The 141,437-nt window shown below is 39.0% G+C and overlaps 3 protein-coding genes across 7 annotated transcripts; 2 read left to right on the forward strand and 1 right to left on the reverse strand.

The window, feature by feature from the left end:
* The first annotated feature begins 22,237 nt into the window (after positions 1-22,237).
* On the forward strand, positions 22,238-72,212 carry MARCHF6 (membrane associated ring-CH-type finger 6). 2 transcript variants are annotated; one of them, XM_062569797.1, is made up of 26 exons: positions 22,238-22,300; positions 25,326-25,422; positions 26,244-26,317; positions 32,614-32,757; positions 38,338-38,410; positions 40,742-40,910; positions 42,478-42,670; positions 42,979-43,040; positions 45,028-45,060; positions 46,375-46,426; positions 49,426-49,484; positions 50,074-50,154; positions 50,848-50,916; positions 51,041-51,115; positions 51,958-52,092; positions 52,579-52,698; positions 53,568-53,668; positions 54,388-54,525; positions 56,240-56,441; positions 61,838-61,907; positions 63,162-63,358; positions 64,463-64,597; positions 66,660-66,749; positions 67,562-67,694; positions 68,101-68,236; positions 70,749-72,212. In XM_062569797.1, the coding sequence occupies exons 1-26, from the start codon at positions 22,282-22,284 to the stop codon at positions 70,837-70,839; spliced, it is 2,748 nt and encodes a 915-aa protein (XP_062425781.1). In that variant the 5' UTR covers positions 22,238-22,281; the 3' UTR covers positions 70,840-72,212. The 2 variants fall into 2 exon arrangements, with proteins under 2 accessions (XP_062425781.1, XP_062425782.1); XM_062569798.1 differs by having other exon boundaries at positions 63,177-63,358.
* Positions 72,213-80,064: 7,852 nt separating this feature from the next.
* Positions 80,065-92,039, forward strand: ROPN1L (rhophilin associated tail protein 1 like). Its single transcript, XM_062569803.1, has 5 exons — positions 80,065-80,198; positions 82,153-82,276; positions 82,460-82,621; positions 86,303-86,478; positions 91,737-92,039. The coding sequence occupies exons 1-5, from the start codon at positions 80,068-80,070 to the stop codon at positions 91,825-91,827; spliced, it is 684 nt and encodes a 227-aa protein (XP_062425787.1). The 5' UTR covers positions 80,065-80,067; the 3' UTR covers positions 91,828-92,039.
* SNRNP48 (small nuclear ribonucleoprotein U11/U12 subunit 48) lies at positions 91,089-101,263 on the reverse strand. 4 transcript variants are annotated; one of them, XR_009957632.1, is made up of 10 exons: positions 101,125-101,260; positions 100,834-101,022; positions 100,483-100,543; positions 99,649-99,723; positions 96,817-97,005; positions 95,927-96,048; positions 95,358-95,473; positions 94,204-94,368; positions 91,887-93,281; positions 91,089-91,363 (listed from the first exon to the last, which is right to left on the reverse strand). XR_009957632.1 is itself a non-coding variant. In XM_062569800.1 (9 exons), the coding sequence occupies exons 1-9, from the start codon at positions 101,158-101,160 to the stop codon at positions 93,242-93,244; spliced, it is 990 nt and encodes a 329-aa protein (XP_062425784.1). In that variant the 5' UTR covers positions 101,161-101,263; the 3' UTR covers positions 91,843-93,241. The 4 variants fall into 4 exon arrangements, 3 of the variants coding, with proteins under 3 accessions (XP_062425784.1, XP_062425785.1, XP_062425783.1); XM_062569800.1 differs by lacking the exon at positions 91,089-91,363 and having other exon boundaries at positions 91,843-93,281; positions 94,204-94,365; positions 101,125-101,263; XM_062569801.1 differs by lacking the exon at positions 91,089-91,363 and having other exon boundaries at positions 91,843-93,281; positions 94,204-94,365; positions 100,909-101,022.
* Positions 101,264-141,437: the final 40,174 nt, after the last annotated feature.

Genomic DNA, 141,437 nt, shown 5'->3' on the forward strand with positions numbered 1-141,437 from the left:
GGGTTTACATGCTTCAATGGACCAAACAAGAAAAGGAATGGGAATTCATTACTGTAAGGGCAAAAAAGAATGATTATAGTCTTCTAATCTAATCTCGCTACTGCTAGACATAAATTGCTTTCCAGTAATTCAGATAGAAAGTGTCCAAACTGTGAATGAAGTAGGATGTCTCTCCCAAAGTCAGATAGTCTTAAAAGCTTCAGGTGAACATACTACCTCCCTTGCTTATTTGTGCCAAGGTATGAGCATATTTAGAATGAAAAATATGCTTTTAAATATAGGAGCTACTGTCAGAAAGAAATAAAGTAGAATAAAATCAGTGACAAAGAGGATCAGAGAAGGGAAGAAGAGAGAAACAACAGGCAGAAATAGTTGTGTTCCCAAGGCTGAGCATCATTTCTTTCAGATGATGCTGGATAAGACAACAGATGCCATCATTAAGGCACCTATTAAGAAAAGGATAATACCTAGGATAAAAAACAATTATTTCAGTATTAAACAAAGCCATGGACCTGTGTGCACATCATGGGAGATATGCTGGGAATCATGAGGTGTCCTCAGAACTGCTACTGTGCCACAGCTCACAGCAGACATTCAGAATGGAATTCGTCTTTCCCAAAGTTGACAACCTTATCCACTCCTTAGTACTTCTTTGTGCAGCTTTTTACTGAATCCAAAATGAAGGTCTTTCTTTAACAGTGATTTTTTCCTGCAATATTTTGTGCATTTTCAAAGAGATATTTCTAATTGCTTAGCAATTTCAGATTTCTCCCATTCAATGCAGTTGAAAGTCTTTCTCTGCTGCTAACTCCACCTTTGTGGATCAGTTTGCCATCACATACCTGCAGTACTGGATTCTGTTTTAGCCCAGCTCGCTGCTTCTGTTCAGTGAGATACCAGCTAGATTTCTCTAAACACAAAAAGAAGAAAACCAGCTCCGCTGACAGTGTTGCTCCTCCTGCTGCTGCTGCCTATCCAGTTCCCAGATGCTGTTAAACTCTTCTGTGAATTTTGGAATTGGGAGCTGAGGAGGAGTACTCCAGCCAACCAGACAGGAAGGGGTGGAGACAGACCATGCAGAGAGGCAGGGTTCAGTAAGCTCCACTTGCCTTTTACTTCACCTTTTGTTATTTGTTATTTCAAGAGTTTAGAAAGCAAGATGCACACTGATATTTGCTAAACAGCACTTACATTTTCATGCCTTTAAAGTGTAATTCCTAACAAAACAGTGTGGAGAAATTGAAAGGAAGACTGATGAGTCTTCTTAGCAACGTGCCTCAGTTTTCTGTTAAAATTTCCCTTCCAGACCTGTGCAATACAAAGTTAATGATATGTGTGATGTAGCTATTTAAGATACTGGAGAACCTCTGGACCTCAGCATTTATAGCTGAGACATTTATCATCAGTCATGTATTTCCTGGTGCATTGTTAAGTTCAGAGATGCATTTTCTTACAGTATGTTCATGCACTTTTATTGCCAAAATAATTGTCTTTAATGGAATTTGTGCTGAATTAGGATGAATCTTTCCTGGCAAACTTAATAGCCTAAAAGATTTACAGAAATCTCCCCAGCACATAGATTAAATCTATTTCAACCACACCCACAAGTATTCCCAACAAGTCTAAAAGTGTTCCAGGTAACTTTTGATTAGACTTGCTTTCAACAAGTTAGAAACATCTGACTCTGAACTGCTTATTGCTGATGGTGACTTGTTGAAATTTTCCATTCTCACTTTTGTAATGGCCATGTATGCAAGGACTATTAGCTTTGCCTTTGGATTGATACCTTTTATGTGTTTAATTTTCTTCTCGTGTGTGTGTGTATGTGTGTGTATGTGCTTGTGAGTGTGCATATGTGTGCAGAGATGTTGGGGAGGAGAAAAGAAAGAGACAAAAGAGCTGAAAGAAAATGACAATGTTATTTCAAAAAATGATCAATAAATAATTTTTTTTCCTAACTGTATACAACAAGCCCCAGAATGGCTCTGTAGATCTTGAGCAGTACTTTTTGTAGTAGTGACTTTTTTGCAATTGAGAACCATGTAATACGGGTTAGATAGTTGGATATATTAGATTCAGTTCACCCAAACTTTAGACATGCACAACATGGATGTCTATATGTCAGCTACATGTCTACACTCCTACAGTTGTCATTGGGATTTAGAGTGTGATTCACACTCCATAGGCATCTTCTGTAGGATGAAATGAACAGTCCCCTACATGCCACCAACTGTACTGATCAAATCATCACTGATTTTAATGGCAGCCTACCCACCTACCCACCTAGTAGATTACTGAACTGCACATCATAGACCAGGCAAGATGAGTCCCACCTCTATGCTGCTGTGCGAGCTACATGCTGCTGAGAATTAAGGCTTGTCACAACTAGACACAGAAGGTGGGTTTTTTATGTCCTGTCATACCCGTGAATAGCTTTGTGTATAGGAGTTTAAGAAACCTTTAAAAATACTGCTTGTGTTTCAAGGGAGGGTAAGGAGAGACATCACTGAGAACAACCATTTTATACTTTGATCTTAACAGAATCTGTCTTGAGTTCAGTCTAATCCCATCTGAGTGTGCATCTTGCAGTCAAATTCACAAGACTGAAGTACTGTTTTCCTACCATGACCTGCAGGGTTAGGGTCCATGCAAGCTGCAGTGCACTGTTGGAATGGAATGGGGCAGCACAGCCAGGTATCTGATGTGACATGTAATTGTGAATGTAAACTTGTTTTCATGCCTCACATCTCTTTGGAGGTGGTTAGGGTGAGAGCAAAGGACTAGCTCTGATATAATGCATGCCTTTACCTGCACACCGATTATGTTTGACGTGCAAACTCCAAATCACTTAGGTCTCATACGTGAGAGTTTATCACCTTCCCCATAAGACAGAATCATCCCTATAATGGACTCCAGGGGATGGAGTTCATTGCACACATATACTTCCTACAGTCTCAGGCAAGTTATAAATTTAATTTCTATGCCTGTGGTGAACTTCTCTATTTTTAGAGTTTCAAAAAAAAAAAAAAAAAAAAGCCAAGGTTTGGAATGAGCACAACAGGCTCACTTGTTCAAACAGACCTTGCTCCGTTACCTGGAAAACAGCTGCTTCTCTGTTTTTTTTTTTTGTTTGTTTGTTTGTTTGTTTTGTTTTGTTTTGTTTTTTCTTGTTTTTCCTTGAAGGTTAGCACCAATGTAATTGCTTCTCTTGTTTTTACAAAAGTGGTTGTGGTACAGTGAGTTCTCCTGGGTGTTTACTGCATTTTTAGCTGTGTGTTAACATAAGAAACAAGACCATAGGACGTGCAAGCCTGCTGGCCTGGGGCAAAATAGAAGGGTATTTTCTCCCAGATAGCTGCAGTAGACAGAGACCCAGAAAGACAGGAGTGCAATTCTGGCCTCTAGTGCAAAAGGGAAAGAATCTAATGGTAGAGACCAAGCGACAAGCTTAAACATGTCTCATTTACCTTCACCTAGGTATTTCGAGTGCTGCTGGTAGCAACAGACTGGTCAGAAAGTTGAAACCATAACAAATGCTATATTTATGTTGTGAAAAAACTGTTCAAAGCAACCTGATGAGTGATGCTGTGCTTGCAGCCTCAGCCTACAGACACTACAGACAAGGGAACAGGGATAGCGAGGTACCCCCTCACCTGTAGAAAGAGTTCACTGTGGTTTTGTGGGCAATAGTAGCCCTGTAAAAAGGTTACTACTGTTGAGGATATCTCGTAGTGGCAGCCAGTAAGAAGCTAGTGGAGAGGCTAGTAGGAAATCTTAGGGGAGAGGCATGGTTGGATAGAGGACAGAACACATCTGCTCTGCAGGATGCACTCTATGCCCAGTATAGGCTCTGTGCCTGGGACCTCAGCTGAGTAAAAGGTGTCCTGTGGGACTTGATATTTGGCTAGCAAACATGAAAGGAATGTGGCTACAGGAGGGGAGCATAGCTAGTCCCTCTCAGGCAACTTCACGAGGAAGAGAAGGCCTAATTAGTACTCTTGTAATTTGGAGATGTGTTTGTGTTTCTTGTTTCTATGTTATTCTTTTCCCTCTATCCAGTAAAATGCTGTGTAACTAAACTCATCTATTGAGTCATCACTTGTGAGTGAAGAAATATAGTTTAACAATCTGGTTTCATTTTCCAGGCTTCTTCTGGCTTGAGGATCTACTCAGTGTTTAAATAAAGACCTTTGGAAATTGAATCAACTCTTGTCACTGCAGTTCCTGGTAGGAGGGTTGAACGTACAGATAATTTCACTGTTATCAGTGGAAAATTAGTCTCACACTTACAATTTTGTTCTTTACCATTTACCTAGCGTGGTACTCTGGAGTTCATGGCTGCCCTTGCCTGCAGCGTTATAAAAATCTCCAGGAATTCTCTGATTTTGTTAGTAGTGAAACATATCTCCACTCCTTCCCATGCTTTTCCTGTGTCCAAGAATAAAGTTTCAGAAATCTCTCATCTGTGAAAGTGATCTTATTTGCTTTGTCTAGTGGGGAACTTATGGGCACTGCTCTATATAAAGCAAAAAGACAAGTCAGCCCTTATATCATAATCCTTTTCTCCCTAAAATCAAAAGTGTGGCTCTGACCACAGGGACATAAGGATGATGTGCAAAGAATGCTTTAAATATGTATTTTCCTGATTTGCTTGTTGGTATGTAAAGTAAGGTGACCCAACAGCCTTTGGATTTCTCATACTGGTTTGGATTAATTTTTATATAAAATAAATGATGAATGTTTAGTTTCAAATTTCCTATTTTTGCTGAAAGAGCTTGTGGGGAATCTAAGAGGGTGTGTTTTGTTAACTTAATAGAAAAAGGGTGGAGTGTAACTTTAATTACACTAAAGCAGTAAAAGGAAAACTTTTTAAATTGTGTGGGTGACGTGCAAAGAGGCGTATTAAAATTACCTACACTGTCCAGATGTTTTTCTAAGTTGTTCAGTAGCTCATCACTTTATTTAAAAAGGCTTCTACTGGAATTTCAGTACAAGGCACATGGTTCCAAATATTAATGAACATTAAAATCTGGGGAAAATGGTATAGTTTTGGAGAACTAGCTGTATGATATTAATAGGCAGTCAAGATCAGAGGCAGCATCATTGTTGCACTGAACACAAATAGAGTCAGAAGCAAGTCAGTAGAAATGAGATTACATAGATATGGATAATCACATAGATTAAGGGCTTAGTTCCTTATCTATAAACCTATCTATTTTTTGCATAAGAAACACTGAATTTATTTCTTAACAAAAATTTTGTATTTTTCTCTAAAACAATATGAAATTAGAAAAAATGTTCCTTTCAGTTATCCAGCTTTCAAACTATTACCTTCAAGGATGAATTTATTCCACATATTTAGTCATTGAAAGAATCTCTGCCCCATAAAACTTTGATTTAAAAGTACATATACTTGGTCTGTTTTGTTCCAGCGCACAAGGCCTCTTTTTTTTTCTTTTTTTTTTTTCTTTTTTCTTTTTTTTTTTTTTGTATGTGTTGTCTCCTTAAACAATATGCATCTAATGATCTAATGCCCTTTTTATATTTCAGGAACCTCCTGGGATTAATCAGCTAGATGGGAATCTCTCTGTTTGCTTGTAATTGAGGGCCTGTTTACTCTGAGATATAAACATGATTTTAGTCTTCAGTATAAATAAATTGTCTTAGACAAAAAACTGCCAGCAGATTTTACTCTACTTTTCAGAAGAGGCAACAATCATGAGTATAAATCTGGCTTCTCCTCTCTAAACACCAGGTATGTATTTGAACAGTTGGATTTGACTGAGATAGATTTTCCAAGAGATCCTTCTTAAAGCCAAGAGGTTCCCAAAATTTTTACTTATATATGATCCCCCATAGGCTACACATCTTCTTGATGAACATTCAGGCTTTTTCTTCACAAGTGGAAAAAGTGGAACTTCTGGTACTGTCATTAACTATTAAACAATTCTGATAAAGATGCCTATATTAAATCAGAGTTTCAAAGTCCAACATTTTAAAAAAGATTTGCAAGAAAAAATCCCTTCTTCCTATGTTTGCTCATCTTGAAGAGTCCTGTTTTGCAAACATGTCTACACATTAGTAATCTTGGACTGAATCCAGGCAGCTTTGGACTGTAACCCACACAGCAATACAGATGCCCAAGTCCAACATCAAAGCAGCAAGTTTAAAGAAAGTGGATATGAGAGTTTCTAATTACATTATGATACATAAAATCAATTCAGGCAATCAAGATATTTTATCAAATGCACTTGCAGAGAGCACATGTTCTTATCCTTTCTCTAAAGTGACATTAAGAACTTTGACCTAGCCCAAAAAATTACATCTCAGTGTATTCCTACAAATTGTTGAGCCTATGGTCAAAGTGAGGGTACTTATACACAGTCTGTACTAGTTTAACAAAACCAGTTTCTCAGAGCCCCTTAGTATAAGCTAAAGTAAACATGTAACAGAAGATCTCCGGAGAAAGGACCCAGGCCGTGCAGGGGCTTGTCCACTGTGTTTTTCCCGCTCCCCCGTTTCCTCCTCCCTCTCCACCCCACACATATAGGCAACGTATATCACATATGGAAGGGAATACTTGAACCACAGAGTCCAGGGAGACTGCAGTCACTACAGTCTGGACAGATGGACTGCCGTCCATACCGTCTAGTTCACAGAGTATAACTACTGCATATGCCATCAAACATGACTATGTAGAAGAAGTTATTCCTACTGCCTACCTAGCAGTTAAACCTTCTCTACAGTTTATTTGTATTGGAAAGCAGCTCTGCCAAAGACGACTAAACTCCCAAGCTCCCTGCTCCACAGCCTATTTGTGAACTAACAAGTTTCAATCTGGAGGGTTTGGCATGAAGAAAAGCATGAGTTTAACCAAGAAACATCAAGGCTTTATCAGATTTGATCTTAGAAGGCTGATATTATAACCTCCAATCTTCAGAATTTCCTGCACGCTGCTTCTTTCTACTGTGAAACAAATGGACCTTAGATGCCTGATAGACCCATGGAGAGGCCTCAGAAAACTAACAAGTTTTCTTGGTCTGTGAGGCAAAAAACTTAGGGCCTTATTGAATCATTTGCAAGATTCCTCTCTCCGGTCTTTTGATTTTCTGTTTTTCTCACAGGAAAGTATACAGAGAGTGGCTTGTCTGTGCTTAGCTCAGTCCTCAAGCCAAGCTTGTTTGTTCATCATAGCCTGTTCTCCTGGTTCAGAAGGAAAACTAAAACAAAACCTGAAACCCATCACCACCAAGCTGGAATTAAATCCTCAGTCACCTGCCTTTCTTCAAAGAGATTAACAATACGCAACACAACATGCTAGTTTCCCCAGAGTGTTCTCTGTTTGTTTGGGGAGCTGAGATCCATTTTTTTAAAATGAAATTACTGCTTAATTCTTCCAAGCCAGCCCTCAGCAGGTTTTCTTTCCTGCTTCTGCAAACATTCCCATAAGCCTGGGCACAAGCAGTGAGCAAGTTCTCCAGGGTGTGGATGATCTTCAACCTAGTTAACTGGATAAAAAAAGAGGGGAGGGGGGAAGGGAAATTAGCCATCTTCTTCCCCAAAGGAATCACAATTTGTCTCTAACATCATGAACTCTCATGAGAGCATATAGACTGACATTCATGGCATACAATTTTCCTGAATGTCCACACTAAAATTTTCCTGTGTCCACACATCTTGGATATGATGGAGACGGGAATAACCATGTGGGAGGAAGTCTTAGGTAGGCTAATCCTGACAACAGAACCCAAGTCTTTCTACCCAAAACACATGCCCCAGCCTTGCAGATAAACATGCCAGGTCAAAGACTCACATTTAAGCTCCTGTTCCATTTCTCACATTCATGAAGAGACTGCCCCATCCGGGACCAAGGGGAGGTCTTACTCTCTTGGTTACTTGTTTCTTTCACTGCTCTAGGAGACCTTGTATCTGTACAGTCACTTCCATTTTTGTTCAAAGGGAATATGAATTCTAGCTCCTCTCATTCCAGTCAGATACCAGTATACTATCAGCAACACTCCCTCTCTAGTTTTAAGCAGAAATAAGTGCCTGCTACTGATCTCTTCTCCTGAAATTTCTTCAAAGTGCCGTCAAAATTGAATTTTCATTAGACTGATTTTTCCAGTGATACATATTTATTATTAAAAAAATCCTAGTTGGCTTATTTGTGTTCCTCAAAATTAAAACCTATGGTTTAGCCAAGCACAGTCATTTCTCCATATCATACAACAGTAATGGTAAGTTCTATCCTCTAAGAAAAGACATAAATGCCAATATTTTCAAACTTAAAACTGAGGGCTAAATTAATTCCTCGGGACAACTACATATTCATGTGAGCTGAGAGCAAACAGTAAGCATGATATGAGTCAGAAAAACAGCAATGAGACTGCACATTTCTCAGTCAACTGGTGAATGATGCAAATGTAAAGTTAGAAATTAAACAACTTTCTGCCTTTGCATTTGCAATTAAGGCTATTCATTACCACAAATTATACTTTTGTAACAAGGCCTGTTGTAACTTTTTTTACTTTGATGGAATAAAAAGGTTTTGTGAAGGCTGGAAAACAACTATTTTCCCTAAATGCAAACTAGATTCTGCACATTTCACCTGGGTATAGTTCACAATGATATTTATAGTATGTTATGTTCATCTTTTAGGCAGTCAAAGTACTGGCATGTTGCTTACTCCTAGACACCTCCCAGAGCATCTGCCGACTTAAAAAAATATTAGGAATTCTTTATATTCTTTAGATAAGATATCTTTGAAGAACACTTCTTTCTGCATATCTCCCAACAACAGCTGAAAACAACAATTATAATCTTACTGTCACAATCATAACCTTCCTATCTCTTGTACTAAATGCCTCTCCATTCCTCTTTTACAAAGGGGATTTTTTTTTCTTAATAAGAAAAAAAATCTCCAGATTTAAAAAAGGACATAACTGAGTTGCTGAAGAAGCCAAGCTCAAGCCAAGCTCCAAAGAGCCAAGCCAATACATGTCCCAGTCTACAGTGCACTCCACTTTAATCAAGACTCAACTCATTTTACTCCCTGAGCTCCATGAGGGATTTTGATTTTTCCATGACAACACTAATTACAACATGAAAATTGCGTCTATACATTGGGTTTAGGACAGACATAGAGTTGGGTGAAGATTTGCATCTTTCAACATCCAACTTTGATTAAAATATAATCATACTAAATTAGCAGAAAAGAATAGGCAAAGAATCTTACATAGTATCTTTAATTATACGTGACACTAAAGTGCAGAACATTAGTATATACCTTTGAGGAGTAGGCAGATTAATATAGCATCTAGAATATGGTAGCTGAAGAAAGTGTGAGTGATGCAAATATAGATTTAAAAACTTGCTAAAGTGTAATTATGTTTTAATAAATTATTTGTTGCTCTGCAATTTATAAATAGGAGTTTTCCAAAGGAACAAACTAGATAGCTCTGGATCCCTTCTCTCTTGACTTACTTGTATTTCCTCTTGTAATTGCAAGACAAATGCTGTTAGTGAGAACACATCAATTCACACATGCATGCTGCTAAGTAGGACTGTGCTGATGGGCTGCCAGATTAGATCGGATCCTTTAGGGCTAAATTCACAACAGACTCATTGAATGAAAACATTTAGTGTGTCAGTGTTGGAGCCCTAACATACCCCTGTGTGGAGTGCTTCCTGCCTAGATCTCCATAGGGAACTAAAGTCTTCCTCCTTCTTGACTTTGGAGTGCTTGATGCAGCCATGAGGATATTTTACCAGGCTGTATTTTGCATTTCCTACATTTCGGTCTGTGCCCATTGGCACTTGTCCTGTCACTAGGCACCTCTGAAAAGAGTCTAGGTCCATCTTCTTTACAGCATCCCTTCAGATATTTATGCATATTGGTAAGATTCCCCACACACAGACACCAGCCTCCTCTTCTCCAGGCTAAACAGATTTAGCTTTCTCAGCCTTTCCTCATATAAGAGATGCTCCTGTCCCTTAGTCATCTTAGTGGCCATTCGCTGGACTTTCTCCAGTAGCTCCATATCTCTCTTGCACTGGGGAGCCCAGAAATGGACTCAGCCCTGCAGGTGTGGCCTCACAAGGGCTGAGTAGATGGAAGGGAACATCATGCTGCCTGCCTGGTCCCAGAAATGCTCCTTTTCATCCTCAGTCACTCTCTCCAAAGTCTCTAACTACCTCCCGGGGCTGGAACAGAAGTGCCCTCTTGTGGCACATGTGAAGCACCTTCACCTTCCTTGATCTGCCCGGGCCCGGCTCTCCGAGTTTCAGTTGTCATGAAGCATTTTAACTGCACACAGTCTAGGCCAACAAGAAGAGAAACATTGCCCAAAACGTCCTCTGGCTTCAGAGTCAGTTTTGTTGCACTGACTTTGCACTGGGCTGCAGCCATTCAGAGGCTGGCTCAGGCTATGGCAGGAGGGACAGTGCTACTACAATAAAAGGGTGTAAGGAAATAGAGCAGAGAGTGCTAAGCCCATGGGTAGCTCCTCGGTCAGCACATGTGAAATGATGTACACTAGTCCATCCCAGATGCAGGCCTTTGCATTTACCTTTGTTGAACTTCATGAGATTCCTGCCAGCCCACTTCTCCAGAACGTCTTCATTCCTCTGAGTAGCAGTCAAACTCTCCAGAATATCACCTTTCCATCAAATTCTATATTACTCACAAATTTTCTGAGGGTGTATGCCCTTTTATTGTCAAAGTTATTAATTAAGACATTGAACAGTATTGGCTTCTGAATCAGTCTCTGCAGGATACCACTAGTAACTGGCTGCCAGATGAACTTTGTACCACTACCACAACTACAGCTCAGCAGTCCAGCCTTTTTTCCAACCACCCTGCAGTCCACCCTTTTGGTGCATCTGTCCTACACAGATGGCTACACAGATATGGGAGACCATGTTGAAGCCCTTCCTAATGTCAAGGTAAACACATCCACTGCTCTCTTCTCATCCTTGAATCCAATTATCCAGCTATCTTATCATAGAAGGCAATGAGGTTGGTTAAACTTCATGTATTCTTAGTAAATCCATGGTGGTCCAAATACCTTTCTGTCTTTCATGTACTTGGAATTGGTTTCCAGGCAAATTTATTGCATAATCTTCCTGAGGACTAAGATTAGATTGATTGGCCTGTAGTTCCCTGGACTCTCCTTCTTGATAGTGAAGATGGGTGTGACATTTGCCTTTTTCCAGCCATCAAGGATGTCCCCCCTGTTACCAGTTCTCGACTTGTTCCAGTCTCTCTCCCAGGCACCTATACACACACCTCCCCACTCTCCACATTTTTCTTGGCCATGCTGTTCACCATAATCCTTTCTTCTTGCTTTGAATCTGTATAGCTCCTAGCTGTCCTTTCCATGTTCCTGCACAGTAGGACTCTGATACAGAAGGAGAAATTCTATCTGCCCAGCTTCAGCTTACTCCCAGCAGGAGTAAGTTTGAGGGAGGAGGAGGCAGCTGCTCATAAGCCTCCATTTTCCCTGAAGTGACTATGCGGTTCAGGCCACCCACAGAACTCCCTGCCCCTAGTCGTATAAATTCTCCCCTATTCTGCCATACAAGCAGAGTCAGAAAGTGAGCTGGGAAACCAGAATTTTGTAAAACAAACACAGAGACAGTGCATTCTCTGAAGAGATTATGGATCATGTGGAGATCCCCACTTTTCTTTCTGGAAGATGATTAGTGAGAGATGAGGTGAAAGGAGGAAGGGAACCAAATTTGAGGATTTAGGGAAAAATGGAAGAGAAGAAAAACTCCACTTGCCACCATGAATCTAAGAGCCCTGACTTTAAAGCTTGTTACAAGTTTCAGACACCAATTTGTGTGCTTAGAGCTCAGCTGATGATAAATCAGAAAATATAGGCTCTGAGAAGACTCTTACTTCTAAACTAGAGACTCTTCTAAATGAGGGACGTTTCCAGATGCTTTCCTTTGAAAAGGATATATTCCAAATAGGTTTGTTTTCAGGAGCTAAATAGGGACATCAAGCTGGACTGTTCAGATCCTCTGAGCACAAGTCCATGAGAAAGAGATACCATGCATTGTGATTTATCTGTGCATCAGGGTCTTAGTGAAATGACTCCTTCTTTAGCATCTTGATCAGTAGGCTGAGGTCCTGGCAGAGGCCCAACTGACATCATCACAACATTCAAAAATATGTAGAACAAAATGTTTAATTGATCCACAAAGAAATGTGGATTCAGAAGAGCCAGGAAAATGTGGGTTTGGGGAAGTAAACATACTTGATTTTCCATCAGCCAGTCACCCTGTTGAAAATCCATTCACCTAGACCAGCATTTTGTTCTCTTCTTTAGAAGTCCAAAACATTAAGTAACTTCTTCACTGTTGTGCAAACCTACAGTAAAGGCAACACTTCACAGTAAACAAGACTTGGGATGGAAACTGAAAGAAGAGGGCTACAGAGAACAGCAAAGAGTTTGTAAGTTTGTAAGTTTGGAAAATCACATTGGCTCAAGAACAGATTTCATGTTATAGACAGGTAGTGAAAAATAGACTGAAAAGATACAGAAACTTTCCAGTAGAACTCTATCCCTTTGCCATTTCCATCCAGAAGCTTTGTTTGAGAAGGGACAGTGTTTCTCTATGAAAACAGAGAGACAATCTCTTTACTCTCCTTTTGGATGTCTGGACTTTGCATCGCCCACAATAGCTAATGCCTCTGTGCCTCCAGAAAATGAAGATGTTTTATTCATGTTTTTCTCTCAAATTAAAAACTTCTGTTACCTGCAGCTGCAATGAGGAATGGAGTCCTAGGCTGGGGTCCTAGGCTTGAAGCATGCCAGGACGCAACAGGATACTGCTGTTCTAGCATGCTGATGCCAACTGCTGTTTTACAAAAATGCCCAATGTGACCAATTCTTTTCCCATGCTTCGTTTCCCATGGCTGGTCAAAGCCTTGTGAAGAGGCACAAACACTTTCTCTCTGCCCACTGCAAGTCCCAGTGCAAGGCTTGGGAGCAAAAAGCATTCCACAGAAAAAAAGGCAGAGTTATTTTACAAAAGCAAAATATCTTTTTTCCTCAGTCTCATTTTCAAAAACAGTTTAAACATTTAGCAATTACTATCCAAGGATTTTCAGTCTGAGTCAGGTATTCACTAAGGAATATTTCAAGCTAGGTGGTGACAATTTGATAAAGGTATCAGAGGTGAAAAGAGAATCTTATCATGGCCCTAAGTCTTCCCAATAACAAAAGAGAGTAAAATTCTCAGCTGACACTGCTGGGATGAGCTGTGCTTAAGAGTGGATGAGAAAAGTTTAAGGTATCTGTACATAACATATGGAAAGTGGTTACTAAATGGAGAAAAGAGGAGGAGCCCATTGATATTACTGCCTTTGTAGATACATTTGACTTGAGCTGGATGAAGGTTTATCAAAGCTTTCCTTTGACTGGTTGGATATGTATAATTAATCTATTTGGTACTGAAGACACCTTAAATCAAAACTGAACAAGCACATACCTACTGGTATACAGACCACTGATTATCATGCCAGGAATGCAACAATATAACAGTGAGCAGAATAAATTTTCTACTTGCAAGTTGCTAGCCGAAATTCTTTCTACTCACCTTCATACCCTCTATCTCCTTCTCTGCAGAACCATTAAACAAATTAAGAAAAGGAAACCACTATATTCACTCACCTCTTAAAGCACATTTCAGTTGCACAATGCATTGTGCCTCCTCTGAATTTCTCATCTTTCTCAGGTCCCAGATAGCAAATCACTAGCAGCCTCCAGAACACAAAGAAGCTTCATTCTCTCATCTCTGTACCAATCCAAAATTAACAAACCATATTTTCTGGAGCTCTCATGAAGGTGGTTACTAACATTATTGCAGCTGTCAGTTTTCAAAAGAGGAAAGATATTCTGCTCTCAATAAGTAAGATTTTAAAAATTGTTTTACATTACACCAGGAAACATCACCACAAATATTTAGACTCAGATTTCAGTGTGATTCTCTTGCCATGTGGAAGCAAACAAAAGCTAGGATTTATGACTACATTCTCAGTGTGCAAGCTACAGTGGAGTGAAAGTTACTACAGAAACCAGACAAGCTCATAAAACAGAGGTCATTGACATTGACCAACCTGTAATAACTGATCTTTAGACTCTTGTTAGCTTTTCCCTGGCCAAGACAACTCTAATCCTGTTTCCTTTGCTGTAAATATTTGAGAAAAAGTAATGACAAGTTATTAAAAATCTAAGTCCTTCCATATTTCCCTCTGAGCCGGTGCAGGAGGAGCAGGGTAGCATTATAGGTGCCTTCAAAAAAAGGTGACTACAGTGACTCTGTGAGTAAAATGAACATCATTCTCCATAATGGACTAATAGACGTATATTTTTTTTGGAAACACAGTTTAAAATGAGGTAGAACTGAACTCTGCCCTGAGAAGCTCAATTTAATTTGGTTGATAGGTATAACCTCCAACAAAACCTGCTCAAGAATCACAGAATCACAGAATGGTTGAGGTTGGAAGGGACCTCTGGGGATCATCTAGTCCAACCCCCTTATTCAAGCAGGGTCACCTAGAGCATGTTAGACAGGGTTGCATCCAGGCAGGCCTTGAATATCTCCAGAGAAGGAGACTCCACAACCTCTCTGGGCAACTTGTTCCAGTGCTCTGTCACTATCACAGTGAAGAAATTCTTCCTCATATTCAAGCAGAACTTCCTGTGTTTCAGTCTGTGCCCATTGCCTCTTGTCCTGTTGCACGGCACCACTGAAACGTTTGTCCCCGTCCCCTTGACACCCTCCCTTCAGGTACTTACACACGTTGATAAGATCCCCCCTCACTCTTCTCTTCCCCAGGATAAACAGGCCCAGGCTCTCGCAGCCTTTCTTCACGGGGCAGATGCTCCAGCCCTCTGATCATCTTCGTAGCCCTACGCTGGACTCTCTCCAGTAGCTCCATGTCCCTCTTGTACTGGGGAGCCCAGAACTGCACGCAGTAGTCCAGATGAGAAGGGCTGAGTAGAGGGGCAGGATCACCTCCCTCCACCTGCTGGCAACACTCTTCCTAATGCACCCAGGAGACTATTGGTCTTTTTGGCCATAAGGGCACATTGCTGGCTCAGTCAGCTTGTTGTCCACCAAAACGCAGGTGGACAAAGGACCCAGGTCCTTCTCTGCAGCACTGCTTTCCAGTAGGTCAGTCCCCAGCCTGTGCTGGTGCATGGGGTTATTCCTCCCTAGGGACCCTGCACTTGCCCTTGTTGAACCTCAGGAGGTTCCTCTCTGTGCATCTTTCCAGCCTGTCCAGGTCTCTCTGAATGGCAAGACAGCCCTTAGGTGTTTCAGCCACTCCTCCCAGCTTGGTCTCATCAGCAAACTTGCTGAGGAGGCACTCTGTCCTTTCATCCAGGTCATAGATGAAGAAGCTGAACAAAATTGACCTCAGTACTGAGCCCTGGGGGACTCCACTAGCTACAGGCCTCCAACTAGACTCTGTGCCACTGATGACAACCCTCTGAGCTCTGCCTTTCAGCCAGTTTGCAATCTACTTCACTGTCCACTCGTCTAACCCACACTTCCTGAGCTTGCCTAGGAGGATGTTATGGGAGACAGTGTCAAAAGCCTTGCTGAAGTCAAGGTACTTGACTGCTCTCCCCTCATCTACCCAGCCAGTCATTCCATCATAGACAGCTATCAGATTGGTTAAGCAGGATTTCCTCTTGGTGAATCCATGTTAACTACTCCAGACCACCTTCCTTTCCTCCATATGCCTGGAGATAACATCCAGGATGCGCTGTTCCATCATCTTTCCAGGGATGGAGGGGAGGCTGACTGGCCTGTAGTTGCCTGGGTCCTCCTCCTTGTGCTTTCTGAAGACTGGAGTGACACTGGCTTTCTTCCAGTCCTCAAGCACCTCTCCAGTTCTCCACAACTTTTCAAAGATGATGGAGGGCAGCCTAGCAACATCTGCCAGATCCCTCAGTACCCATGGGTGCATCCCATCAGGGATCATGGATTTGTGGACATCAAGTTTGCCTAGAAGATTTCTAATCCGATCCTGCTCAACCAAAGGAAAGTCTTCCTTTCTCCAGGCTTTCTCCCTTGTCTCCAGGCTCTGGGATTCTCGAGGACTGCCCTTAGCAGTGAAGACTGAAGCAAAGAAGGCATTCAGTAATTCTGCCTTCTCTATATCCTTCATCATCAGGGCCCCTACCCCATTCAGCAGCGGGCCCACATTTTCCCCAGTCTTCCTTTCACTACTGATGTATTTGAAGAAGCCCTTCTTGTTGTTCTTGATATCCCTTGCCACATATAATTCCAAATGGTCCTTAGCCTTCCTCACATCTCTGCATACTCCTACAACATTCTTATGATCCTCCCAAGTGACCAGTCCCCTCTTCCACATTCTGTGGACATTCTTCTTCTGTCCGAGTTTTGCCAGGAGCTCCTTGTTCATCTGTGCAGGTCTCCTGCCCCCTTCGCTGGACTTCTTTCTCCTTGGGATGCACCACTCTCGAGCTTGGAGGAAGTGATGCTTGAAAGAAACTCAATAAAAAGAAAGAAGATCAATAAAAAGCTTTGTAGCCAAGTAAGATTGGTCCTGCTAAATACTGATGATAATTCCTAACTGCTCCCATCTGTAAAGATATCATGGCATATTTTTAAAGAAACTACAACCAGTATGTCCTCAGAACAACTTATCAGCAGTCACTTAACTCTTGTAACTCTCATTTCACCCCATGCTCCCTGTTACCAAAGAAAACATTGATAAATATTCAAAACAAAACAAAACAAAACAAGTGACACAAATATCTAAGAATGTAAGATGATCACCTGATGTTGATGGAAGTGTTTTAGGCATAGAACCAGTTGCCTTAAATGATAGTACAGTTATTAGGAATGGGTTTTTCCTGAAGACAAATACAGTTCTTTTTTGGGGGAAATACAGGATTCTTTCCCAGTACCATAACAGAGCCACAGAATTCTGAATGCCAGATAGATGAGTCATAGGCTCTGTTCTAAGCATGACAAAGAGATCCCAGTCAAGTTGACAAGGCATTTGCCTTACATGGAAAACCCACTGTGACTAATACATGCTTAAAATCTCTGCTGCACTTAAGCAGTGTAACTTGGTGATGTGCATTCTGCAGATCTTGAGAAGATCATGAAGTTCCGCAAATACTTCTTCAATACATGAAAATGGATATCTGTCAATCATCCTAGTATTAGCTGGCTCCTTGAAATCTACACGCAAATGAATGGCCTGTATTTTCTTCTCAGGCACACCTATTCAAAAAATCTTATTTCTTCTGTAATAGCATTTTAGGCTAGGTTTTTTACACTCTTTCAAACCTCCTCTAAAATTGTAGGAGGCAGAGTTTCTTCTGAGCCATATTGATTGCAATTTGAATGCACTGAACCTACCCCATACATTGCCAAGTATCTCCTCAGAAATATTTTCCGTAAGTAGATCCAGAACCTCCATTGTAGCTGTGCCTGATGATGCTGAGTCAATAGGTCCATCCCTATATCTCAGTGCAGTATTGCTATGCATTTTATAGAATTCAGCAGGTATGCAACATGAACAAAAGACACATCTTTTAAACTTTCAGGAAGTTTAATTCCTTACATAGCTAATAATCATAGCCTAGGTTCAGTAAGAAGTAAACACCAGCTGAAAGGAAATATATCAGTCAATTTAGAGGCTTCAGAGCTAGTACCTAGCATTACTTCAACAGTGTGGGTCATCCACCTGACACAGAATAGTTGAAGTTGGAAGCGACATTGGTGATCCCTTCATTCAAACCACGACTCAACCTGGGTCAGCTAAAGCTGGTTGCCCAGTGCCCTGTACAGTCGGGTTCTGAATATCTCCAAGGATGGAGACTCCAAAATTTCTCTGCACAACCTGTTCCAGTGCCCTACTGTTCTCAGAGTGAAGAAGTGCTTTCTTATCATCAGATGGAATTTTCTTTAATTCATTTTGTGCCCATTGCCTCTTGTCCTGTCACTAGGTACCACTAAGAACAGTCTGGCTCCATCTTCTTTACACCCTCCCATCAGATATTTATAACTATTGATAAGATTCTCCCTCAGCCTTCTCTAGGCTGAATAGTCTCAGCTCTCTCAGCCTCTTTTCATCTGAGAGATGCTCTAGTCCCTTAATCATCTTTGTGGCTCTTCACTAGACTCACTCCAGTAGCTCCGTATCTCTCCTGCACTGCAGAGTGCAGAACTGGACACAGCACTCCAGGTGTGGCCTCACCAGGGCTGAGTAAAGTGGGAGAATCACCGACCTCAACTTGCTGGTAACGCTCTTCCTAATGCAGCCAGGATATTGTTGGCCTTTTTTGCCATGAGGACACATTGCTGGCTCATGGTCAACTTGTTATCTACCAGAACCCCAGGTCCTTCTCTGCAAAGCTGCTTTCCAGCTGGTCTGTCCCACCAGCCTCTCAGGTCCCATGGACTTGTGTTTCTCCATTTTGTTTAAATGTTCCTTAACCTGATCCTCCTCCATTAAGGATAAGTTTTCATTGCTCCAGGCTTCCCTGCTGGTCCCAGGGGCTTGAGATTTATGAAACCAGAAAACCTTATTCTGAAACCTTTTCTTTACCAGTAAAGACTGAGGTGAAAAAGGCATTCAGTACCTCTGTCTTTTCTGTGTCCTTTGTCTCCAGCGCCACTGTCCTATTTAGCAGCAGGTTTATATTTTCCCTAGCCTTCCTTTCTTCTGCTGCTTATATGCTTAAAGAAGCCTTTCTTGCTGTCCTTCACATCCCTTGCCAGTTCCAGCTGGCCTTTAGCTCTCCTAACTTCACCCCTACATGCTTGGACAATGTCTCTGTATTCCTCCTAGGTCACCTGTCTCTGCTTCCACCTCTTATAGAATTCCTTTTTTATATCTGATTTTAACCAGAAGCTCCTTGTTCATCCATGCAGGCTTCCTGCTGCCTTTGCAGGTTTTCCTGCTAGTGGAGATGGACTGTTCTTGATCTTGAAGGAGGTGATCCTTGAATATCAGCCAGCTGTCTTGGATGCCTCTTCCATCCAGAGCCATAGCCCAAGGGATTCTTACAAGCAGGTCCCTGAACAGGCCAAAATCTGCTCTCCTGAAGTTCAGGGTTACGATTCTGCTTTTTGTCCTGCTGCCTCCTGGCAGGATCCTGAACTCCAACATCTCATGGTTGCTAGCCGTAAAAATAATTGCATATATAGTGTATTTGAGAGCTACTTCTCTCTGTATCCATGTCAAGAATCCTCTGGCACAATGCCTACTGTTGGTTAGATGGATCTTTATGATATAATGTAGAAAAACACCCAGTCATCAGAAACTGCCTCATTTAAAAGACTGTGTGGAGTCTGGAAGATCCAGGGTAGCAATGGCATTCACCATGTGTTTTAGTGTAGTTCACAGAACTTATTTTCTGATTGTCGCATGCTGATTTTTTGTATGCTTACATAGTATTACATAGTATTATACTTACTTAGTATTATACACCAAAATACTTGCTTTACTTTGACTTAACAATTCCTCTCCTGCAATGGACAATCCTTCTAAATTTCTCTAGTAGTGGTGAATCAGTTGCTTAGGAATTAGATACACATTCACCCCAAATGCTGCCTGATTTATTAAGATAAACTGGTGTTCATTTTGATTTTCCTTAATATAATCCATTATGTTTCTGATATTGCTGTAACTTGCTATTCATAACCAACTGAGCCATTTTTGTGATGAAAGTTAGGTGAACAGCTGAGGAAAAGAAATAGGACAATATTGCAAAGCAAGATGTCACCAACTCCAATTGAGAGCCTTCCATAAGTGCAGCTGTGATTTAAAACAGAATTGGTGGAGGTGGTTTCAAAATTTTTAAAAAATTTGTTACGAGAATAAACAAAAACATTCAGCTAAAGAACAATTAAAAATAATTCTGCTGTATGACTTTTTAAATGTCAAATTTTAAAATTCTGTTTATATATCCAGATTTTTAAAATAAAAAATGGAAGAAAGGAAATTATGGCTATGTCATTTTAAAACTAAAAAAAATGAGATGGCATATTAAAAATTCTGGATGGTTTCAATTTTTGAATATTTATTTTGTATTTTCTTAAGAAAATACTTGCAAAAATATATTTTCTAAGCATTTAAATATTACATAGCCTTAATGTGTTACCAAAATAGAACCATGTTCACAAGAACCCTATCTTTTTCCCAGTCCTCCCACTAATTTGTCTCTGACTTTGCCATAACCTTGTATGATCTCAGATATATGGTTGTTCTTCATCTGTCATTGTCTCAGGTTTTCACCTGTAAAATCTCCCCGTTTCCTCTGTTATTCAGATTATAACTTATTTGGAATGGAAGTATTTTTCAGTATGTTTGTTCAGTGCCTGTTGTCACTAATTCTTGGCCTTGACTGACAGCCAGAAGCAAACAACATTCTCCTAACATTCTCTTCTGTAACATAAATGAAAATGTATTCAGTCCATGGCTATTTTTCAGATGAAGAACACCTAACATATTACCATATAAACAAGGATATGCTTTTATCAGAAATACAAAGAAGACTGAAATGGAGAGATATACTCACAAGTAAATACTCATCTTTTTTCTCTTCTGTTTAAATGATAAGTGCCTGTTCAAAGCATGTTTACCAGTAAATCATTGTGTGGCTCATACTGAAATTATGTTTAAGAACAAAATTTTGGGATTAATTCTCTCTAAATGCCGAGTAGATGATACAAATGCCACACTTTTTAGGTAATTTAGCTAGGTCAATAGATAGATTTAGGAACGAAATTATTCACTGGCAGTAAAAGGCTATTCATTTCAAAAGTTTTAATCTGATTTAAAAATGCCTACAATGAAAGATTGAAATTGGAAAATTATATGCATTAATAGTGCCCTGGTCTTTTGAATTTCAATGATAATTTAGAGACTTTTTAATAGACATTTAATTTCTATTAATTGCAACACAATTACTGCAATGGTTACATGTTTGGGAGACAGAGAGTGGAAATTACAAGTGTACTTAGAAATTGAACTGCTCCATTTCTTCCTTTTTCATCTGTTGTTTTCATTGACTGTTCCCTGTTCAGATAAATTTAGTATACTGACATTGCTCAGATCTGCAGTACCACAGTAGCACTTCCTCTTTTAACATGCCAGCATAATTTGTCAAGATGAAAATGAGCTTACTTTTAAAATAACCTCTGATTTTTTAAAGGTATAAGTAGGAATTTTTTACACCTTGCCTTTTTGTGAGGGATGACACAGAAGAGCTGAATATGATAATGTAGCCCACATGATTTTTACTGCAGCACTTGACTTTACTGTAATTATACAGCTACTGGAGAGCCACGCCAAGCCTACTTGTTTTCCTTAAAATTTTTGGCTTAAACAGGTCAGTATCTTATATCCCATCAGAAGCTCTGGTGATGGAAAAGTGAATTCCTGAAGGCAGTAAAGAGGTTAAAGTTGAGAAAAAGATTTATAAAAAGTATTTTGGGGAGATAATATATATGTACTTGAGATCAGTCTTGAACTACTATCCACTTTACTGCTGACATTAGGGTTGGACAACAACATCAGGTTTAATGGAAAGGATTTAATGATTGGTTGGATACAAAGGATGATAAAGTAAAGGGAGCTTAAAGTTGGTAATACTCACTGATCAACTACAGGGGTTAAAATAGCTGCCACAGTAGAAAACTGTAAAACAACACACACATGCATTTCATCAATATAAAACTTCAATTTGCTCTTAGTACAATGAATTATTTATTTGTTAATGAGATTCTTATCAATACATCAAAGAATATCTGGTAACTTTCTGTGCACCTAGCAGTGTACAAAGTGTTAACTTACGCTGTTTCAGCTATTTATACCAGGCAGAACTGAAAACATAAATGATTAAGTTAAACAGATTCCTGTATTTGATTACAGAGCTTATTCGTTCCAACAGAAATTCTGGGTCAGGAAGAAGAAGTAGGGCTACCTGCCGGGGGAGGAGCGAGGGAACCACACACCGTCCCGCCGCACCACCCGCGGCCTGTGACGCCGCCATGACACCGCGGCCTCCAGCCGCGCCCGCCGCTCGCCCCCCTGCAGGACCGGCCGCGGCTCCGCCACGCCGCCAGGGGGCGCCGGAAGCGGGAGCGACGCTCTCGGCCGCCCGGCTCAGTGCGGGGCAGTGGTCTCTATGGCGCTCGCGCCGCCGGCCGCCGCGGCCCCGCCCCCGCGCGGTCACACCACCCGCTCGCCCGGCGCTGCGTCAGCCACACAAGATGGAGACGGCCGAGGAAGGTATGGTGCTCGCTCCCTGCCCTCCGCTTCACGCGACTGCCCCCCCCCCCTGCGGTGGGAGGAGGGGGGGCTCAGCGCCTGCTGGCGGGCGGGGGTTTCTCGCAGCCTGCGGCTGCAGGTGCCCAGCCCTCTCCCGCGCCTGGCTATGCGTGCGTGTCTGCGGGGGAGGCCCGGCGCGTGCGCGGCCGCGGGGAGCGGGGCGGGTGCGCGGGGTGCTGCGCGCGCGGCTTACGTAACCGCGGCCGTTGGGCGCTGAGGGAGGTGGGGGTGGGGGGAGAGCCGAGCCGGACTGTGCTGTGGGAACACCCCGGCGAGGAATCGCTGTGGCGGGCCGTTAGCAGTGCTCTTCCTCTGCCCCTTACTGCTCTTGTTCCTACTGGAGCCCCGCAGGGTGGTGGGGACCCGCCGGGGGCTGGACGGCGAGAGCCGGGGTGCTTCTAGCAAGCCTGCCAGGGGAGCCTAAGAGGCCATGAGGAAAGGGCTCCCTTGAGCCGTACGCAGTTCTTGCCTAGTTTGCTCCTCTCTTAGTCGACGAATGCTGTCATGCTCTCTCCTGTAACTTAGGGAGTTCTCAAATTTATGCTTTGCTTAGTAATAGTAGTATCTCTAGCCTCTGCTGCTTTTTTGCGAGGTTAGCTGTGTTGCATATACTGGAAAACCTGTTTGAAAAGTTTATAAAATGAAGTGATGCGGTAGTTAACTGACTTTCCAGGCTCTTTCTCCTGCAACTGACTAACGTGTAATAATTTACCTCATATTAAAAAGAACCTGTGTCAAGGAGATCATAGTAATGTATTTCTAATGTGTAGTTTCAACTCAAGAAGTACTCTTAAATAGAAGTCAAATGCGAATGTGTTTCTTCAGCATTTACTTCTATCCAGTTCATTTTAGATAATGTTGAGCTCTGTAGTGCAAGCTGGTAATGCAGAGCTTTCATAATTGTGGATTAATATTATAGCACGAAAGTAAATAAAAGTGTTTACTGTTTCAATATTTCTTGCAGTATTTCAGTGTTATCTTAAGCAATAAGTACAAATGTGTATGACAATAGCAGGAATGTTAGAAGGAAAATTTTTAGTGTTTTGGCTTTTGTTAATCATGCATCATTGAAAATGTAACTTTTTGTCTAGTGGCACTTGATTCTTTTTTTTTCCCAACTTTAGAAGATTAAATAGAAAAAGCAGGACAAATACAAAGCAATAGATGAAATAACTCATCTTTGTAGAAATTTCTATTGGATTGTAGTGTAGAAAGCTTAGTGCTCATGGAAACATGGTTTAGCAAAACATAAGTGGTTTTAAAATCTAGTAAGTTCTAGAACTGCCTGCTGCAACAGTCATGCTTCTGTAGACCAACAGTTACACATACTGATCACTTCAGGAAAGTGACTGTTGAGACTTGGATTTGACATCTAGTCACCCAGAAAAGTTGGATTATAGCAGACTGAAGTGAATTCTTAGAAATCACGAGTTGAGATCTCACCAGTCCAGTAGACAGCAACTCCATCTCAGTGGATTTGATATGAAAAGCAAAATTGGGTATTTGTTGCAGAATGTTAAAAGTGGTGATTCTGTACTGTTGATTATATATGCTTTTATAGGACTTAGTCTCCTGAAGAGAGACCATGGAGTGAAAGGAGAGGTTGTTAATGACATCTCAGAGCATTGTCTCCCATAATTAAACTTTAGTATCATACTCTATTCTTGGAATTTAGACTTTCCTATGTATTTATGTATATATATAGTCTCATATATTATACAATAGCCTTATTAGTGTTACCATCAAAAGCTTTGAGTATTGCTATGAAGTCACCTTCTGTAAATAGCACTAAAGCATTATTACTTTTCCTACAGTCTCAAAATTTCATCACAATATTAGGATATTGAATTATTACGGAAATGTAGAATGTCAAATGGACTTTTTGTAACTACTGATCACCTGTTAATGACATTATGTTCGTTGTGTTTCTGATGGGATTGACAATTGTCTGAGTGGTATTGTGGAGTCAGTTTGCTAACTGGATGGTGAGAGTTCAAATAAAAGATGCAGGTTAGGATAGTAACAGGCAGAAGTAAGTAAGGCCAATAAATGGCCTTAGACCATGCTTCTCTGTAGCACCTGAGGAAGTAGTTTGTTTCTACAAAAGGTAGAGACGAAGCTTATCAGAACCTTTCAGACATTGCCTGTCTGTGTAGTACAGTACATACTCTAATGTCTTACAGGTGTGAATGGAGTGTGTTCTTAGGATGTATCTATGGACTTGGGTGTGGGTTTTTTGTTTTTTTTTTTTTTCCTGCTCCTAAGATAGAATGGGTAACTGTTCAAGAAGTACTACTTGAGATAAATTTTCAGAGTATTTCGGCCCTGCTGTAGTCAAGGTACACAACGTCCACTGCTCTTCCCTCATGTACCCAGCCAGTCATTCAATCAGAAAAAGCTATCAGATTGGTTAAGCAGGATTTCCCCTTGATGATTAGGGTTCCTCCCCTCCTCGTCCCTTTTCTTAGGAGCACCAAGGAGAATGCTTGTGAGGTCCAAGAGCAGCAAATGGGATGTTTAAGTAACTGTTAGCCGTTGTTAAATCTCTTCTGCTAAGCTTCTATTTACCTTGTGCAACACTTGGATGGAATGCGATCATTCTGTTTGAAAGTTTACAGCCACATTCAGGGAGATTATCCTTAAAAATCTAGATGAGTTTTTTGGGAAAACTTTCTCTTTTTTTAATTCAAAGAGTACTTCTGTGTGTAGTTTTCATGTGTATATATCCTAAACATCTTAAAACACAAAGCATCATTTTAACATTTATTACAACATGAGCAGAAAGATAACATTTGTATTGCTTTTTCTGGTGGTCTCGTGGTCATGTCTTCTATCAGGCAGAATTGATCTCTCAGCGTCTTTTCAGTTTAAATTATTGAGTTCCATTTTGCTGTATGGCAGTTTCTAGAACATTACTGTCTAATTTGTCTTGTAAATGTAAGTTCTTTAAGCAAAAGTGTAATAAGCTTTATGGTCTGCTCACTAGATATATGCAGAGTCTGTCGGTCTGAAGGAACTCCTGAGAAACCCCTCTATCATCCATGCGTGTGTACTGGCAGTATTAAATTTATTCATCAGGAATGGTAAGTTCTAAGTCTAATAAAAGACATTAACTTGTTTATAACAATGATATTTCCGAAGTATTCAGATAAAGTAATAGGTAAAGCCAGTTTTCAGAAGCAGCATATTAAGTGTTTTGGTGTTTCTTGCATGACAGGGTCATTATATTTCACAAAGAATTTAGTAATTGTGTATGAAGAGCAAAGAATTAATAATTGTATGTACTTAAGACTACAGTTCTGCTCGTATGTCAATTTTGTGGAAACAGTAAGCAGAAAGAAATCTGTTTAGGTTGTGACTTTTTTTTTCCGCTGCCCTCTGACAGATGTAAATGACAGTGAATATCTAACCTCATATTAAAAAAATCAGGATATTCTTGAGGTGTACACTTGATGAAGGAAACATTGTAGTGAAAACAGTAGTTCTGGTCAAAAAAATACCTTTTTTTTTTTTTTTAATCATTATTTCACAAATGCAAAAGCTATTGTATCTTAGGGGTGTTTGTGTATGTATCACAACTTAAAATATTTTTAAGGATTGATTTTGCAAGTCAGTGTTCATACAAGGATATGTGCTTTGAGGGATTAGCCTTCTCAATAACGTACACAAAGAATGTACTTTATCAGTTATGTCAGTGATGTATTTGAAGAGTCAGATTACCTTTTTTACTTTCTAAAACTTATGGACTAAATGAGTTTAATAAACATACTAATTTAGGTCTTGCTTATTACTACCAATATACTGCTTTATGCTGGAAAGCAGTGAGAGGATATATTTTCCTTAATGCAGGGAGATAAGGGAGAGATGTAATAACATGTATTAATATGACTGCTTTTTATTGCAGCTTAGTTCAGTGGCTTAAACATAGCAGAAAAGAATACTGTGAATTATGTAAGCACAGATTTGCTTTCACACCAAGTAAGTATGTTTTACTATCTATTTTTTTCAGCATTTCTTTTCTTTCATTTTCTTAGTATTTGTGATTACTTTTTCATTCAGCATGCTAAATTCAAGCAAAAATGCAGAAATTAAACCACACTGAATCATAACTGTTATGCATGTTATTGCAGACTGTGTGAAGTGAGTAATAGATAATACTGTACTTTCATAATTTTATGCAAGCCATAAAAGAAATATTATTTTATACATATTCTCATTGGCTCAGCCTCATTCCTTTCTTGTCAGCATTACAGCATATGTTGTATTTTCAGCTTCAGTGATAAACTTGAGTATTGAGAATTTTGAATGTTAAGGTGAATCACAGTGAAATTTACATTTGAAATTCAGTTTTCAATTCCCTTTGAACCATCTGCATCAACACCAGATGACTTCTGTCAGTTTCTAGTCAAACAATTTTGACAAATAATGCAAACAATAATAGCTGATAGTTCCAATTACATTTCAGTCAAGATATAGTAACTACCCAATATTCCGTTACCTTGGACCGAACTAATTAAGTCAGACAATTTATGATCGAGAATGACTGTATCTTTATATAGTTCCCAACAGGTTTGTTAATGATGCTTTCACCAGTCTTTGTAGAAATAAGTGAGGTCCTTTGACCAGGTAAAAGAATAAGCTAATTGTTTACCACTGTATTGACCATTGAACAGGTAAAGTGGTTCTTGTGCTACATATTGCATTAAACTTTAATATCAATTTATTCTTTAAAACTGCTGATCTTTTTATTATTGTTAACTGTAAAAGCTGTCCTGAGTTGAAAAAGATGATTGAGTATTCTAGGAGTTCAATACAATAAAAATCAAAGCTCCCCTTTAGAGTATCTGATCCCAGTTAAAAGAGTAGATCTCCCACCTTATTTCCCTCCTGCACACACCCTTTTTTTATTTTCCTAGATATGTATTGGTAGAGGCAGCTGAGCCTGAAGAGCCAGATGCTTTTGTTCATACATTCTTCATCCCAGAATTCCCACAAGATACCTTCCTTGTCCTGAACTCTAGAGTTGTTCATTTCTGCACAACAATTAAGCACATTAGACCATTGTTAAATTAATCAGCAGTGAAATGTGCAGTATTCATAGAATCATAGAATGGTAAGGTTGGAAGGGACCTCTGGAGGTCATCTAGTCCAACCCTCAGCATAGTCCCATACAGGGACGCAACCCATGACCTTGGCATTAGCATCACCACACTCTAACCAACTGAGCTAAACCTTATTAATTGTCTTAGCACTGTAAAAAGAATAGTGCATTTAATGTTGCTTCCAACAATGCTTTCAAGTTTTTATTTTAATACTACGGACACCTATATAGGAAATACAGCTGAGAGGTATACTCAGCTTGCAGGTTTTATTTGTTAAACTTTTTCAAAAAGGCATTACGTTATTGATTTAGAAGCTTTGCAAACTAAGAGTGGTCCTGGTTCTACTGCTCTCTAAAATGTAATTACATTCAAAATCATATTCTGCTGCTAGGTCCCCTGCAAAATTTAGTGTACAAGACAAGAAAAATACAGTCACTCAATTATAACAAGTAAGCCAGATTTACTGGTTGCTAAAAGTTTACATAGTCCAACCCCCTCTATTCAAGCAGGGTCACCTAGAGCATGTTAGACAGGGTTGCATCCAGGCAGGCCTTGAATATCTCCAGAGAAGGAGACTCCACAACCTCTCTGGGCAACCGGGTCCAGTGCTCTGTGACTATCACAGGGAAAAATTCCCCCACACGTTCAGGCGGAACTTCCTGTGGTTCAGTTTCTGCCCATTGCCTCCTGTCCTGTCACATGGGACAAATGACAAAAGTTTGTCCCCATCCCCTTGACACCCTCCCTTCAGGTTTCTTATACACATTGATGAGACCCCCCCTCAGTCTTCTCTTCTCCAGGATAAACAGGCCCAGCTCTCACAGCCGTTCCTCACAGGGCAGGTGCTCCAGCCCTCTGATCATCTTCGTAGCCCTACGCTGGACTCTCTCGAGTGGTTCCACGTCTCTCTTGTACTGGGGAGCCCAGAACTGGACGCAGTAGTCCAGATGAGGCCTCCCCAGGGCTGAGTAGAGGGGGAGGATCACCTCCCTCCACCTGCTGGCAACACTCTTCCTAATGCCCCCCGGGAGACCATTGGCCTTCCTGGCTACAAGGGCACATTGCTGGCTCATGGTCAACCTGTCATCCACCATCATTCCCAGGTCCTTCTCTGCAGAGCTGCTCTCCACAAGGTCAGCCCCCAGCTTGTACTGGTGCATGGGGTTATTTCTCCCTAGGTGCAGGACCGTGCACTTGCCCTTGTTGAACCTCAGGAGGTTCCTCTCTGTGCATCTCTCCAGCCTGTCCAGGTCTCTCTGAATGGCACCACAGCCCTCAGGTGTATCAGCCACTCCTCCTAGCTTGGCATCATCAGCAAACTTGCTGAGGAGGCACTCTTCCCTCTTCTGGGTCATAGATGAAGAAGTTGAACAGGGTGGGACCCAGTACTGAGACCTGGGGGACTCCACTAGCTACAAGCCTCCAGCTAGACTCTGTGCCACTGATGACAACCCTCTGAGCTCTGCCTTTCAGCCAGTTCTCAATCCACCTCACTGTCCCCTCCTGTAACCCACACTTGCTGAGCTTATGTAGGAGGATGTTATGGGAGACAGTGTCAGAAGCCTTGCAGAAGTCAAGCAGTGAAGACTGAAGCAAAGAAGGCATTCAGTAATTCTGCCTTCTCTGTAGCCTTCATCATCAGGGCTCCCGCCACATCAGATAGTGGGTCCACATTTTCCCCAGTCTTCCTTTCACTACGGATGTATTTGAAGAAGCCCTTTCTATTGTCCTTGACATCCCTTGCCAGACTCAATTCTAGCTGACCTTAGCCTTCCTCACTGCATCTCTGCATACTCTGACTGCATTCCTATAATTCTCCCAAGTAGCCTGTCTGCTCTTCCACATTCTGTGTATTTTCTTCTTCTGTCTGAATTTGGCCAAGAGCTCCTTGCTCACCCATGCAGGTCTCCTGCCCCTTTTGCTGCACTTCTTACTCATAGGGATGCACCGCACTTGAGCTTGGAGGAAGTGATGTTTGAATGAATTGATGTTTGAATGAACTTGGATGAAGAAGGAATGAGAACAGAAATAGGATAGTTGTGTCATGACAGCTTTGGGGAAAAATAAAAACACTTACAGATTTAAGCCATCATAGTGCATAGAATTTGATACAGCATAGATCAAAAGAGTGTTGCTTTTCTAGTATCTGTTTCTCTCAGTGAAAAGTAAGGTGATGATGCATTATAGGTAGGGACCTGTGGGAGACCTCAAATTTGTAGTTACAGTATTAACTAGTAAAAAAAAAATGTACAACTGTTGCTCTACTTCCTTCTAGGGGGAAGATAAGCCATTCAAAAATGCTACTGGCCAGCAATATGAAAACAATCTATTTTGTTTATATATGTTTATATCTACATATTTATATATGTAGTTATATTTATAAATATTTGTTTTCTTTGTTTTTTATATTGATTCATAATGATCATATATCTAACTTTTCTGCAAATATTTGCATACTTCAGAAGTCATCCACTTATTACCTTGTGGCAGAACTGGTCTTAAACAGGAGAGATGACAAAATCTGTAACATACTTGATCCTGCAGGATCTGTTCTCATTTGGTGGGAGTAAGCCCTTAGGAGACAAGCAGTTCCTTAAACAGTTGCTTTGAGACCAGTTAAAAATTGTTGATGATTCTGTGTGAAGGTGGATTTGTACAGCTGTTGTACTGCAGATGTAGGACAGGAAACACTAGCAAGAGAACTTCATAATTAAGAAGCCTAGTTTTGCCTCTATGATTTTTTTTTCTATTGTGCAGCTAGCATTTACAACTAGAGGGGCTGTAACTGCTTCTGTTGGTGGTTCACTTTTTTTTCATTCAAAATAAAGCTTCTTTTAGTAAGCACAGCTCATATTTCCTTACAAGGGAAATTTGTGTGTGCCTAGTTTTGGATTAAATTTTAGTATTTGTAAAATATTATGAAGGAGAGGCTAAAATGAAAGTATGTGTTTGTTTTATTTCTTGTTAAGTTTTGTTTCTTGTTGAGTTTTGCAGAAATTACTATATTCAAGTTCAGCTGATTGTTTCTGTTTGTCAAAATATGACTGTGTCATGTTTGCATTAAAAAGCCTCTGAAGAGGTAGTGGGAATGATGAATACTTCCTGAAATAAACTGGAAGATATGACTGTGATGAGCTAGAGCATTGAGAACTTTTCTTTTCTCTCTCTCTCTCTCTCTCTCTTTTTTTTTTTTTTTTTGTTGTTTTTTTTTTTTGTTAACATGCTTTCCTGTTTTGGTACAGAGGAGTTCTCTGTCAGTTGAAATTTATTGGCAAACTCTTTCCCTAGTAGAGAGATTACTTATTCAGTGGAAATGTATTGAATAATACAGGAAATAGACATCTCAGATTTTTAGGAAAGATTATTGGGATGGAAATTAAGTGATGAGAAGTACAAGAAAGGGAGTAAGCAGAATATGTACTGGGGAAGGGTCAAAATCTCAAGGCCCCATACTGGTAGTGGGAAAGGAGATAAAAAGGAGTGTGGATAGACAGAACAGTGGTAGCTGGCAGACAGAACTGGGAGGATTAGTTACGGAAACCACTGTATTTGGTACTCCAGTGTATTTGCAGATCAGAGGTTCTTGTCATGCTAGGAATTTTGGCATTTTTATCCAGTCTCATGCTGTAGGACACAGAAGAACTTATTGTCATGGTTCTTTATTCCTTTTGAGTTATTGGGCTATGGTACAGTATCCTTCTGCTTAAGACTGCTGTGTTTTATTTTGTTTCTCCTGCATGCTCTATGAATTAGGATATAGAATAGACCTCAAATCCAACTAAAATGTAACTGCCCTAACCATGATTTACAAAACTGATACAAATTCGAATGTGATGGAGGAGCTGGTAGTAGAAGGATGTAAATAAAAGGAGGCCTCTTCTCTGGGTTCATTAGATGGGCGTGATTGGGAGAGATCAAATGGTATACAATGCTGGGCTGTTCATTGCAGCCCTTTGTCTGTATGTCTCAAGGGGCAGGGAAGTGAGAATGAGGTAGAAACAGTGGTAGAAGCTTTATATGTTCTGAGGTGTGTCAAAGTAGAGAAATGCAGCAGTTTATCATCACCACCACCACACATGTATTGAAAGCTCCTGGAATCATGAAGAATCGCAAAACAGTTAAGATTTAGGGGATGTAGCTTAACTTCTTTGAGTAGTAGCTACATCGTGCATCCATATTAATGTGTAGTAACTAATTAAATATAATGCAATCGTTAGAAATAGATATCTTCTAATTGTTCAGTGAAAACATTTTGTAATCAATGTCTATTATCAGAGTAATATGGTTCCATATTTTAGTAGCATTTGGGAAGGACAGGTTGCATGTAGAGGTTTCAGTGGAATAATATGGAAAAAAGGGAAACCAAACTCAAAGCTTAATCAGCTATCATGTAGCTTTTTTCCCTCGTCTGATAATAGCAGTGAATGCATAAGAAGGAACTTTGTCACTGGCTTTCAAGTAGGGAGGGTTTTCTGTAAAATGTGTGGTGTGAAAAAATTAAGAGAATCTATTCTGAATATGTATGTATGCATTGAGAGATTTGCTTTATGTTCTGTAATAGGCATGAACTTAGAAATCTTGTGTGATATGAAATAGAAATGTCATTTTGAAGAAAAAGTATTTCTGTGTAAATTTTAACCTCTGTAGATACTTAATTCATACCTTTCAGTCCTCCTATCTGTTTGATGATTTCAATTTGCTGAATTATGTGCTTCTGGATAGCAAGTGACATCTTATGTTGCTTAGCACAAACACATCGATGGTATGCAAAGTCGAACTCTTATTGCTTGTGCTCTTTCCTCAAACTAGGTTTATATAGCAAGGCTACCTTTTAGGTAGTTCTGAATAACAGTGTTCCTGGATTTAGGATCTGCATTCTCTTGCAGACTTCAGCTTATTTTGAGATAACCAGACTTTACTATTGGTATAATAAAGCTACTAAAAAACTCCTTAAATCAATGTGAAGTTATTTTTCATGTAACACTCAGTATGCAATATAAGAAATGTGTAATGGTTTTACTATTTGGAGTGATCTGCTGGGAAGCTATAGAACATGTTCTTATAGGAAGCTTTTGTCAAATATAAATATTTTGCAGTTGGCAGGACTTCTACATAAATGTTCTTTGAAAGGGCATGCATAAGAATTGTTTCATAAATGTCTTTTCTACACAGTTTATTCTCCAGATATGCCTTCACGGCTTCCAATCCAAGACATCTTTGCTGGACTGGTTACGAGTATTGGCACAGCAATACGATACTGGTTTCACTATACACTTGTGGCCTTTGCATGGTTGGGAGTCGTACCTCTTACAGCATGTAAGTATTAATTTTCTGTGTTGTAATGCTCTTATACACAGGAAAATGTTTTGCGTAATATGGCAATATTTCATACAAGCATTGTTGGTTTGTTTAAGAAAAATCACATATTTCACTTTTTAATGTTTTTCAGACATTTCTAGCTATTGTTACTTTCTTACATAACCAGTTTGAATTGTAAGCCAGTACTACAATGGAGGAAGAGGTTAAGAGAGCACAAAGTGCATAAAAGGGCTTTCAAACTTCTTGTTATAAAATTACTACTTTCAACTATGTTCTTCAAAGTCTTTATGAATTTTTTTATTTGATATTACTTATTTATTTTAGCTAGAAGAATTGCAGTCCTGTTTTTCTTAACTATGTAGGAAGTGAAAGTACTAAAACTAAAATCTCTTATAGTCATCCAGTCATGCAGTAAAACTTAAAGCCAAACAAAGGCCTGTAAGTAGTGAAGGAAATTAAGTTTCTGTGACATTTTGGGTTTAACTGCAATAATATTTAGAAAACCAAAGCTTTAGCATATCATTTGACAATCTTTCCATGTATAAGAATCACAGCTTGACAATATTCTATATCAGTTATAGTATACCTCAGACAATATTTAAAAAGATGCAAAGGAATGTTGTTGTAGCAGGGGTTGTTTCAGGAATCACCAATGTTCTTACAGAGTGAAAACTTGTACTTTTGCAGCTATCTTACAGTTGTTCAACAGTTTAATAAAGTGCTACTTTTATTTGAGTGTTGGCTGTTTAAAATTATTCAGTGGGACTTACAATAGGGAAGATCTTTATGTAATGAAGTTATGACGCTTTAACTCAAACGTTCCACTTTTTCTTAGCTGATCGGGGGAAAATGTTAAAAAGTATCTTTGGAGCTTTATGTGACCTAGAAGGAGCGTTGTAAATCTCTTAGTTAATCAGCTTTTTTTGTGTGTTAGGGGGGAATGATAATTTCAGTCTGCTTTTCAGGAATAACTGTCATGTCTACACACTTTAAAGGACAGTAACATTTGCTTTTGAAGGAAGTATACTGAAGTATTTTGCTTCATGTTAAGCTATCTAAGATTTAGTATAAATTGTGTTCTTAAAGAAAATGAAAAAAAAAGCTTTGCTTCTGCTATGTTGAAAATTCAAGTACAAATTTGGGGCTAGTGAAAAAGCTTGAAAATGAAACCAACTACAACAAAATAAGGGTCTCTGTATAATCTTGTGGTCTAATATTACGCACTTATGCCATAGTTTCACAGTATATTTAGGTTAAATTAGCTCTGCACCTGAAATAAGCAGAAAGGAAATGAACTGGTGAGAAAGGAATAAAGATCATAAAGGCATAAGCCTCCTTTAACTGTTTGACCTGGAGTTTTTGTTCATTCTGTAAGCAGAGTATAGGAAAAGAGCATGCATATAAACTGCTGTAGTATCCAGACTGAAATTCACTTTTGAAATACAAAAGGAAAGAACTATTGATTCCATAAGCTAAAAATACAGAGAAGATGAGAAGCAAAAACAGATACAGTGCTCAATCAAGAAAATGACTGGAAGTGCATCTTTAAACATAGAAAAACACCCCTTGAACAAAAGAGCAGGAAACCAGTAAATGCATCTCCCTACACAGTTTCTCAATATGTTCAGTGCTTTCAGTTGTAGCTGGTGCTGTGTTAGTTTGAGTCTAGCCCAGTACTGACACCAGCTATAAAGAAGTGATCCCATTTCTGCAGCCTGTCCTTCCTATAGGACATGTTCCAGAAAAAAAGAACTTTTCTGGACTTGGAGTAAACAGGATTTATAGACTGTCCTGGATTAAAACTAACCATTATTTAAAAATTTTTAATTGACTAATTTTAACCTGGTTGTTACTCCTGTCTTTGTTTTATCTGTGTTACAAATGTCAGTCATTTTGAATGTTACAGCAGTGTAAAAAAAAAAAAGTTTTTATCTAAATGTTATTTAATGAAATGAATTACAGCAAGCCAAAAGTTTTCAGGAGACTGTGTCATTTTTTGATTCTTATAATCTGACCTGTTGTTCTCCCATTGCCTCTTGACCTTTTTTCCCCCCATTTTCTCTTGCATATTTTTCTTCCTCCTGCTATCCTATCCTGCTCATCTCTTCCCTCTTACAGATTTTTACTTTAGAGAGTTTTATTTCTGAGAATGGAGTTCTCTTCCTTGGGTTTTTCGATGAGTCTTGATCTTTTATCTTTGTCTTTCAAACTGTGAATATTGTGAACTTTCTTAAAAGACCAGCTCTCCAAAAATGCTGAAATGTTGCTAAAAGTCACTGAATACAACTTATCTACATAAGACTTCTGAAAATGTCGTTTTTAGTTTTAATACTCCTTTATTAAGCAGACATAGCTGAATTATGACTGATTTTTATGAGTGACTAGGATTTTTTACTTAATTTCTATTCATGTTACATTGTACATGTAGCCCTCTTTATGATTACTTTAAGAATTAAAGGGTATAGTGGAAGGAATCATTTTATTTGTGTGTTATGTTATCCAGCATGACAGAACTATTCAATCCAACAAACCCTGAAATATCCCTTAATTTCTTTTTAAAATCGTTTATCCGTCATCAGGATCTGTTTCAAGAATGTAGATTGATATAAATCTGTTGTCTTACCTTAAATACTATAATCTTTTTCTACCTTCATGTATTTCTGTCATCTGGTTCATACTTTTTTGTGAAGCTACTCACACACAATTAATATCTTTCTTGTTATTTTCTATCTTGAAAAAAGAGATGCATAATAAATAACTTGGCTAGCATCCCAAAGGAGGTGCATAGTAGAGCAAAGAATCAGGTGCTCCAGATTAACATGCTAGTCACGCAGTTATCCTGTTCTTGGGCAAATATATGATGATAAATAAACTCTGCATTCTTTTTGGTAACTACACTTTATTGCATACCCATCTTAAATGATAGAATAAAAGGAATTTCTGTCTGTGCGTGTTTTCAGCGTAATCCTAGCAGACTCTGATGTGCTGTTACTATTCTGTTAGCACAAAGAATATTTAGATTGATGGATGAAAAAAGTTAGTCAAATGATATTCTATGATCTGTTAATCCAAAATACTTACATTCTGTGTGGTGAATGTATTTAGTTGCCTGGTTCCCAGAATGAAATGCCCAAGGTACCTGAACAGTACTTGAGGTACAAATGAGGTATGTGCGCCCAGAAAAGTGAATGCTTCCACTAAGGCAATAGGAAATGCTGAGGTAGGTTGTCTGAAGAACCTCCCTTGTCAAATCTAAGAAGTTATGATTAATGTGAGACCAGTAGTCACATAACATTCATAAATACAGTATGGTATATGAATGTTTTTTCTAGAGTTGCCAGTCTTCTAAAAATACTGCATCTAAAGGAGGTGGTTGTATACATGTTTCATAGTTTTGTAGTGATCAGAATTGTGGAGATTTATAATAGAAATACTAAAATTGGTATGAGTGCAGTAGGAGTGGAAATGTGTGTGTGAGCCCCAGAAGAAACGGCAGAAAAAGGATTAAATGTATGTGCTAATAGGACATACTTCTATAGCATATATGCTTTTATAGATGCTATAGAAGAGCATCTGTATGTAGTTTCATTCAGATGAAGAGGGGAAACAAACTGACTTAAAGATAAGGTGTCATAAGATGAAGAACAGAATTGGAGACGTAAAGTATGCAGATATGGAAGACAAAAACTGGAATTTACAGATTTTATTTAAGAGGAGTGAAATAAAATAAGGCAAAAGATCCCAAACACCATCTACTCATGAAGGTTAAATAAGAAAGTTTAAAATCAGCAGCAGCAGTCACAAGAACCCAAGAGACATGATGAGGATATGATAGTTGATGTCCTTTGCCCTAAGTGTTGCACACAAGTGACCCTTTCCAGACCACTTGGGTACACCTGTCTTGGTGCATGTAAGTATGTGAATGAGTGAAATCTGTGAGAATTTTAGCTTATTTACAGATTAGTTTGTTTAAAGGTGGTGTATAATAAGATCTTCCTTTTCCATAAAATCTCAAAGTGAGTTTTGTTACTCTGGTTTCCTACAGCATAGTGTAATCAGGAATTTTTCAGACTTACGTTCTTTGATGTCTTCAGGCTAACAGAGTTCACAGCTACGTCTTGCACTTTTGAAGTTCTCCCACCGTGTAGCTGGACAGTAGACAGAGGCAAGCTATTGAAACTCACTTTGCAGCAGAAGATCAGTATCATCTTGCTGAATTTTATTTAGTGGCTGTTAAATACAAAATGTATAAACAGTACTGACTACAATGAAGCTGTCCATTCTTATTTGTTTGGCTACAGTGATTTTTTTTTTTTTTTCCTTAAGCTCTAACTTGCTTTGGACTTTTGAATTGTGTGTTGTCACCTGTTTTGAATTATTCTGGGGAGGTGAGTGTTGCCTTCCTCAATGCTCTGTTACCTTTTGTATAAAGGTGAGCATAAACGCTAGCTAGGTTGTGGTGGTGTTTTTTTATAAAAGGGGCAATTGTCAGGAGATAAATTGTATAGAAAATACACTTCTGTGATTGAACTTTTTTAGTGGATTGATGTAGAAACAAACTGTCTGTGAGGTCTAAACAAATTTAACTGAACTATTTAATCTTGGTTGCACAAATGATAGTATGCAGGTTTATACTTGTGTGCCTGTGCATGCCTAAAGGATGAGATGAGAATCTTAAAGAATTGCATTTCTGGTTTTAGGTGCCTTAATTCTTCTTACATCCTGTTTGGAGAATCTGCGTCATTGTCCTGTGGCTCTGACTGTAATTTTCTAAAGTAGGCTGTATGGTCTGGTAGCCTACTTTTTTAAAAGATCATGACTGAAGAATGATAGTAAAACTAGCATTAATAAACATCAGATATTAATCTATAAAATGATAGTGCACAACACAAAATGGTTATGCCCTTGCTATAGGATATTATGATACCAGAAGTTTATACATGTTGAAAATACGATTGAACAAATCAATGGGAGAAAAATCCGTGAAGGAGTCAGTATCGCAAAGATACTGTGGCACAGGAACTGTGAGCTGTTCTTGCTGGAGCACATGAATCTACTGCAGATGTATTGCTACAAGTATTTTTAACCTGTTCCTGTATCTTCCCTTAGGCATCCATTGCTGGCTGGTGCTGGAGATAGGATACTGGGCTAAATGAATCTTGAGTCTGATCTAATATGGCAGTTCTTATACTTTCAATGTATACTTTATCAAGTACACTCAGCTAAAATAGTTTTGTTCAACGTGCTGTTTGTGTTCTAAGTTCTGGTGCAGTAGAAGTAGTTAAAGGTTTAATGTAGACTCATACTTTGTTTGGATTAAAGTATTGGCCTTTCACAGCAAATACAATATTGAGGTGTCTTTATGAGTAACTTAAAATTGCAATGCCTTTAGTTGCCTGTTTCCATGATACAGGATTTTGTGAACGTTTCCTCTTGGCTCACTTGAAGTTAAGACTTTTTTTTTCCCCTTGTGATAATTATTTAAGAAACAAGGCAAAAAGAGAGTACCTATGACCCTTTCCAAATGAAGCTTTTGTCAAAAAAGGATTTTTACCACGTTTCTGTTTCTTTATGCAGGCCGTATCTACAAGTGCTTGTTTACTGGCTCTGTGAGCTCACTACTGACACTGCCGTTAGATATGCTGTCAACGTAAGTACCTGACTAGCTTGATACAAATTACTTCTGTAGTCAGATAACTATGAAAACAATAGCTTTGGAAGTTAGCATCTCCTTCTTCTGATTACGCTTTTTGTTTTCCACGATCTTACTACTGCTGCCCATTTTTCTCTGCATGGCAGGAAGCATGACAATCTGTTTTACAGTACAAGTCATTTCACTTTGAAGTTCTGTTACTGAGGATCCTTGGAGATAACTGAATTTATAAAGTGGGCCATGTTTAATAGTTTCTTATGAAAGATTTGTATTTGATGTCAAGAAATTTTATGTGGTAAAATTTCCATTATTCATTTTAAAATCCTTTAAACTGGTCTAAAGTCTTGTCAAACTTTCTGTACCTGATGTCTCATAGTAGAATATTAATATATATTAGTATGTTAATGTGACACTTTGTTACTTTTTTTATTTTTAATTTGATTTTATCCATGCTGAGCCTCTTTAGTGATGAGGGGTTTTTATTTGATTGCCTTCTGTTTCATATTTGTATTTTAATGCTACGGCTGCCGTATGCAGTTGGATATTGTCCATCTTAGTCTTTTAATCGGTATCTTTTATAGAATTAGTAAATACTAACACAATAGTGTTTCAGGCTGGTTTTTATTTTTTCTTCCTTGGGCCTGAGGGATTGAGATTAAATTTGATTAGAATAAGTCATGCATTTTTAACGAATGTCCTATACTTTCTTTGAGGTACCCTGTTTGGGGCTTTTTTTTTTTTTTTTTTAAGACAGGTTATGTTACATTTCCTTAATTTTTATTAATAGAGAGAGATACTCACTGGAAGGTATTAACTGTATTTTTCCTGTGATCTCACGGTAAACATATATTGGAATTCTTGAGTTTTCTGAGAAAAATCCAAAATTTTACAACTGAATTTAAAGCACCTCATCACATGTCTTCTGCTAACTACTAAATTACAATCTGTACTTGGAAAGTAAATAAAGGACTTCAATATGTGTATAATTTGAATGGCACAGGAAGCTTTGCTTTGACATACCTTTCTTTGACAGTCTGTTTCAACAGCCCCTGTGTCAGTCTTTCCCTTGGGCTTTGTTCTTGTCCTTGTAGTATTCACTGTGCTGTGCAAGCACAAGAGTATATATGGCTGCATGGGGAGCTGGACAGAAAGTACTTGGGGTAGCAGGATAGTTCTTATTTTAAAAGCTTATTCTAGCTAGTTCTCTGAACAAATTCACTGTGCAGTCATGCAGCACAGGTCATGGCTTAGTACAATGAGTGGGAACAAGTGGGAAGGGGAGCTGGAATAAGGACAGGGGTTACTGAACTTTTTTGCTACTGCTTTAAAATTACTTATGACTTGTTAGATTAGGGGTTTTTAAAGTATAGAGTGGAATAGGTAATATCTGAGTTAAAAGGCCAGAAGGTAGAGCAATCAGAGTCAAACCTTGCAGTTTCATTTGCTTAGGGTAGCTGAGCAGATAAAATAGTGAGGTACGTATTATTGCTGTTTTCTGACTGGTACCTTTCTCAGATGCCATAAAATAAATAAATAAAAAATCTATCAGCTTGTCACCGTTTCAGTTTTCATCATTTGGTATGTTTTACATTTTCCTCTTTGCTTTGTAGGTTATTTCCCAAAAGCCTCTTCATTAAATCTTGGAAGAGTTTGTTTTTTACACTGTCACTTTGTGTGTCACATATTTTAATGTTTTGCCTTCATCTTTAATTTTTCAAAGTAATGTCAATTTGTGTGACAAAAGATGGTTGAGTCATTGTAAGTGGATGGTACTTGAAAGAGAAGTTAATGCTTTAAAATAGATCTTATACTGAAGCAAATCTGAATTAGATTCCCAGAAGAACCAAATTTGTTCAGCCAGTTTCATTTACTTTAGTGGTTATCATGTTACTTTTCCTATTCTTGAAGTTTGTTTTTCCTGAACTAATCTTGAAGCTTTTCTTAGTGAGTCAGATCCTGTTTTTGCAGAAATATTTCTGTTTTAATAGTGATGATTTCACAAATCATACCAGAAGGGAATAATAAAGCCTTTTTCAAACGAGTGTTTATCTTGGCACTTAGCTCTATTAATTAACATTAACATCGTATGCTTGCATTTACAGCTTTTCTGCAAGAAATCTACTTTGAAGAGATTTTTAAAAACTAAATAAAAATTACATACAAATACTTCATTTATGCAGCTAGATAAACTTAGCATTTCACACAAATGCCATTTTACTTGTTGATTATGGACAAGGAAGGGCCGTTCATTGTAATTAACTGACTGAGTTTAGTTTGAATAAGCAAAAGATACTTGTCACTGATGGTTTTTTTTCTCCTTTTTAACAGGGAGAACTTACTGGCTGACTGTTTGCAGGGTTGTTTTGTTGTGACATGCACTCTGTGTGCTTTTATCAGCCTTGTTTGGTTACGTGAGCAGATTGTCCATGGTGGAGCACCACAGTGGTTAGAACAAAATCAGCAACAGCCACTAAATGGAGTTGGTCAACAAAATGAGGTAAAACTTAACTGCTCAGTCATTGAAAATAAATTTAAAAGCTGTGCGTGTGAACAAATACATTACCAGACTCAATATCATTTATTTCAGAGTATCTTTATTTGTGTGTTAACATTTGTTGAATGTAATTTCTATAGTACTAAACAGTGATGTTACTGTTTTTATAAAATATTATTGAAGTTCTGTAAAAAGAAATGTTAATGGATTTGTTTAGAATAATTTATTTCAAATAACTTAATTTGTATAGATTCTTATGACTGTTACAGACTTGTTTCTCTGTGCTTTTTGAGGAGAACTTTTATGTATAAACAATTGTCAACTGTGGTAAATGAAGATACACGGCAGTTATTTTGCCATTTTCATAAATATTTCAGTAGTTTGTGAAGTAACATTTCAGTGCTCTATAAGCAGTTGGAGGTTCTGTGGAACATCTGAAAATGGAATAGTGCTCATTGGCTATGTTACAGTACAAAATCATAAAAAATACACACCATTCTGAGTAATAGTCTACATCAATGTTTGTAATAGCTGCAAAAGTTCTAGTACATTCCATTTATGATTTAAGACAGAGTTTGAATCATCTCTGTTACAGTATATTTTGAAATATTGTAAATTTTAAATGCTGTAAGCTTTCTCCCTCACCACCCTTTCCCACACTGTTAGTGCTTACAAGAGGCACTCAGGCAGGAGAAGAGATGATAAAAGCAATGTATCCATAGAGGTAAAATTTTATTTTCCTTTGTGATAAATGTCAACTTTTTAAAGACAGAAATACAAATTCTCAGCTTGAGGAGTTACTTGGGTTGTCTGTGTGTTGTTATCTTTCTAATACAGTACCAGTTTTCATCAGGATTGAGAGTACTCCCCTCTATTGAGCACTGGTGAGACAGCATCTGGAGTGCGGTTTCCCTTTTTGACTCCCCTTTATAAGAGAGATACAGACATACTGGAGCAAGTCCTGCAAAGGGCCACAGAAATGATTAAGGGATTGTAACTTCTGATATGTTAGGAGAGACTGAGAGAGCTGGGATTGTTTAGCCTGGAGAAGAGGAGGCTCAAGGGGGTTCTTATTAGTGTGCATAACTACTTGAAGGGAGAGTGTAAAGAAGATGGAGCCAGACTCTTCTCAGTGGTAGTGAGCGACAGAACAAGAGACAGTGGACATAAATTAATGTATAGAAGTTTCACTTAAACATAACAAAAGGTTTTTTACTGTAAGGCTGATTGAACACTAGAACAGGTTGCCCAGAGAGGTTTTGGAGTCTTCATCATTGGATATATTCAAAACTTGACAGAACATGGCCCTGAACAAGCTGCTCCAGTTGACCGTGCTGGGGGAGGTGTTTGTTCAGTTTTAGACTACACAATCGCTAGAGGTCATTTCCAACCACAACTGTTCTATGAAGAAGTCTGGCTGTTTCTGCAGCTCTTTAAAGAGCTAGGTTTATTCTTGCCAAATTTAATGCTTATCTAAAAAAAACTACTAGTATGTGTTCTTTCTGGACACAGGTCAAACTACAGCAAGAATATAATCAATTTAACTGAATACTAAATACTGTTTCTGCAGGCTCAGGCTGTTGCAAATGGAGGTGTTGAAAATGCTGTGCTTGATCAACCAGCTAACCCAGCTGCTGAGAATGTAGTTGTAGGTGAGAACCCTGACATTCAAGAAGAACAGGTAGATGAAGAGGAAGAAGATAACGAAGATGAAGAAGATGCTGTAGTAGAAGATGCAGCAGATGCAAACAATGGAGCACAAGGTAACAGGTGACTCAAAACAGTAATGTTCTTCTAATTTTTTTTTTGAATATACATGAAACCATTGTTCAAAATAGTTGTCATAATTCAAGGAAAGTGTTTGAGTAGGCTTCTACCACAGCTTACTTACCAGCTTTGATTTTGCAAAGCTTAAATATTTGTTTCAAGTTCGGAAGCATTTACTTGCTGAAAATTATCAGCAGTCACGAGTTGAATGTTATGCACTTAGTCTTTTTACTTAAAACATGGTATGGAGAGTTTACATCTTGGGTGAGTCTGACAGCTGTAAACATGGTCATTGTCTCTTCAGATGACATGAATTGGAACGCTTTGGAATGGGATCGTGCAGCAGAAGAGCTTACTTGGGAGCGAGTAAGAAAATCATTTTCTTGAATTATTTGAGTTTTTTCTGAGGCTTGTACTTGATTTCTAGTATTAATTTATTGAAATCCATGTGGGATAGATTCTGATACTGTTGTATAGTATGAAAACTGGAAGTGAGAGTCTTCACTTGACTTAAAGTAATTAAAATATTACTGTGTTACTTGTGGACTATAAAAAAGGCATTTCTTACTAGAAATGCAGTAACAGCTTAAGCATCTTTTAGTAGAGATCTTTCTGATGACTTCAACTTGACCAAGTTAAGAAGTGAATTGCAACTTGCACTGAGGATGCAAGGCCAGATCAGGAGCATATAGGTGTTGAGTGATATATAGAAAAAGTAAGTATTAAACTATCTGTGGAAGCATTCATCAAGCTAAACAAAAGAGAACCAGAAATTCTTGCTGAGTATTTTATTTACATATTTACAAAAGACAGGGCAAGTGTACTTTTTTTAAAAAGGATGGAAGATTGCAGTGTAACATTTCTTCTATTTTTGGATATTCTATTAATGGATTAGAAATTCCATGATTATAACTTGAGACGTGTGTCCGCTGTAGTCATAGCAGATTGTATAGAGACTAGAGAGCTACTTTTTAACCTGTGAAGTGGAATACAGGAAGCAGTGAATATATGATTAGTTCAAAACTCAGTGCATGCTGCAAAATCTACCTGGAAGTAGATGCAGCAGCTTCATATGATTTATCATTACCACTAGTGCCCAAGCTGGATAGTTACAAATCTAGTTTTCTATTCCTAGGCTATGATGCAGTCATAGCCTTGACTGTAATGTGGAGATACGGTTTTCATGAGGACACAGTCGTGATCTTTCTTTCATATCTGATACTGTGTATTTAGTTTGTTTGGAAGGTTTGTTTGGTAGTGAAAAAGGACACACACAATTTCAAGTTTCTGTACCCAAATTGTTTATCTCAAGAGAAAAGTATTACATTTCTGGAACAATTTAAGTGCTGCAAAATGTTGAAGTATTCTTAATTTAAAATGTTCTGATGCCTATCCATGAATATAGAAGTCAACTCCAGTAGACTTGCATAACCATTTCTGATCCTATGCTGGCATAGACAACAGACATATAATTGGCATTTAGTATTGAAAGTGGCTCTTCAGTTATGCCATCTTGTGAAAATAACATGCAAACTTTCTAAATTTTCAGATACACTTGCTTCTTATTTTAATTGGTGAAATATGTTCAGTTTTAATATCTTGGAACTTCAGCACAAAACTCTAGTGAAAAATAGCCTTGAATCTGGTATTTTATAGCATTAATCATGGATTATAAGTAACTGGATTATCATAATGGAAAATCCTTGAAGTGAGCAGGAGTTTTTGGACTAGATACTCTGGTTTTGATTGTTTGGTGTACACTTTCCATAACAGCTGTTAGTGGTGAAGGATTTGTTTCCTGTCTTCCCCAGCTGTAAATCAATTTCTGTTCTAAACTTAAAACTATACAGTATAGCAAATTTAGAAAGTTTTCAGTTGCCTTTATTCATTGAAGTTAAAATTTTTAACCTTCCGTTTTTCTCAGCAAAACATAAAGTGATATTTTGCAATTAGCAAAATACAGAATTGTTTTATTAGTGTTTGAAAATAGCAGTTTAGTCAGTAAAAACTCCAGAGAACATAAAGATCTGTTGATTGGATTCTTCAAGTCCTTGAGAGAAATAGCTTATAAATTAATTGCTTACACATTCGGTTTGCTGCATTTGAATACATGTGTATTAAGATATTCTATATGTATACCATTGCCTTTGATTAACTGAGTTGGTTGTGTTTGAGTACTTAGTTCCTACCTTTATCTTTTAAAAATTATGTCGGAAGTCTGTTGGTCAATTAATAGAAAAGTACATGACTCTATTAGACATTAAAAATCTGGAGTAGAAAAACTGTGAGGTTTACTTTATATATGTTACTTTTTTCTGATGAATGAATAAACTTAAATTTCTTTTCCCCCTAGATGCTTGGACTCGATGGCTCTCTGGTTTTTTTAGTAAGTGAAATTCTGCTTTTTAAGAATTTCTATAGCAGACTTATTTTTAAGAAATTTTTAATTTAAATTTTTCTATTTGAAGTTCTGATTTTAATATGATATATATTATTTAAAGAGATTTTCATTGTCAAATGCAGTGTCACATTCAAGTAAGTTTCCTTAATTTTAGGAGTTTCAAGTAGTACAGTATAGTACTTCCTAGAATTTTTTCCCCTCTTGCATATTCTTTCAATTAGTACAAGTATTAATCTTTTTGAAAGTCTACACAGTAGTGGGTCTGTGTAGTAGAGCACATATCTCTTAAACTGATTTCAGAATCTTTTTGATTAAGATATTTTAGCAAAGCTCTTCTAAAAAGTCCACTGACTTTAACTCTTGCCCATGACTGAATCCATGTTGATTATCTCCCTGACAAACTCCTGTATACCATGCATATCATACAGTGGGCCTTAGGTGCAGGCAGGTATTTGAAAGATTCTGTCTGCTGCCAATTGTACCTGGTTGTTGGAGATCTCTAGCCCTGACTTCAGGGGAAGGGTAGAACAAGCATAAAAAGCTGACGACAGTGAAACTTTAACCCATCACAGCTACGTTTGTCAGGTATCATCTGTCAGGTCTCTTACTTTAAAAATAGAAGTGTGCTCTCTTGCAGCTATAAAATTTTGACTTTATTTTGTTTGTGAAAGAGCTGGTCTATTAAATATTAATGTGTTTATTAGCTGCCAGAGTGGTTAAATGTCTCATGTTTGAAATAATGTTTCATATTTTCCTTAACATCTCATATTTAAATTAAAATAGCATAGTCTGTCATTAGTAGCTGACATTGCTATTCGTCTGAAAGAAATTAAAATTCCAGTGTATTTGTGGATGGGTTCGTCAGCTTAGCTAAAAGAAATATAAAATGTCAGTTTTAACAGATTTCTTGTTATGAAGTCTAATTTTTAAAAGTTCAGAAAAATATTTCTCATTTATAGAACAAGTATCCACAAACATTTAAAATAATTACATGAAATGTAGAACTGTGTTTTCTTAAAAATAGAAATTTGTTTTTACGAAATAAAAATAATAAAGCAAATTTACATGCTCTTACCCAGTGGAATAGCCATGAATGCAAACAGATGCTCTTATAATATCTCCTGCATGTTTTGGTTTGAAATATGCAAGTTTTATAGCTCTGATATTAGATATGCAAGTTCTGGGAATAATGTGCAATTGAAATTAGATACTGAAGTAAAGTCATTTTACTTAAGTGATTGATATTTATGTACTGCTTCCTTGTCTTCTTCCTCTCTCCCTCCCCCATACCCCTTGCAGGAACATGTCTTTTGGGTGGTATCTTTAAATACATTATTCATACTTGTGTTTGGTAAGTATGATTTGCTTTTAGTTATAAAAATGCATTTCTCTGAGAAGGGAAAATACAGGTTAATGTTAAGTCTCTTCTTTTTTTCTCTCAGGATAAATGAAATTCTGACTTTTAAAAATAGAACCACAAACAAACTGTGACTATGAATTATTACTTCTGACTTCATCATTTTAATTCCTTTAAGTGACTGATACTGCATCCAAAATACATAATTTAAGGAAAAATACTCATGATAATGGTGATCATAGTGTAAAAAAAGGAAGTATAGTAATATGATATCAGCCAGATCACAGGAAATATCCTTTAACATTTTTCTAAAAGTATTAAAACTTCTGGAATTTATGAACAATTGTAGTACTTTTAGATGTGATTGGGCTAGTTTCTGTCCTTACAGTTTTATCTAAAAATAGTTAAATCGCTTCTGCCATCAAAAATCCACTTTGGGAACTACTGATTTTTTTTTCTACTTGCAGTATGTTAGATAAACTTGCGTTTCCACTCTGACTCCAGAAATGGGGGTAACAGATTATATATGTGTTTTTGTTGTTGTTGTTTTGGATTTTTTTCCAAGATTCTCTTGAGAGGCAGTAGTTAGAGCATTAGACTGTGGTTCAGCTTCAATTCTGTTTTTACCACAGACCTGTTAAGTGACACTGTCCAAAAACATTTATTCCCTATGCCTTTGATTTTATTGGTTTCATTACTGATGGAAGCTTTTGGACTGCAGTGCTCAAGCTTGTTATTGCTGCTTATTTGACACAAATATGGGCAGAAGTAGTATTGCAAGATGCTTCAGAGAAGATGAACCTCTCTTGAAGAGATACTGGAGACAAAATTTCATTAGTTTTAGAACATTAAAAACTGAAACCATACTTTAGATAGGGACCTTTGCCTGGCAAAATAATACTCACAGTACCAAGCCAGTGATGTGAGTGTTTAGTTGCTGAAACAAATCAGTAGGTTAAAAGAAAATAAGAAGAGTGATAATGGATATTTAATCCAATAAAAATACATTTTTTTCTAACACAAGAGGTGGAAAATACTTCATAATTTCCTTCTGATAGTTTTCTTCTGGTTTACAATTAATTATCAGAACATAAATTAAAAGTTTTTGGCTGCTATAAAGGTTAGGCTTTTTTTGATAAATGGATAATTTATCCATTCTTGATTTGAATTCAGGTTGAACAGTGGAATTGTTCAGAACAGTAATCTTAAGTGAAACATAAACTGTTCAGTGATTATAACATAAGTCTGACTCTATGACAAGCCAGAATAGTTCATAAAGTTGTCATGTAGATGTTTTTCCAATAGCTCTAAGTGCATTTTGCAGATGGGAAATCAGGATATATATATATATATATATATATATATATATATATATAAGAAAGAGTGAGTGTCTTTCCCAAGCAAGCAAGCAGAATATTTGGGAATTTAATTCATATCTCCGAAGCATATTTCTGGTATCTTTTCCGTTAAGTAATGCTGCCTAAATTCTAATTGCCAAACCTCTAATTAGTTATTGGTAATTACAATCCAAGTGAGTTCAAATTGTAGTATAGAAACATCACAGAAAGTACTGCTCTTGCTAAAATGTTCCTATGGTGTTTTCTGGAACAGGTTTGTTACGTTCTGATTAATTAAATTCTGATTAAATCACATTTTTCTGGCTTACTGTAGTACTGTGAGGAGTGTGTATTCCTTTGTGCTTTTGCTTAAAAGGAATCTATTAGATTCTTCTTTGGAGAGATTTATTTTAAAAAGATCTTCACTTTAATCTCATAAAACAGTCAAAATGCAAGATGCAACTTTTCAGATGAGTTTGCTGTCTGTAGGAGTTGTGCATGCGTGGTTTTCTCTGTTCTTAAGAATGAAGATTGTGTCTTCCTTTGTTTTCCCCATTCCCCAGAGTTATTCTTGAAAGAGAACTCTTTTCCTCCCAAACTTTCTCTTCTCACTGGGCATGAAGACCTCCAGATCTCCCCTTATCTTTAAGGTTTTTTGCCCTCCTCAGTAAGTGCTGATTCCTTGAAAGGGGCTTAGATTAAGCCTTTCTTTGCCATTGATTAGTGGTACAAGGTACAGTTTTTATATGCTAGTCATGTGGATGTGAGGAGGTGATGGAAAATCATCAGGCTTTTCATTTGAGGTATGATTAGTCTGCAGTAGCCTCCAAAGTAGCTAATCATGACAGTGAAAAGAGTGGAGGTGAAAACAAGTTTGCGGTTACTGCTGCTCCTTTAGTTGCCTTTGACTTCCTCTACTGTAGGAAGGTGAGGTTGAGCTCTCTAATGCTTTGCAGCTCTATTAGGAATATTGCCCTATAGTTTTCTGCTAGAGTGGAGAAAGTGCTGTGCTTTTGACTTCATTCCTCCTGAAACCTCAGAATTGGGGAGAGTTAGTTCTCAGGAATGGTGACGCTTGCTGACACCAGTTCAGGTAACTGGGACTTCCCAATTGCTCCTCATCCTGATCCCTCCGTAGCAGCATTGTCTTTCTCCCCCTCATCTTCTCTTCGCTTTGTAGACTTCTTCAGGGCTTTCCAGTTTCTGGCTTTTGTAGTCTTCAGTAATGCATCAGCTTTAGTATTTTTTGAGTGATTCCTATCCAGTCAAGATAGAAAATGGCTACTTCTTTCACTGCATGGGAAGGAAAGAGTACACGGACAGGTTCCTACAGCACTGTGTGACTGAAACCAATCTTACATGTAAGATGGGGAAGTGGAATTGATTTACACGCAGCAAGATGAGCTAAGAAGAAAAAGACTGTCGTCTTACTATGGGTAGTTTTAATTTGTAATGGTTCAGTGTGAGCTCTGGTTTGACTTTCAATGTCTATAAGATAATAGAAATGTAATTCTTGCAACTATTTGCATAGAAATTGCTGAGGAATAAAATAATTACTGTGTTATAATAAACATCCTGCAAATAAGAATCCAATGAGCAGTTTTCATGGTGCTTTTTTTTTCCCCCTCTCACCTTCTTTCCACTTATATTATGCAGCATTCTGTCCTTACCACATTGGTCACTTCTCCATTGTTGGCCTGGGTTTTGAGGAATATGTAAGTACTGTTTTACAATTTCAAAATATAAAAATTGCTATTGCTTGTGTAATCAAAAATATTTTTGCAAGATCCTTTCACATTTATTCTTGATCACAGAAGTAACCTAGAAAGTTTTTCATTTTTTTCTTAAACTCCTTTTTTTAATCTGTTTATTTTTTTCTCTCTTCTTCACATCCTCCATTATTTAAATTTCCAGTGACCTCTCTGTTTATCCTCCCCCCCGCCCCCCAAAAAAAATGCATGTATGGTTTTAACAGCTTCTTGTTCCTCATGCATTTTTAATTTGCACAGTGGGTAATTATTGTAGTTGATGATAGTAGGTAATGAAGACTAGGAGGTAGTGTAAGAGGATACCTTTTGTTTCATATACAGAGTTCATTTTGTGTTTAAAGAATGACATTATTTGTTATCTTCCATAAATGTAAGTTTTCTGCTCTTACTGGAGACACCAAAGAACTAATTTGTTAAAATATGTAAAAACTAAAGAAATCTGTTATTCTTTTTGAAGAGTTGGAACTTGGACTCTGTCCAAATGAAAAGGAACTGCTGTCTCTTAGACTGATGTATTTTTTTTTCTTTCTTCCAGGTTCAAGCATCTCACTTTGAAGGTCTGATTACAACTATAGTTGGATATGTGCTGCTAGCAGTGACTCTAATTGTTTGTCATGTATCCTTTTGTCAGTAGTTACCTGGTTCAGATTTTGCATGAAAGTCCTGAAAACTGAAAGGATTTGGTCACAAGCAAGATTTCTGTGTTCTAGCTGCATGTTTTTAACACTGCCTTCAATTTGAAAGAATAAACATTTATTAGCAGTTTCTGTTCAGCAGTACACAAAGCTAGCATCAACTTTAGACTACACTATGTGAGATGCAGTACACTTGTGGTAAAATAGTTGATGGCATGTGTCTGTCTCCTAAAACACATTCAGCTTTTCTTGGAAAAGGTATTTGTTCAAGTGCTTGAAAAAGAAAGCTGCCATTTAAGGTAGACCTTCAGTTTTAAAATTTAATTTAGCAATGATATTCCTGTCTAACATTTTCAAAGGTAACTACTTATTTCTTGAGAGATTTTTTGGATGCTTAATTCAATAAGATTTTGTTAGATGTGTGTTTAGCAAAAATGCTAAGTACTTATTTTTAGAAATAAATTTCCCCTTTTAGTGGGTTAATCTAGCACATCAGCTTTTGAGACAGAATTGGAGTCAATTTTGAAAATACAGAGCCTTCTTTCACTTCTGCCGTTTATAAAATTTGCTGTTGCTAAAAGCCAAATAACATAGTGTTTCATTATAATAATAACTGTGATCTGCTGAGCTTGTTACAACATATTTTTCAGTATTATTTCCTTAAAGCTATCTAGGGTTTGGCAGCCCTTGTTAAGTTCCAGCGATCACGTCGTTTATTAGGCGTTTGCTATATTGTTGTCAAGGTAATCCTAATTTTTGTGTGTGTTTTTTTTTGTGTGATATTTTTTTTAAGAAAAAAAAATTGAATTACAATTTTGTTAGTGATTTCTGAATTATTTGTTATTTTCTTCTTTTTTTCCCAAAAAGGTTTCCTTGTTAGTGGTGGTAGAAATTGGTGTGTTTCCTCTTATCTGTGGCTGGTGGTTGGATATATGCTCTTTGGTAAGAAGAGACATAAAAATCTTTTTAATAATGCTTATATTTGAAGAAAAAATGTTCTGATGAAAACAAAATTGTTGATATGAGTTGAACAGCATGCTGCTTGTTTTTACCATCATAGTGCTTCCAAAGGGAAAAAGTGTTTTGTTTGTTTAGGTACAGCTCAATGCTAATTTTGTCTTCCTTTAGACAACCTAATACAAATAAACATGATATTTTTAAAATAAGGTCGTAATCATTTTTACTGCAATTACAAGACCACTATGAGAATTAAGTTATTTATGGGGGAACTGATGTACTGAATAACTTTGTGTGTGGCTATTTTATGGAAAATGGTAAATATGATGGTTGTATGATCTCTTATTTTGAAAAAGATTCATGTTGTGCTTTCTTGTAATTCAGGAAGACAGTTTTGTATGCTTTTAAAAAATTCTTGAAAAAAATTTAAGTGATTAATTTTAAATGGAGAACTTTGATTTCTTCTAGCCTTGGTAGAAATATCATTTTACTTACGGGAATAGGCATTTGTGTGCACAATAGAACCACTTAGTTTGAACTGACTTGTAACTTGCATGGTGTATGTTAATGTTTGAGTTGATTTTGGTTTTCATGCTATAAGTTATCTGGATCAAAAATTGATCTTTATTTGCTGTTCTTAGTGTAAATATTAATAAATATTCTTTTTTTTTCCATAATTAAATGCTATCCTTAAATATTTATGGGTTAGCATGAGGCAGACATTTAATTTAAATGCCAAGTAGCATATGTGAACTAAAGTAAATAAAATGAGTAACTGTGGAGGTTTGCCAAAATCTATTCATATTTGTTTATGACTTACATTCTAGGAAATGTTTGATGCCACTTTGAAAGATAGAGAATTGAGCTTTCAGTCTGCGCCAGGTACCACAATGTTTCTGCACTGGTTAGTTGGAATGGTTTACGTCTTCTATTTTGCGTCCTTCATTCTCTTACTGAGAGAGGTAAGTCTATAAGAACATGATTGTTTTGTAGCGTAGAGAAGCTTGCCTGTTGAAGTGATCTTTCACGTCTGGGTATTGCTGCTACTGTGTTTTGTATGCTTGTTAGATTTCAGTGTTATGTATAAATGGCCGTACTGGTATTTACTGCAATTGAAAATGATGATTTAGAGTAATGTTTTACTTGAATGTCCTTAGTTTACCAAGAGTCTTTTAACAAGAGTGCTGCCTTCCAGTGGATCTAAATACATTTCAGATATTGAACACTCATTAATATTTGAAAGCTAAGCTTTTAATTGGTTATTGCTTCTCTAGTCCTCTTTGGTAATTCTTTCCTTATTCTGTTTCTGTACCCTTTTGTTGCACCTTATGGTATTTTATACCCTTGTTATGTTTAAAACATGTTTAGCTGCAGCAGTGTCCTGCAAAATGCAAAACAAGGAATGCAAAAATTTATCTTCATAAACTGTTTTCTACTTTCCACTTCAGGTGTTGAGACCTGGTGTCCTATGGTTTCTCAGGAATTTGAATGATCCAGACTTTAATCCAGTGCAGGAAATGATACATCTTCCCATTTATAGACATCTCAGGAGATTTATATTATCAGTGGTAAGGACTTCTCATCCTATTTCTTTATGTGAGCAACAACAACAAAATCTCACTATGTTAGCTCCTATATACATTACTGTATATTTAAGGGGGGGGGGAATCACCATGAAGATGACTGGATGCTGGAACAGACTGTCAAGAGAAGGTGTAGACTCGCTATCCTTTCAAAACTTGATCAGCTCTGAACAACCTGCTGTAGCTGGACCTGCTCTGAGCAAGAGATTATTGGACTAGATAACCTCTAGAGTTCCTTTCCAACCTTAATTATTCCCTGATATCCACTCCTTATGCAAAATGACATTAACATTTTGTGTAGTCAGGCAAAAAGTGTTCATTATTATGGATGTTGTAAATCACTTAGTTTTGTCATGATACTCATTGCAGTAAACATTCTGGGTCCAATTCAGCTAGAGTGGTGCAGAAGGGGTAGAATAGTTTTCTAGTATGTTTTGGGTTGGATTATGCTGATTTTGCTAGTGGCATCTGCTTCCAAATGTTGTTGTAGAACATTGGAATCTGTGATTTCAGATAAACAAGCTGAAGGAAGTTTGCCTAACAGGCACTAAGGGCAGGGTCTCAAATGAGCTTCTTCTGGCATAAGTGTCATGTGAACTGTCGAACTGATTATACAAGAAGCACTGTTGTTTGATACACTTATTAATATTTCTTAAGTATTTTAAGCAATGAAAGCTCATCAGAAGGAAAGTAAAGCTGTTTGACATGATTGCAGCTGTCAGCTACCCAGTCAGTATTTATCCAGCCACAATCCTGTCTGTGGAGGGTGTTATGGAAACATGTCAGAGCCGTATGGGAAAACTAGGTTTCGCTGGTTCTGGTACTCACAGACTAATTAATCTTCCTTGTTGCAGATTGTCTTTGGATCAATCGTATTGCTCATGCTTTGGCTTCCTATACGCATTATTAAGTATCTCCTGCCTAGCTTTCTTCCATATAATGTTATGCTCTACAGGTAGGCACTTTTTCTACAAGATGCTTTTTCAGTCCTGCTGTAAATAAAGACCTTTTATTTTATTCTTCTTGCATTAATTTGACATTATATTTGGTGTATTATTTAATTCCTTCTCAATCCAAACTTCAGTGTCAATTTTAGAAAGTGAAGTAACTGAGCATGTGGATACATAGTACAACTCATCAAATAAAAAGTTGCTAAGAAAAATAAGTCATTTCTGTACTATTGCCATGGTGATAACTTGTTTTTCTATATGCCTTCAAAACAGCTTTCCCTTCAAATTTTTGTGAAGGAAGTCATTCTAGTGTTTGTTTTACATACTGTTCCCTGGTGATCACTGTTTCAAGAATGAAATAGTCTGTAATTATATTCTTTTTTAATGGCAATACTATTTTCCTAATTCGAAATAACAACTGAAGCAACAACAATAACAGCAAAAGGAAGATCAAGTCATATTCTCTCATAGTGGGATATAATATTTCTCAGCATTTTCTTCTTAAATTTCACGTGCTCCTGAATAGTGAAATGCTTATGAGCACTTAACTAGTGCTTAGAAAGCACATGACGAAAAATGTCTGCAAAAAGCTAAAGATTGTTTCTATATACAATTCTACATTCAATATAGCTTTTGTTGTGTTGCTGTTAATACAATTCAGTGTAGCAGATTACTATCAGAATGTTCCTGGTGTTTGACTTCCTGCTCATCCCATTGTTTCTAGTGATGCTCCAGTAAGTGAACTTTCCCTAGAGCTCCTTTTACTTCAGGTCGTGCTTCCAGCTTTGCTAGAACAAGGACATACAAGACAGTGGCTGAAGGGTCTTGTACGAGCATGGACTGTTACAGCTGGATACTTACTGTAAGTACAGAAAGCCAAAATCAGCTGCAAGCCTTACGTTCGACTTAGCCTTTTGACAAGAAAGCAGCATGTTTTCAAGAGATTTAGTTGAGTGGCTTTCACAGCTACTTTATAGATAGATGTGTGATTAAAAAAACTTCTATAGTGATTTCCTATGGAAGAACCTTCTCTAACTAATCATTGTAGCTCTGGACTAGTCTTTGACAAAAAATCCTTTTGCTATACTATTCTAGCATTTACCTGGTAAAAAATCCTGTAAAAGGCTGACAGTTTAATTTCCTATTATAGATGGAAATGAAAGAATAAGTGTAAAGAGAGTATTTGTGTGTGTCACTTAAGTAAAACTCACATGCTTGTTACATTTCTTGCTTATAACGCAAAAAGAATGAATTACTGGAAAAATGAGTTAGAACATTAAGCTGAAAAATTATAACGTACAATGGGGAATTTAAAATTCAGTCTTTAAAGAAGAATGAAACAGTGTATTTGTACCCTAAAGTAAACAAGGATATAAGCTGAGGTTCTTAATTTTGATTGCAAGGCAGTGTTGTTGCACTTGAAATTATTTTTCATTTTTCAGTTCATATGTTGTTTCCAAATTAGTCAAGAATAATTTTTTTTCTGTAAATTTTTTTTAACTTAAATTTGAAGTACATTGGCATTCTCACACCTTGTCCTGCTTATTGTGGATCAGTCAGATATAATTTTATAAGGATAAATATTTTTTTTTCTTGGCTAAGTTACTGTCCTAAGATTCCAAGAAAATAGGCTTTTTCTTCCATTGCACCCCCCCCTTTTTTTAAGCTTACCCTTACTTACCAGTAAAACGTAACATTTCTGTTCTAAGAAGTTATCTTTGTAATCAGCTTGTCCCTGTTTTGATAGTGTTTAAACATGAGAGAAGAAGAGTAGTTCCAGAGATGATGTTAAAAATGACTTTGCTTAGCACTGTTGCAGTTGCTAAGATCAGTTATAAAACATTTCTGCACCACTTTTAGTTAAGCAAAGTTGAAAATCTCTTCTACTTTTCTGAAGCAAGCAGTGCTGTGAAAAAGCTTTCCTTGTCTGGAGGTTTGAATTTTTGTATCTGTCTTACTGCTAAGAAGAATTCTGCTAAACCTGAGAAAAATTAACACATTCATATTGAACTACTTTTTCTTTTATCAGGTTCAAATAAGGATCTATTTGCTAGTGACATATGCAGGGCATGGGAATAGAATGCTGCTTATGTAAATTGACTGGTCATGGTACTCATGTTCGGAGAAAGTTTATAGCAATACAGTACTGTCCTTGTACAGTCCAAGTTTCAATTCAGTTATCTCCCGTAGAATTTAATATCAGTAAAATAAAAGCTGTCAGTGAAGCTGCCTGCTTACACAAGCTTAAAATATTGATGCAATTTTCCTTTTATATGCACAACAACATTAATATTAGGCATTGCTGTAAAGCAGTTAAACAGATCAGTGATCTTTATTTGTGACTACATTTTCACTGTTCTAATCTGCATCCACGCTAGTATTTTTCTTCTGAGTTCTATACTTAAAAAGCCACTGACTATCAGAAAATGGTTTATTTTACTACTTCAAGATTCTGAAAGTTATCCTATATTCATTTTGTACAACTTATATTCATTCTGAATACATTTTTAATGCATCTCTATTACTGTAAAGTTCTCATTTGTATGAGACAACGGAACTGCGTTACGTTGTTACAGGGATCTCCATTCTTACCTACTTGGTGACCAGGAAGAGAATGAAAACAATGCAAATCAGCAGCCTAACAACCAACATGCTCGCAATAACAATGCCATTCCAGTTGTGGGAGAAGGTCTTCATGCAGCCCATCAAGCCATACTTCAACAAGGAGGACCTGTGGGTTTCCAGCCTTATCGTAGACCTTTAAAATTCCCACTCCGGGTTGGTATATTCAATGTATTAAGAAAAAAGTGAAAGACCTACAGTTTTTAATGTAAGAAATACTTGATGACCTCCATGAGAAGTCAAGTGGTATTTCCTGTTGTTTTGTGTTGTACAATTTACATGTTGTTAGGAAGTGTATTTCTAATTTGTTCTCATATATAGTTTTTCTTCAGCCAGTAACTTTTAGACCCTCAGTTTCTTTTTTCTTTTCTAAATAGATCTCATACATGTTATAAGAAGCTCATGTCCTCTTTTTTTAACAACTAATAATGGAAAGAAGTATAATAACCTCTTAGGAAACACGTAATTCAGGAGGATCTCTAACAAGGCATATCTTTCTATTAGGTATACTTTGATCATGTAGCTGGAATCTATCCTAAGCTTTTTTCACTTATTATAAGATTAGATGGGGAACTTGTGTCTATATTAAACATAGAAAGGTGCAGATGTTTTAATACTTCAAAGATCTAAACCCCTACAATAAGAAAGGAAATGCTAGTTGACAAATATTTAAGTTTCTACAATAATATGAGTCAACCTAGATAAAATATTTTGTTGTTACCAGAGCTCTGAGTTAATCAAATGTAAACTTTGGCAGAACTCACTCACACTATTTCAGGTATAACAAAAAACTAAAGTAGTGGCCACTGCCATTTTAGCTCCGTAAAACGGCTCACTGCAGGAGTGTATGAACACAATGTTGCCACATAGGAAACAGTGGGAGAAAGTAGCTCAGGAATGAATAGACAAGGGAAATAAAATGAATTTTCCCTTCTCATAGGAGTTATGTCAGCTTAGTCATAATATATCAAAGCATGGTATGGCTCTGTGGCTTCACATAAATATGCAGGCCTGTTGAAAGGTGTGGTCACATTCATCCTTCTACAGTAGCTGTTCCTTTCTCCCCCTTTTCACGTGAATACCAGTGCTGGAACATTCATGTGATGAACTGGGTCAGGAAACTGATCCAACTGAAAACTGACCTAATATACACAAGGGTTTGGGTAGAGATACTTTAAAGTCTGGATAAGACTTGACTTTAAAGAATATATTTGTGATACTTTCAACTAGACTGAGTCATGTTCGTATGAAGCTCCTGGGATGACACACAGGTTAATTGAAGTTAATTCCCTGTTTGGCTGCTAAGGAGGTAATTACAAAGCAGTATGGTTTACTATAAGTTGGCAATATATAACAATTGTAATGTGGAGATGCTGCTTTCAAGGAAGAGATGTGTTAACCTAGAGATTCATTAAATCCTTTTTTCTAGACTGCTGTTATGTAGGCTGTATTATTTTGGTGGATGACTCAATAAGGACATGGACTGAAATCATCTCCCCTTCTCAATTAAGCTATTGCATAATAAAAGCTTTCTGTAGTTTTGGAGCTGGCCTTGAACTACTGATGAGACCTAAGCAATTTCATATTCAGCTATCAAAGACTTTGTTTTTCTGGTCTACTCTCCTTTGCCTAGACATTTTAAGTTATTCTTTGGAGACTTCTACAAAAAGCCGAAATAAGAGAAGAATCAGATGTAACTGAATTTCCTTGCATTGTTGTCATCAAGAGATATGATGACCTTTTCACCACCTCAAAAATGCAGTGGCTCATTGATGTGATACTGTGTCCCTAGTTCCACCTGTTTCAAATATTAAATAAGGAATCATTTATCATGGTATATTGATCTTGGTTCTCCTTGGATAGGTTTACTTCATGAAAAATGTGTTTCCAGCCCTGATTTCCAGCAAGAAATAATATATTTAAAGGAATTAAATGTAATGGAAAACAACAGAGACTGAGCAACTTCCCTATATTTTAATTATTTTCTTACTTGGGATTTTAAGCATTTGGTGAGGGGGAAGAAGAAGACATAGTGAAGATCTGGGACTTTTTCTCTGCTTTCTTTAATATTTCTGTATCTAACCAAGTTGAAACAACCTATACAAAGGGATTTTACATTCAATCTTTTATCATGTACAATTTTGTACAAAAATATTTACCAGTAGAACTCACTATGTCCATATGAGCTGAGCAAGGAATAATAACTGCTTTTTCATGTTATTTCAGAGTTACAAAATAAGCATTTGGAACTGATTTTTTTTTTAATTGAATTAAGTGTACGTTATTGATCTTGGAGCAAATTAAAAAAATGTTTTTTTTTTTTTATTTCCCATAAAAGCCTCTGCCAATTATGGTTCTCCCTCAGTTGCTCTATGTTTAATAGTACTTGATGGATTTTTCTTTCCTTTATTTTTCTATTTGCTTTTTGAATGCATGTAATCTGGTATGCTCAACATCCAATGTCAAGAGATTCTTCTGTTTAATTAACTGTTTTGTGTGAAAAGTACAACCTTTTGTTGCCTGCTACTTAATTATTTCAGTTTTTCTGTTGCTTTTATATTATGATACAGAATGAGCAGTTGTTTCATATTTCTTTTCAATGTACCCTGCATGATTTTTGTTTTTCAGTTTTGCATCACATACTTTCTGTCATTCTTTTCCAAGCTGGAAAAACTTGCCTGCTTAAGTGAAATACACTATGGATTTTGTCATGCTTATTTTCATAATCGTCAGCCTTTTTACAGAATCTGAGCAGCTTTCTGCAGCATGATTTCTCTCTTCTCTGTTACATCATGGCTGTCTATAAGTTGTATTCTATATTAGTTTTGAAATAATTGCCAGATAGGATCTGTGGACCTCTGTGGAATCTATTTAAACCAGCTGAATTTGTTTTGTTTTGTTCTGTTCTGCTTTTTTCCAACCTCCATTCCTCTGGTGGCAAGGCAGTTTCATTCTCAAAACTTTTATAATCTTTAATTTTCAGCAAAGCCTGCAAACTCTCTGGCAAGCTTTTTTCTGGGGATTTTTAATATTTACTGAAAACTTTAGAAAAATACTTCTTTATAAAAATAAATTATTTTTTCATAGCCTTTAAGTTATTTCTAAAGATTTTGTGGGGAGGCTTGTCTTACAGTTCTGGATTTCGCTTCCCAGAGTTTATCCATTTTCTGTTTCTTCTTTTGTGCATTTATTCTTAGCTTTTCCAAAATATCATCTTCTGATAGCCATTTTTATTCTGTTTTTTGTACAGATTTTGTGGGACCTTTTTTTCAATCTTACGAAGATTTGGCAAAAACACACAATACCTATCACTTTGGTATATTTACATATATGGCATGTGAGCATTTTTTTCTGACAACTTCTTTCCTTTTTTAATACATTTTTTTCATTTTCAGGTAGCTCTAACTTTTGAAATAATATTACTGTGATGGATTTTGGAAGATGAGGGCTGTCTTTGCAAGAGCTTTGAGTTCACTCATCATAAGAGTTATGATAGCGATGATAGTTATTGGCAGCTTGTGCATTGTTTAGGACAAAGTCAAGACTTGTTCTTCCTCTTGTACATTCTCCAATTCGTTGGTCCAACAAGCAGCAGGAGTGTTTAAAAACTTTATATCAGCTTTAGTTCCTGGCATGATACTTAACTGTATTATGGCGACTTGAATTCTACAGTTAGTGTCAGTTTTCTGCCCTCGCTAGCTTTCCTATATCCTTCAGCGTGTTAGAATCATAGAATCAGTAAGGTTGGAAGGGTCCTCTGGAGATCATCTAGTCCAACCTCCCTGCTCAGCAGGGTCACCTATAGCACTGTCGTCCTAAATCAGTACACAGTAATTAGCCCTACTACTGCTACTGTTCCTAATTAGTATGGAATTGCAATCCTTAGAGTGGAGTGCCTAATCACTTTATTTGACTCTAAGCTTTTCCTAATGTATAGCATGTCTTTCCACTAGTGCAGCTGGCTCCATCACTCCTAAAAATTTTATTCTCTGTTATTAGTGCTCCTCTGGTCATCTTCATTCCATCAGGTTTCTCACATGCCTACTGTGTCAGCGCTTTTTCACCCTTGTATTTCCTTCGTGTATCTTAAGAAGGCGGCTTTTAGTACTTAGAAATGTGTGATATAGATTCAGTTGCTTATTTTTGTATATTCTGTTCAAATAGCCTTTAATTATTCAGACTACTCTTTGCCACTTCCTTCTTGAATGTTGTCAATCTTTGCTCCATCTTCTAAAGATGCAGGCCTTTAATGACATCCTTCTGTCCGCCTGCCTGAAAATACAGCATTATCTTTAAGCTGTATCCACCTAATTTGATTTTTTTTGGCTTCTGTGGCGCCTGTGTTTCTTATACAGGCTTCATATACTCCATTTTTTTTTCTCAGTTTCTAAATCCTTCCCTACACCTTTTTAACAACTGCAGGTTGCAACCTGTTTTTCTAATCCCACATTTGTCACTGGGAATATTTCAAAGTTAGTATTTATTCATCTTTAATTTTATTTCCTCCTCCTTCTTTTGTTGATTGTTCTCATAGGGAATGATGGAAAGTAGTCAGTGATGATGATCCATAAGTGACTATTTATAGACAATTTTGGCCTCAAGCAATGTCACACCATGTGTTTCTCACAATTGATAAAAATTTCTGCCTGCAGTCTTGTCTGTCTGCTACTCTAGCTTTTCTATCAGTTTGGGATCTTTTTCCCTAAAATAGGTATTGTAGGTGCAAAAGAGTATGTGGCCATCACCTGGTAAACACCTGGCAATTGGGAAAGCATCCATCTTCACCCAGGTTGATGTCTAACCAACCACAAAATTTTCCTTCTTTTAGGCAGTGCTGGAGATCTTAGCTTGGAGGTGAGACTGGTTTACCTTGTCCCAAGAAATCTCATCAAGGAAACTGTTATAGATTTAGGTTTCTCTCAGGAGTCTGTTATGATACAGTGTTAGTTTTCCCCTAGTAAGCATTTTTGTCACACAGTTTAGGTAAATAGTGAAGCTAAACTTCGTATCATGTGGTGCTTGGGATACTTCAAGCTGTCAGGTATATGAGAGTACTGTAAACAGCTGGAAACCTGACCAACAAACCATCAAGTTTAGACTCAGCTGCTGGTCACATAGACTTGAGGGCATATGTAAGAACTTTCTCAGCAAGGTTTTCCTGATTATAAAATCATTATCTGACTTACCTGCCTTACAGAATTAGAAAGAGGATTAATTGAAAGAGATTGTGTTGGTCAGTGCTGCAATCAAGAGATTATTTTTTAATGAAGAATTTTGTTTTTTCTGCATTCAAATGTTTAGTTTTTATTATGACAAATGAGGAAGACTCAAAAGAAATAAGATATCCACAGTCTAAAAAGTGTTGTTTATGTGGTGTTTTATTTATATAATGAAATACCAATTGGTATTTGAACAGGAAACCATAGGAATGTTCTATTTCTAGCTGCCTTGTATTCTCCTTTCTAGGCTAATAATCTTTTTACGTGTTTTTGGCTTTAGTTAAGTAACTTTTTCCTATAAACTGTTTCTCTTTCCCCTCACCCTTCTTTCAGATATTTCTTCTGATTGTTTTCATGTGCATAACGTTACTGATTGCCAGTCTTATCTGCCTTACATTACCAGGTAAGTCTGTTACCATAAAACTATATATTTTAAATTACCATTACCATAAAACTATATATATTAAAAAACAACAACAAAAAAAACTAGACATTCTCTACAATAATAGATGTTTTGAAATCTTATCTTAAAGTTTAAAGAACAACATACGGAAAAGGAGTGTTTCATGTTTAATGAAACATCTTCATAATGTAGTAGCCTAAACCTCAAATGATAACCTTTATTGAAGCTGGAAATAATACCTGTACCTAAATTACAGCTCAGTAGAGAAGGGACTGGCATTTCCTTTGCTCTGTTGTAGATACTTTTTTTTCTTGAGGGGAGGGACCCAGGCTTTGAGGCAATCTCTGTAGTAGCAATAAGAGAATTAGTATTCTTGCACGTTTTACTGTTTAGAGAATGAAAATACATAGATAGCTAACAGTCTTCTATATTATATCTTTAAGTGAATACTTCTGAAATTGTATCATGACACCTCACTAGAGCCTTTCTAGCATAGCCTTTAGATGTGATACAGTATTGATACACATGCCAATGTCCAAATATGCATGAACAACTACTTTAGCCAAATCAAAAGCACTTTGTAATGGTTTTTCAATTAATTGAAAAAAATTAATGCATATAAATTTGCTTGAACGCTGTTGGCTAGGGAATTCTAAAATTTGACAACTCTAGCACCAGGTCATCTTTGCCTCCTTGTTTTTAATGCTCCTAAAATCAATAATGTATTGAGGTCTGAGTTCTGAATCTTGTGATAGCTTTAATTTAGTACATACAAATAATTGTACTATAATTTCATTGAATAGAAACACTGTATTAAAAAATTAAATGTAGCAAATGAATGGGAGAGCTTCAGAAACCCCATCGGTGAGTCTTAAAGCATTATGTGAGACAGTGAAATTACTCAAACATAACACTTAAGATTTAAGTTCAAACTTATGCACTAATCTGTGATTGCCTTTGAGGTTCTGAAGATTAATATTTAGGCTCTAAATAGTGTATCATTCAGTGTTTTGCTTTGTTGTAGTTTAGATGACATCATTGTAATGTAATGAAATTTTAGAATAAATACTCTACATGCATATTGGCATTGTCTGCATAACTGTTTAGAGCCTCACACATTCATGCCTTATGAACACAGTACCAGGATGTTTTATGTTGAGTACTATTTGTGCATTAATAACTAACAGCAAATTTATAAATGTTTTCATGAGCATCTTTCCTTAATACATCAAAAACCATTACTCTATTTAACAGTGTTTGTGTTTTCAGTATTTGCTGGTCGATGGTTAATGTCATTTTGGACTGGGACCGCCAAAATCCATGAACTGTACACAGCCGCTTGTGGTCTTTACGTCTGTTGGCTAACTATTCGAGCAGTAACAGTGCTGGTTGCCTGGATGCCACAGGGTCGTAGAGTGATTTTTCAGAAGGTCAAAGAATGGTCCCTCATGGTGAGTGGGATTTTTGGGTTTTTTTTTTGTTTGTTTGTTTTGTTTTTTTACTTTCAGATTACTCTGTAAATTTTATTGCATTTTCCTTTAAGCCCATCCTGAAGTTTATATAGCATATGTTCTTATTTCATAGACCTTTGGAGACCAGTTAGCAGAATATTAAGCAATCAGTGTAAACAAGCTTGTGTGTATATGTTTAAATACACATGGATGTTTTTCTCTGTTCCTTTAAAAGTGAAAATGTTGCATTATATTTTCTCATACATTATGTGATCTCAATAAATATATTTACATTTTCCATATATATCTGGAAACTAAACTATTACTCGGTTAGTAAGTTGACATTATCAAATAAACTAATAAAACTGGTAGATGATGACAGATGTAATGTGTCTAAAAAAAGGTTTGTGTATTTTCAAAAAGATCTGTGATTTGTCAGGTCTGTGTTGTTTAAATGAAATGTTTTTAAAGAAAAAAATCCTGTTATCATAAATTTGCTGTCATGGTGAAAATTTGAACTTACCTCACCCTTTTGTCTAGGTTTGGGTTGTGAGGATTTCTATAGTGTTTTTTTGTTTGTTTGTTTGTTTGTTTTTTGTTTTGTTTTTTTTTTTTTTTTGCCTAAATAGAGTAATTTTAAACATCCATAGCATAAATAGCATCTTGTGAAACACCTGCTTACAATAGCTTTTTGTGAGACTAACACAGACAGAAGAGCAGTGTGTGTGTGTGTGTGTGTGTGTGTGTTATATTTTATCCTTCTTTGAATATCTCATTCTCCATTTTCACTTAGGAAGTCTTAAACTTGCCTAGAGGAAATTAAGAGAGAAACTGTAATACTTGTCCTTTGTCCCTGTCATGTTGTTAGATTATACTACTTTTGTATATGGTTTTTGGTTAATGAATTAAAAGTAAAAGAATTCTAGAACAAAGAATGAAATTATTTTTGGGGCAGATATATAAATCGAAAATCTAGGTTTTTTTTTTCCAGCTTTATCTATTTGAGTGCTTTAATTAAACAAAGATCATCTGACAATATGTTTAAACTTTAAAATGTAGTTGCATTTCTTGGCTTTTATTTATTTATTTGTTTATTTATTTTAGATAATGAAGACACTGATAGTGGCTGTGCTCCTAGCTGGTGTGGTTCCACTTTTGCTTGGTCTTCTGTTTGAACTGGTAATCGTTGCACCTTTGAGAGTTCCTCTGGATCAGACACCTCTCTTCTATCCTTGGCAGGTCAGTTGCTTGGTGATTGGTATGTCAGGCTTTTCAGTGTTCTTGTTCTTCTGCTGTTGATGCACTCCTTTATGTAGGAGTAAGAGGATTCCAGGAATTCTGGTTTCTCATTGATTCAAGGCTTCAGAACATTTCATACAGATAAGTTTCCATGTAGTAAAGAAAAGACAGTCTGGATGTGAGTATTATTAGACCCAAAAGGTATGTTTGTTAATCTATGTGTGAAGAGCTGAGCTCTCTATGATAACCTTAGAGGATCTTTGAATTTCACTAATCGGATACACAGGGATTTTCAGTAGCTTAATATTCAAATTATGTACAGAAGTTAGTGTAGCTATATATATGCGTGTATGCACATGTGTAACTCTTCAGACAGCTTTCTACCAACAGCTGGGCAGCAGGGAGTTTGGTTGCTTTTTTTTTTCCCATACAAAGTTGTAATTCCCTGATGATACACACTATGAATGAAGTTTGATATGCTTTAAGATCATTCTAATTTAAACTGAAATGTCAAATCATTAATACAAGATTTTGAGATAGTAATATTTTGCTTTACTTCTTAAAAAAAGTCTCATAGGCAGAGATATAAGGGAGTGCAAATGTCTTCCTGCTAATTTCAGTGGAGGAAATGGAAATACTATATATTGAGTGATAGATGCTTGTATCATTTTATACTTAAACTTGAAAGCTTTTAACTCAAGGAAACTTAATTGAGGGAACTCAGAAGATCTAGGAAGTATATTACTAAATAACAAGAAAGTGTTCAAAGACACTCAATTTCTAAGCTGTATACAAACAAGCTTTTATTAGCTTTAAGTATTCACGTGTCTTATATAGAGAAGAATTTGTCTACCAATTGAAATCTTCCCTTATTTCTTAACGCGTGCATTCTTTAGTGGTGTCAGTTCCTAAGTAAGTTACTAGTAATCAGGACATCGTATCACTGCAGCACTAGAAGATTGTAATTTTCAAACCTTTTTGGAAAAAATGTGTAATGCTAGAGATTACCTACAAAATCTTAATTTGTCCATGTTAGTTCTGTAGAAGTTTGGAATTGAGTACAATGGAGGGGTTTATTTTCATGTGGTAGAGCTTCCTCAAAATATCAGATTAGAGAGAATTCAGGCTTGTTCTAAAATAACAAGAGTTACTGAATGGGGAACTTGAGTTTAGAAGGTTTATGTGCTTTAGCAAACATAAAATGTACTTTAAAACAATGTTAACATCTTTTTTGTAACGAGTTTTTAAAATTTTGAACACAGATTATCAACAAACTGTCTTTAAAATAACTGAATTAAAAGAAAATATGCTTTCCCAGCAGTTTAATGATTTATACTGTGTGGGTTTTGTTCGTTTGTTTTAAATCAAGAGTCTGCTGTAAATGTATGCAACTAATCTGGAAAGAATTGAATCATTTTGTGAGGTCTTTACTAAAGACTCGTAGTTGTTCTTCTGTCTTTTTTTTTTTCCTCCAAAGTTCCATGCTGTAATGGTTGCACTGTACCTTAGAGTAAACTTTTCACTAGATTGTATGACATCCTCCTGTAAATAGCACTGCCATGCTTTGTTTAGCAGTGCTCACATCAGGTAAGTTTTTGTGAACAATTAAAATTTAAAAGGAAAAAAAAAGGCAAGAAAAAAACTTGTTTCCTGGCTTGTGAGAGGATCTTTATATCTTGTAATTTTTTTTTTAAGGAATTAAAATAACTTGTTTCTGCTTACATGTTAATTAACCATTGTTAATTAGTTTGTACCAGAGTACTGGTCAGTTTCTGTAAGTAAGTGTAATGCTTTTATTTTGTTTTTGCCTTTGGTTGAATACTATTAGCTGATGTTCATGGTTCCAGGCACATCAGTATTTTACAAATAGCAGTTAAACATGAGAGCATCCTCTCTCTTTAAGAATTTGCTTAATTTGCTGTCTCCTTTGGAACAGTTTCCCTTGGGAGAAAAAAAGAGTTTTCTAAATTATACATTTCTAAGTAATATTAACAAATTGCTCTAAAAGGTTTTGCTATAAAAGTATTTTGTAAAGTTGATACGTCTGTTTTTACAAAATCAGGACTGGGCTCTTGGAGTTCTGCATGCCAAAATAATTGCTGCCATAACTCTGATGGGTCCCCAGTGGTGGTTGAAAACTGTTATTGAACAGGTAAGAAAGAATTGTCCATGTGAATTACCTGTATAATGCTTTTACATGCATTTTTTTAACACGTTAGAAAATGGACTCCCTGTTGTAATATCAGCACAGCTAGTTTTATAGAATCCTTTTAAATTATGTAATCTAATCCATTAATCTACATTTAACAGTAAAACAAAAATAAACCCCATTCTGAGCCATCCTTACAACTGTTTGCAGCCAAGCTGTGGGTCAGAGATCATTCTCCAGCTGTATGTGCCAGCCATTAGAAATCAGTCTTTTCCATGATTAGTCTAGCTGTGTTGCTACCTCTCAGCTCCTGGTAGTAATTACAGATACTCAAGAATTGTAGAGTCCCAGTCTTCAGCCACAGACCCACAAAGAGGGGCTCTCGTCTGCCCAGCCAAGGCAGATTGTTCTGTTTTCTGCAAGTGTTATTTTAAATGCTAGCATCCACAGGATCCTCTTTCAGCTAGTCTTCAGCAAGTTAACAGAACAAAACAATTCCATGTTACCAACAAAACTCCCTTCTACAGCTTTAATGATCTTTCAGCTACCCTCTTGTATTCCTGCTGCCAAATCCCAACACTATTCCATATTAAGTTTTTCTCCTGAGCACTACTTGCATGATTTTCTGGAACCATCATGACACAGAACATTGCAGAAAGATTTCCCTTCTCAGACTGTGGTCATTGTATTTTTCATCAAGTTAGGAATTCCCTTTGCCTCTGAGGAGAGATGTGTAAAACCTTGTAATGATTCCTGTAAGCATAGAGCATGCCTTTCTTGATTGATCTTTTCTACTTCTAACTTGTTCTTCTTAGGTATATGCAAATGGGATTCGTAACATTGATTTACACTTCATAATTCGTAAACTGGCGGCACCCGTAATCTCTGTTCTGTTACTTTCCCTGTGTGTACCTTACATCCTAGCTTCTGGTGTTGTACCTTTGTTAGGTATGTAAACATTTGGAATATTTGTTTATCATCTGATGGTTGTATTTGTGTAAATAAAACTTGAAGTTCTAGGTTATTAGAAAAAGAAACACTATTCTGCCAGTAAATTTAAAAGCTTAGTTATTGCTGGTTTTTTCTTAAACTTTAGGGGTGAGAAATAGAATAGGTTATTCTGAGTGGATGTCTAATAAATTAAAGTGCAGAATAAAAATATGAGACAGAATAATATCTAACAGCAGAAATGTAGGTATCTAATGAGCCTGGGAAATATATGTCTGGTTAGTTATCCTGACAGTCAATTTTTAACTTTATTCTTTTTTTTTTTTTTAGAGGTATATTAAGCTGAGGATTTCTTTTTTTGACTTCAGCATTTTAGCTTATATTACGGTCCTGCTCTGTTTTGCAGGAGTTACTGCTGAGATGCAAAACCTAGTTCAGCGTCGAATTTATCCTTTTCTGCTCATGGTTGTGGTTTTGATGGGAATCCTTTCCTTCCAAGTCCGCCAGTTCAAGCGCCTTTATGAACATATTAAAAATGACAAGTGAGTATATATTAGGGTTTTAAATTATTTTTCTATTGTAAATTGTGGTAACAGCCTCAGGTTGAGTGAATTCAGATGTTATAGAAACTTAGCACTAAAAGGAAGTGCACTAATAAACACTAGTAAGAAGCTTACTAGACAAACGACTGTCAGAGGCAGTTCTAAGGTGTTTTTGGCAAATGTTTGTTTTGCCTGTTCAGATAAACAAGCATAGGGACAGGCTGTCTTTATAAATGGAAGACTTTTCATTATGTCTCACTTAAATCTTCTCTGCCATAAAAGAAGCTAGTTACACCTTTGTCTCCCTATCTGTAGTCTTGAAGGACAAGTTAATATATTTGAAGGTTAAATCTCATGCTGATCTGCTGCTTATAAAAACATATCTTCAGTGTTTTCTGTACTTTTTTAGACCTCTTAAAAAAAAATCAGAAAAGCATTATGTAAAGGTCAGTTGAATGGATGCTCATTGTTCTTACCAAATTTTTGGTCATTTTTGTTTTTCAAAATTATTAGTATTTTTTTTTCAGATCAACTGTCTGATGAAAGCACTAATTTTCCCATTGTTTTTCTGGTTATGGTGATTAATTTCAAAGTGTGTATGTATGGTGTTCTTACTGCTTATGTTCGGAATGCTTGCCATTCCCAAATCCTGTAAAACAAAGTCTTTTCTTGAAGTTGATCTTGCTTCAGATATTAGTAAGGAACTGTCCCAATGCATGCTGGAGTACATGTGATTTAGTCTTTTAGATTTGAATGCGGCTAACTGATTAAAATACTCAATATGCTTTTTCCCTCCCCTTTATTTTGGGGAAATCCCCTTTTCAGATTTTTAATCTACTCCCTTCTGTTCATAATATTTATTCTTCATTTTTTAAAAATGCATCTGATTATCTGAATTTTCTTAATGTTTTTCTGAAGTTGAAAACACCAAGACATCAGATGTTTCAGAATTTTCAGCAAACATGTCTGCTCAGTTAATCTGTTAAGTACAGAAACTATCATTTGTCATGTTTCTCACACTTCAATATATTTATAGGGCCTTTTTATTACTGCCTTTTATGTCTCTTCCTATGTAGTGTGGGGTACAGGTCCACTACTGTGGGGGTTATTTGGAAAAGTTAATTTTAGACCCTAGCTGCTAGTATTCCTAAGTTTTTCTGTATTGGAAAGAAACAAGTTATTCTGTGTTATATTCATACCCTGAATTACCCTAGAACAGTTTTTCTTTCCACTACTTAAAAGGAGTCTAACCTCAAGCCTAAAATAGACTTTTCTGAATCTTCTCTGTGCCTTCCTTCAATATTAGAAAGGTATTGATAAATTAAAAGTGTGCTTGGGACAAATGTGGAAACTTACAGAATCTAGAAATTAAATTAAAATTATAACCTAAGAAACCCCATTTGATACTTTAGCTCCTTTTACTCTATCGGTTGATTTAAATGCTGTTCCCCCCACCTTTATAATATGCTGTCGTAATTGTAGCTGGTATTTATCTTGGCAGGTGGATTCTGAGGTAAATGTTAGTATCTTTCAGGCAGAATGTAGCTTGAATTGCAACTTGGATTAAGATTTTGAATTGTTTTCTTTTGTAAAATATGTCATGTAAACTGTAAACACAAAGGTATAAAAATATTTGTAAGTGGAAATTACTTTGATATTAAATTATTATTAAAGAAAGTATTGTAACTCTACAAGGATGGTTATCCTTATAGAAAAGAAACTTGTACGTTACAACTTAAGTTAATGGTCAAATTGCAATGAGCAAGTAAACATAGTTATGCTACCCAGTGGAAATTTGTAGTCTAAAATTAGTATGCTTAATTAAGTCTTTCATGTAACAGATCTCAAAAGTTTGAGTGAGTTTTGTGACAGTCAAAATTTGCCAAAATATGTAATAGTTGTTTTGGTCACAGTAAAGAAAGAAAAGGAGTGGCAATGAAGAAATACCTAAAGGAAATAGTAGGTTTCAGATGAGGAATTCATAGCAGTATATGGCTGTTCTGCATAAGTTATTTGGTTTACTTAGAAAATCAGTTAAATGGGTCTTTTGTTGTTTTAGTCTGTATGCATACGTATGCTGTCATCATCATTAAAAATCAGCTTAGCTTAAGGTGGTGCTTTTGTATGCGTACATATATTGTCATTGCTAATGTTATAGTCTTAAAACATGGTAAGACATTTCCCTGCTAAGGGGCTGGAAATACAAATATTCAAGCAAACAAAATATGCAAGCATTTCATTTTTAAAAAATTCAGATTACACATATCTGAATTGCATGACCCTGGAGTTAAGGCTGTAGACACAAACTTGTAATGCCTGTATTTCATTCTCAGCTCCCTGAAAGTTGGGGGTGGGGGGGAATATAAGGGTTGAAGACAGCCATTTTAAGTGTTTCATATGTAGATTAACAAGTTTTATTGAAATAAAGAAGCTACTCCTGCAATAAAGGCAATACAGTGAATTTATGTTACATTATTGTAGTAACTTTGTTAATTGCTTGCTGTTTTCATAGGTATCTTGTTGGGCAACGACTTGTGAATTATGAACGAAAGTCTGGTAAACAAGGCACATCAACAGCTCCACCTCAGTCTTCGCAAGAATAGAATGGTCATGTTAAGCATCCTGACCTTCCCTTTGCCTTTACGTGTCCTTTTTCATAGACATGTCTTCAATCTTTGGATATCTTTCCCAATAATAATCTCAGCAGTGTTTTTGGCTTCTGTTTGTAGCATCCAGATAGCAGTTAAGGCTCTGTTCCTTTATCTGCATTTTCTGATGTTATCAATGCTGTCTGAGGTCTGTATATGTGTAAATAGAAGTATCCTGACACCCTAAAACCTTGGATTAAAAAGAATGTGCATTGTACATCTTTAAAAAAAAGTATATTAATTTATTAAATCTAGCTGTCACTTTATTTTGGACTGCTGTTCTGTTGACAATGTGCCACAAAGCAATAGCGCGAAGAGGCAAGATGTTTTTATAAAATTTGGAGATTACTTTATGGTGTTCATAACAGTTCTTATTACAGTAATATAGTATGATTTTTCTTGAGTAGAAAGGCCACATAAAGAATATAAGAAATAACTGTCTTACAGTAAGCGGTGAAGTGGCTGTGATGAGAATATAATGAACTATGTATCTTGCTGTCAAGTCTTTTTTATTATTTTGTATAACACCAAAGCTGTTGTACATTTTCTATTGCCTGATTGTTTTTCATGTGTCTCAGTTTGTAATATTGTACAGTATCAAGAAATATTTCCTCTTCTGCGAATTCAGACTGTACTTGTTGAGGCTCAGTTGGGTTTTTCTGGTTGTTTTGGGGGTTTTGTGGCTCTGGGAATCGGAAGTTCCTGCACTAAAACAGTAAGTTAAAAACAGACTAAAGCTAGGTATAGAAGTGTTTAAAGATACTGAGGAAAGTTGGACAGATTCACAAATTTTAGCCCATTTCCTATCAAAGGTAGAATTTTTTAGGACCTCAAGGGACAGGATGAAGCTTGTCTGATGTGTCTGCACTGGAACAAAGAGAGCAGATTGTACGTAATAATTGTGTGACCTGGTCCTTAACTAAAGAGCTAAAAGACTTTTCTTCTGTAAGCTACCAAAGCTGCAAATTATAGTGAGAATTTTATATTACACAATTATGTTAAACAACAACAACAAAATCTAATTACTTTCAGACTGAGTCACTGAAATTTTTTTACGGAAGTAATCCTGAAAAAGTTATTGACCACACACCATGTATTACCTACGGGGAGGGGAAAGGAAATCTATGTATGCTATTAAACAGGAAAGGAAAAGTTAGCTGATTTCTTTTCACACAGTCAAAGAAGAGCCACCAAATCAAGCTAAATAAATTGTGGTATTTCTATATGTAGATACAGTTTTTTTCTTTTTTTTCTTTTTTTTTTTTTTATGTAGATGTATTAAAAAAAATACATAGCAGTAACATAAAGCTTTAAGTAGAGTCAAACCACATGCTTAGAATGCAGTACCTTTTCTACGATTATATTGGGGAAATACGAGTATCCATTACAGTAATCAGAAAGCTGATAGAACAATTAACTTGCTACTGAATACATTCTCCTTCAGTATTCTGCACTTACTGTATGTGTGTGTAGATTAATAATGTGAGAATCCGGCATGTGATGGCTGTGATGGTGGTAGTGCATTTTGGTGTCTAGACTCTTACGTTAGTAGGCAATGAGCACGTGCCAAATGCGTAGGAATCTGCAGCAGGAGGATTGGGCTATCACTATCAGAAGGCCAGAAATTACTGTTTTACAGAATTACTATTTTTTTGATAGTTTTGAACTACAAATACTACACTTTGGAGTAATTACTAGGAAATTTCCAGTAAAATGGAGTCACAGCAAAATAGTCCAAACATTTCTCTCACTATTACTGACTAAAGGCTAAGTTGAGAATTCATACCTGATATTTTTGATGCGCATATATTTTGCATTTGAATATTTATAGTGGTGTATATTGTGGGACAAATATTTTTTCCACTAGTTTAAGTTCACTGATAAAGCATTCTTATTTATGCCAAAATTCTGTCCTCTACATATCTTTGGTTTAAAAAGAAGAAAAAAGAAAAAAAGAAAAACTCCAAAACAGTCTTACCCCTCAGATATTGCCAGCACTATTGTGCTTCATGTAGAATTTGCAGTAGTGCAGTTTCTTGTAACTTTGTGTTTTTATCCAGACAAACTGGTCTTAATATTAAAATTTATTAAGAAAAAGCCTTTGTGCTGTTTCTTACTACTGTTATTTTACAAATCATAACAGAACAAAACTAATTTGGGTCAGTCACGTAAGCTACATTAAAAGAACTGCAGTTCACATTACATTATTTATGCTTGTTCTTTATTAATGAGAACTGATTTCAAATCAAACTGTTGTACTTGCTTTTGCACTGCTTTACAGATGATGTTCGTTGCTGAAACTGTCTACTCTAAACTTTCAAAAAAACTTATCTCTTGATCTCCTTATTTTTAAGCTTGTCTTGGGAAAGAAGGTGAAGATTGTATAGAACAAGAATGAAGTAATGCTACTACTTTATTTTAGTCTGTATTATTGTGTTGTGTGTTCCCCTCTGGGATAGAAACTTGACAGTAAGCAGGTTAACTCTTTCCTATTAAGACAGCTGACGAGCTCTGTACCAGTGGCTTCCAGCTGTGCTAGAGTAATACAGCATGCAGTGGTCTCATTCTTCTCTTCAAGTGGGAATAATGCAGTGTGGCTTTTACCACAGTTTGTGTTAACCTTAGATCTTGGATAGACATCCCCTTTGTGGTGTTGAGTATCTAATGCTGTTTAGCAGTTCTACAAGCCTTTATCAAAAACCTTCAAAACCTTCAGGTGGCTTTGTAGCTATATTTTGCATACTAAGAAAAGAGTTAATTGCAGCATGACTTTGATTGTTCATACTCAAATATTTTGTATTGATTAAAACTCTGCATCTTCTTTCTGCCCCCCCCAAAAAAAGTGTGTATATATATATATATATATATATATATATATATATATATATATATATAAAACTAATTTCTGGCACTTCCATAGTAAGATGCCAACTCCATCACTGATTGCAATGTTAGTATCACTTTTCAGTTGATCACATTATTTCTTTCCTTGCTTTCACCCCCAGCTTCAGCAAAGGTCCTCACAAAAATCTGCACAACAAAAGCAGTATTCTTCAGGCAAGTGTAAAAGTTCTTTGCCTACCAAAAAAAAGAGAAGAGAGAGAGAAAAGACAGTGGTGGCTTGATTCTACTGCTTAGTGTGCTGATTAGTATCATTTTGTTTCCTTGATCCTCACGATGCATGCATTGATTTGTCAAGATCGTAAGTTTTTTCTGGCAGAGTCAGTGTTTCTGTTCTGCTTGCTCTGTGAATAGGCCCTGTATGGTCTTAACTGGGGTTCATAGGAGAAATGATGATGCAATGATACAAGTAATAAAAACATTAAACAGGCAACTGAATCTTGATAGTGTAATGTAGTTTAGGAAACAAGCTCTGCTGAAACAGATGAGGTAAGTTAGAGTTCTCTTTTATTTTGGTTTTACAATTCTTAATTGTATTCACTGGAACTAAAAAGTTGAATATAAGCAATGTTTCTGTTTTAAATTCTATGTTTAGAAGTTAGCATATTATTTCTAAATTTATGGCGTAATCAAAGTTTACCTAACAGTGGAAGTTGTAGAAGATTATTGCACAGCTGTATGTATCAGTTTCTCTGCTCAGATGCTTGCTTGCTGTTATCACTTATCTGTTGAGTAGTGGCTGATGTTAAAGCTGCACAAGCTGTGGGGTTTTTTTTGTTATTGTTTGTTTGTTTGTTTTCCCTCCTGTAAGAGAAATTTGACCTATTTGGAGTTGTTCCACATCAGATGGTAGGTCGAGGGGACTGTGCCTTGTTCATGTGATATGTGCTAATTTACTTGGCTTTCAAGGAGCGATTCAGTTTCTGGAAAACAACTTTAGTTCTACCTAAAGGGAACGGACTTCCTTATTGCTTCCATAAACAACACTGCAAAGCTCAGTATTTACTTATATTGAATACAGTTTATGTATTGAAACCTAGATAGTGAAGTGTAATCCTGAGTTTCCTTAAACAGCCTATCATTAACCCATGTATAATTAGGAACTGTTGTCATACTGCAAGCCCTTGAAACTGAGCAGTCTCCCTCTGTCACTTACCAGCTGGTATTAATTTTACTCACTGGCTGACTCTAAAGTCATTCCAGTCTTCATTCTTTGTTATGCTGTCTTCGTCCTCTTTTTCCTTTTATGCGTCTATGAATTACAGTCCTCTTTAGGTAGATGTTTTAATATAATTACATAAAAAAGGATCTTATTTTTAGCTAAAAATATTAGTTCCCTTAAGTATAAAAAGAAGGGGCTAGCCTTAAAAAGGATTCAGCAGTACCCCCAACATGCCAAACTTAAAACAACATGAGTAATGATGAACTGGCATAGGCAACAAACAGGAGACATGAGTAGAAAATGTCCAGTATACTTGGGTCTGATTATAAAACAGGAGACTATGTAATAAGAATGATTGTAACTCGTGTAACGTTTTTTTCTGTCCATCTCCTCCCATGACTTAAATATGACCCTTGACCAGCCTGGGTCATGTAGTAGAATGAGCAATGTCTGCATTCTTCCTCTATCTGCAGAGAGTTTTGTTTTTTTTTTTTTTTTGTTTCTTCCTTGGGTGGGGGTTTATACATGTAATTATACAAAGATTGCTTTAGTGACCCCTTTATCTATAAAGCAGTGTTCTGGAGCAGCATGTGATGAATTGGTCTCATGTTTTGTAATTATTTTTTGTTCTTGTAGGACAGTTAGCTTTTTGCACCCCCCCTCCAATTTCCAATGTATCTAAAAATAACTTTTTTTAAGAATACACAGTTTGCAATGAAATAGTCATAGAAAATCTCTCCCCTTACATGCTACTATATCCCATAACATGATCTGGCAGCTTTATGCATTGACTTCACTGCACTGGACCCAATAATTGGAAGAATTCATGGCATTACATTTGTATTGCAGGAATGCTCCTTTTGCAGAAATGAACTTCAATTAACTTCTCTGCTAATCTTGGGGATCTTTTGGGACTGGGGATGATAGAGAATATGAAACTTGTGCTGTTTACCCATTATACTTCTGCAAAACTCCATTGTGAAATTAAATTCCATTTTTGCTTGTAAATGCCAGTGGATAATGTTTGGTACAGGTATCAGTAGGTAAGAGTTTTGGAAGCATCTGTCCATTGAATGAAAAGATCTGTCATGACCAGAAGTTTGTTTTTATGTAGTTGTAGGAATCTCCGAAGTATTTTGAGGCTCCAACTTGGCTGTAGTCTATGCAGAGCATTATGTTTATGAACTGTGTTTTATGAAAAGATTATACAATTTACTAAAATGGGTGAGGTTTTGTTTGGAGAGCACCACTTTATTACTGATCTTTGCACTGTTTGGCCTTAATGAAGTCCTCATCAGTGGAGGCATGGTATGGATCAAGAAGGGCTTGGGGCTTTGGGTGTTTCCCCCACCACCACCAAGTAAGATTGCATTCTTTTTCAGAAATGGATTGGCCTGCTTCAGGCATGCTGAGCATGTATTTCCGTGGAGTGAAGGCAATCTGGAGTGAATAATCCTATTACCGAGTTCATCTGAGTGCTCAGGCTGCTCACAGCCTGTGTTACAGGGGCCAGAAGAGGCACTGCTTTATAATCAATATATCAGATGCACCAGCCACTTCACAGAGGGCACCAAAGGGGAAATCCTGCTTAACCAATCTGAGAGCCTTCTGTGATGAAATGACTGGCTGGGCAGATGAGAGAAGAGCAGTGGACATTGTGTACCTTGACTTCAGCAAGGCTTTTGACACTATCTCCCATAATATCCTCCTACATAAGGTCAGCAAGTGTGGGTTAGACAGTGATGTGGATTGAGAACTGGCTGAAAGGCAGAGCTCAGAGGGTTGTCATCAGTGGTGCGGAGTCTAGTTGGAGGCCTGTGGCTAGTGGTGTCCCCCAGGGCTCAGTACTGGGTCCCATCCTGTTCAACTTCTTCATCAGTGACCTGGATGAGGGGATGGAGTGCCTCCTCAGCAAGTTTGCTGATGATCCCAAGCTGGGAGGAGTGGCTGACACACTTGAGGGCTGTGGTGCCATTCAGAGAGACCTGGACAGGCTGGAGAGATGCACAGAGAGGAACCTCATGAGGTTCAACAAGGGCAAGTGCAGAGTCCTGCACCTAGGGAAAAATAACCCCATGCACCAACACAGGCTGAGTGCTGACCTTGTAGAGAGCAGCTCTGCAGAGAAGGACCTGGGAGTGCTGGTGGATGACAAGTTGACCATGAGCCAGCAATGTGCCCTTGTGGCCAGGAAGGCCAATGGTCTCCCGGGGGGCATTAGGAAGAGTGTTTCCAGCAGGCGGAGGGAGGTGATCCTGCCCCTCTCCTCAGCCCTGTGGAGGCCTCATCTTGAGTACTGCATCCAGTTCTGGGATCTTCAGTACGAGGCATGGAGCTACTGGAGAGAGTCCAGCGTAGGGCTACAAAGATGATCAGAGGGCTGGAGCACCTGCCGTGTGAGGAACGGCTGTGAGAGCTGGGCCTCTTTAGCCTGGGGAAGAGAAGATTGAGGGGGAATCTTATCAATGTGTCTAAGTACCTGAAGGGAGGGTGTCAAGGGGACAGACACAAACTCTTCCTGTCCTTGTGACAGGACAAGAGGTAATGCGAAGAAATTGAACCACAGGAAGTTCCTCCTGAATGTGAGGGGGAATTTCTTCCCTGTGACAAAGCGCTGGACCAGGTTGCCCCGAGAGGTTGTGGAGTCTTCCTGTTTGGAGATATTCAAAGTCTGCTTGGATGCAACCCTGTCTAACATGCTGTAGGTGACCCTACTTGAGCAGGGGGGTTGGACTAGATGATCCCCAGAGGTCCCTTCCAACCTCACCCATTTTGTGATTCTGTGATTCAGGTGGTCTCTGTCGCTGGTTTCAGCCGCAGGAGTAAGAACAAAGGTCTCCAAGTCCTCTGGGGAGGGCTCTGAAATGGGGAGCTTTGGCTCCTTGGTAGTCTGCAGCCACGCTGAACCAGCCAGATGCAGCTCTGCTCTGCGAGGTGGCAAAGAGCACCTGCTTGGCTATAGGCATAGTTGGGATGGGTAAGGGGTATTTCTGTCCCAAACTTTCAGAACTGTGGAGCCTGACTCCTGCCAAGATGGTTCCTCTGTGCGCCCTGAGGAGCCGGGCAGTCATTTGAAGCAGCAGCTATGTAAAGTTACAACTTCAGAGAACGACTTGTCCCATGTGTACTTTGCAGCATAGACAAGGCTTGTTAAAGTGCCCCCCGAGCCTGGAAAGGAGGAATGGCAGAATCAAGGCCGGGACGTGCCTTGCCACAGCGAGGCTACCCCAGAGAGTCCGAGTTGGTGCCGTCAGTGGGTCGCCTGCAGGGCCAGTAGGTCCTGGAGGACCGCGGCGAGCGACCTGCTCTCTGCTTGCCCTGCCCGGGACGTCCTTAGGACGGTTCCAGCCCTGCTGGGGCGCCCCCGCCCGTAAGGAGCTCCGCCGCGTTGCCAGGAGACAGCGGCGGCGCGGGAGGCGGCGGCGGCGCAGGCCGAGGTGAGGGGCGCCCGGGGGGCCTGGGGGGGCAGGGTGGGGCGCGTAACGGCCGCGTGTTGCTATGGCAGCGGCCGCCGCAGGCGGCGCCGCCCGCGCGTGTGCGTCGCGGGTCTGTGGGAAGGCGGCTGCGCCCAACGTGCCGGCGGGTCCGGGGTCGGCGCTGCCCGCTGTCCTCCCGTGGGCGCTGGGCGAGAGGGGGGCTTGGCGTCTGGGCGTGCAGCAAGGTTACCTTTGCGTTTAGGAATCGAGTAGGCCACTCGAGAGCACTGGCAGTGTAGCTGTTCCTGCTTTCTAGGTTATCCTGGAGCCCCCAACACCTGTCAGTCCTCCGGCCAAAGCTGCGTACTTCAAAAGCATGTGACAAATGTGGTAATTAAATACAAGCTCTGCAGTCTGTCTGTGAAACCGATTTGCGAGAGGTTTGGAGAAAACACTACCGTGCTGGCATTACTCCAGCAATGAGGTTTTAAGTGTGACTTGATCCTGGAAGCAGGCTTTGATGACAGCGATTCCATTCCTCTGTCGCTGTTTGGTAAAGGAAGAATCACGATAGGGTGGGAAAAAATTCACCTGCCAGGTACTATTTTTCCTTTGTGTGAAACACAACAAATACGCACCCTTTTCTCACCAAAAGGGATAAAGGATGCTGCTAATATTGATTCCTCTCTTGATACTCTTGCTTTTGCTGCCCTTCCCTCCTGCAAATGGCTGACATGTTTTCCACTGCTGTCACTGAAGAAACTTAAGTTCTAGTTTGTCCTCAAGACGAGGAGTGTGCTTTGATCTCCCATAAGTGCACTCATGGTGTAATGGGATAAGGGGCAGACAGTAACCTTTAATGTCCCTTCTTTTGGACCTCGGGGAATAGGGTTCCTTGCAACAAATACGTGATGTTCTGAATGAGTCGAATTTATCTGTAGCGCTTCATGAGCAAAGTACAATGCCTAATTGCAGCATATGTGAGTATTTTGGTCATCATTGTAGTTTCCTGTTGTAAAGTCTGCCCAGAGTGCAAATTGGTAACATTCTGCTACAGTATTTTTAAAAATGTGTGGACATGGCAGAAATTTGCTAAGCCGCATACTTAAGTTTCAATACAAAAATGACAAGTTTTTCCTTGACTTGCAATGGTTAGTTGTCAGCATAGCTAGCTTCCATGTTTGCTAGTGTGATTTGGCTGAACTGTGATTTCTATAAACAGATATATTATAAAAAGTTTGAGAGAAAAATCCATTAAAATTATGTAAAGATAGCTGTTGAAATGTTACATTACTATGGTTTTGTTATTAGGGTGTATTGCCTTACATGTAAAAGGAGTTGGTTTTAATCTGTCTTCTTCCTACCCAGAAAATCTCTGACTAGGGTTTGGAGATTAATCTGGGGTTAAAACCAGGGTAGTTCACCTTATACGGAGCTACAGTTGGAGTCCAATTTTCAGTTAAGTGTTTTGCCTGGTGTTCTCATCAAGTTGAAGGTTCTTAGATACTTTCAGTGCTTGTCTATTTGTCCTTCTGAGGTTAGTAAAGTGCCTGCTAGCCCCAATAACTGAATATGGAAGGATCCTAGAGAGTTTTGATACAAGCCTACCCCCAAACACCTCTAGTTTCATTTGCATTCTCCATCTATCAATTGCTGTTTTATTATTAGTTCTTTCAGGTTCTTGCAGCCAAACTTGAAAGGACCATGCCTCTTCCAGAGACCATGTTTTGTGCTCAGCAAATCAAAATACCCCCAGAGCTACCAGATATTTTGAAGCAGTTTACCAAAGCTGCTATTAGGACTCAACCTCGTGATGTTTTGCAGTGGGCAGCTGGGTAAGTCTAGTATTCTCGTAGTGATGTAGCAGTATGTACACGTACACAAAAAAATCTCACTGCTTCTGACTGTTACGCAACTGAATTGACACAGATGTTTAACCAATTTGTATATCATGCACATGCTTCTGTGCATGACTGTAGCCTGTCAGCAAGTTAAAAACAATGTGTTTGATTTACTTTATCAGTGCGGTTTAGATCTGGCATATCTGTGGAACAGTTTAAGTTCCATGCAGAAAATTGCCTTTTTCCCCCTCCTTTTTGGGGGTTAACAGCTCTGTCTTGAAGACTGAAGTTTTTTTTCTCATGTAAGACTTATCAGAATTTAAAGGAAATGAGATGAGGTAATTTTCTAATTCCTAAGCTTGCTTAGGGTTTTGTGTGTTTGTTTCCTGGAACAATCTCCTTAAACATTAACGAAATAAGAAAAGAGCCTGAAAAGTTGTGACTTTTAGATGATAGTCCACATCACAGAAAAAAAAGATCTCTCAACAGATGATGTAGTTGCTTTAAGATGCTCTGTTTCTCTTTGTGTGTATTTATTTTTACCTCAACTGCTTGTGCTCAGTTTTTCTAGTTCTGCAGTTTGTGTGGCCAAGAGCAGTAGTTGTGAAGATATGCTCAATTGGGGAATGGTGGAATGAAAAATGTGTATAGGTGGGCAGAGGGGAGATTGGCAAGCTGATAACTAATCTTGTTTTGAGTTGTTAGCACTTGCTAGTCCAGTTAAGAAAAAACAAGCACAGCTGAATCACTGCAGCTGTGGAGTTGGAGAACATTGGGAACTTTTTTAAATTGTGTGTTGCTTTTAGGAATATGATACATGTGGTGTGTGATGGATGAGCTTCCTGGTTTGAGGAGAGTGTGGAGTACTTGCTAAACCAAGTAGTCAGGATCAGCTGCTTCCAGGTTTCTGAGGCCTGATGAGATGCAGCTTTCTAGTGCTGTCTTAGCAGATTGGTCAGTGACTATTGCTCATTGTACACTCCTCTTCTTTGAAATATGTTCTTATGTAAGAGTATCTGAAGTAGGATCAGGCCTAGATTTGGGAACTGAATAAATCAGAAGATGGCTGTGGTTTCACTTGCCATGCTAGTGTTGATTAAGCAGCTTGGTTTTGTCGCATGCTGTAGTGTTTAGCCATGTGAGTAATCAGACCAGGAAACTGGTCAGGCTGAAAAGTAGCCCAGGTGTTACAGATGCATACATATAATGTATTTCTTTTTATATACTTAAGCTAGTTCAGTCTGCAGTGCTGTATGCCATGCATCTTTGCAAGTACTTGCACAGTATGAGATTGCCTAGAAGTGGGTTTGAGTGACCTAGGCAGATGAGGGAGGAAGATAGCCAAAATGTTTAAGTCAGACCTCCCATTGACAGAATGAAAACTAAGTTTTTCTTGCACATTTTAGATTATTAACTAGCTATGACAGAAATGGTAGAGATCCAGAGATAGCTCTCTCAAGGCCGTGGCAGCCTTACAATTAAAATGGATGTGCATCCAATTCCAGTTCTGCTGTGTTTATTGAATTTTATTTTACAGTGGACAGAAGGTAGGCCATGGGTAGAATGTTAAAACAGTCGGCCTTAAGGTGCTAGTTAGTCTCCTGGAAAAAGTTTGCACTTTGCCTTTCCAAGCATGCTCTGTTAATAAATCACTTGCCTTTGACAAGAAAGATTTAATACATTGTGCACGATACAAATTAAATACCTTAAGAATTATTGGAGTATCACAGAAAGGAGTAGGTAAAATTTAAAGATTGCGACTTCCAGAAGAAGCACGGACTCTGGGCATGGGGCAGGGTGGGAATTCTAGCATTAGACATCTTGCTGAATGCTGCTGCTTCTATTGAGGTGCACATAGATTCATTTATAAAATTGTAAGAGCTTATACTTCTGTGTAGCTTGTAATCATCATTGGCGCTGAAATGTGTTACTGTTTCCATTTACTTAGTTACTTCTCAGCATTGTCAAAAGGCGAGCCCCTTCCTGTAAAGGAGAGGATTGAAATGCCTGTAGCAACACAAAAAACAGACACCGGTTTGACCCTAGGACTCCTTAAAATCTTGCACAAACAGGTACAAAACAGCCTTTATCAAATACATAATGCCATTTAGGAATGCTAGTGTGTTAGACAAAAAACATAATTGGGTCCTAGAGGTTGTCTGTTGAGTATTTGATGTATTTTGGAGAGGGACTGTATTATTAACTTCATTCTGGCTCTCAGAATTCTGAATGTGGTCCTATGATTTTGTTTAAAGCTTGCTCCAAAAGCCTTGGTGAATGTTGCAGAGCTCAAAGAAAAATGGAAACAGTTGTGCTTGCCAGAGGAACAACTGAAAGCTATTCTACAATTGGACAACTTCGGTGAAGAGGTGGAATGGATGAAAATTCTGGCTCTTGGGTGTAGTGTGCTCGGTGGGGTACGTTCACAACAGCAGCCTTCATAAACAGAAGTAAATGATTATATATTCAGTAGACCACAGAATAATTAATGTGAAGGAACTCTGGGGTTAGATAGTATAGTGGTGCTTTTGTGTCTGCATTTTATGTATGTATTTTGTATCTGCAAGCAACAACTGGCAGAGTAGTCTGCATGCTTGCTTGTGCTCTCAGTCAGCTTTAGTCAGGAAAGCACAACTGGAAAGGAGGATTTTGATGTCCGTACTGCTGTGGCAGTAGAGTGGCAAGAATGTCCACAAGGAGCTGGGATTGTGGAAAATATGATGACAGAATAGCAGAATAGTTGAGGTTGGAAGGGTCACATTCCTTAAGCTGCTTAAGCAAGGTCGCCTAGAGCAGGTTGCCCCGGACAGTGTCTAGATGGCTTTTGAGCATCTCCAGCAGTGGAGACTCCAGAATCTCCCTAGGTGATTTGTTCCAGTGCTTAATTACTCTCACAGGCAAAAAAAGCTATTTCTTATATTAGGATAAGGAGCTTTGTGTTTCACTCTGTGCCTTTTGCCGCTCATCCTGTCACTGGACACCACTGAAAACAGCTTGGTACCGTCCTCTTTACACCCTCCCTTCAGGTATTGATAAGATCTCTCTGAGCCTTCTGTTATCTGGCCTTAAGAGTCCCGGCTCTCTCAGCCTTTCCTCATAGGAGAGATGTTCCAATTTCTTAATCATCTTAGTAGCCCTTTGCTAGACTCTTTCTCCAGGAGTGCCATGTCTCTCTTGTGCTGAGGAGCCCAAAACTGGACACTACTCTAGATGTGGCCTCATCAGGGCTGAATAGAGGGGAGGGTCACTTCCCTCGACTTGCTGGCAATGTTATGCCTAATGCACCCGAGGATGTTCTTGGAGGCAAGGGCGCATTGCTGGCTCCTGGTCAACTTGTCCACCAGGACTTTCAGGTGCTTCATCAGCCTGCCTGTAAGGATGTTACGTCAAAAGCCTTACTGAATTCAACGTAGACAACATCCGCTGCTCTCCCCTCATCTCTCCAGTCAGTCACTCCATCACAGAAGGTTCTCAGGTTTCTTAAGCAGGATTTCCCCTTTGTGAATCCATGCCTGACTACTCCCGATCACCTTCTTGTCCTTCCTGTGCCTGGAAATGGTATCTACCGTTAGCTGCTCCATCATCTTACAAAGGATCAAGGTGAGTCTGATTGGCCTATAGTTCCCTGGGTCCTCCTCCTTGCCTTTTTGGAAGACTGGAGTGACACTGGCTTTCTTCCAGTCTTTAGGCACCTCCACTGTTTGCTGTGATCTTTCAAAGATGATGGAGAGTGGCCTTGCAATGACATCTGCCAGCTTCCTGAGCACTTTCGGGTACATTCCATCAGGACCTGTGGACTTCCTTTCTCCAGACTTTCTCCTTGGGCTCTGGCCTGGGAGTTCTGAAAGCTGGTCGTAATAGTAAATAGTAAGGCAAAAAAGGCATTCAGTATCTCAGCCTTTTCTGTGTCCTTTGTCACCAATTCAGTAGCAAGCCCACACTTCTAGTCTTCCTTTTACTGATGTATTTATAGAAGCACTTCTTGTTGTCCTTGATATCTCTCACCAGATTAAACTACAGGTGATGTTTGGCTTTTCTAGCTCCATCCCTGCATATGTGGGCAGCATACATATTTTCCTCCCAGGTGACCTGTCTCTGCTTCCACCTTCTGTACACTTCCTTCTTTGAGTTTTACCAGGAACTCCTTATTCATACTTGCAGGTCTCCTGCTCACTTTGCTCAGCTTTCTGCTCATTGGGATGGGCTGTTCTTGAGCTTGGAGGAGGTGATCCTTGAATATCAACCAGCTTTCTCAGACTCCTCTTCCCTCTAGGGCTCTACCCTGTGAGATTCTTCCAAGCGTGTACCTGAACAGGCCAAAGTCTGGTCTGTTGAAGTCAGGACTGTGATCCTGCTTTTTGCTCTGCTTCTTCCTCACAGGATCCTGAACTCCTCCATTTAATGGTCACTGCAGCCAATGTTTGTACCCCCCCAACCAGCCCTTCCTTGTTTCTAAGTGTGAGATCCAGCAGAGCACCTCTCCTCGTTGGCATCTGTATCACCCTTCTCAGGAAATTGTCATCAGTACTCTTCAGGAACCTCTTGGATTGCTTGTGCCTTGCTGTGTTGTCCCTCCAGCAGATATGAGGCTGGTTGAAGTCCCAGACCTTCATTTACTACTACTTCTTGATCGAGTGGCCTGTAACAAAAGCCCACAACTGTCAGCCGTGCTAGTTTGCCCCTTAATCCTTACCCATAAGCCTTTAGTCAGACCATCGCCCACCGGTAGGCTGAGCTCCATGCATCCCAGCTGCTCTCGCACACAAAGGGCAACTTCCCCTCATCACCTGTCCTGCCTGAAGAGCCTGTAGCCACCCATGGCAGCATTCCAGCCAGGCAAGCTGGCGCACCACCTCTCCGTAACTGCAATGAGTTCATAGCCCTGTGACTGCGCACAGATCTCTAATTCCCTGTGCTGCCTGCATTTGTGTACAGGCACTTCAGAGAGGCAACCCAGAGAAAACCATTTGGGCCCCCATGCCACTGACAGCTGACCCCAGAGCTCTGTATTTAAGTTTGATATTTCCCAAGTTGCCCTTAACAGTATTCATTGGTGCCCACCTGGTCAGAGGAACAGACAAGCCTTGGCAGTCTCTCCACAACATTCCAGATCTGAGCCTCCTGCAAGCCTCTTTAGATGACAGATCAGGTCAGCAATCTGTGTCTGTTGGCTGTGTCTGTTAACTGTGCTGTCATGATGAGGATGATAAAGGAGTGATGCTTTTAGCATCAATGTAAATGTCTCTGGAGAAGAGCTGGAGGGAGAAATGAAAACATCAGTTATTAATTGATTATGTAGCTGATTAAATTTTCATAGAAGCAGTTAATGTTACTAAATCTATGTTTTCTTTTAATGACAGTAATAAAGTTACAAAAGCATTTTACAATAGAATGAGAGATTCTAAGTCTTGCACTAAACTGATGTTCTTATGAATACGAGATAACATTTTTCATGACTTCTACAGTGGGAGCGAAAAGGACTAGTGAGACAAAAATATATGTTAAATATTGTTTCAAGGATGCTTTAGTATCTGGAAGCTCTAAATGTGGGATTGCATTGGCAATGCAGTCGTGTTTTTTTCTGTTTAAACAATCCATTTCTCAATTCCAGCTACCCCTGACCCCAACTACTGCCATAGTGCTTTTTCTACTACCTGTTAAAATGATAACATAATTGCAAGGAAGAAAGCTAATGAATATCAGCATTCCTAAAAATCAAATAATATCATACCAATTATACCAGCAATAGATATACCGGGCCTTGAGCAATATGGCATGCAATTTGGCTGTATCAGAGATAGGGCTTAGACTAGCCCTTGCAATCTTTAAGTATTGTAGGATTCTTCTGAATCTTTAAAAAAAAAAAAAAAAAAAAAAAAAAAAACTCTCATTTCTACTAGAACTTCATTACTGTTTCCATCCCTAGACCTGCACCTGGAGATTAATTTGGTGTAGAAAGCTACATAATGATAGAACCTAACCTTAATTTCACTTGCACTCATTTTCAGTAGCTTATGGGCTGTATTTTGTCATGGTATATAAAGCACGTTCATGGCTCTGATACTGTTCTTCTCATTTCTTGATTGGAATCCTTACAGTCCTTACTGAGTTCCATGAAATATGCCTGTGAAATTTTAACAACTGACCCAGATGGCGGACCAGCTCACGTTGCATTTGAAACCTTCTCATTCCTTTACTCATATTTGGCCGGTATAGATGGAGATATACCAGAGGAGAAAACTGAAGCTTTCCTCCTCACCATTAAAAAACAAGCGTAAGTAAAAATTTAAACATGAAATTTTAATATGTAGATTACTAAATTCTAAGATTCTTGAAGTTCTGTAGTATTACCTATGGTATGTTGTCCCTCTTGAAGTTGTCTTGGCCTTTAGTGGGTATAAAGGACAAAGGCTACAGGTCATCTGACCTGCACTGTTCTTCCTTTCTTGGTGTAATTCATACTGATTTGGGGAGGTTAAGTATATTTCCAGTTTGTTCTTTTTGCTGGCTTTATAGAGTGGTTTTAGTCTTTTCAACATGCCATGAACTGATGCAGTTCTTGACAGCAGGAGATATGTAGATTGCAGGTTAAGTAAAAACTCATTGCTCAGCAGTTCTCCTGTCAAGGTGTGGCTATCAAGGCCAGCTGTGTTGTTCAGATCTTTCAGGTGCTGTTGTGTCATCTTTAGCTTTCTTTGTAATAAAGAGGCAGCCTCTTGACTTCATGTAGTGCAGTTTATCAAGATATGATGAAACTCTGAATGACATGTCTCATATATCAAGACAAAGTAATTATTTATTAGTGTGGTATCAAAGGTCTAGTTGCTAAATAGCACACAATACTTTATTGGGCAGGTGGCATAAGTGGGATTGGACATTAAGATGGCTCTGAACGCTAATGCAGTCATGAGGTTTCCCTGTTTTTTTTTTTTTTTTTTTTTTTTTTTTTTTTGTGTGTGTGTGTGTGTGTGTGTGTGTGTGTGTGTGTGTTTGTGTACTCTGGTACTCTGGTTACGCCCAGTATTCTTAAGTGTCCTTCTTACAGGTTTGGGTAGAAAATACCTTGTACGTGATCAGTCTATTCAAAATGCAATGCCATTTTCTGATTTGCTTTCATCATTGTTGGTACTCACCATTTGTTGTTCTGGACTCTTTTAAACATTTGCACTTCTTGATGATCAGCAGGTTATTTGCATAGTTAAGCTATCTGTTTTCTTGAGCACACCAAAACTAGTCTGTTTCAAACAGGTTGTTGATCATGTTTTGTCTAATACTATAGCAAAAAGTAAGATAAAATGTTTTGGCTTATGTAAACACCTACGCTAAATAGGCTTAATTCATGCTAAATGCTACAGCTGAAAAGCTCATCTCCATTGCACCCAGATTAGTTATTTGAATTCTTGTGCCCACATGAGTTGGTGGCAAAATCTCTAACTTTTAAACAGATGGAGGCAAGGATACATCCATGAAATTGCATATATTCCTGCTAGACACAGCTGTATAAGACTGATCATGTGTTCAACCCGGCTTTCAATGAAACTGCCGCTAATTTATCCAGTTTCCTACTACTGTTTCCTACTATCTATCTGGAATTAGTCTCTCTGTCTTAGCTGCGTGCACATGGGAATTCATAAATGCAGAGGGACCAAATGAACTGGATGATCTTTTTGTGATTACAGATACCAGGGTACCAATTTTTAATAATTCTTTTCATAATAGCTCTTCTTTATTATTAATATAACCCTCATTTCAGAAAAAATGTATTTCATCTTTTTGTTAGTCTCATTTGCCTCCCACTTCCTCTCCAATCATACAATTGTAGAATCAGTAAGGTTGGAAGGGACCTCTGGGGATCATCTAGTCCAACCTCCCTGCTCAAGCAGGGTCACCTAGAGCATGTTAAACAGGGTTGCATCTGGGAAGGCCTTGAATATCTCCAGAGAAGGAGACTGCACAACCTCTCTGGGCAATGTGGGCCAGGGCTGTGCCACTCTCACAGGGAAAAAATGCCTCCTCATGTTCAGGCGGAACTTCCTGTGCTTCAATTTCTGCCCATTGGCCCATGTGACAGGACAGGAGGCAACTGAAAAGAGTTCGTCCCCGGCCCCTTGACACCCTCTCTTAAAGGTATTTGTAGACATTGATAAGATCCCCCCTCAGCCTTCTCTTCCTCGGGCAAAACAGGCCCAGCTCTTGCAGCCGTTCCTCACAGGGCAGATGCTCCAGCCCTCTGATCATCTTTGTAGCCCTATGCTGGACTCTCTCCAGTAGCTCCATGTTTCTCTTGCACTGGGGATCCCAAAACTGGATGCAGTACTCAAGATGAGGCCTCCCTAGGGCTGAGGAGAGGGGCAGGATCACATCCCTCCGCCTGCTGGAAACACTCTTCCTAATGCCCCCCGGGAGACCATTGGCCTTCCTGACCACCAGGGCACATTGCTGGCTCATGGTTAATCTGTCATCAACCAGCACTCCCAGGTCCTTCTCTGCAGAGCTGCTCTCCACAAGGTCAGCCCTCAGCCTGTGCTGGTGCATGGGGTTATTCCTCCCTAGGTGCAGGACTCTGCACTTGCCCTTGTTGAGCCTCATGAGGTTCCTCTCTGTGCATCTCCCCAGCCTATCCAGGTCTCTCTGAATGGCAAGACAGCCGTCAGGTGTCTCAGCCACTCCTCCCAGCTTGGTACCATCAGCAAACTTGCTGAGGAGGCACTCCATCCCTTCATCCAGGTCATAGATGAAGAAGTTGAACAGGATGGGACCCAGTACTGAGCCCTGGGGGACTCCACTAGCTACAGGACAGTAAATGCAGATTCATGTCTGAAACTCTCTCAAGGTTTCAGGAACTGAAGTGTACTTGGTAGTACAAAAGTATGGAGATTTCAGAATTGGTAACAGTCTGGGGGATGTGAGACCACAGTGAGATTTCCTTTCACCTGCTGCAGTCAACGAAAAAGCCCAAAGGGCACAGAAACATAGAGCTCCTGTTCCAAATTTATCTACCACTGGCAAGAGTAGTAGAATTGATCATCCTTGATGTATAGCCTAACTCGGTTTAAAAATGTTGCAGCAGGCAGTCTGTAACTTCATGCTTTCCTTGAGAAGTGGAGCAATTCTCTGAAAAAATAACTCACTTCTTATCTTTTAAAATGAAGAGAAAGTTGATGAAGCCTTCTATAGACAGCTGGAAGTAGCCTCAGGATCACAAGCCCTGATTCTCATGGGGCACTTCAGCCACCCTGACATCTGCTGTAGGGACTACACAGCAAGGCACAAACAGTCCAGGAGGCTCCTGCAACGCATCGATGAAAACGTCTTGTCACAAATGGTGGAGGAGCCTACGAGGAAGAGTGTCCTGCTGGATCTTGTCCTTACCAACAGAGGAGGACTGGTTAGAGATGTGACAGTTGAAGGCAGCCTTGGCTGCAGTGACCATGAGATGGTGGAGTTCAGGATCCTGCAGGAAAGAAGTAAGCGCAACAAGCAGGATTGCAACCCTGGTCTTCAGGAGAGCTGACTTTGGCATCTTAAGAGACCTAATTGGTGGAATCTCATGGATTAAGGCCCTAGAAGGAAGGGGGGGGGGGCAGGAGAGCTAGCTGGTATTCAAGCATCACTTCCTCCAAGCTCAAGAGCGGTGTATCCCTATGAGTAAGAAGTGCAGCAAAAGGGACAGGAGACCTGCATGAGTGAGCAAGGAGCTCTTGGCCAAATTTAGACAGAAGAAGAAAATCCACAGAATGTGGAAGAGGAAGAGATCTGGACAGGCTGGAGAGATGCACAGAGAGGAACCTTCTGAGGTTCAACAAGGGCAAGTGCAGGGTCCTACACCTAGGGAGGAATAACCCCATGCACCAGTATAGGCTGGGAGCTGAGCTGCTGGAGCTGCAGGAAAGCAGCACTGTGGAGAAGTACCTGGGAGTCCTGGTGAATAAGCTGACTATGAGCCAGCAATGTGCCCTTGTGGCCAGGAAGGCCAATGGTCTCCTGGGGTGCGTTAAGAAGAGTGTTGCCAGCAGGTGAAGGGAGGTGATCCTGCCCCTCTGCTCAGCCCTGGTGAAGCCATATCTGGAGTACTGCATCCAGTCCTGGGCTCCCCAGTGCAAGAGAGACATGTAGCTACTGGAGAGAGTCCAGCATAGGGCTACAAAGATGATCAGAGGGCTGGAGCATCTGCCCTGTGAGAAACAGCTGAGAGAGCTGGGCCTGCTCAGCCTGAAGAAGGCTGAGGGGGGATCTTATCAATGTCTACAAATACCTTTAAGAGAGGGTGTCAAGGGGCCGGGGACAAACTCTTTTCAGTTGTCCCATGTGACAGGGCAAGAGGCGAGGGGCAGAAACTGAACCACAGGAAGTTCTGCCTGAACGTGAGGGGCAAATTTCTTCCCTGTGAGAGTGACAGGGCACTGGACCAGGTTGCTCAGAGAGGTTGTGGAGTCTCCTTCTCTGGAGATATTCAAAACCCACCTAGATGTTATCTTGTCTAACATGCTCTGGGTGACCCTGCTTGATCCGGGGGGGGGGAGGGGAGGGGGATTTGGACTAGATGATCCCCAGAGGTCCCTTCCAACCTCAACCATTCTGTGATTCAGCAACAAAGGTTTATGGCAAAAAAAAGGAAAGGGCTTTACCAGGAATTAAATGCTACTAGGCTGGAGGAGAAACTCTATAGTTTTCAGTTAAATTCAGTAACTTCAGTTAAAATAGATGCCTTTTAAAATAACTCTTTTTCCCAGATGCTTCTCTCTTTCCTGTCTATTAAATCTCAGATCCCATACCATTTAGGTCTTTACAAAACCAAACAGCAGCTCGACTGAGCAGGCAGAACAGAAAAGACTAGCTGTGTAGCTGGAGTTTCTTAGTGGTAGTTTAATAAAACTTCTTAAATTTAAAGGAAGTACTTATATCTTTATATATTGTGTAATTAATTTTGCCAAAATTGTCACTGCAGGATATTCTATTACTGAGGTAGACTGTTCAGCAAGACAGGACTGAAGCTGCTCAGGAAGAGAAATCATCTCAACAATTCCATCAAAGTTACCACTTTAGTGTCTCAGGAATTTTTTTTCCCACTCATGTAACATTTAGTAAGATCTTTCCTGTAATGCAGTTGCATTTGGTATGCATTTGGGCCTATGCCTCCTTTATTCAGATACATATTCCTAAATGGAAGAAGGAGGAGTGGTTAGGACTTGCTTCAAAGTACTCAGCATAAATTTTTATGTTAGAACAAGGGCAATACTGCATCTATGCCTTTATTCTTTTTTTATCTTCTACTTCAGCTTTAGACTATATTTGTATTCCAGCAGGTCATTTCAATTCTGACCTTCTGATAGAAGCATTATGTGGGGATAGTTTAAAAGTAGTAAAAAATCAAATACTTGCTCTATCATCTCTCTTTTCTGCGAGGACTATGTATACTCATTTGGGAAAGACTTGATGCTGCCTATTTGTTCAATGTTTGTGTCTTAGCAGCACACTAGACTTTACAATATTAAAGTGCTGTTCTAAAACATTTGATTTATTCCTTTCCAGTGACCAGCAAGATGGCATGGTGCAGCTCAGAAACTTTCTGACTCAGCCTTCAACACTGTCTTTATCAAAGCTACCGTTCAGTACCACGTGAGGGAAAAGAATGGAATAAATATGTGAAATTATTTTTATTCAAACAAAAAAACAACTTACAAATGACAAAAGGAAATCATCCTCTTCTCTGGCACTCTCTTTTCTTCCTTGATCCTACTCCTGAAATTGTTTTACTGGATGTTAGTTGAATGCATGGTTATACAGTTCTCCAATCTGTCCACACTTTGGGAGCTTTCATGAGTAGAATGTATTTTACTAGGGATCTTTCTAACTATATTTTAATTTTAGGAAAATAAAATAAATTTTACTTAGAAAAGTCTGGACTGTTACACTGAGTGCATTTCTCATTATGCTTCTGCATAGCTCTGACTTTTGACTCTTGCACAAATACAGTGTGTCTTTTGACCACTGAGTCTACATGAATAAGCTCTATAAAACAAGCAGTTTTATCAAGCACTACTCAACATGAACCCTGTGGCTGAGGTGATGAAAAAAACAACTATATGAAGGACTGCATCTCTATCACCTATTTTTCCTTATCATTAGGACCCTCTGAGAACATAAAAGGTATCTTTTTACATTCTTAGATGGACTTTCTAATTAATGACTAATTTCAAAATAGTATGTCTTGTTTTCTGATGAGGAAAGGTATGTCTTCTAGATCTTAACTGTTCTAAACATCTAATACTTAGATGTTAGTCTGCAGGAAGCTTTTCCTAGTTACTTCTGGAAGGAAATTGATATGTTCCCAGTGTTTAAAAAGCCAACCTGGTACCTTCCAGCTAGTTTCTTTGGAGAGCTTTATGATGAGCAGTTAGCTTATAAAATCTTTGCCACATTACATTGGTCTTAAGTTTCTTTAGACATGAGCATAGAAGTAATTACTTTCCCCAATTGTCTTTTTGTCATTTTTCAACTACTAAAAGCAACAACTGCAGTTGAAGATACTTAGGTTGCTAGAGAACTGTGAAATCTGCATTATACCCTCTGGCATATGCCATAAACAGCTCTGCTTTCAGTCCTTCTGAAACACTATTCCCAGAGGTGACAAAGGTCAGGTGGGAGGGGAGTTGTTTCCATGCTTTTTAATTGTAATTGAGCCTAGTCTGTGAACATGTGTACTGCCCTGCTTCAGATCCACCTTTTGGATATGTTATTTATAGGCCAGGAAAGCAAAGTAATACAGTTTCTCTCAGTTTCTGCTGTCAGCCTACACTCAAATGGACAAGAGACAGCTAGCTAACATTATTTAGATGCATTAGTATTGCACACTTGCTGATATCTACACCTTGCATCCTGGCAAGACCTGAGACTTTCATTTTGTATCCAAGCGCAGCTGTTTGTTAGGCAATCCCAGTATTGTGTGTCCTTGGCACACACACAGTAGTAATAACACTTCCTGTGGAAGTAGTTTTTTTAAACAGCTGACAAACACCACTGTCATGTTCTTGCTTCTACTTTCTTCTTTTATGGCTGTGATGCTTGTCTTCTTCCCTGAAACAAGAAACAATCATCATGTGTCCTGTTAGGCTTACACTGGCAGAATCTGAACAATGAGAAAACATTCAGTTTCAGAAACTGGAAAGCTTTTGTTAACAGTTTACTTTTTTTTCCCCAACTTAGAAGAGGATTTCTCATGCTCTTTCAATGTCATATCACACAATTCCACAATGGCAGTTAGTGCTGCAGTACATTCTAAACTATGTATTGGAACCAGTTTTGAGACAAGTAGTTGTTCCTAGCCATGCGTATCATTCAACATTTCTTCCATAGATGTTAGGGACAATGCACTTCCTTCCAGCACCACAGTCTTTGTTCAAGCACAAGTCCTGCGGACCTATAGTCTTGTAGGTAAGCAAGAGTGCTTTTGTTGACAGCATTATAGGATCTGGCCTATATCTGTTTGCTTCTACCTAAAAGCATGACCAAAACTACAAAAAAAAGCAACAGCACTGGATGCTTCAGAACAATTTGGAAAAGCTAGTCAAGGGAGTGTACATACACATTAGTGAAACAAATAGTCCAATCTGTTAAGCCTCACTGCAAATCCTGACAGAAGTCTGCATTAGACTTGACAAGCACATGTCATAATCAGTACTACCATGGGGACAGATGGTCCAATTAAGAAAAAAAAATACCCTGACACAGCATAGAACTAATCCTGCAGCATGCTGTTAAAAGTATCATCTTTCAGATGAGAGTAAATGCTAAAATTTGGATCACTCTTTATATCACAGAAAATTGTTTTATTAGTGTTACTAACCTCATGCCACTGGCTTGGTATAACTGTACATGAGATTATCCTAGCTTTTTATTTGGACTGAATATTATAATTCTTTGCACTAAAATCTTATGGGCGTATCGGTACTGCTACCCGATTCAGAAGCAGAAGTCATTTGATACTATCTAGGCTCACCTTTCTCTTTTTCTCCGAGAATCTCTGTCTTTGCCTCTTTCACGACTCTTTTTTCGTTTGCTTGGACTCCTGCTGGTCTCTCTCCTATGTCTTGTGCGATCAGTATCCTTACAGCTTCCACCAGACTGCCGTGAATCCACAGAAGCTGACCGCCTGTCTTCCCTTCTGAAAAACAGAAGGTTACTGGTTTTATTCAATAAAAAAAAAGTTTTACCATCACTATTGTTTTCAATAACATTTTTTTGTAATATAATGACCTAATAATGGTAATAAGAGGGAGGGAATCTCTATTATAAAGTCTGGGGATCTCCCCCCAAAATACAATAAATGCTTCCCAAAGAAGAGCCCGAGTCTATGTTCCTACATGCACGTTTTCATACAATTGTTATTCTATACAACCATAGTATTAGAACAGCCTTGAGAGGCACCTCTGCTTATAAACAGGAGACTGTAGAAGTTCAGAGTCTAGCTCTAAATCCTTCACTCTGTAATTGCCTGCCTTAAGCTACTACCTGCAGTTGGAGAACCCAACTGATCTTCTATTTCATTTACCTTTATTTTAATGCTAAAAACGAACACTTACAGAAACTACTTCAACAGTATTTTCATCTCAAAGCACTCTTCAAGAAATGCAACAAAATAGACTTTTAGCAGGTAATAAAAATGGAACCATGGCAAATGCATAGTAGAATGTGTAGTGTTGCTTAACAGACAAAATATGCATATGTAAAACACTATTGTGTTAGCAAACCATTTCCTGCAGTTTGGTGAAGAGGGGAAGAAATTGTGCACATGTGTTTCCAGGTGTTTTTCCATCCCCAGCTATCATACAGATGGACATTTGCACACAGGGGAGCAATATTAATTCCCCAGCTCTAGCAAAACTATCTGTTCACATGGATCACTTAAAACTCAGCTCTTTACCCATGAAAGGAAGTTGACAATTCACTTTCTCCCCATTCTTCACGGAGACAGAGCTTCTCGAGCAGGAGCTTAATAAAACTAGTATAAGATAAACTGTTTGTGCATGTCACACAAGGTTTGTATGTGTTATTATGAAGAGATAATAAGCTAGTATTACAGGCTCTCAGAGTGCTGATGATCCCACAGAAAGCATTTTAGCGTTCATTAGGAATTTGCTAACTCTGGCATACCTTCCCGAAGATTTTGACTTCCCGCCTTCACATATTTCTGCATTATCCAACCTATTCTCCTCCTGCCAGTGATTGCTGAGTTCTTCCATATGCACACCAATCACATCCCGAATCACCTAAAGATTATGAAAAAAGGATGCATTAAAAAAAAAAAAGGCAGCATGTCATGGTAGTGGCTTGAAGTGGCAACTAGATGGGAGGTTATACTGCTTGAAAAAGCTGTACATATGTTTAAATGGATAGTTGTTTTTTCAGAAATAAAAATCCAGCATAACTTTAATAGCATCATTTTATAACAGACAGTAACTGTATTTTGTTGGCAATTTCACACAAATTCCATAGAACTCAATGCTGACAGAAATGCTGCTGTTATTTGCAACTTGCTGCAACAAACATTTTTTTGATTTGACTAAAAAAATTTCTCTGTGGTTTGCAACTCTAATAAGGGAGGATGCAAGCACAAGAGAGACGTTTTCCTTGACTGAACAGGCATATTATTGTTTATGCTAAGATAAAATAAATACTTGTGTGCAAAAAGCCTCATCATAGCTTCCTCTTTAGATGCTCACCTCAGTGTAAGACTTCTTTGTTATATGAACATTCTTAGCCCTGTATGACTGTCGTCGCCTTTTGTAGTCTCGCATTTCAGCCAGAATCTCAAGATGTGACTTTGGACCTTTTTGACTATCATCTAACAAAAAATTAGAAGTACAGCAAATGGTCAAGAGCAGGACATCAGCACCTGTAGGTACATAATTCTGCTGCTTAATAGTCTGAAACACAAAGTGTTGTGTCACTTTTGAACAGAAGTTTCTCCAGTAGTTTCTACAGAAACTATCATGAAACAAGGTTTAGCACATGCGTCCTCTCCAACTGTCTTGCTAGATGTTTACACAAGACTAGAAAATCTACCATGCAAAAGTTATTAGGTGATCTCAGTCTTCTAACAGTGATCCAAATCAATGTATCCAAAATACAGACCATCTTTTCAAAGCCAGTATTATTACAGGACAAAGACTGAGAAAAACAAATTTTGTAAAGCATTTATATGTGTAGGTGGCAAACACTATTCTACCTCCTAGGCATAGCAAGGCCCAAGAGTAACACACACGTTTCAGCTGATACAAATACAAACTGGCATGACTCAGTAGTGCTAAGAAGCCTGGTCTGACATACCATTTATATATTGCTCTAGAACTCTACCAGATGACTGCCAACCTCTCGTTAGGCTTTTACGCTTAAATGTCTTTAATTTCATCGTCTCTTGCAGCAAATACTGTTCCTTCAGCTTCACAGTAAGTTGTTAATATTAAGTAACCTGAAGTCAGTTACGGCAAAGACAAAAGTGCCTCCCTTCCACCGAGATGCATACAATATATGTGCTGAAAAAAAAGAGCATTGAGGCTTCATACAGTGAAAGTTCTGAGCAACAAACTCAACAATAGGCTGTTTTTCAAACCTTGAGTGATCTTTGCTGCTAAATCCACAAAGAGATCACTGTCATTTTCTGTGATTTGGGACCGAGACCTCTGTTTCTTTGTTTCATCAACAACATAATCATAAAGAGCAAGGCGATCAGCTTGGGTCAGGTCACAGGTGAAACGCTTGTGATTTTGAGGAACTTCCACAGGCAATGATGAGTAAGATCCTGAAAGTTGACCAGAGAATTGTTTTTAATAGGACAGAAAGACAATATAGAAAAACACTGGGAAACTCAGCAAGCAAACGATGCAGGCAACACTCATGTTGTTTTCATCCTCTCTATGTAAAACTGTATGGAGTTCCATTTTTCTTAATTTGAAAGGATAAAAATTGCTTAAAGAAAACAGAAACCCCAGTCCCGCCAAACCACAGAGATTCTATAACCTCCCTCCATTGTTTATACTGTAGTTACGAGTTTTCATATGTTTCAAAGAGAACACATTAGGTCAGATTAAAAAACGTAAGTTCCCCTAAAATGTTTCCAGTTAAGCTCACAAGCTAAAACAAGAAAGATGAATTTCCAGTCTAAGCAGCTCTAACTTAAGAGTGAATCTTACTCCTAAAATTTTCTGTGAAGTACTAGCTGCAAATTATTTGTTGTTCTGTCAACAAGAGCCAAAGTGTCTAAGAGACTACATAACTGAATGTTGCTCACGCAAATCAGTCACATTGCCATTTTCTCTTCAGAGTTTTTAAAACAGACTATCATAGACAGTTACAGCTAAAAAGGCTACAAAAGTATTTCCAAGATCAAAACAACCTCACTGCCTGCTAACTCTTCTTTCCCTGAATTAAGATTAGTCTGGTACTTTGTCTTCCTATTCCCTGGTTAAAACATACATCCTCCAGAACAAGCAGTAAATCCACTCTCAATCCATTGCACCAGCAGCAAAGTGACTTCCCTGAAAATGCAGGATACAGCATTCTATGATATTGCCTGCAGAAAAGTGTTTTACTTGAGAACATTCAAATTCCTAGTAACCATTGACCTGACCCTCATAATCCTGCTCCCTACAATCAAGCCTTGTCCCTGTAAGGCACAACAAACCATAAGGCAATCCCACATAGACCCATACATTTTCAAGAAGAAAGAAGAGCCAACACTTATCTTCACAATAGCAAAGCAACTGCTTCTCTAGATTATGTAAAGAAGGACTTAACTGGAAGCTGGACAATCTTTCGTATCATGCTTGAAACAAACTCAGTCACAAAAAGTCACAAAACAGGGGGAGGGACTTTTCACTTTCATGTTAAATGACTAAATACAAATATACAAATACTGGCATTTTATTTTTAGAATCCACTGTTCTTCCAGGGTCACAGAAGTCCATAAAAGTGCCCTAATAGCTATATGCTTGTGATTTTACAAGACTCCCACAGCTTGTTATCAAGATCAGTCTTCCTTTCCCATTATATAGTTATTTTAAATATGGTTAGAAGCTTTTTTAAAAGAAATTTAAAAACCTTCCTTTGATACAGTTAGTCAAAAGGAAATATTCAATGAATAATGCTTTCTATTTGTCCCTTTATTGTCGAAGACTTTAAATTAAGCAAATAATTCCAAGTCAGTAAATCTTAATGTAAGTCAAGAAAACATTCAATACCGCACCAGCGCTCTCTTCAAATAAATGCAAGATTGCAATGAAAACCGGATAGCAAACACTGGCATCTAGTGGCTCAGAGATATATCTTTGCAATTCACCACTTGGTATAAGGTTTATCTGTTTCCTCTCTACTTGAATGTACTTGCATCAAATTGCTAAATTACCACCACTCTCTAGTGAAAATACACCCGATATGCCCCAAATATGGTGCCAAGCAAACAAAACTTCTTCCCAAGCAACTGACTGTTAAAATTCCTTTTGCTAAGCTGAGAAAACAAAGACAATATGAAAAATCTATGCCTGAAATGGTGCTACTGTATTTGACAGTGAAGTCAGAAAAGCAGAACAAATGCACTTTTCCTCCTGCACAGACAGTAAATACTGCACAGACAGTAAATACTGTATCTTTCAGGCGTTGCACTAATTTCCAAAGCATATGTTGCAGCACTACAGTGGTTTTTGTAGGTAGTCACATTTTTCTACTCTATCTTCGTCTCAGCTCCCAAAGAGAAGCCTAAATTAGTTTTCACCTATACCCTAGACTGGTCACAAAACTCACTGAAAAATGAGACAGAGAAACTATTTGATGAGAGCAGGAAAGGACAGCATCAAATTTGCTGAGGTAGCAGCATATTTATTACACCACTTCTTAGCAGGGTCTTGAAATAATTCCACATAATAAAAGTACACTTTTTTTTTTGTTTCTGATCTGAGGAGAGGTGGAAAGCACATATAGCTCATGTCTAACAATGAATCTTTAAACCAAATAAAACACACAGTCCCTCCTTTGCTCCCTAGCCATTCCATGAAGAACAAGATTGGAGCCAGCCTGGGAAGCAACTGGGCCCCAAAAGGCAGAGGATAATTCCAGGAAATGCAGGCAAGAAGATAACTGTAGGCAGAGGGATGGGAAGTGAGCAATGAATGCTCTAGAAATTTTCCTGAATTTTGCAGTGATGATTTTCCAGTCCTGATGAGAACTATGGGTTTGGGCACTAAAGACTCACATTCCGTCATTTGGCTGCCCTGAGTAGAGAAGGTAATTATGCTCCAAAATATACAAGGGAAGGAATATTAAAATAAATAAATAAATAAATAAAGAATCCTAACAGCAATTCACAAATGAAATCAATGAAGCTGGCAGGGGGGAGAGGTAAGAGCAGCTCTCTACAGATGAGCTCTCTTCATATCTATGTTCTAGTTACCTTGGCTGTAGCCTACACCTTCTTTTGCACTTTCAGCTCTAGCTTGCTGAACAATGTGAAACAGTAGATCTTTATCTGCAGAAAGAGAAAATAAAATATCACAGAACTTTTACATCAAGAATGCAGTATGGAATAGTCTTTATTCTACAACCTCTATTATGAGACTTATGGTATTTTACTGAACATTAGCAGTTTATTTGTCCATAGCCAGAGTATGAACTAAAATGCTATTTAAATTTATTCCACATTTTAATTGAAGTGACAAAAGAGAAGGATTTCTGGGTTACACAGATATGAAAAAAAAAGAATATATGTATATCTATGTGTGTCTGGTGTGTGCATATATGTATATATATATATATATATATATGTATGTACAGCAACTTTGTTCTACACCATTACTACACCCCTAAACTTTAAAGACAGCTTTTCTGCCTTCTAAGAATGTATTTTAATACAAACACACTTTCTGCACTTGTATAGGTTCTTGCTATGCACTCCTTACATCAACATAAGAAAAAAAATCCTCCTTGGATTTGAAGATGAAAAAGGCCAATTGTTCTACAGAGCAGAATTACACAGTGACAGAATTGTGGTATCTGTAAAGTAAGGTAAAGTATCACAACAAGACAAAACAGATTTAAGTGATGTAAATACTCAATTTCTCTAGTACATCTTAGGAAGCTACAAATGGCATTACAATGTGCTATTGCGAAGAGTTGGATTCTGCCACCCTGGGAGTGTCCCCAGTGGTCATCTGCCCCTATCCTGCAGCTACAAGGACCGAGTCTTCACGCAAAGGCCCAGGGTTCCCTGAGCCAGCTGCACACTTACCCATGGTGACAGTGGGTATCTTCAGCTTCTCATAGAAAAAGCTGGAGTCATACATTTCATCCTGCAAGACAAGTCATTCAGGCAGAACACCACCACACAAGTGACAGCAACTGCCGCAGGCCTCTGCCTCTGCGGCCCCCTGTGCGGGAATGCCTGTCCCGGGGGAATTACGAGGAAGCAGCTTCTCCTTCTCGCCGAGCCCCCCCAAGCACCGGGAGCCGCTCAGACAACCGGACCATTCTCGAAAGAGCTCAGCGTGGGGATTCACCCTCCAACTGGCGCATTTCAGCAGAAAAGGCGAAAAATCCCCCCCAAAAAATACCAGTTACGACATTTCCCCCCAACACACACCTTCGCACACACACCATCTCCAAGCCGCCAGCAAGCAGCGCCCGCAGGCGGGCGGCGGCCCGGCGCGGCACCCACCTCCTCCTCCTTGGAGTAGCCCATCCTGCGGAGCCGGCAGGACGCCGCGTGCCTCTGCAGCGACGACGGCGGCACAAGGTGGTGGGCGTCGTAGGGGCAGGCCACCCGCTCCGCCTGCAGCAGGCCACAGGTCAGTGCTGCCGCCGCCCTCCCCCCATCCCCCGTCCCCCGTCCCCCTTCCCCGCGGGCCACCCAACCGCCCCGGCCAGGCGCTACCTGGTCCCCGAACCACAGCGCGCAGGGAGCCGCCATTGCCGCTGAGGGCGAGACAGCCGCAGCAGCCCCCGGAAGCGGAAGAAGGCGCCAGGGTCATGTTTACTCAGGGCACTCTGGCTTACGCAGATACGGCGGCCATCTTGCCGCAGCGGCGATCTGGCCCCGGCCCCGGCCCCGGTCTCGCTCCGCGCAACGCAGCGCGGCGGCCATTTTCTGTCAGGAGGGGCGCGCTGCCTGCGAGCTCCGGACCTCCGCGGTGCTCCCTCTGTTAGGGGAGAGGAGCCCCCCGCGGAGGACGGACTAAACGTAAAGAAGCGCCGAAGCTGACAGACGGCACCCAGAGTGCAGCACCTGCGCGCTAACGGTCACTTTGAGGCAGGCAGCCGCGAGGGCAGCCGCCAGAAGCGCAAAGAAGCCCCGCGAACCACAGAGCGGAAGCGTGGCAAGAGCGCCCGCAGCGGCGCAGAGCCATAGAGCCGTGAGTGGGGAGCGGGCACTATCTACCGGCGGGAAGCCGTAACGGTTGTATGCCACCCTCTCGCTGCGCTTACCCGAGGGTCGTTGACGTCCCACGTTATAGTGCACATATAGTTGAAGGGTCACACGTTATGGTGCACATATAGTTCAAGGGTTGCACGTTATAGTGCACATATAGTCTAAAAACCCCCAGCTGCCCTTGCAGCTTCCTCCATGCCGTACTAGCGTGTGCTAGCTGACCTCAGTGCCTTTTTCATAACTGCTGATTCTCTCTGCTAGAAAATGCTTTTTGTTCAAAACTACTAAAAGTCGAGTTCGACACAACGCCCCAGTGTTTTTTTGGTTTTTTTTTTGTTTGTTTTTTTTAACAGTAGTTTGGTAAGTTTTTTTTTAACTTGTAAACTAAACTGATAATTTAAAATCAAAATCAGAACATTTTGCTCTACTAAACTAGAACATTTTGAATGGTTCAAAATGATTTCTAGGTCTCTTTTTTTTCCCCCAAAAAACATACATTCCTTGGTTCATGTAACAATACAAGAATATTGCTTTTCTTTGCTTTTGTAGGGGAGGAAGAGTCAAGTCACAGTCCTGCGATATCATAAATGCAATCATAAGGCAGCTAGTGCTAAGGCATCTGATCATCTCAGCATCCAGTTAACATTTCAACTTTAGCAGCACAGTTGTGCCTTGACTAATCAAAACAGGGCCATCATGCAGAGACCTGGTGTTCAGCAGAGTTTAGCTCCTTGTCTGTGACCCAGACAGAGGTACTGAAGGTACTCAGGCCCCAGGGTAGGAGTAGAGGCCCTCTTCGGGGCACTAAGAACTGACACATAACTGCTTTAATTAGCACAGACCTCAGCAGGGCCTGCAACAGCACAGGGCCAAGATAAAGCTTCTGAAATCAGTTTGCAAGAAAATCAAAGAAGCAATAGATGAACCAAGGCCTTCCAATATGCAAGATACTATGAAGCAACTCCATTATATCCCAAGTCGGAATGCAGCTGTGACAGGGATCTTCCGCAGCAGCACCACAAGCTGTCCCTCAAGAGTTCTTCACCTCTTTGACAACTGAAATGATGACAACACGCTGGGAGGGGAGACCACAGCATGACAGGATAGGACTCTTAAGGACCGGATGACAAGATCTTAGATTCATAGATGCCTTGAAAGGTGGCCACAACCATGATGCATCCTAGTGATGACCCCAAGGCAGCTGTGAAAGTTTGCTATGGCTGTTGCTGCATTTGTTACTTGCGGGCACAAGAAGGTAAGACTCTCCTGTGAGCCACTTTACCACCATCTATTCCAGCTGCAAACTTCCCAGGAGTAAACTGACTGGCAGCAGAAAAAGGCTGTTAGCTTACAAAAATTCATTTCCTTACAGGCAGTGGCAGACTTGGGTTGTTTTCCCATCAATTAAAGGGTGAACTTAGTACCGATTTTCAATAGCATCATCTTTCCTAGTTGATTCTCTCAAGTTTGCAATATACCAAATACCTGCACCATAGCACCATGCTGGTTGCAGGCCAGCAACTTCATGACTTAGTCATCAAACAGCATGCTTAATAATGTACTGTCAGCTTTAACACATTTCACTCTCTGTGGGCCCTTCTGAGAAGGGAAAGAGAAAACTGCAGCTGCATTTCTGCTTTGCAGAGCTGCTGCTAGCTTGCAGCTTTCAAGAAGGGGGGAGTGAATATGCCCAGCCCCTTTGCAGTGCTGAATATGTTGGTATTGTTGTGCTTTCCTAGGAGCTTTTTCTGGCCAATACTGATCTCCAGAGAAGGAGGGAATGTCTCGGTGGGAACCAGCTACAAATCTCCCATCTCCAAGCAATGCAACAGGACAATCCAAAACTGAAGGGTATTGCCAGAAGGAGTGCTAAACAACCTTAAACTGCAGCACTCCCAGGGAATTCAGTAAATGTACAATCTTGTGTTTAGGCCTCCTCCAGGTCAAAATTATACTGCTAGATAATTTAGCTGTTTTCACATCTGATGCCACAAAGTTTGGAACAACACCTTAAGGCGGTCAGTGATCCTGATCCAACAAAGCTGCTCAGTGCCCACCCGGAGTGCCAGGCTGAAATCACACTGCTTTTACAAGTCGAATATTGCTGGTTATGCACCAGGATTCTTATTTTGGAGTGGGAGGCTCATTCTGGGCAGCACAACCCTTCCCAGCATAGATCATATGTACACTATAGGCAGGGAAGAGCATCCAGCATCCACGGTTTTGAATTTTTGTCTTTTGCTGATAATCTTGCAGGCTTTCTGCAACCACTTAAATTTTGATTTAGAAGCATATTTACTTAATGAATATTTTTTTCTAAAGGGAAAGTATATTAACATTATAACTTTATAATTATTCTCTCACACCTCACCATGTTGGACTTGCCCATTTCTGGACAGAAAAAGGGCAAGGCAGTGGAGGAAAACGAGCCAAAGGACAAAAAGAAATTTCTTGGTACTGCCCAAAATGGAAACGACCTACTTCAAAGCCATGCAGTCTTGGCAACTCAAAAAGACAGCTTTTGACCTGCAACTACAGTAGATTTCTTCAGGACCCCACCCCAAAATATTCTGCAAGGTTGCAACTCAGTTCTCAGAGTCCAGTCTGGCAGAAGGCATGGAGTAGGAAGCTTTGCCTGGCAGATAACCAACTTTGTCCTGAAGCAGGGGATTGTTCCACTGGGGTGCACACAGGGCAAAAAAGCACCGCATCCCTAGGTGGGCTTAAATCATCCTGACTTGGTTAACACCCAGTGAGCTCACATGTTGCACTACAGAAATGGGAACAATTGACTAGGGCGGCTGGAGGACATGGCACCTTAGTGATAAGATTGAGTGTACTCATCTCAGAGCAGCTCTGCTACTTTGCCTGTATAGTGATACTGGCTCTTCTCCCTTGTCCGTAGAGTCCACATGTCAAATTCATTTTCTCCAGGTGAAGACACACGATAACTAGGCTGATAGCATAGGCTTCACTCAGTTAAAGCTACTGAACTAGACAGAGATTTTGTAAAGATAAAGCACAAAGGCAATTCAATTCCAGTTTTGTCATTGCTGCTGTTACTCCCTGCTATCTTAAGACTTCAACTAAGACTCCACACTCAAAATCTGTAGCACAGATTCAGCTGAATCAGCTATGTTATCTTTAGAGACATGAGATGAATTTCTCTAGCACACATGAATCAAATTACAGAAACATTCTTTGTGGCATGGGCAGATTTTAAAAATTTGCATAGCCAAAGCCTTTACCAGAGCACAATTTTCATCATTTACTTTGTGAATTCTAGTTTCCTCCCCTTCCAGGTCGTCCCAAAGTTCTGGCTGTGGAGCAGTACAGGTGCTAATGGTAACCACAGAAGTCAAAGATTGCTCTAAGACCTCCCCTTTTCCTCTGCTTAGGGAATTCAGCTGGTATGTTCATTTAGCCTCATACCACTCAGAGCCTGCTGCAGGCCTTTGGCTCCTGCATCTTAATCTTACTGTTTTCTAGCTTAGTCCAGTTTACAATTATGGCCCAAGGCATATCTACAAACTGCACTGCACTGGACACTTCTGAATTGATTCACAGTCCAGAATCTCTGTTAATGCCTTACTGATTCTTTAGCATGCTCTTTCTATGTCGCTGTGTGATGTCTTGCAGAGGTGTGATCATACTAGTTTATCAGATCAATAACTTTAAAAATAAATTGATCTCTTGGTGTTGCCCCATGTCAGAGTTGTACGGAGCCTATATAATGGGCTGTGTTTAGACATAGTGACAAGAAGTATCACTGCAGGAATACTGATAGAAAACAGTCTCACTGGGTAGAGCTGGAAGTTCACCTAAACAGAAATAAATCCAGTGTCCTCTTAAAAAAAAATGAAGCTTTAATATGTGTATTTTTGAATTTGCATGGATTTTTCTGCTTGAGCCCTAGTGCCTTCACAGTTGCTTTACCAGAATCTTTGATCCTTTGTCTGCCCCCTCTATTCTTTCGCTGTTCAGAGCTTTCCAGCAGCTTCTACAACCAATCCCTGTTGGCTGCTCAGAGCTGAGATTCCTCACCTGTCTTTTCCTCCTGGATTGCTAATGGCCTGGCAGACCATGGCCTAGCAGTCTCAGCACACTCATTTATTTAATACTCATTGTGATTAATGATAATATGCAAGAGAGAGCCAGTTTCACATTTTTTGTCATAATTACTGCTGAAACAGAAACAAACTAAACCAAAATGTGACTGAAATTCATTAACTATGGAAACTGGCAGCTTCTAGCCAGTGACTCAGCCTCTGCCCCCTGTTCAGCTGTGCCAATGTCCTGTGCACTTGAGGTGTGGATACGTCTCTAACACTGGGCTGCCTGTGCTCCTGTCTAGGGAGGACAGAAGAGTGTGCAGTTTTCTTTTAAAATCACACAGTTGATGTCCAGTTGATTTCTGCTTCCACAGAAATCAAGAGCTCAACGATTTACTCCTCTGCTTGCAGTTTCCTTCTATAAGTCTTCTTGGGGAAATTTTCCAGCTTGGTGTTTGCAGTGAGGCTTTGTACTGTATCCTAGCCAGAGGCATGGGCTCTGCCATAGTTCGTGTTGATTGCTCCCCACTACTGAGTGTGGGCTGAGTGTGAAAGAGTCCTTGCGTGCCAAGCACCATGCCACATTGGAGCTGCTGCACTGTGTGCATTGGAGCTGTTAAGCCATCACACAGGATATGTCAGCTGGCTCAAATGAAGAGGCCACCTGACGCTATGCATAATCCAGTATAAATATGCAGCGAGGAGTGCAAGAGGAACATTTCTTCTGGCAGTACCTGCAGCTACTCAGGATCACACACAGCTCTAAAAGCATCAGCATTAGGGTGGGTATAATGGGTTTGGGGGAGTTGTGAGAAAGGCTACAGTGGAGCCTTTAGTATCAATGTCATAAATCATGATTTTAGACTAAAGTACTGACTGTATTCATCAGAGGTATTGTCTTAATAGTGTTATTCCTGTGGGAATGGTGGGTGCTCAACATGTACAAATCTCAGGGCATTGGTGTCTGGTGGGGCAGAGGACAGCAGAGGCACTAATAATATGCTGAAATATCCTGAAAAAGTATGCTTTACTGCCTCTTAGCTTCATTTTCCCTACAAGTAGCAGCTCCCCACCCAAGAGCAACAGCTAATGAATTAAATATTTTTAAATTTATCATCTGACTGAAAAGTGTTACGCAGATGAAGAGTTAAGTGTATTTTCTTCCCTATGTGAATATATCTAAGAGTTCAGCAACAGAGTAACATTGCTACGTGTGCTGCTGTCACAGCTTCATGCCAGGCCTTTGTTCTTGGGTCACTGATGTCTGTGCCTGATGTACGTTAATAGGATTTTATTTCCCAACATGGGGAACTTGCCCAGCTGATCAGCTGCCAAAAATCAACTAGGGTGTGTAGAGTCCTTGCTAACCACATAACCCTTTGGTAATGGATACACAAAAGTGCTTTCTAGGGAGGGACACCATCACTCTGCCTGTAACCTCTGAAGCACCTCATTCGGGAGGGTAAGCCAGGTTCAGATTATTGCACTACATCCAGCTGGAGCCCTTCCATACTCCGGCAAATGAACTGCCACTCCAGGGCAAGGCAACAGGGAGTTGAAACAGCACAGATGTGAGCACACTCACAGCCCTTACAACACTGCAAAAGCTCTGGAGCAGCGCAGAAATCGTGTGTCAGCTGGCCATTTCAGCTAGTGCGAAAGTCCCCCTCACATCCGTATATCCTCAGTGTGCCTTGCTCTGTGGGGATGCAAGGAACCTAGGTGCCTAACTTGGGGACCATGTGTATGCCACAGTCTCCAGGCAATCCCTGCCTGCATGAAGCCAACAATAAGTCAAAGGTCATGTCTGGACATGTCTAGACATTTTGTCAGATCTGCAGACCTGTATGGCTTTAGAGGTCGTTTTGAAAATGTGGCCTGTTATCCTCAGCACTATTAGTGCAGTGAATAATGATAGCTGTCTCTAGGTGTTGCCATTTCTTTTCATAAGAATGTGTGAACCAAGTGATATTATTTTAAGCTGAAGCAACATTTCAAAGGAAGTCCTCAGGAAGGAGAAACTCAGTCACCCACAACAATTCCTTTGGAAACAAGAGTCAGCAGACACAATGACAGGCCAGGTTTTATAAGAAGCTTTATATTATGGGTGGGGATTTGCAAGTGCTGCCTATAAGCATCCTTCCTCTTGCAGGAGGATTAGCACAGTGAATTACAGATGCCCTTTGAAGAGACTGGCATATGCTCAGATGGTCACACCATCTCAAATTTTCCAGGCATATGGGGCAGTGAAGGAGAAAGCAAGCACAAGAGAGAACAGAGGTCCTTCTAAATAGTTGCCAGTGGGGAAACACAATTGACTTTAGCTCTCCCAAGGTCCCATAATTCAAATCACTATATTTGCTGAGTTCATCAGTGATGGAATTTCATCAGACTCAGCACAGAAACAACAGTGCAGGATCCGCCAGCTGCATCACATTTGGAAGAACAACCTCTCAGCTGAGATATAAAACTCTACTCCTATTTGCTTGTGGTCAGAAACAAGCCATGGGCATTTGTGCATACGTGAATTACAGTTCCAGATTCTATGTCCTGACCAATTTCTCTTGACACATACGCATGGGAGTCAGTCTGCAGTTAAAGAACTGAGCTCACCACTCACATGCAGCAGCATCACTCACATGCACTCACATGCATCACTCATGTCAGCAGCTGCATGTTCCCAGCTCTTTCTTATTCTCTTCACTGGTATTCAAAATCTTCACTGAAAATTAGAAATTGATCCACTGTGATGTAAATACATTACATTCAAACAAAAAATGTTCCCAAGCCAAGCAAAACAGCACATTTTGTTCAGCCCATCATTATTTCTATACCTCATGCTGCCATACTGTTGCATATTCCCTAACAGACATTTTTTCTCCTACACCAAGTCACAGATTGCACAGGAAACAGTGGCCTAACTGTAGTAGGAAGAAAAAGCAAGCACCCTCACCCACTTCACTGATTATGTTGGTACCATCTTCCCTTCCAGCCCCCATGGACAGTACTCTGGCGTGCGCTTCCATGCAAGTGTGCTAAAGCTGCAGCATGAAGAATAAAGCTATTTTCTCTTAATGGTTGTTTACTCCACTTCTCAGATATTCAGGCAGAATCTCAGGTCTACTGCTCTTTATGCCCATCAAATACACTCTGCAGTGAAACGCCCCACAGTTCAGTGCCTCACCTCATCTCAGATACATCTCTCGCCCACCAAAGCAGGAGTACAGTATAGAAACACTAATAAAACATACCTTAGGACAACATCTCCAATCATATAAGCAAAAACTGTCAGCAAAGGAAAAGCATGTCAATAATTAATCCAGGGTCCATGTAATACATATGCACAATCACAAGCTTTTACAAGAGCTACTTTAAAACTGTGCTATTTAACCTGGAAATCAAATATAAGAAAAGCCAGATTTGTAGCTGAAGGGCCAAGCTGAGTACTTCAGCCTCACGTATGTGTGGCGTGCACTGTGAACAACATAGTGAGTGAGCAGGAGATCCTACTGCTACATATTGTATGAGCAATTCTCAGAGAGGATGAGCTAATTTAAGATGTCACACGCAGGGCTGTGAATTGTACAACGCTTGGTAAGGCTGCCGGGCACCCAGATTACTGCGGTCTATTCCTGGCTCGGGAAGTAGAGTATTAATTGCTACGGCTGTGATTACAAACAGGATAATCAAGTGCACAGCGTTGGGAGGTGTCTCTCTGAAAAACTGTGACTGACTCAGGGGGGATTTGGAGCTGCTCTACTGCAAGCCATGCCTCTATTCAAAAGCCTGCTAGTGACTCCCTTCTTGGTACAGTAATAAGGTTATCTGCCTCTCTTACAGGACTGGAGATGTACCATGGCGCAGTAGGGGTTGGGAAGTCTCTAGTAATATCAGCAGCACCTGAGCAAAGTCACAATACTTAAACTCAGTCTTGCCTTTTCTAGGCTGTAGGTGGCTATATAGGAAACCCAAAGAGGCAGGCGGAAACACTGATTTAAAGCACACACTAGTGCTAGGCATACTATCATTGTCTCAGCTGTATTAAAGTTCCTTACCTGGTATTGGAAACTAGCAACCTGTACTTAGTACCATTGAATCATGCGAGATCCTGTAAGCCAGGCTGTGCTTTTTGTTTGCACACCTAAACCCAGTGCTGAAGATTCAGGATCCCATGAACCATCCCCAAAACCTGGGCTCCCCTGGCTCTTCCCTGGCTTGCCCAGGGGCTGCTGATTAAAGCAGTCAGGCAGCAGCCATAGAGCGGAAGGAGCTTCTTGCCCACCTCTCCTCTCTCTTCAACATCGCGTATGTAGGGCCAACCATGCAGCAAGTTGTAAACCCTTACATAACCAGTAAAAATCTCAGCCCTGACACCACTTGCTTGTAGGAAGCAAGTCTGATTAACTGGGTCAATGCTATTTTATACCACACGACCCGTTGGTGCAGAAGCACGCTTCAGGTTGCACCCAGGGTTTGCCGCTGCTCATGTTAAGAGGACTGCCCAGGGACACAATACATACTGCTTACGTGTGAGCAGCCTGAGCACACTGATGAACAAGGAGGCCACCATCAGTTTACTTCAATAAACAATATTTGGCTTAAGAGCCAAATGTCGATTGCTCCTTTCTTCGCTGGCTGCAGAATTCCCCTTGTTACTGAGAGGGTACCTGTAGGGTTATCCCCCCCACTTTCCTCCCCCCACCTCGCAAGCCAATTAACCCTACCCGAGAAGGTATTTCAGAAACTGTTCACAGCAAAGCAGTTTGCATTAAGCTCACAGAGGAGTAGAAAGGAGAGAAGCTCTGTATCCGGCTCCTGTAAGGAACGTGAACAGCTCTGGAAATGTTTTCATGGCTATGGCCTGACACCAGGTGGAGCTATATAAAGCTAAAGCAAAGCCCCACAACGCTTTGCTGCAGTCGCACAGCACACCGGCGCGCTCCCTTTCCTCAAACAAAATGTCTGCTACATTTTCTTAGGGCTCTTGTTCTTCCTTCTCACAGTCCTGCCTGCTGCATGCATCTAATGTACTTGGACAAAGGGGCCGTGCAGAAAAATTATTCCTCCCTAACATACGTGCCGTAAGGTGACTAAAACGCTGCATTTACAGTTTTTGATGTGAAGCTGCATGTTACTTGCTAGACCCCCTACAGATACATGGCGTGTTCAGCAAGACTTTGCTAGCACCTGTTACTCAATTTCTGCATCAGAAATCCATCAGCCTCTGGCAAGCTCCCACTGTCCCCCACCTCCACCCCCTCACCGGCCACCACTGCTTGTGGTGCGTGGGCCTCCTCCACGGGGTGGTGGAGTGGAGAGAGGAGCAGGTTTCCACTGAAGGAGTTTGTGCCAAACGCAGAGTGAAGCCACAGCAAAACAGGACAAAGTGCCAAATTCAGGCAGGCTGCACAGCGGTGAAGCGCTCCTGCCTGCTGCAGACAACGAGTGGACTTTTTGACTTTGAAAATTAAGATCTCAAATGAATTCAGATTGCTTCTGTTCTCACCCATGGTTTATCCTGTTGCAACACTGTTTCACACAACATGGAGATTATTAGAGCTTGTTAGACATTCCTTGATCTTTCTTTTTCTTCAGTTTGAAATGCCAGTTGGTTAAAACCCGAAGGATTTCTCAGGACTCTGTATCTTAAAAAAAAATGATGATGGAAGTGAGGCAAGATTCCTTCAGCTTGGCATTTCAGAACTACTACTGCTTAGTAACTGTTCTTCAATCTAGCATTCTCTAGCTCTTGCTCAGAGTTCAAAATTAAAAGAAAACAATTTTACAGAAACTAAGTAGGCTTCCAAGTTCTTCTCTATGGACACATTTTTCAAAAAGATCTTAAGAATTTTCCAGTATTTCTTCTTTTCTGCTATAGTTCTTCAAATTTACTTATGACCTGTGTGAGTTGGAAGCTATAGAGTTTTTCTTTTAATTATGGAGAAAATTCCCAAGGAAACAAGGCAGATTTTTATATTATATAAATATATTTAAAATTTATATAGATATCTTTCATATATGTATAAAAGATCAACAGCGTATGTGTGTATATAAACAGAAACATACAGGAAAGAGCAAAGTACTAGTAAGGAATGTGGGTCTCTCTTGATCTTTTTAGCCGTTCTATCTAATTTAAAATTGCTAGAAGTTACCTAGGATGGCACTAAAGGATTATAATCACTACTATATTCCGTTGGGTTTAGCGGCTTATCTGTAGAGCCTTGTAGATTTTGACAAAATCTACCCATACACCCTTTTCCCACTAAGCTTGATAAATTCAGTAGCATTTTTTTTATCACAGGATGTTTTCAATTTAATTAGTAAGAAAAACAGCCAAAGATTACAGTATTATTTTCTCCAGACTGCGCTCCTGCAAAATGAACTAAAGAGTCTCTTCGTGTGAAACCAAGCAAGAAGAAAAAGCAAGATGGATAACAGATGGTCATACAGTTAAAGGAAGCTCTTGGAAAGGAGCTCAACCAAACTAAGCTGCTAGAGGTTTCCAAACAAATGGACCAAAATATCCATTGCTAAGTACTGGAATCATTATCAAAAATACAATTCTTCCTATAAATGAAATAATGTTTTTACTAAAAGCAAGCCTGTAAAAAGTTCAGCCTTCTTATTCTATATATTTACTGTGAGTGCCTTTATTAAAAATATGGATTGTTGTCTGTTTAAATGCCAATAACAAACTTTTATAACATACTTCTCTTGGTCCCATCAACCCAATACAGCTGTGGAAGCAAAATTTTTATTCCAGTATTTACATATCATCTAAAGATTGATTAAAGCAAAGTGCAAAATACATATTTAGGTTCAAGCAGCTTTGACTTAAAGTTTCAGTGACTTCAAATCAATGGGAATAGACATGTGCTGACAGTGCATGTTTGCATGCTTTGCTGGATTTGGGTACTGAATGCAACCAGCCCAACTGTCCATTCTCTGACATCTGTATAGGTCTTCTGGAGGGTATCAGATTGCACAGGGGCAGAAACTGGATTTTGCTATTTTTAATTTTGCAAAAGGCTGAATTTTCAGATTTTCAATGAATTTTGGAGTGACTGCTTTTCAAAGCAAACATAGTACAGAGTCAGTGCAACATGATAAGCCTTGAATTCTTTTCATGTTGCCTTTTTTACCTCTTTTCTAAGGATATAAGGTTAATGTTACTTTATTCTGTACGTCTCTACTCTACCTCCCTCCTCCAAAAACTCTGAGGATAGGATCTGAATTTAAAGATGACAAATTGGAGAAACAGACTGCAAAAAGTAAGGATGAAATTCTGCAAAGGTGAGTGCAAAGCACTATGCTTGGGCAAGAGTAATCAATTTCATGAGTACAAATTGAGACCAAATAGCTAGGAAGTGTTGTAGAAAAGCCTCTAGGGATTACAGAAAATCATAAACTGAACATGAGCCTATGACAGACTGTGCTGTGAAATAGGTATAACCAAAAGCACAGCCAACAAGACTTACAAGTAATTCCACGAGTATTTCTTCTGTTGCGTTCTGGTGGGGCCTCTCTGTTGGAGGCACTGCCCTTCAAAAATGGAAAAGGTATGGAATAAGCTGTCAGAGAGAGTGTGGAAACTTCAGTCATGCAAACTTGTAAAACAGATTAGCTAAATACTAAGCTGACAGCATGAGGATATTTGCTCCTGTGTTTGAGCAGATGACCTCTTGGGGTTTGTGTCACCTCTGTAGTGACCAACTATAAAACATATTGACAGGACAACAAGGCTTCATGCACTCATGCTAAACATGCAGCTCCTTGCTTTAGCCAATGGAAGCTCCTTGCTTTAGCCAATGGTCAGAACACATTATTTCTGTAACTATGTGTTTAAACTTCAGAAGACAGCATTATTCAGGTAACTAGCATCACTGTACCCACGTTAAAGGGATCAGAGAATCCCCTAACTGCAAGAGAAAAATCCTGAGAGGGAGAAGAAGCACAGCTGTCAAAGATCTTGTAGCTCCCTGGAGAAACCTGGGAGCAGCATCAGAGAAGAATCATGTGGAAAAAGAAACTAACACCTTAAATCATCTCGGCACCTTTTTACAGTGTTAATTCACCAAAACCCTCTAGACAGTAAAAGCCTGCTATGGCAGGCCCCTGTCAGTGCTCCTTTCTCTATTTCACAGGTGATGATTTGTAGACATTAAGGAAGATAACCTTGCAGCTTCTCTGCAAAGACATTGATGCAAGTGGCCTTTCGTGTGTTCCCAGTTGCAAAGGTTTCTTTGTTCCTCCAGAAAATACTGTGTAGGACAAATGCAAAGGTGCAGTAATATGTATTAGCTAATGGGATTATACTCTTCGTTTTCCTAATGGAGAAGGATTTTGGCTGATGGTGTCCAGGGAGATCAAAGATGTTACTGCCTAACCACACGTTGCTGAAGAGAGATTTCCACAAAACCAACAAAACAGTTTCCTAACAGCATGCCACCTGAGTCCTTTACAGACATACTTGACTTTATCCTTCTAATCTTACTAGGAAGTAAGAAAGTCTGATTTCAATTAATCATACTTGACAAATAGAAAATGGAGCCAGAAAGACAAAAGGGCTTGCTGAAAACATTGATGTTGCTCAGTGGCAGAGCCAGGAGGAGAAGTCAAGCTTCCCTTCCTGGGATTCCTCTGGTGAGCATCACTTCATGTGCAGACAAATTTTATCTCCCAGTGTGGCTGCCAATACAAATGCTGTAACAGTCCATAAGGAAAGCATGCTTGATTTTTTAATTACTTGCTCACTTTAGCACTAGTCAGTGTTCTTACCACTTTTGCAAAAGAGTACAATTCTACATTATGTATTGTGTTACGGTGCTGCTGATGTCCATTTTTCCCACACAGCCACACACTGTGCAGTGCTCTAGCTGTCTCACACTGAAAAAGAGATACTTTCGTAGTAAGGATGAGCAAACAACGCTGTTGCTGTGCGCAGCCAGCTGGACTAGGGATAAGGAGCAAAGTGGACAGAGGGGAAAATATAAGCCTTTACTGCACAGTGTGAGTTTGAGTCTGGGATCTCATCTCCTATATATGCAGCTGTAAAAATCACTTCTAAATGCTGGCATGAGGGAAAAGTATTCTCATATACATACACACATACTCATAGAAAGAATCTGAGAAACAAATATGACCACATTGTCCAAATTAAATTAGACTATATACTTAAGTAGAGTTCCAGAGGAAACATGAAGATGAGTTTTATACATATACTTTTATTGAAAAGACTACAAAGGGACAGACTATTTAACTGTTCATCTGTTTAGCCTCTTAACTTGTTGTTCTTTTTCTTTTAAACACTCATAAGTTTTGAGCTGCTACATACACTGCTTTATGTACATTTAACTGTTAGTGTTAAAAGGTAAACTTTTCATAGAATAATTGATTATATTACCTATAAGTAAGGCGAAGGTTAATGCAAACATTTCGTATTAAGCTTTATGTGATGGCTAATATGATAGCATTTTCTATAACATTGTTTTAATGGGTTTGCTATTTCAAAATATGTTTGACTACTTTGCTTTCTTGTTTTGAAGCTAGTTATTTCCCAGCTAGGGAGGTAGCAGACTGTAGGCTGAAGTAGCTGGTAGATGAACAGACAGGAAGAACTGCCATCCTGCAATGGGCTACACCCACACTTGCTGGGGAATTACTTTCCTCAAAGCACTGCCCCAATTTAGGTTAGCTGGCAGCTATTCATTTTTGATGAAGTCATATGATAGCCAGCATTAAAAGAAATATAGTCAGCGTTCTACAATGTATTGCTACATCTCACCTCTAGAGCAGCGGAAATACGATACATGATAGATAAAGAACAATTCTCTCTCAAATGAAGACATTGACTATTTTTCCTTCACACTTTATTTTCCTCTTCAGCCTTAAGTACTGGCCATTAAAAACTGATGGAAAAACCCACAATTCTGATTTTCCTTTTGGTTTCGGAATGATGGATGCATCAAATGCTTATTACAGTGGAAATACCAATTACTCCAGTCAAGGTTTTTGAGGGAAAAAAAGGAAGTCCAAGTGCACTGTTTTAGAAGTCTAAGAAAATAATTCAGCATGGATGTTTGAGTGGTAAGGCATGGGGATTCCCAAGGGCTGTCATAACCCATGCTGTCTACAGCAATGGCAATGCAGAGTTTATTCTGATCTACTTAAGGGAATATGTGACTATGCAGCTTGGAAAATAGATGACTTTCTTGGTGCGTATGTTCTCCATATTCCAAATTATACAATGAAGTGGTCACAGTGCATTTGGGATTTCACTGTACAGTCTTTACACAGCAGCAAAGCCCTGGAGTGCCCTGGTTTGCAGGAAGAGGACCACAAGGCTGAGCCAGAAACACTGCTGTTGAACATTTTTTGGCTGAAGCTCAGAGGCCTGAAGGAGACATCCTACCTAGCTCAGAAAGGACTCCACCCATCCCCTCCTCATTCAACTGTTGTCAAATTGTGGTGGGAATCAGGAGGACTGTGGCTGCAAAATTAAAAGCAAGCAAGTAAAAGGTAAGATCACACATGACAAAGTCCCCCTTTTACTACCATTTACTGTTAAAGAAATGCGAACTGCTGTGCCTTCATGGGTGTTAGCCACTGTGAATGAAAAATATTCATGACTTCTCTTAGACATTTCTGCTGTGGTAAAGTTGGCATTACTAAATGATGGCGATTATTTACTAATGGCATTTTCTAGACTACCAGTAAGATCAGTGATTTCGGGGCTTTTGTCTGTTATATCAGAGGGTAGAAACTACAGGCACTTGAGGAGAGTTGTTCATTTCTCCACAGTCTCAGTGCTGCTTCTGGCTGTAAATAACTGTTTCCAAATTAAGGGAGAGACACAATATGTCCAGGAGACCTTCTGGAATTTACAGAGACTCATCACAACAATATTAACCTGGCAATTACAGTGAATTATTGGAGTTGTCCAGTGCTGCACTGCATTACTCTTTCTGAAGCAAAAGCTGTCTCGGCTCTGCAAGACAATAAAACGTATTAGCTAAATTCCAAAACTGAGCACTGGCTCCTCCCAGGCAATTTTCAGTTCTGCTCTAGGAAGGCCATAATCCTATAACTGACTGCTCCTGCGCAACACTCTGCCTTGGCGTTGCATACTGATGAGGAGATGCACTCAAATATTGTAAATTACTGGACTAGAGCCTTAGACTGTAAATCCTTTAGGACAGGAGACCCCTTTTAGCTGTGACTGTATACAACGCATGATAATAGCCCTATGCCTGGGATAATAATGGCCTACTCGTTATTACTGATGATCCTATTATAGTATTATTAACAATTTGCTTTATGTCAGAATTTCTCCTGAAGGCAGCTGGATAGTAGAAGGCACTAAAAAGTTTTCCTTCACTGTCCTGATCTGCAGCATGAATATAGAACGTGAAAACCCCATAAAAAGGGAAAAGACAGACATTCTTCATTCTCCTATTAAAAGCCACTTTTGTAGCAGGAGGTTAATTATTTAACAAGCTATTTAATTCTCCTCATCAACCCACTTTGCTCAGTCTGGTCAGACTTCTGTTGCTGGCTGCTCCAGACTGCTGTGTTTGCTCCCATACTGCTGGCTCTGTGCATTCGTAGCCTCCCTGGCCCTCCAGCTATGACAATAAACTGAACAGCTCCAGCACATGAGCCTGGGCACTGTCCTGCCTGTACCATGATGTTGCTGGTGCAGTCCTGACTGCAGGTCTTGGTAGTGCCAGCTAGCAGTCTGCCACACCACTCCCAGGCGTAGTGCAGGAGTCCACGTGAGGCAGGGACTGCTCCTGGTGGACAGCCTGGAGGTGACCGCAGAGGTAGGAGAGGAGATCTGTATGGATGCAAGCTGTACCATGCCTCTTAGCCTCTGAAAACAGGACTTGACCTGTTTTGGTGAATACCACAGATGTAACCTATGGGTCTCAGCACACTGCAGCATTCTTGCCTTTATCCTCTTTGACTGTGAACACACTGCATTTCAAACACTGGCCTATACCCTCACTGGAGCCCTCATCTTCCCGGACATCCAGATGTGGGACACAAGACTACATTATGTATGTATTTCAGCTTTCCTTCAAGTGCAGCAGAGGAGAAAACTCAAGTCTGCTGTATGTCTCCTTGAATGGCCACAAGCAAACTCCTTACTGCAGAACTGGCGGAACAGAGACAGGTATGGCTTCATGCATCTCATCTGGATCTACTGTCAGCAGCCCTTCTAGGAACATGACACAGCCAAAGTTTGCAGACAGGAGGGCTGTAGGGTCCCTAGCAGAAATGGATCTATTATGAGGTTGAGAATTTCCTGCTGATGCAGTCTTGCAGTCATATAATATAGTAACAGATGCAGGAACATAGCCACTTTGGGACTGCCTCTGTTCTTGCTTTCTAGAAAAGCCCAAGAAAATATGTTTGTGTGTTGCTGGAACCTACCTACAGTGGATGTCTGAGCCTGAGCTGCCTTCCAAAAAATACAGGCCCAACACATCCTTACAGGCATCAGAGAGTCAATCACATGGACAAATAAAGCAACAAAACAGCAACAGCATGGAGCATGTTTCTGGGGCATGGCCTGTCTTTGGGGAACTGGAGCTCTGCGCCCCAAGTGAATACTTGCAGCAGCTGCTCTTATTTTAAAATGGTTAAAAAAAGATCCACAAAGTAAAGCAGCACCTTCTTTTGCCTTCCGAGGCCTCTCTACCATATGGCTTCTTCACTGTTCACTCTGTGAGCGTTGGTGTTCCAGTTCAGAAAGGAGTAAAACAACAGACCGGACAAAGAACTCTCTATGAAAATGAAGCCTGTGGTTTGAAACAGATAAGTATTGGGGCCATCCAAGACCAAATATTTCCTAAGCTAGGCATAAACAGATTCTCTAAGCCAATGCACTATATTCTACTCCTAAACATACTGTAAAAACTATGAAATAGGAAAAGTGCTTGAAATGGCCATTGCAGACTGTTAAGCATACTTTAGCAAGCCAGTATTATGTCTAAAAGACAACCAGAGGCCTGTGAAAAGACAACCAGAGACCAAGGGAAAAATTAACAGCACCAATAAGAAAACTCACTGCTGTGGAAATTGGTCATTAGCAATATGGCAGTATTGCAGCAGTTCAATAAAACAGTCCAATTTGATTGTCATCCTGCTGGTTGTGACCATTTGCGGGAGGCTGACGGTTGTAACAACTTACAATTTCTTTCTGAAGACTGCAGGTGTTTTACTGATTGTTCTTAATTTCTATTACCAGTAAAGAAATATCATACGTGAATATTAAAAATAAACTGTTTCTCATAAGGTGTCAAGAGGGATCTCTATATTATTTAGTAACATTTTCAATGGAATCATAAGTTAAGGCTTATATGAAGATTTTAAATAAAAGTATGCTGATGCTATTAACTACCAGATGATCAGAACATTTGTTCAAGCTTAGTGAATGTCTAATGGACTTGTCTGATCTGTACTTTGCTGAAATAGTCACTTTAATCAGAAACTGCATATCAATTGTTTTAATATAACAAAGATCAGGAGAAAAGGAGATACCCTGATTATTATCAGCACTCAAAGTTTGCTTGCTTCTGTCCTATGAACTTTGCTTCTGCACAGTAAGGTGTTTTTTGGCTCCTAATCCTGACGTTATTTTCTCAAGGAGCTAGTGGAAAGATCTGATCTATATTCCAAAATGGACCATAAATATATTGCATGAGGGAACTCAGTATGCTCTTAGTTGCTTCACTTTCCTCAAAGAAATTCAATACAGCCTTTACTCTTACTTTACTGTAGGGATTATTTCCTCAATACCTGTAAGATATGGAAATCTTCAATGGAAGATAAGAACAAAGTACTATTTCTTTTCTTTTTAGAAATTTTTTGAAACATAATGATGTGAAATTAAATTCAAAACACATTTTGTAATTTTGTTTATGGGTGAGATACATTTTCTTGGCATGACTCTATTTGCTGATGTTGAGACCATGCATCAGCCCCAAATTAAAGTAAATCCACTGCACCATTGACAGCATGCTACCTCTATTTTGAGGATGACTGTGTACAGTTAGCATGCTAAGTTAGCCACACATAAGGTAAACTTCCCTTCTAGCTGCTGAGTTCATCAAAAATACAAGTATAACACCTGGAGATGGAGTCTATCAGTCCTCTAACAGAGGCCAAGACACTGCAACTACTGTGCATCCATCCATCTGATGAAGGGTAGCACCTCTGGCGCACTACAGGTGAGGCTGCACCACCGTGTTAGTTGCTCAGCTTGCACTGTAATTTGCCAAAGGGTTTTAAATGCTCTAAGGATTATTTTTCAAACACTCTCCTTGCTGTACAACTAATGGGCTCAGACAGCTCCATCTGTAACGAGCATATTCTCACCAGAATATTGTCTCAAGGTAACATTCAGCAAATTACCTTTTCTGATACAGGCAGAATTTTGAAATGAAATCAAAATGTAAAATATCGCACTACAGTTTAATGCATTTCTATTCTTATCATCAGAAAGGGAATAGGAAGAATATATTATTAAAACCTCCAGGTGCTCGTTCTTAGAGACCCTAGTGTGCTCCGTAGATTTTAATTCAAGCATGCACTCAGTCTGTGTGAATAACCTTCAAATACGTTATAGATACTTTCCAAATCTTTTTTAGGCTCCTTTTTCTACTGGGGCATGGGCAGCCTAAGTCACTGATCAGCCTCTCTGGTAAGTTCAGCTGATACTCATCAGCGCTAGCACAGTGCATGTGGAGAAATTCCATCGTTGTTAGAATTCAAAATCTCTGCCCTCTCAATAAAAATGTGAGAATAGAAATCACCAGATAAATCTCTTAGGTTTCCTTCATGTTGAAGTCTACAGAAAACCCCAAAGAACTCTAGACTGAAGTTTACACACGTTTTCTGAGGTTAAAACAGAACAATGAGGATTTTGTTAAATAAGAACAGGAAAACTTTTCAAGTTTCTTTCTCACATAATAAAGAAATAAAAAAGGCAGGAATTCAATATCTTATAAGAAAACAGCAGGTGAATTTTTAAAAATGGTCCAGTTCCAAAAAAAATATGTTGGCAGAAAGAGCATTATTGGTATTCCACTTTTCTTGCCCTTTAGATATTTGTCTATGAAAATTTCCTGGTCTCACTTCCTACCAGCCCAGAAAACTTATTCCAAAAATTGAAAGTTCAAACTATAATCTTTGTGATCTATGATGTCCAGTCACTCAGTTGTTCAATGAATAGAATTTCTGTCCCACAGCAAAATTCTGGCCTTTTCAACTTTTAAAAGTTTATACTTTACAATGTAACACCTAATAAATTAATAGAAAAAATACATTCCAATATTTTAATACCACATATAATTTAAAATGAAATAAATTAAAATGGCAGAGTGAGAGAAAAATGTATCTTGTTTTTGTGTCTAATAATTTTTTTTGTTAATTATTGAAATATTTTGGTGAGATAAGGAAAGTCATCATGTAGATTTGCCACCATCCAACATATTAAAAGTGCTGTACTATTGCAAAACATCTAAAAGCCTTGCATTTGTAGTGGGAAACAGCTCTTTCCAAAAAATTGCGTACAGTTCAAATCACCAGCAATAAAGATCTTTTAAGCCTAATGCATTCAGTTGTACTCGATCAGTCTCAGAGTTTGCAGTTATGTATTTCCAGCAAAATCTTTATCAAGTGCGGTTAATGAATAGACAAAAAGACCAACAGACATAGCTATAAATTACTGTTACACTAATCCTCCATAACTAGGGTTTGGGGCATTCACTGGAAAGCTAATACTCCCCAAAGTTGATCAACTGTGATCCTGTCTGGTCACGAGGAAGAGCAAGTAACCACATGTTTGCATTAATTCCATGTCTGTGCTACTTTGACATTACCATCTCGCTAGGAGTGGTAGCATTTCTCTTATTATAATTTAAAGACTTGGTTGTAGTGAGTTACTAGGAACATTAGCGACAGCAGGACAGCCAGGAAAAAAGCCCAAACCTTGAGGATCATCCATAAAGACATCACAGTTACCTTTTCCAGATGTAATTTATAGGATGAATGGCAGACTGCAGGTGGGATAATCACATTCCCAGGCTGATCCATTTGCTGCACAGTTCATGTAGTGTTTCTACCTGCTTTCAGATATAAATCCTAATGGTAGCAACTGTCTCTCTACTTAGAATAGGTTTTGCAAGGCTAACATTACTTCCAGAGTAATTCTCAGTAATCATGACATTTACTTGATGAATTTGGCCTCCCATAAACTGTAGTGTCAAAAAAAAAACCTCAAAAAAACCAAAAAAAAAAACTCCAAAAAAACTTGTACGTCATTGCAACAATTTAGTACACATTTTGAGCTCTATTTTGCCTCAAGCTGCTTGCAGAAGCTGAAATATGCCTCTTGGCACTAAATCTAAGTCAGCTCTGGTTGGAATTCTGAAATTGTGGGAGGCTGCAGGCTGCCAACTCTGAGTTTGACCCCTGCTCTGAGCAGCTCCTTAACATGAGCTGTCAAGTCTGGGTAGAAATTGTTACTCTCTTAAATGGAATACGCAAACATCCTACCAGAGAAAGCCCTTCATTTAGCAAACCATTATTGGCTGCTGGAAGAGACTCACCTATCTTTGATGATGTTTTTTAGGTTCCACATTTAGGTTCCACTCAGATTGCTTGAGAGAACACCAGTAATTCAAAAGGACAATTGATTGCTGCTTGTCTGATGTCTTTTGCAAACGAGGTGGAGTCGGACCAATACACAAGACAGCATGGTGTGCCAAGCTGCAATGTTACCATTCCCTGTCTCTTTTCAAAATAGAGACTTACAGAGGTTTGTCCAGCTAAAGCAGAGGTGATCCTGGGGGAGAATAAAACACACAAGTTTGCTGAGGTTGATGTCTCCTTCAGCTGCCCAAGGCAAGATACTCATCCTGTATCAGAGGGACATGCATGCTAGAGAAGTCAGGGAAAGAAAGGGTCCACTGGTGAGGGAAGGGGTATGAGTCACTTATTTCATTTCTTTTTGGTTGGAATAATTTCTCTCAGAGTGTAAATGAAAACCTGGCTCACCGCCATGATTTGGAAAGAAATTTAAGGATTGCCTTCCTGTTTTCCCTGCCACACTTCCATAATTTTTGCCATCTCTTCTACCTTTTCTGCCTATGGGAGCTGAGTCACAGATCATGGGTCCCCTGACTAATGAGCTGTTCCATCACTTCTTTTGTTACCTTATTCTCTAACAAAAACTGATGCATTTTTTTTAATGGTAAGGGAATTAGTAACCCAATTAAACAGAACATTTTAACCTCGTGGGGATCATGCTGTTCCAAGACAATATTTTTGTTTGAAAAACAATTAACCTCTGCAGAGCACAGAAAGCACAGATCCTATGCCTGGAAGCCCTACTTGGCTGCAAGGTACTTGATTTTTTACAGCCCTTAGCCCTCAGTGCACTTTGCTATATGTTGACCCCTCTAACAGCACTATTCTGAGACCCATGGGGTGTTAGTACTAACATAGCTGTGCCCTAACACAGCCTGTGCAATGGAGAAACAAGATGTCAAGTCCCCAGGAGTATAATCTGCTGAAAGACATAACACGTTGTATAGCAGGATACCCCTGCAACATTCACCTCCATCCAGGTTTAGGCTGACCTTTTCAGAAGAAAAAGGGCAATACACATTCTTTGGTGAAAAACTATTAGAGTGAGATATTTCAAATCATGGCTTTGGCCTTACTCTGCTCACACAGAGACTCATGGCAAAACTACTTTTGGTAGGAGGCCAGATATTCTGGGTGCATATTTGCACAATGGTTGAAGTGATCTAAGCACATAGTATGCAATGAAAGTGTGCTCTGTAAGTGGTTTAGACAATTTCTTTAAACTGTCTTTTAAATTATTTTTTAAATGAGGGATGCTCTGAGGGACCACTTTTTACTCCTATCTCAAGACCACAAGTGAATCCTGACACCAAAAGTACTCAGTCTTCCTAGATGTTATGATAAAGATGTAGTAAGTATACACTTGCTGTTCTCCAGAGTGCACTATAGTGGCTAGCAGCATTACCAGACCTCCCTCTTGTATAAATCGGAAGCCATGGGTTAAGTTATATTAACCTTGAGTCAAGCTATCACCATCACTTGAGAAACTGCACAGTTATTTTTAAATGTTTTGTGTGGTCTTCTTTCTTCTGGAAAGAGATTTTATTTTCTTAGCTCACCCCATGGCTGATATAATTCTATAAAAGCCTGGAATAATATGGTCCTTACTAAGTTTGTCATGTTATACCCTCAACCGCATTGCATTAGATCAATATCCGGTTTTTCTCATTTATCCTCACTAAACAGTACCTTTGGTTAAATTGTGTCTTTCATCATTCACTGTTTGATAATGGTAACTTTATTCCCCACACTGAGAAAAAGAATTATTTTATTTAGCCCTTATGTAGCAAATATCCCAGAGAATTATTCCTAAGTTAAGCTTTGGGAAAGATTGTAATGAAAGCTCGTGGTTCATTGGATGCCTAATTACCCGTGTTGGGGATGCTAAACAAATACAGCGATGGAGTAATTCCCCTCCGGACATGCCAGGTACACTTCTATAATGAGTAAAATCAGCTGAGACCCTCTTGGTCAAAATGTCATTAATGACATTAAGAAAATGCCACTGCTTGCTGATTTATGTGGTCAAAGCCCAGGAACTCATCAGAACCAGAGAAAACATTTCCTGCAGATTTTAAGTCTATCAAAAATACAATTTCATATATTTTTTACAAGTATTTTTATCCTTCCCACCCTTTGCCCTAAACCAAAAAAACCTTACCATGATTTCTTACTTGATTCATCCACTGAACCACGAATCCAATTATTTGCATTGGAATAATGGATTTCTCACGATAAGGTTGCTAGAAGATTAAATAATTGACGTGTTTTTTCTTTTTTTTTTTTTTTTAATCCTGTGTGACCCTACAGGGAATTCTTAGTCATACCAGTCTCACCAGGTTTTTTCACAGTTCATGTACATACTCTGTACCACCTTTTTCCCCTGCTCTTAGATGAACACTGCACAGTTCAGAGCAACAGCAATCTCCAAATAATTTGTACAGCATGTATGTAATTCTCTCTCTTTTGTGCCATTTAGTTCTGCAGCACCATCAGAGCCGTGATACTCAAGCTAACAGCTAGGAACCTAGCTAGGATTTTTCTTCCTTAATTTCGGGTGCCCGCAGTGCCAGTTACGGGATCCGTTTAATGCAGGCAATGGAGTGTAATTGCACCTCGTCGCCACTGACTGTACTCACTCGCCTCGGCTGACTGCATCTGAGCCCATGTAACTGTCTCAGATGTAGGTGTAAGTACCTAGAGCCATTGTGAACATAGCAGAGAAGCCCACCTGACCTTCAGCTGCTGTGTTGGAGAGGCACAGTTACACTGTAGGCCCTGCATCATGTCTGCTAACCCACAGTGGAGAACTCAGATACCTGATGGAGTCCGGAAAGGCACTAGATGCCTTTATGCTATGTTTACTCTAGCATTTTGTTTCAGAGCAGTGGTGCTGCTTTGAAGTAAATCTCCCTGGCATTGCCCGCTCTCACACTGCATTGGTTCATCTGCAGAGTGGTTATCATATGTGAGAACTGGATTCCCTTCAGAAAAAAATAAACTGGAAGCTCCTGGTCACATGCCTCAATTACATATGCCAATCTGTCTTAGAGATTTAAAGGTCCAAACCAAGACTGGTCCTTCAAGAAGCTGTTAACAACATACATGGTGGGGACACGGGGGACTAGGCTAAATGTCATCTGATGTAAAAATCCCAAGCTTCGTACAGCATAGATATCAGGAACACAACACCACTTAGATTACTGACCTATAGTAGTAGTACAACACCTTGCAATGTAGATGTAGCCTATGCTGATGCATCTAAATTGTTTCCTTGAAGTTAAGCAAAAAGAATCCCAATCACTTCTGCTCTGTTGGTCCTATCAATCATATATAGCCACTGAGCAAGCTAGAAAGATTTTTGTCATCTGCCATTGGAGCTGATTTCTCTGTGTGATATAACGGTAGTCGAAATGCTGCATATGCCCTACCCTCACTAAAATGTATCTGTTTACCAGAAGGGAAAACTGAATCCGAAGCATATTCCCAAAGTGTAATCAGCTCCTGCACAGTGCCATGCCACGGGAGCACTGAAGCAACTTGCCTGTGTGCCCCCTGGTCCTGCACAGCGAAGTGGGGTGCAAGCCACATAACATGCATGGCAGCAGGCTCCTGAGTCCGCAGGGCTCTGCCCAGGAGGTGCAGCAACCCTTGAGGGACTCCAAATCAGCCAAAGCGCTCCTAGCCTCTTCCGGAAATCCTTGTGACTCCTTCTCTAACTTAACATTTGATAGTTTTCCATGGTTGTCTTCATGTCATGGCTTTCTGCTCTACATCCAGATGCTGTTTCCGTTCTTCCTGCATTTCTTTACTTGTTTCTAGATTGACTGTGGAATGTCTGATGATACTGTTCCCACAATTATCCACCCCCTGGACTTGCAGGATCACATCTAAGCACCCATGCAGCCCATGCAACCAAGTTCCTTTCTACAGATACCAGAGCAGTTTCTGTAGAAAACACCAGTGGAAAAACAGGAAAAAGCTGGTGCAGGCCAGATCCCCATTCTGACCCCCATTGGTCATTCACCCGAATCCAAACCTTTGAAATCCTTCACTGAGCTGAAATTTGCTGTTTCAGTTCTGGGAAGCCTGGAAGCTTTTCCTCAAGAATTGGATGCAACAGGATAGCAACAGAGTAAGCAAATGTCATTTACAGCCACCTTTCAAAGGAGCACTGTCTCTCCAAACGAATTTATATTATCTAAAAATCAAGAAGAGATACAACATAGCAACTCACACACAAAGAAAAATAATTTGGAAGACTATTACCAGCAGCACTGACAGGCCGTATTTGTCTTAGCGGCATTGACTTCTCATCTGTTCCTGAATCACTTTTTGTTTATATCACAGAATCTGGAATGACTGAATATCCTTGTAAATCTGTGACCATTTCCCTCAGTTCTTACAGTTTTTTATTATCAAAAAACAAACAAACAAAACACTTCTATTGAGCTCCTGAAACTTTAAACAAAGGATCTGCTCTTCTTTTCTTGTTTAATTTTCAAATGTCACGTACTCATGATTCTGTTAGGAATAAAGCACAGTTAAATAAATGAATCTCTTTTGCTTGTGGTTAATAAAAGTAAAATTAATATAATTGAGATGGGAGTTTCAAATCCAACCTGCCTTTCAATTTCTTTATGTTTCATTAAATACCCCATGTCAAACAGTAACACTTACGTCCGGTTTATATGTTGAGTAGACAACCCAGCTTCAAATGACAGTTTTCTGCCATACAAAACCACATTTCTGTAACTACCTTTATAAGCATCTAGTTTATTATTCATCAGACTGCAAAATTTTGTGCCACTGCTGACTAAATGCATTTGTTCTTCCTTAACAGAACTCTTGGATATGGCACTCGAACACAATTTTCTTATACCGTTTTGATTTATAATCAATAGCCCTCTACATTTTTGTATTTAAATTAGATGCTATTTTCAGGATACAGACTGGAACTGCACATCACTTAATTCTGGACTAGTCATCTTGACAAAACACATGCAAGTCTGTTCAAGATAGATTAATGTGGTTGATACTTTTTGTCTTTCAGGTTGTTTACACTTTTATTTAAATCTCTCTTTAACTAGTTAACAAAAGTTATAGCTAGGAAGACTGTATGCACATGGAATGAGTGTTTATTCTACTGTTTTTTTCTGGTTTTATCACCTACATCCTATTTCCTCTGAATCTTGTCATTTTCTAGCTTGGCTTTCCTGCAATGTAGTTTTTCTCTTTTAAATACTTCCTTCTCTCAACACAACACAAAGACATCACTGAAAAGATTAATACAGAGCAGCTTTGCAAGCGACTCTGAGAAAAACTCTGAAGATGATCCAAAAATCCAGTGAGTACTGTGAAAAAAACCTCCCTCTTGGTGGTCTTTGGAAAAGGTCCCAAGTGAGGCAGAATTACGTGCTGTACTTTTGTGCCAAACTTCCCCCACAAAAGCAAAGCAAAAGTGACCTGGCTTCAGGTTTTGTTCCTGGTGCAAAACACTAGAAGATACATGGTAACACCTCTGCTTCTCACTCACCCTGTCCAACTTAGCAGTCCACTACTTTTATATAGGAAAAAACATGAGCTCTTACAAGCCAGCCACATTCTTAAAGACTCTCACTGCAGGAAAATGAGAAAATAAACTACTTAACTGTACAAGTAATTTCAGTGGGAGCCGATTATCCATCTGCTAATACAGTGCAGCCAGGAAGCTTTGCCAATGACAGATTAAGGTCAAACAAATGATCATTCCTAGGAGATACACCCTTTTTCTAAATGTATTTTTCTTTCAATGTGTAGTTCTACAGTGAAAGCCTTATCAAAAAGCGTTTAATAATGTTACATTATATTAGCATAAATTTCTTACACTGAAGCTAAAGCAAGTTTTAAAATAACGCTGGGGTCCAGACAAGCCAGACAGTGTGCATATGAGACAGACTCTGGTCTAAAGAGCTTATAGGCTGAAAAGGTGAAAAATAGGAAAAACTGCAGAAAAAAAGGTGTTATTTTCATTGTACCAGGGCAGAAGTAAAGCAGAGGCTTTTGAGGGAATGGAGCATATTAGGTGTGCAGACACTTAAAAGAATAATAGCAACTTTAATGCCTGTGTGCAGTGCCAGAACTCCTCAATGATATGCATAACAGTAAAAATATTTTCTCCTAACTTCAGTCTATGCTCACTTGTTTTTTCAGAAGCACTTTTGCCAGAAGATTTTTAAAGATCAGCGTGAGGCAGCATTGAAAAATTCCGCCTGAACACTTGTGCACATATACAAACCATATGCAACTGAGGACTAAGTCTTCAGTCTTAAGATAAAAAGTATTAAGCAACCTGAATTACAAGTGCTGCTAGCTATGTTGCCCAAAATATAAGAAGTTGGAGGGAAATTTTCCCCACTAAAGTCCCTTTTGGCATGAATTATCTACCATTCACAGACTATACAGACAGCCGGGTAATTCAATTTTATGACTGAGAGATTAAACAAAGGTAATTCAGGCATGTCTCAGGCTAGGATACAGATCTGAAGTACTAAATAAGTATGTCTCATTTGCTCGGGCACTTTGCTTTTTAACTCAAGTGGTTTAAATCTTTGTACAGGCTGTCTGATCTTTTACCACTTCTCTGACCACTAGCAAATGCTCTTTTCTCGCAGCCAGAAATAGAATATGTAGATTGAGGATAATAATACTGACCTCTTTTTGTAGAGCACTTTAATATCTACTGAGGAAAAGTATTATATGAAAATCGTGTAGCATTATGTAAGCTGAGTATCCTCATTCATGTAGGCCACAGATGTCTCGCAAATTTATGGTAACGGGCTGGCAGCGAGGTGCGCTTGGTGCCTCCTCTGAAAGAAGCGGCTTTGCAGGGAGGAAAAGAGTAGAAAAGAGTGAACTTTGAGGCTGTTCTTTTCAAAGGAGATGAAGGCAAAAATTTTGAATGTATTTAGGTACCTCATGCACATACTAAGTTACTCCTATCTTTCCCTTAAGAACTTCACAGGTATGTTCCAGCTGCAGTAGTAAATCAATATTTCTGAAAATCGTATCAAGAACATTGAAAAGACGGAATTGAGTCCCTCCAAAAACATCAAAACATTTAAAGAAAATCAATTTTCAAAGAGAAGGACACCAGAATTTTTTTAGCATGCCAAAGCAAAGCACTTTTCCATGCTTTTTCGTGGGAAGCAGCAAACCAATTTTATGGTAAATATAAACACAAACATAAAAGCAACCTTCCTAAAAACTGAGCAGTTTTGCCGAATCAGTCAGGATTTGGCAATGTTACAAGAAGCAGAACAAGGTTCCTTATAATGGGAAAGTGTTAAGCTGCCTTAATTACATAAGGCCCCAAGGGGCTGAATCTCTGTTCTGGAGGATGTGGCATTGGTCCTGAACTGCAGAGACTTATCTTTTAAAGCACAGCACAGCTCAACAGGTAAAGAAACATTTTTCACTCCTACTAGAAGGTTGGTGATGCTCATATGAAATGATTTTATTATGTCTTTGGGCCATGCATGGAAAGCTTGCCATGTAGGAAATGAAATTAAGAGTAGACACAGAAAAGAAGCCAAGAACTTGGTGGGTCACAGATGCTGGGCTGCGTGACGGTAGGAGCTGCTCCCAGTACATGCATCTTTTTTTCTAGGAATTGTGTCAGATTCCAGACTCAAGTGTTCAGAGATCACATACTCAACCACATAAATCACAAGCTCATCTTCAAAATGATCAGATTTTTAAAACAGCATGTGTATTACTCCTATTATTCACATTTCTAGTTTAAAAATAGGATTTTCAGATGAACAGGTGATTTCAGCTTTGACTTTCAGCAAAAAATTTCCATCTATCCTTTCATTTCTACAGGCAAAGCAGCCATTTGCTTCCCCTCAATTCATCTTCCCCCCTTGGGAGAAATGTATTTCAGAAGGAAAAAGGGACAGTCTGGACAGTGCCAGATTCACCCAGGAGTGCTACAGAAACTACACACTAAGAGCCTGCCAGCATATTTCCCAGCAGAATTTGAAAACTGATTTGTGCTGCATTGGTGGAGAAACTGGAAGATGATTTATCGGGGCAATATGTAGCAGCGTTAAAATTCATTTTTCTCTCAAATCTACTGACAGGTCATGCCAATCACTGCTGCCTGGGTTTGGGCCGCTGGCGTGGTTCAGCAGCGGTGGTGCCACCCTCTGCCCGTGGAGGAGGTGAAGCCCTCACCGTAGGAGGCAATGTTTCGTAGACAAGGGCTTGTACCATCGGCTCTCAACCAACACAGCCATGCAGGAGGAGAAACTCGACCTCTCGCAGGACTTGCCATATGCAGTCCATGGTGACTCGCTCCACAAATGATTTAAACAGAAATTACATGTGAATCGAACTTGGCTCTCATAGCACTTAGATCTGTGTCTCTTGCAACGCTAAAGCGTTAGAAAGTGTTATTGATGCATTTATCTTAGTCACCAAGGGATTTATTATTCCAAAGTGTACAAAACTTGGGTGAAGAGCACGGCATCTGCCACTGGAAGGAATCCTAAAGCCCAGCCAATGGCAACTGCTGTCATGACAGGAAAACGGCACCTGGTGTGCATAAAAACAGAAGCATCTCCCCAAATGTTACAGCAAATTTTCCTTTAAATTACATTATTTCTTAGTTATTTAAAGGGCATTTCATTATCTTTCAAACTATCATTCTGGAAAAAAGAAAATTACAGAAATGCAGAAAATGTTTTGATCCTTGCAAAGGAGAAGGTTTGTAAGTAGTATGAACCCAGAGTTAGATATAATACGGATAAGCAAAAGGCAAAATTTTAAAATTAACTCTTAGGTCTCTATTTTGTTTCTTTTTCATATTGAAACAAGTATTTTTAATTTAGTCAAAAAAAAAAAAAAAAAAGAAAGAAAGGTACAGCAGAAGGTTTACTAAGTTAAAGCCACTTGACTATTTTGAATTGACAGGCCTTCTCTCTTGATTGATCAGATGAATGGTTCAAAATCCCAAGATAACCCTTTAAAAAATTCTCTCTTATGGTTTACTCTTACAGCATGCAGTACAGCATAGCACGATGCAAAATATTACTACAAAAGTGCTGGCAGTTTTGTTATAGCTAGAGCAGGTTCCCTCATCAGAGTAACCGTATCTGAAGATTTGTATCTTTACTGCTTCAAATCTCAGACAACAAAAATTAGCAACCGCCTTTCCTTTGTAATAATGTCATTTACTATTGTTCCTGAAACATCATTTTTGGAGGGCAATCTATAATGAAATGAGCCTTGTACAGAAAAATTTCTGCAATTTACAATCAAACACAGCTCAATATACAACTTCCTGCTGGTGAAACACATTGCTAGGTGATAATCAAGATACCATTTTTAAAATCAATCAATCAACAGAAAATTAGATCAACTTGCATGCAAGTTCTAAATTCCTTCCTAGTGATTTGTAGACACAATCCCTCCTGAAAATTTCTAGGAAAAGTCAAGGTTTATTTTTCCTTGTGTATTCTAAAATAACATTTTTTGCAGACAAATTAGTTCACACTGAGCACTTTAAATTAGGCTTTATTATGTTTCTTGTAATGCTAATATGCTTACTGGTGTAATGAGATTTATATTAGTAATGTAAGACACTGTATTCAAAATTAAGAGAAACATGGACCTTTCTGGGAATGCCAAAAACCCGTGGCTTACTCTCAGGTGTCTCAGGATGGACTCATCGCTTGTGTTTCCCCATCAGCCGGCCACATCTGGGGCATCATGTGGTCAGGATGCTTCATGCATGGGCCTCCAGGACAGATGGGTCACTGCTTGGTGAATACCTGGCTTGCTCGCTCTCTCATTCAAGGGAACTTTCCCGTCATGTCTGCTGAAAATGAGAAAAACTGCTTCCTTGGCCACATGCCTTAAGCTGAGGGAGAGGAGTAAAAAAGCCAGTTGTCCTAAACTTATAAAAAGCAGGAAAAAAAAATGGAATAATAAGCCTTAGGAGGTCCTACAAATCCCTGCATTCATGCTACGCATTTTGAGTGCTATCTGGTCAGCACTTTATTAACAAATTACTCATAAGGAAAAATAGACCCCAGTCATACTGGTCTGCACCCCCCCCCCTTCCCACCACAGCCTGGCCTCCCTTTCAGACTGGATTCTTGGGATGCAGAGAAAACATCTAATGCACACACTGTTCCAAAGAGCTACACTGACCCTGCCCTTTCTCTGCCACTGTCTTCTGGAAAAAAAAAAGTTGCTCTTTCTTCTCTTTTAATAAGGGTTTTCACCTTTGCCACAGTCAACCACAGAGGAAACGATATGTTTTGCTTTCGCCACGGGTGTTAGCTCTTTCAGCACCATGGGATGGACCGCTGCAAAGGGAGCTGAAGGAAAGCTAGGCACTGCTTTGCTTTAAGAGCAAATAAAATGCATAAGGAAGGAGTCCTCCCAAGATCATGATGGTACTTCACAAGCACAAATAAACAGAGAGGTGCAATTCAAATTCAGTTTAATTTAGATACTTACTGCTGAGCATAAGATAAAACTCCAGAAAGGTTCAGCGCATCTTTGACATAGCCCTAATCATTAGAACAGAAATGTTTAACTCGGTTTCAGCGCTCTTGGCACATAAATAAATGTCCCAATTGTCAGGATTCCTGAGAATATGCAGTCCTTTTGATTTTAGAGGCTTTAAAAATCTGCAATTTATTTCACTAATTTAGCTGTTCGAGTAGACACACAGACTCGAAATTGGAGGGCACTGACCTTGGCCTCTGGGGTTCACTTCCACCAACTGAAAAATGGAGATAACCGTACTCGCCCACCTCGCAGTGCCTTCTGGTTCCTTGCTGCCGTTTGTAGAGCAAGCTGGATACAGACATTTTGTCCCTCAATGCTGTCTTCTTACAGAGAAAGATAAAGACTTTCTTACTGCTGGATACGCAAGAACCAATCAAAAGGAAAATCACACTAGACCTGTGGGATTTTTCCAAAGAAAAAAAATACAACTATGTGCAAATATATATTTCCTTCGTGGAATTAGTGACAGATTTTTTGGCTTATAAAGAAAATACTTGCAATGAGAACAATGCAGGAAAGAGCTATTATACCTTCTACAGGGTAAGCTGGACAGGAGTTTAGTCTGTCAGAAAGCCCCTCTAGAGCATAATAAAGAAGCAAACTTTCTGAAGCAACAACGGAGCTTCATATTCATGCAGTCTGGCTGGAGACCACTTTGCTCATCAGTTTTCTAGTTTATATTTAAGAATCTAATGAAACAAATTAAGAATAATCCAATACACTAAATATGTGCTTGAGGTAGATGTCATAAAATATCATTAATACGGTTTGCTGGCCAGCATTCATTATCTTTCAAAAAGTGAAATGGATGACCATTTGCAGCCCTTCGTGGAGGCTACTTGTTTAAATCTGTATGCTCAAAGTCACGTTACACAGCATTTGGTGACATTTGAATACTTTCTAATCCAATTAAAAAAGAATTTTTATATATATATATAAAATGAGAATAATATTCACCTTAAAAATATGAGCTGAGATTCAGTGCTAAAACTTATCATTCAATGAAAGTTATATTCTAAAGCACTCCAAATGCTCCTAGGAGGACAGATAATAAAATGAGATGGTAAATAGGAGTAAGTTATGGCAACAAAACTTTGAGACCTTCCCTTTAATTTCTTCACTTTGTAGAATTACTTCTGCTTTTGTATCAATGTTTCCTTCGTACTGAATTGCATTAGACTGCACTGGCCAACTCCCAATGTGAATTAAAAACAACTGAACTAGAAAGAGGATTAAAAACACAAGATTTCAGAAATAGCAACTGGGTCACATATTAAAGCTCCCTCTGGGGTCCGCAAGAGAAAGAATTTAGTACTTAAGTCTCTTCAGTTAACTGATGCAGGACAACAGTAGGGATAGATGGGCATGTACCTGCGGTATTTCCATGGCTTAAAGCAGAACATCATTTCAACATCTCACAAAATGTTGCAAAGAGTACAGAACACTCTTGTTCAGATGCATGGAAAGATTTGAAGCACCCAGGGTCACACTAGAAATCTGTACAGGACGAAGGAACTGAACTTAGGTTTCAGAGATGCAAAAGTCACACTCCTACATGCTTTATCTACATGCAGAAACATCAGCAGGGTTATTCATACCAGTATCAACACAACCTATTTTGGGTTGCATAATTTTACAACAAAGGAAGAGGAAGTACTTTCAGAAAAATGTGAAGCTAAGGCATATTTTGTTCTGTGTATGCAGAAATAAATTCTTTTAGGGATTCGGGTGTAAAGGTAGCATTACTTATTTATTTCAGATGCCCAAAATGAATGACACGTTTTCACAAATGTGTGGGTACTTCTGTGCTGTACTAGAGTTTAAAAATAAAATAATAGTTCACAAATAAATTCTCATACGTACTAATCCAGTTGAAAGACAGATGATCCAATAATTATAATCTAGTAATGGAATATATATGGGATTTTTTCCCTAGACATTTTTATACACATATTCATTTCTAGTGTTGTGCTATTTTGTTAACAGATATTAAAATCCAAGATGAGAAAATTAAACTTATCATCTGAAACACAGTTTGCTCTCCTATCCTCAAGTCAGTGAAAAAAATAGCAATTGACATTTCAGACAGTGAGCGTTTCCACATCATTGTGTGCATGAGTATAAAATTTGAAGAAATTATATGCAAAATAACAGGGAAAAAAAAGTATTTTCAAGTGAAGATTTCTCTAATTCACTCTTTAGAGGTGGCAAAGCCCTGAACTAAGATTTTATGCAAACTTCCATTTTTCCTCAGTATTTTAATAAAACAGCATATGAACAATAACAATAAATTTTCATCAGTTTTCTCCCAAGAAACTCCCTCAGACAGGAATGAAGAGAAATATGAAAACAGAAGTTCCATGCAGGAGAATTACTGAAAGCCTCAAGGGCCTTCATCATTAACATGGAGTCTACAGTAATATGTACTTGAAGCAAGCAGCTACATGGAAATTCTGTCCACCTCCCTTCACTCCCATTTGCACCTCCACATCCAGCCTTCTATTTGCCATCTTCAAAATATCAAAACCACAAACACAGCATTAACATATTTGATGTGCCTTACCAGGACCATTCTATAGAAGATCTTCATAGTCCTGAAGAAATAGTCCAAAAAGAGAAGTGATTAAGTAACTTCTGCTAGAGCTGAGCCCCAGGAATCAGTGCAGAGCAGACAGATGCCTTGTCGAGTACATTCACTATCAAAGAACCAAGAATTTACAAAATATAAGTTAATCTTAAAATCAGAACACCATTATTTTCAGGCATAGCTAGTAAATGAAATTCACAGAACAAGCATCGAGTCCTTACACTTCTGCAGTCCCTTCATTCCATTGACTGGAGCAGCGGCACCAGCGCACTGATTCTACAGATCCTTTAAGCATTTCATCTGACTGAGCACCAGCTGGAAAATAACAGCAACTGAGAAAACACTAATATTTAGCAAGATGATTGCTAATATTGTTCTCTAGCTTCACTCTCATCACTCAGCCTTTGGTTTCTAGGAAACATGCTGCAATTTCTACCCATAGCTCCTTAGCAGATGTTACTTCTCAGTGCAAGCAGGATCTCACTTCAAATATTGGCCAGAGCTCAGGGAAACTGAGGCTCTAATCCCACTCCTTCCTTAGGCCTTCATAAGTGGGGCAGCCTCTTAGCAAGCACTGCTAGGGTTACATTTGTGAAAGAGATCTCTTCAATGCACTTCTTCATCTGTATCTGGTATGTCTTCTTCACATGTATCTCAGCAGCAGCAATATTCAAGCAAGGTACATTAGCTGGCTGGTTTTGACTAAGTTAATCACAACAGCCAGTCCTTATGCAGTCCTGTTACAGCCTATCCAAATAAAAAATATATGTTCAAGTTGGATTTACTTGTCTGTGGGACCTGCCAAAAACTCAACAACTCCAGAAATTAGTTTACTTGCCTATATGCATAAATATTGTATTGAGTCTAATTTCAAGCAGACATTTTTTTGAAACTGTGACCACTCCAATGCAAACCAATACAAAGTTAGGAAGCAGTAATCACACATGGGCAACTATGTCCAAAACTAAAAAGATGCTATCATTAAAAAACAGTACCCTACTTCTTCTAGTGCCTTGTTTCTTGCAATGCCTAGATGTCTAATACTGACATCCTTATGGCATCTGTGGTGAACCACACCTGCTGACCAGGTCAGTTTTCTGGTTTTGCTGGTCAAGTGAGTTGATCAAACCCTATTCCCCACTACTGCACAGAAATGTGACAGCACCAGCAAGCAGTGAGGTGAGGAAGCTGGAATCAGCAGTCAACAGAGGCAAAGCAGGACTACTTCTCTCATCATTTTGGTCTGGTCCTGGTTTAAAGTTTTCATTGAGCTACGCCTCAGATTTCTGGTACCGAGCAAGATCCTCCCCACCTAAAACCCCAAAGAACTGAAGCCAGAGGGTTTCATGAAGCAGGTGTGCTCCCAGCTATGGGTCCCAAGCAGGTTTAACATACCCTAAGGTACAGTATGGCCTAGGGCCAACTCTGGTTGAATCTATCTTGTAAGCCCGTTGGAGGTTTCGGCAACTCTCCTGGGTGTAGGTGAGGAGACATTGCTTAGGGTACGTTTCATTTCGCTATTACTTTTGTAGTAAAACTGCCATCAGAGAGTGTTCAGCACCCAATGACTCTTATTCTTCTCAGAAAAAGGAACATGTACCTGCCATTCAGTAGAAAAGGAATGTAAAATAGCTGGGCGGTTGTTATGTGTAACAGGGTTATATCACTGTTGTTGTTTGTATTGTCCCATAACAATATAATAGTCGATTCTCTTACATAATTGCAGCAGAAAGCTACAAATCAATGGGTGATGAGCCAAGTTACGCTCTATGTGTAACATTGACTTTACAAAACCTTTAAATCACTGAAACTGCTTAAATTGCTAATTTGTGACCTGATCCTGAAAGATGCGTAAGCAGTGTAAATGCCTTACAAACAAACACTAAGTAAGGCTCAAATTCCCTTGTTCTGTAGGTTTTTACAGACGGCTAAACTGTAGAGGAGAGAAATGCCTTCAGAATTTCAAAAGTGAGTACATAGATATTAGGCTGGCAAAAATAAAGCATACACAGGCTTCTTAGTCATTACTAAATATACTTAAATAATTGAGGCAAACAAAGTCAGATAATTTTCTTTTAAAATTATAGAAACCGATGTTCTTTGTTCTGACCAAATCTCCTTTTTAAAGAACACTGGTGATATCCCTTGCTGTTGTGGCATTTTTCCTTAGGTTAAATTAAGGAATGTGAGAAGTACATTTAACACTCAGTGAATCTTCACACTAATTTTACTTTTGCACATGAGTTACATTAAAAAAACAGTTTCAGAATCATTTGTAAATGAAATGAATAATGGACATTAATGAGGCAAATAGTGAGGGCCCAATGCTATGGCCATTACAAAAATCAGTTTGTCCAGTGGAAGCTTTGCCTGTCTAGGGACAGGTAGGATCTGCTCTGGATATTTTAATTTCCTGCTTTGTTAATTCCCAGCAGTAAATTTTCATGAGATGCTGATGAGGTTAAGGACTAATGATACTGGGTTATTTGCTTTAAGATGACAATCTTGTTTTCTTTGCTTTTACTCTTGAATTTCTGAATACAAGCATTTAATTTCAATGACATTAACCAGTACCTTTTCTAGATGAGAGGTTCTAGGCTGTCCTCTTACAAATGTCATGAAAATGGCTTTTTTTTTTGACAAATTGAAAGCATTTGCTCAGACACAATCGATATTACAGACCTAACCATATTCACCCATTTAGGCTGGTAGTGGTAGAGCTTCTACACTGACAGGATAAATGGCTGCAGAATCATTTTTGGGAGTAATGTTACGATTTCTGTCCATTTAGGTACACTTTTGTGTAATACCTTACTGTTCATCATCAAACAACACAGAGATTAAATAATTCAAACTATAGTCTCAACAGTGATTGGTAAAATGATAAATTCAATGGGAGACACAGTGTCTGCTGTGAATTAGTCTGACACTTGATTTTGGAAGTGCACAAAAGATAGCACTATTCTTTGAAAGAGAGGATGAAAGTGTCAGGCTCAGATGAGAGAAAACACTTTTTATCTGCCTGGTCCCCGCAGAATCTCTCCTTCTTTGGGAGGAAACTGGTCCTCTCTGCTTCATTAGGAAGCTGGTGAACTCAATTCTGAACCCAGAAACGTTATTGTTGCCAAATAGAAAAAAAAGGCATGAATTTTCAGAGTCAAAGGTGATTTTGAGCCAAGGGACATGGGAAAAAGAATCATTTGATTCTGAACTGAACAGGTTTCTCATGAGAAGTAGTGGAAAATGGGGGAAAAAAAGGAAAAAGAATACATATTATTTTAGCAAATGATAGCAACCTCTGGACATCAGAGCTGCAGCACTGTGGCTGAAGACTTCAAGGAGGATCCATTAGATATTTAACCTGGCTTACCTTTTAACTTTTTGGTAATGTTTGCCTGAATAATTTGTGTTGTGGGAAGAGTATGCAAACTGTCTGTAAGTATCAACTTATTTCCCAGTTTCCCCACTATGGAACAAAGATCTCTGAGAAAGCAAAAGGAAGCTCAAGAGTGGTACTAAGAAGAATCAATTTTGTTTGGATCCCTGACAAGTAAGAACAAATAAGCCAAATCACTTTCACTGAAGAGATACTAGTTGTGTTTCTCTCCAAAAACAAAATTCTAGATAGCAAACACACCTGAAAATCAATAAAGAAGGACACATGGCCTGGTAAAACAAAATATTTTCTTTCACAGCCTCCAGGAGACAGGAAAAGGTGGGCAAAAGCAGGCAGTCCCTGCTGAACTGATGAATTTTTTTCCAACTACATCATAATTCACCACAGCCTGTGAGGAAAGCTTTAGGAGGCAAGAGTTTGTAGTCATTAATTCCACCAACGCAAATATATCCACAAGAGCAGCTTCGAACGACCAGAAGCAGAGAACTGCATTTAACATGGCAAGACTCCATACTAAAAGTGGCGCGTAACACCAAGTTAGACCTGGTTTGGAGCCAGTGCCCACAGCCAGGTCCAAAGGGAAGCTCTGATGAGATGTTTGCTTGGCAGATTATTCCTTGGCTTTCAGAAGTTAAACTTCCAGGGCTTGGGGCTCACCTTCTCCCTGACTTTCCAAGATCAGCAGTGGATATTTGACAGCTACAGACTTACAATAAAAAGCCATTAATCAGACACCAAGCACAACAGACTTGGAAAGAGAAAAAAGCTTGCCAAAGCAGCTTTGTCGTGAGATGTCAGATACGAAACAGGCTGAAAACTGAATTCTTCTCTAGCAGTTGTTATCCCTAGCCACCCTTCAGTCACCCTGTGAAGCTTAGCATCCGAAAAACAAAATACATCTTACAAACATTTTTTCCTAAATTGAAATAATTTGGTTTTGTTTCCCTCTAGCTAGATTTTTTTTGCTTTTGAAGGTTACTACAGCCTGCATCTTGTTCAACATATTGTACGTAGTAAATTCCTACACATGTACGATTATTTTATGAAACAGAAACAAAGCAGCTATATCTGAGGCCTTGATTCTTACTGATGAGCTGAATCTTCACCTACATACTGCTTCTCATGTATCAGGCAAGCTACATGGCTGAGCTAGTATCTTTTACTAGACCAGCATTTAGAATTGAAAAGACAACAAGCTTTTTGAGCCATAAGTCTTCATGAGCTCTAAGCTTTTCTGGTAAGTTCAGGCTGAGAACAATGTTAATGTTCCCTGTGAGCTGCAGGTTCTCAAGGCAAAATGCAGTTCTTCCCAAATACAAATGATACTCTAAGAAATAAAGATACTACTGGCCAGATTAGTGGCCACGTTGAACAGCAAACAAAAGGTGAGCTGAAAGGAGCCCTAGAGCTTTGGGAATTCAAAAATAAAATACTTAACAAATTGACAGGTGATAAGAAGAAAAAGTCAATCCTACAGAGCTGTCAGGCTGAAATTAAAGCCAGCAGCTGAAGCAGTTGATCTGTGGACCAACATATACCTCAGTCTCAGGGAATAAGGGCCTTTCTTTATGTGTAGAAATGATGCAAGACGGGCAGCATCATGAACAACATGAACAGCACTTGTCAGATATGATTTCAGAGATGTCTGGAGGTGAAAGAATAGTTTAATCTCATTTCTTCACAGATTAGCCTCTTTGCAGAAGCAGCCAATCAGGGAGCTATTTATTACTAATTCTGATTACAGATACCCTTCTGCTAGCCTCTCCACTAGCTCTACTGACTAATGCTGTACAGAGCATCAAGAAGCCACTGGGCTTTTGATCACCTGTGACATCTGCTTCTTATGCTATTTTCTTGAAAGACTATGCACACCTTCTACTTGGGCCCCTTTACTCACATTTATGTTTGACTCTCAACTCATACCTTACTTTAACTTTAAAAAAATGTGCATCAGACTGTATCTTACTTCATGCAGAAATGAAAGCTTATTTGTCTTCCCTCAAACAGATAAAGATTTGGACCATGGACATTCACCTTCTGAAGCATATATATATATATATATATAAAAAATATATATATGTATGTATATATATGCATGTATATGAGGTTCACTTTAAAGTGCTGTTGAGGAAACCATATATCCTGTTTTGTTGGCTAGAGGGCATTCTCCACCATTTCCCTGTCAGAAAATTGTGCTAATCCACAGTATCTGAAAGGGGGAAAAGGTTATGGAAGAACTATGACAAAGCAGGAACTCAGTTTAGGCATACATTATACCTCTCAATATAATTTTTAAATATATTACCTAAAAAATATGTGCCTAACATTTCTGCATTTGATAAAGTTTTGGGTACTGCATTATGCGACTTAATGTATTATTTTCTGAAAAATTAAAAAAAAAAAAAAAGAAAAGCATTCTTCTGAGATACTTCTGAAAAGTTTTTTCCCTCTAAGCATTCTAATTCTGTATGACTATTTTCCTTGTTCTGAAAGTCCATTTTATCCATTTTAGTAGATGAAGTCTACACGTTGCAGTTGTATTCCTGAAAACTTGCAAACACAC

This window comes from Rhea pennata, chromosome 2 (assembly GCF_028389875.1).
Source record: "Rhea pennata isolate bPtePen1 chromosome 2, bPtePen1.pri, whole genome shotgun sequence".
Classification (NCBI taxonomy): Eukaryota; Metazoa; Chordata; class Aves; order Rheiformes; family Rheidae; genus Rhea; species Rhea pennata.

Coding starts and splice junctions, on each gene's coding strand:
- MARCHF6 (XM_062569797.1), top strand. Junction 42,671..42,978: donor TGCAAACAATGGAGCACAAG/GTAACAGGTGAC, acceptor TTGTCTCTTCAG/ATGACATGAATTGGAACGCT. Junction 43,041..45,027: donor AAGAGCTTACTTGGGAGCGA/GTAAGAAAATCA, acceptor TTTTCCCCCTAG/ATGCTTGGACTCGATGGCTC.
- ROPN1L (XM_062569803.1), top strand. CDS start 80,068: ATGCCTCTTCCAGAGACCATGTTTTGTGCTCAGCAAATCAAAATACCC. Junction 82,622..86,302: donor GGTGTAGTGTGCTCGGTGGG/GTACGTTCACAA, acceptor GAATCCTTACAG/TCCTTACTGAGTTCCATGAA. Junction 86,479..91,736: donor CTCACCATTAAAAAACAAGC/GTAAGTAAAAAT, acceptor ATTCCTTTCCAG/TGACCAGCAAGATGGCATGG.
- SNRNP48 (XM_062569799.1), bottom strand. CDS start 101,160: ATGGCGGCTCCCTGCGCGCTGTGGTTCGGGGACCAG. Junction 100,544..100,833: donor GAGATGGTGTGTGTGCGAAG/GTGTGTGTTGGG, acceptor CTTGTCTTGCAG/GATGAAATGTATGACTCCAG. Junction 93,282..94,203: donor TCTCGGAGAAAAAGAGAAAG/GTGAGCCTAGAT, acceptor TTCTTGTTTCAG/GGAAGAAGACAAGCATCACA.